We start from the raw sequence: 144,179 nt of genomic DNA, 5'->3' as shown, positions 1-144,179 counted from the left end.
TGGCAAAACGTTTTCTCAAAAGGACCCTGAATCTAAACTTCCTTTAGTCGAACTAAGAGGATATTTGTTTACCAAAAACCACCGTAAACAAATTGGCACGCCCAGTGGGACCGTTTTTGTGAAAACTAAGTTTTACAGAAGCGTTTTGTGTGTTTGGTTTGTTGCATGCTATTTGGTATTTGTTACTTGCCTTGATTGTGATTTACGTTTTATATGCACCTGAGAAGTGGTAAGACTGTAATTATGGCAAGCAATCGAGGAAGAACCTCCCCCCAAGGGTCTAACGTGGGCAATCAGAGCAGCCCCGAGGGAAGTAGCGGTAACAATAATGAAGAAGTATCTACCGGGATGGGGCCTGGCACCACTATGCGAACCCAGAACGTGGCAATTTCTGCAGTTGCAGAAATGCCTGTGTCTACATCAGTGCAGGCACAAATTGTTCCAACGGTTACAAGGGGAGACATGCCTTATGGTATGCCTACATCCATAATTCAGGGCGTACAGGGTACGTATTCGACGTTCTCCGAGAATGTTCCCCCATTTAGCATACCCCCCTTTGGGGCAAATGGGACAATGCTGAACTTAGGAAGTCGAGTTAGTCCTCCTGGCCCTATTCCTGGGTCCAGTTCACAAATTTATTTGTCTACAGGTATGAACACTAGTTCACTTCAAGCCATTAGACAGCAAGTGGATGATAGTAACCATGAAATGGTTAACATGCTATCTCGCCAGATAGGTGAAATAATTAACCCTGTGCTCCAAAATAATAATGCCAATAATCAGCATTTGGCACGTCAGATGGATCGTTTGGCTACAGCCCTGGGGGCACCAGTTGAAATCCAACCGGCCCCAAGGGTTAATCAAATCCCATTGCCTAACCATGTCCCCGCTCCTGTGCGCTATCAAGCGCCACAACACCAAGACATGGGGGCAAACCCTTTGTTTAGGGGAAACGAGGCAGTGCAACCACCATTGCAAAATGTGTATATGGTGAACAGGGATGAACACGCTGATGGTGTGCTAGAAAGAATTCGACACCAGAACGCTGGGGGGAAACAAAATGTTGCTGCTGTAGTGGAACAATTGTTGAACCAACATGGCTTCAACGTAGGTTTCGCGAATAGACCCCATTTTGTGTCGGCCTTTACAGAAGAAGTTCTCGAATCTGAACTTCCTCGAGGCTGGAAGGTCCCCAAGTTCACTAAGTTCTCTTGGGATTCAGGAGAGTCTACTGTATAACACATAGCCAGGTACCAGATCGAAGCGGGGGACTTAGCCATCAATGAAAATTTAAAAATGAAGTACTTCCCGAGTTCTTTAACTAAGAATGCGTTTACCTGGTTCACCACCCTCGCCCCAAGGTCAGTCCATACATGGGCCCAATTGGAAAGAATTTTCCACGAACAATTCTTTAGGGGAGAGTGCAAGGTGAGCTTAAAGGATTTGGCTAGTGTCAAAAGAAAGACAGCAGAGTCCATTGATGATTACTTAAACAGGTTTAGGATGCTTAAATCTCGATGTTTCACTCATGTCCCTGAACATGAATTAGTTGTCTTAGCCGCTGGAGGTCTAGAGTATTCTATTAGAAAGAAAATCGATTCTCAGTATATTCGAGATATGTCCCTAATCGCAGACAGAGTGAGGCACATCGAATTACTAAAGGCCGAAAAATCTGAAGAAAAGGCCAAGACCACTAAGTGGCCAAAGAAGGAAAAAGTAGCGTACATAGACGCTGACCCAATGTGTCAAAATCCGTGTGTTTATCGAGAAGTCCCTGCAAACATTGACATAAATGATGTCAATATGGCTGAGCTCCAGCCAGGCGATCCTTACGTTTGTAAAGCATTGAAACCAAATGAAAACAAACTTGGGGGAGAAAGCCCCAAGGATACCACTCCAGCTGTGAAAACTTATACTTTTGATGTGACCAAATGTGATTCAATTTATGATATACTTGTGTCCGATGGTTTGCTTGTGGTCCCTAAAGACCAAAAGCTTCCTTCTCCTGAACAAAGGAAAGGGAAGAAATATTGTAAGTATCATAACTTTTTTGGTCATTGGACCTCACAGTGTGTTCGTTTCAGGGATCTTGTGCAGGGGGCATTGGATTCAGGGAGCCTCAAGTATGACGAGAAAGCTAAAGGCCAAATGAAGATTGACTCTGATCCGTTGCAAGTAGCTGAGGCCAACTATGTGGAACCTTTCTATATTGGTATGATCGATATTTCTGAAAAGTTAGATCTGGGCCTGACACTCGGGGAAGCAAAGGAGGAAAACACGGTTGTCGAGGAACCAGAGGTCGAGAAAGAGGTGAGCTTAGATGAAGTTTACCCCAAGGCCGGAGAAACTCTTGTTGAATTTCTATCCCGGAGCAAAGATGGCGAGAAAGAAGTCATGTTGTGCCCTCGATGCAGCGCCGTCTTCGACAAGTCTGCAGCCAAAGCCTACCAAGATTCTGAAATGAAAAAACATTATCAGAAGAAAGTGCCTGTGTCTAGAAGGCTGAAATATCCCCACGAGGAGTGGGTTGAGAGAGGCCAGGAACTCGATGGCCATAAAGGCCAGAAGTTAAGAGGTAAGGACAAGACTTACGTCCCTGATGCTGGGTTACCAAAATTCCAATTGTTCAGGCCAGCACCTCCAAGGCCAAAACAACACCAAAAGTGGCAGAAAATCGACTTGGGCCAGGGATCTTCTTACATCCACAATTCCCGCGTGTCGCGAAGCTACTCCTATGGCTCCGGGAACTACTATGCTCCTGAACAAATGATCAGAACTCAGTTCAGACGTTTCCTGAGGAAAAGGAAAGCTGAAAGGGAAAGAGGTGGCAAGTTTCGTTCACTATGGGGCATAAAGCCAGAAGACAACCCTAGCAATAAACCAAGCATGGCGTCGATTATCAATCAGCTGGACCACGCCATCAAACAGGGAACAACTGTGCCACCAAACCCGGCCAAGGAAAAGGGGAAAGATGTTGTTGAAGATGAGGATGAAGACATGCTCGAAGATTTCGATGACAGTGATGGAGAAGACCTCAACATCATCTGCATAGTGTCTATATTGCCTGCTGAATTCGATAGAATCTCAGAGGTTACAGAAAGCGAGGAAGACTACTATGTCGAAGAAGAGCCAGATGACAACCCTTTGTGTTACTACGTGATGCAAAAAAAGTCTGTCGAAGATGAGAGAGCTATTTTCCAAAGGCCAACAGAATAGATGAAGAGCTACTTGAAGCCACTATTCGTTTGAGCTAAAGTCGAAGAGAAAGGAGTTAACAAAGTCCTTGTCGACGGAGGAGCTGCAATCAATCTGATGCCTAAGTTTATGCTCAAAAAGTTAGGCAAAACTGAAGCAGACCTAATCCCCCATGATATGGTACTTTCCGATTATGAAGGAAAGACGGGCTCTTCCTTGGGGGCAATCATGCTGAACATAACCATAGGAACGGTGGCCCGCTCCACATTGTTCATTGTGGTACCTTCAAAGGCCAATTACAATTTGCTGCTGGGAAGAGAATGGATCCATGGCGTGGGGGCAGTGCCCTCAACTTTGCGTCAACGCATATCCATTTGGAAGTCAGATGGGGTTGTCGAAAACGTACAAGCGGATCAAAGCTACTATTTAGCAGAGACAGGTTACGTTGGCAAGAAGAATTTCGAGAAGAGCTTAGCCACAATTGCTCCTTTAGACACAGTGGCCAATCAATATTTCAATTCATACTCAGAGTATTCAGTGACATTGGATCCCATCCGGGGACTAAACCTTAATGAAGCCTGCAAACCTGATGCCATGAGTGGATGGCACAGCGATGAAGAAAAAGATGCCACTACTGAGTGGCAAAACAATGGTAAAGATGATTAATTCGAGCATAGCTCGAATTTCGGCTTACGCAGCCGAAAACAAAATAAGAACGGCCTTAGAGACCGCAAGAATGGCCAAAGAAATGGCTATTGATGAAGCTACCGATGTCTTAATTCTGCCTGTGGAGATGACACTTCAGGATGAGGCAACAACAAATAAAGATAGCACATGCTTGGAAGAAGATGAGCAGAGCATCGAAGAATTTGAAGATCTCCGCAACTTGAGGTTGGATTGCATCTATGATGATAGCCCATTGGGTTTCGAGAAACCAGCGATCGATGTTTCCAAGAAAATGGAAGCACAGGATCCTTTGGAAGAAGTAGACTTGGGTGATGTCTCAGAGAAGAGGCCAACATACATCAGCGCCCTTATTGACCCAGAGTTAAAGGATAGGATGGTTAAATTACTCAAAGAATTCAAAGACTGCTTCGCTTGGGATTATGATGAAATGCCAGGACTTAGTCGAGAACTGGTGGAATTGCAGTTACCCATCAAGAAAGACAAGAAACCAATCAAGCAATTACCCAAGAGGTTCCATCCAGATGTGTTGGTAAAAATCAAGGAAGAAATCAAAAGGCTCCTTAAGTGCAAATTCATCAGAACAGCTCGATATGTGGATTGGCTAGCCAACGTGGTCGCGGTGATCAAGAAGAATGGAAAGATGAGAGTTTGCATTGACTTTCGAGATCTTAATGCTGCCACCCTAAAGGATGAATATCACATGCCCATCGCTGAGATGATGGTGGATTCAGCGGCTGGTCACGAATACTTAAGCTTGTTGGATGGTTATTCAGGCTACAACCAGATCTTCATAGCAGAAGAGGATGTGTCGAAGACAGCTTTTCGATGTCCTGGTTCCTTGGGGACATATGAATGGGTGGTCATGTCATTTGGGTTGAAAAACGCTGGCGCGACCTACCAAAGGGTAATGAATACCATTTTTCATGATTTTATTGAAACTTTCATGCAGGTTTACATTGATGATATTGTGGTAAAGTCCCCATCGAGGGATGACCATTTATTGCATCTAAGAAAATCCTTCGAGAGGATGAGAAAATATGGCTTAAAAATGAACCCCCTTAAATGTGCCTTTGGTGTTATTGCAGGTGATTTTTTGGGTTTTGTGGTGCATAAGAAGGGCATCGAGATTAACAAAAACAAAGCCAAAGCCATTCTCGACACAAGTCCACCAACCAGCAAGAAGCAACTGCAATCGCTACTGGGGAAGATTAACTTCCTGAGGAGATTCATTACCAACCTCAGCGAGAAGACCAAGTCATTTTCCTCACTTCTTCGACTTAAGAAGGAAGAGATGTTCTGCTGGGAAGCAGAACACCAAAAGGCATTTGATGAACTCAAAGAGTACCTGTCCAACCCACCAGTAATGGCACCACCCATAGGAGGGAGGCCAATGAAGCTGTATATCTCTGCCACAGATGAAACCATTGGAAGCATGCTGGCTCAAGAAGATGAAGGTGGCAATGAAAGGGCCATATTTTACTTAAGTAGGGTGTTGAATGGCGCAGAAACTCGATACACCATGATCGAGAAATTATGCTTATGCTTGTACTTCTCTTGTGTAAAGCTGAAATATTACATAAAGCCAATTGATGTAATGGTTTTTTCTCATTATGATATAATAAAGCACATGTTATCCAAACCTATCTTGCACAGTCGAATTGGTAAATGGGCTTTGGCCCTAACCGAATATTCACTAACTTATGCCCCATTAAAAGCAATTAAGGGGCAAGCAGTTGCTGATTTCTTAGCGGATCATACTTTGCCTTAAGAAATCGTGACTTACGTGGGCATACAGCCTTGGAAGTTATATTTCGATGGTTCCAGCCATAAAAATGGAACCGGAATCGGGATGTTCATAATGTCCCCGCAAGGCATCCCCACGAAATTCAAATTTAGGATCAAGGATAATTGCTCAAACAATGAAGTTGAGTATGAGGCGTTGATATCAGGCCTCGAGATCTTGCTAGCTCTGGGGGCAAAGAACGTTGTCGTAAAAGGAGATTCTGAGTTGGTGATAAAGCAACTCACCAAGGAATACAAGTGTGTTAGCGAAAATCTAGCCAGATATTATGTAAAAGCGAATAATTTGTTGGCTAAATTCGACGATGTTGGAATAGGTCACATTCCTAGAATAGACAACCAAGAAGCCAATGAATTGGCGCAGATTGCATCAGGGTACATGGTTGATAGATCTAGACTGAAAGAACTAATTGAAGTCAAAGAAAAACTAAATCTCTCTGATCTCGACAAATATAGGGCTATGAATTATGTCATCATGGGAAACGAGCTATTCAAGAAAAATGTCGACGGAACACTACTAAAGTGTTTAAGCGAAGAAGAAGCATTTGTAGCAACCTCGGTTGTCCATGATGGATTATGTGGTTTCCATCAGGCAGGAATCAAGATGAAGTGGATCCTATTTCGACAAGGGATGTATTGGCCTACTATCATGAAGGATTGCACGGAGTATGCAAAAGGATGCCAAGATTGCCAGAGACATGCAGGGATACAACATGTGCCAGCAAGTGAACTGCATTCAATCATCAAACCATGGCCATTCAGAGGGTGGGCTTTAGACCTAATCGGTGAGATTAACCCATCTTCTTCTAAGCAGCATAGGTATATAATAGTGGCCATAGACTACTTTACCAAGTGGGTAGAAGCAATTCCCCTACAAAACGTTACCCAAGACACGGTGATCGATTTCATTCAGAATCACATAGTATACTGTTTCGGGTTACCTGAGTCACTCACTACAGACCAAGGCACAGTATTTGTGGGTCAAAAAGTGGCATCATTCGCGGAATCTTGGGGCATAAAGCTTCTAACCTCGACTCCTTATTATGCTCAGGCGAATGGCCAGGTAGAAGCGGCCAACAAAACACTAATCTCCTTAATTAAGAAACATGTTGGCCGAAAACCTAAAAGCTGGCATCAAACTTTGGGCCAAGTGCTTTGGGCTTACAGGAATTCACCTAAGGAAGCTACCGGGGCAACACCATTTCGACTAGCGTATGGCCAAGAAGCGGTGCTGCCAGCAGAAGTGTATTTGCAGTCATGTAGAATCCAAAAGCAAGAGGAAATTCCAAGCGAAGACTATTGGAATATGATGCTTGATGAGTTAGTCAATCTCGACGAAGAAAGATTATTGGCGTTGGACACCCTAACCAGGCAAAAGGACCGCATTGCTAGAGCTTACAATAAAAAGGTTAGAGTTAAATCTCTTATGCCTGGCGATTACGTGTGGAAGGTTATTTTGCCGGTTGATCAAAAAGACAAACGTTATGGAAAATGGGCTCCAAACTAGGAAGGCCCTTTCAAAATTGAGACAGTGCTTTCCGGTAACGCTTATTCGATTAAAGAGTTAGGGGGTAGAACTCGACAAATGACAATAAATGGCAAGTACTTAAAAACGTATAAGCCAATGTTGCATGAAGTAAACATCGAATAAGGAAAATGAGGAAAAGATTGCCAAAATCGAATGTTTTATTAATTAAAAATGAAACATTACAAATATGGCAAAAAACTCTAAAAAGGAGGGTTGGCCCTATAACTATTATATCTAGCCCTTAGAGGCTCCATGCGCCTCAGTACATCTTCTTGCTGGGCTTCCAGTCGCGATTTCTCCTGTCGAAGATCCAGCTCCTCGCGGGCGGTAGTGGAAAGCTTGTCAACCAAGACTTTCAGAGCTCCCACACTCTCCTCAGGGTCCACTTGATTCAGAGCAGCCCTCAACTCGTTGAACTCCTCCATCTTCTCATTAATTTGGTGTTCAGCAAAGAACACTCGAGCAGTGAATTCCCGATGTTCTTCATACAGGGGCACTGCTTCATTCAGGAGTTCCAGGAACTCCAGGAGAGGAGTTTTCACGGAAGCAATGATATTCCGCTGCAGAAGTTGGTTGATGAGCCCAGTAAGCTCTTCAGCCAAGGAGAGAGAGGAATGTAGCTCCCAAAACAAATCCTGGTCAAAGGCCAAGCTCCGGATTTGATTAAGAAGACGACGACTGGCCATAGTTAAAGGAGTTTGTGGAAACGGGAAGGAAATCCTGGAGAAGTTACTGAAAAGAAGAAATGAGGAGTTTGAAGAAGTTACTGAAGAAAAGTAACAAGAAACGCTCTATTTATAGTATAACAACAAAGGATTACATTAATTAATGGCGATCAGTTGCCAACTCTTCATCTTATGGTTACAGGCCACGTAGATTACCACTACCATCGTAAATAACTTTGGCCTTTAATGGACAAAGACTTTCACTGAATCAAGAAAACGTGGTAAAAGACTGCAATAAATTGGCCTATTTCCCAGAAATCAAGCGATGACTACATAAATAGTGCGATGGAATTTGAACGGTGCAACAATAGTAAGTAGCCGTCAGAAAATGAAACATAAATGCGTGGTGGAAACTGAAAAGACTTGGCAGATTAAAGGTCAAATTATATGGCCCAACAGTCAAGTGCCAAAAATATTGTCGAATAAGTACATGAAATTTGGCATCACAAGCCATGATCAAAATAATGTCATCATTACAAACTGACAAAGGGAAATCTTAAAGTAGAGATTTAAAAGAATTCAAGCGGTCAGCAAAGGTATCAATTTTGGCATCGAGATCCTTCTTCACAGCCTGGTCGATCTCCAAATCCTTGATAACTTCCTTCGTCGAGAAAATCAGAGCTTTGGATTCCTTGGTCAGCGTATCCAGTTGAGTCTTCACAGCAGGTCCTTCCTCGACCAAATCAGCTCGTTTCTTCTCCAACCTAGCAACCTCTCGACGGAGCTCCTCGAGTTTGGCGTCGACATCAGATATGTCATCTACAATTAAAACCTTCCTTGCAGTGAATTTTTTGAAGTCCTCCTTCATCGCCGCAATCTGAGCTTTACCAGAAGAGACTTTAGCTTCCTTGAGGCTAACAGCTTGGCCCACGTCCTTGGCTTGATGAAAAGTGGCTAAGGCATCCATTAAGAAGGATTGAAGGTTGGCCAAAGCAGTAGTCTGGGGAGAATCAAGCTTTTGACCAAGCAGGAAGACGAGCAATTCCTTAGCAGTATGACCCATTTGAGAATCAGCTCGAATCTGGTCGAGGAATCCACTGTCGAAGACAATAGCCTTCAGCCGACCCAGGCTTTCCTCAATTTGCTGGAGATTGGCAATTCCACTGGATTGAGCAGTCTCAGCAGTAGCATCAGCTTGACGAGGCGGAGAATCCCATTCCAAAGTGCCATCGAGAAAGCCATCCAAAGCCGCTAGTGGGTCTTCTTCAAATAAGATGTCAAGCTTCTCGCTAGACACACGAGATGAAGAACCGCCTTTGGCTTGAGGCGAAAGTTGCACAATAGCAGTCGTCGACTTTGGAGGAGGCATGGGGCTAGCATCCCTGTCAGGAAGAGTTTCTGTTTCATGAATGGGAGAAGTTGCACCTTGAGTTTCCTACGGAAAAAACCAGAAGAAGTCAGCCTAGGCCTCTTTACTGGCCCCTTTGGTAAAATAGGATGCACATCCGAGGAGCCACCAGAACGTGGAAAAGCTATGGGGGTGAATGATTACCTGGCGAGTAGACCCTTTGGAAGGACTTGAGTTGGTGGAGCTCTTGGAATGGTGAGGAGACTTGTGACCAGATTTGCTCCTAATCTTCCTCCTCCCCTCAGATGTCGAAGTCTTTTTAACTGAAGACGCAGCCTTAGGAGGCTTCTCGACACCCCCAATTTTGGATTTTGCAAGGTTGGGAGCTGGAGAATTTTCACGGGATGGAGGATTGGAAGTGGAATGCTCATGGACATCAGCCTGAGAAACAGAGCAAAACTCGATCTGATTAAGGAATCACAAACTAAAATGCCGTAAAGTATTCCTGAAAATAAGAAACATACCTGAATAGCGGCATCGCCACCACCTCCTTTGCCATCGATTTCAGGCTGAGCATCAGACACCAATGTAGAAGCCTTGCTTGATGTGGAAGCACCAGCCCCCTTGGCCTTCTTCTGGCTAACTGAAGCAGTAGGCTTATCTTTCCTTTATCAACCCTGCGGAAGAAAATATTAGTCAATATTCCAAAGAAGTTAAAAGAAAAATGAAAAGCCGAAAGGAAAATACCTTGAGTTTGTCAGCAAGGCTGACATTATCGTCCTCATCATCATCCTCAATCTCGACCGGCTTGTCCTTAGAAGAGTGGGCCACCGGGGAAATAACTTGAGGAGCCGGTTGGGTAATGACTTCAGCTGCAAATGGAAAGAGAAATTAAGAGGTAAAATAGCAAAGTCAAGGCCAAGTCGAAATATTACCTTGACCAATACGCATGTTCAGCGATATGTGGTTGAAGATTTCGACGGGCACATGATACGGAAAGTTCCATAAGTGGTACTTAGTCCAAGTCACTCGCTTTCGAGGAGGAAGAGCTTGATTGGCTAACACATTTATATTTACATGGTCAACCCATTTGGGCAAGACCGGTGGAAAAGCCAATGCAAACCTACTCGTGGGAAAAGATGGGAACCTAAAGCCAATTTTTCGAATAACAAAAGATAGACCTTCCTCACCAGGAGGAATAACTAACTTGGATTTTTTAGCTTTAGATTCCCATTTTTGCCTTAATACTTGAGCTGCTTTCGCAACTGTATCTCGAAGGCGAAGAGTTGGATAATATACCACACCAAAGAACTCTTGAAAGGATCGGATTTCTGTCAGGTGCATACCTTTGGTCTTCTTGAGGTCCTGCTTCTGCAAAAGAAAAGCATCTGTCATGCATTGAAGACAATCTACGAGGGGCTTTGAAATCTGGGCCCAATACTCAGACCACCAGGTTTTGAAAGCATTAGTGGCATAGTACGAAGGAGCATAGTTGAAGGGGCTCAGGTTGAGGAGTTTCTTGTTATAGAAGTGAACAGTCGTGTCAAAAGCAGAAGCCTTCTTGATAGTCCCAGGGTATAGGACAAGGCTCTTGTCAAACAAGGTGTTGGGCAAAGCTTGGCTAAGCCCAAACTGTCGAGAAACCAACTAAGGATTGTAGCCACACAAAGTGTAGTCACTGCTAGCAAAGCCTACAGTTAAAACCCTAGGCGAAAGGATGGTCCTCCAGAGTGTAACATGATGTTCCTTGGGCAACGCAGAGTCACACGTGTTAGGGTAAGAATTCCTCAGCCAGAAGGGGCCACGAATAGCCTTGCTATAAGGAGAAAAACTAGAGCGATAATGCTTCAGCTCAAGAAACATGGTAAAATATTTTCTGAAATCAGCCTCAAAGCTTGACGAATCATAAGCCGGGGTCAGGGTCTCGAGCCTGTGAGCATCAATCCTGGTGTTAGAAACAGCTGGGGGATCGTCTTGTACCGGCAGGAGAGATTCGAAAACCGCGTTCAACCAAAGTTGAAATAACCAGAGAGGTCCAGCCACATTCAAAGAAACGGTCTTGGTATTCCGAATATCCTCGACAGCTTCATTCAGCATTTGATAAAGGTTGCCAAGAACAAGCCTAGCCATGGCAAGTTGTCGACCCTCGTGGAGCAAGTTGGCTAAAGGTAAAAGTTTGGCAGGTATACGCAAAGACTTGGTACAAAAAACGTAAGCTGAAAGCCAATACAACAAGAACGCGACATGTTCAGCATCAGACACCTCACCACTCTCGACATAATGGTCCTTAATAAACCGACCAAATGAGATGTTGTCAGTGGGAATCGAAATGGGGTTAGCAGCTGCGGGCGCGGAGTGATAATCATCACCAATAGGCCATAATCCAGTGATGGCAGCAACATCCAGGAGGGTTGGGGTAATCATGCCAAAGGGGACATGAAGGCAATTAGTAGACCTCTCCCAAAAGTAAAGCGCACTCAACAGCATGGCAGGGTTATACGAGATTTGGGATCTCGACAGCTGAATCAAGTAGAGAATTCCAACATCTTTCCAGTGTTGCCTCTTGTGTTCCTCAACCCTATCTAACCATTTGAGGTAGGCTTTGTTGTTAGCAGAGGGGTTAGGAGGAGCTGAACGAAAGGCCCGTTTCGGGTCATTGAGAAATGGCATGCGATAAGAAGGTTGGAAAGCCAAAATGAGCTCTTCTCCTCTAACACTAGGGTGAAACGATTCGTGTTCCTCAGGAAGACTATTAGGCCTATCATGCTTCACTACTATCAAAGGACCCAAAATGGCGCGTAAAGTACCATTAACAGAGAAAGGAATGAGTACCTGGGATTTCCAGATAGCTCTCTTCTCCGCTTCGTTGGGGGGTTCGGGGATTGCCACGCGTTTGGATTCATCCAGCTTAAGCTCGGTGGCCAACGGAATGGTCTGCTCAGGGTTAGAAGCCATTGAAGAAAATGATAGATGTTCTGAGGAAAACGGAGGAAGACGAAGTAAGAACTCTGGAGAAGGAAGTTGAAAGCTTTGTGAAGAAAGTAAAGCTTGAAGAGGAATGTTAATGGGGTATTTATAAGCAGAAATGAAAACGGACCTAAGGCCGCATTATGCCTTAGTTTATAAAATTTGGAGTCCAAGTGATTATTTTATTAATTAAATCATGTCATTGCCCAGCTTTTTGGCATAGACGAAATCATGGCCCTAAAAAGGCTATAACTGTCAGCTAGTGGAAAGTCATCAGACGTTATGACTACTGATTGGACCTAAGGATCGAACGGTCAAGGGCACAAAGCATTTGAATCGTTGAGATTGAACGGGCGCGATAAAAAATGCTTGGTGTCTTCAAGCTAAAGCAGTCGACAACCAACATTTTTGGGGGGCAACTGTTGAGCCAAGATCATTAACGCCACGATCCTCGACACCGGTGTCAGGAAGATGGTTTCTCGACAGAAAGGACCATGGTGAGGCTTGAGACTCGTTAGGTAACATCCCCCAAAGTCAAGGAAGTAAGGGAAAATTCGACAAACTCAACGAAGGAAGTAGCTACCGAGTGATGGGCAATTATCAGCACGTGTGCATATCCACGATGCCACGAATGGCGGCGGTTACCCACGACTCAAGGCCACCCACGTCGCAAACAAACAATTAAAGTCACGTGCTCAAAACTACCGGCTGAACGTGGGGCAAGGCGCCAAAATTCAAACCCACGAAGCCATCGTGCACTGAAGAACAACCTCCAAGAACGTGGGGGAAGAAAAAAGCACTATAAATACGAGAAGAATCATCAGGAAAAGGGTTCCCAACTCAACTCTGAAAAACTCACCAAAAAGCTCTAATATCTGCATCAATGAGACTCAAGGAGCAAGACGTGATGATGAAGGAGTACATTGCAGAACCAGTTGTTTAGTTTTCTTGCATTTAAGCTTGTCAATTACCAGTCCTATTGTGTAGTTTTCTGTCGAAATCTACGTTTCCTGTCATTTTCATTTCGCTTTGTTACTATTCGATCTTCATGTAATTGATCCGTGTTTAATGAAATCCAGTTTCTTTTGAATTGCTCATTGTTGTCGAAAACCATCCACTCACACACAATACTTTGGCAAAACGTTTTCTCAAAAGGACCCTAAATCTAAACTTCCTTTAGTCGAACTAAGAGGATATTTGTTTACCAAAAACCACCGTAAACAGGTACTTATACACCAATAATTAAAATATCCCTAAGAAAATTTCATATTTTTTAGTCCACGAAATTTTTTTATTTGATTGACAATAGTCCACGTAATGTCATAAAGCATTTTCAGTTTAAATATTTTTTATCTAATTATCTTCATAATCAAATATAAGTGTTCACATGACAATAGCCAATTTAACAAAAGGGGCTTCTTTGGTGCTATTTCTATAACATTAAGGGTCCATTTGGTGGTAAGGACAGGATAATAATCATATGTTGTTTTTATCTGTTGTTTGTTGCGCCAGCAGGATAAGATAACACTATCATGTCTCCTATCATATCCTGTCAATCATGTGTAAAAGTTATCCTGAGGGTGAGCTAGGATAGAACATGATAGGATGTCAGTTATATATTTTCTTTCAGTATCCTAACTCCAAATTAATTTATTTTAATATTATATAATTTATATTTTATAATCATATTAATTAATAAATATAAAAATATTAATTTAAATCAAATAAAAAATAAATATAATCAATATCAATATATCAATCAATATATATATATATTAGAAAAGAAGAACTTCCATCAGGCCAATTCGATGAGGTGTCGCTCCCAGATTAATTCTCAGGCCAAATTGATGAGGTGTCACTCACAGATTAATTCTCATTTGATATTAAAAATATTAAAAAAAAGCATATATGTACATTTTTATAATGAATAAAAGAAAAACAAATCCGTGAAAAAAAATCAATATATAAAAAAATATTTTTTAAGGATTTTGTTTTGTTTTTATTGTTATTTGTTAGATTAGTTTATTATTAGTCTTATCTCATTGAGATATACCTTATATGTCTTTGGCTTCTCTGCATTTTTAGGACTTTCTTCTTCCCCATCTTCTCTATTCGTACAACTTGCTTTATTCCCTTTTCATAGACAATATTTTATTATATTTCTGCTGCTTTATGCTACCTTTAATCCATGGAGACTGCCTTCTTGATTGAATGATTGACTTTTACTTAACTTTTTCCTGACTAACAAAGAGTAAACGTGTTTTGATTCAGGTTCGATGTGAAAATTTTTGAAATTGCTATGTTTGCACAGATCCTTCTCAAGGATGACCTTCAAGCTGTCTGTTTCAGAGACCGCGAATGAGGAATAAATTGATTAAAGAGGTAAGCTAACATATAAATAGAAACTATTTTGTGTTTTATATTTTTGATATGTTATTCGAATTGTGATCATTGTTATTACTTGTAACGCCCCGATTTCTCGGACGTCACGAAAAACCAAAAATCATGATTTTCACAAAGAATTTTCGCCGTCCATTTATTAATCTTCATTAAATGACAAAGATCCAATTATTACGAAAGTTCTCAGCGTTAAATATAAGTCAAATAAACAAACGTGCGAGTAAGGAAAACGAACGATTGATATAAATCCAATAACTGAAATAATGTACGGTGGCCACACCCATGTGTGTAAACAAAACCACCCTAGTAATCTGACAAAATTGTTTACATTTGAAAAATCAACTACAAGTACTTCAAAGTAAAATAAAAGCTCCAAAAATAAAACAGCGCTCTCAACCCAATCAAGGCCACTCGTTGCAGTCTGCATCTTCTCTGGCCCACATGTTGGAAGGCTCCGGCGTCTCCTCTCCTGGCTTCGGAAGCTCAACTTTCATGTCCAGGTTCCACTGCCTCAATGCCTCCAAGCTCCACCCAAACCCTAATGGTACGGGATCCATGAGTCCCTGATTCAGCTCTTGCCCGGGTGGTGCAATGGGGCTCACCGGCTCCTCCTTCGGCACCAAAAGTCCCTCTGTCGGATTCCGGTACTCGGAAGTCACTGAAGGCTCGCTCCCCTCGCCTGACTCGTAGCCTGGCCCCTCACTAGGGTCCGACTCCGAACCGCTGAGAAAATCCATCCCTAAGGGGAGTCCAAAACGGAAGGGTGCGTGAGGAAACCGAATCTTCCCTCTGATAGGCTGAGTCTCAACAATCTGCCCAGCTTGGTCTCTTTTGAAGATGGTCGCGCCGCCGACGTACACGTTCTTCTCCTGGCGGTAGTCGACACCCCAGGCCGTGTCCTCATCAAAACTATGGAGATAAATCTCTCAGTCCTGATCCACTAGCTCCTTCCGGATCACCATCTGTTGGCGTTAAGCGCCCAAACAACAAATAGCAAATAGAGAGGGTCAACTTCTGACTCTCAAATATCTCTAGTCTCTAGCATGTTATAGACAATATAATATCATCATTAATCAACAGAACAAAACTAAAAGGTTAATCACATAGCCTAAGTTTCAGTTAGTCTATGCGTCCTCACTTTTCACACAACCACCTTTCACCTTGGATCCAACACCATTCGTCCAGCAGACGAACAACACCATGAGCAAAGCTCACAACATCATGGCGTTCCTTGGAACGACCACAGCAGACCATGGGTCAGACACCCACAAGTCATAGCATCACGGTTCAAACCGCATTCACCCTCGCGTGCAAGTTATCCGTTTTGTCTCTAACGGAACCACTGTTCTCATGGTTCATAGTCCTAACCAGACCTATGTTCCACTAATCATAATTTACTTGCATGCGAGCAAACATCATAAAATCCTAGTCTCATGTTACTACTTCAAGTAAATAGACAGGCATTTTATCTCATGTTATTGAAATTAAATAACATCATGCATAATTTCACTTAGCAAATAAGGCATACTTGAACTAGCATACATCAACTAACTAGTTCTATAGCATACTAAGAATTTATCATATTAACTTAGTAATAAATCATATCATCACTTAGCATAATATTGAATATTAATACTAAGCATGTTATCAACCACACTCGCATACAACTTCACATGCAAGAAAGCAGTAAGACTTCTCTAGACGGAAGTGCCCTCACCTTGGCTACGCTTTCCACGCGAGATCGAGTACGTTCGATCTAACCTTTCCGTGCGCGAACCTGCACGGACCAACAAACTAGGGTTAGAATTTGATGGAAAAAGGAGCATCATTTCCCCCCTTCAAATATTCGAACCCCATCCCCTAAAACCAAACAATATTTCATCTTCTTCTTGTAAACAAGAAGAAAAAATACTTGAGTTCACTACTTCCCGAAGGAAGCAGAGCTTAGTTACTATAGGAATTATTTCCTATAGAGGTCAAGAAGAACTCTGGAGAGGGAGAGATAGAGACTCACAAAAATTTGGAGAGCTCTGAGTTGTGATTTTCCCTTCACTAGAGACTCCTATTTATAGTGGAGGATGTGGAGGTAAAAATACGATAAAACCCTTAATTTTAGCCCAAGCCCAAGGGCAAAAATATAATTTTAATTAATTTTTATTCAAATTAATTACTTTTCCACTAAGCAAGTAACAAACTCCCCTAAATTCCCTCTAACAACCTTGGCCGTCCCCCCCCCCCCCTTCTAGTTTGTTAGGATATTTTTTTTTTTTTTTATTATTAAAACACTAAACACATGGAAATAATTTTCAAATTTGAAAAACCAAACCATTATCCTAACAAAGTTTCGGCCACTCCCTAGAAGAAAATATATCTTCAATTCTTTTTTTTTTCTTTTCTTATTTCCAAAATAACATTAAATCCAATTAAAAAAATTATTTAAATAAAAACTCCAAAACACTTTATATTTACTTAACAAATAAATAAGTAAATCTCCTCCTCCAATATAATAGATATAAGTCTCGAAAATTCCCTTTTATGCATATTCTATGCACTACTCGAATTTCATGCATGTGCATGCATGCATATCGACTACTCGCGCTTTACGTAATAATTAATTACGTAATAAATTACTATACAAGCGTTATAGTAACAAATAATCAGTATTTTCTCCTTACTGAAAATAAAACATCGTACTTTATATTATTCTTCAATAATACAAAACATAAATAAATCACCGGGTCTTACAATACTCCCCCCCTTAAAATAGTTTCGACCTCGAAACTTAAGGGTCTACAAACAACTCGGGATGTGATTCCCGCATTTTATCCTCTAATTCCCAAGTCGCATCGCCCGTAGCTTGATTCCATACAACCTTCACTAAGGATACTTCCTTGTTCCTCAAGCGTTTGGTGCTTTTGTCGACGATCTTGATGGGCGGCATCTCCATCGTTAGATCATCCTTCAGCTGAATATCATCAGGTTCAATCACATGAGAATCGTCAGCCATATACTTCCGAAGTTGCGACACATGCAGCACATCATGTATGTTGGATAGGAACAGCGGTAAGGCAATCCTATACGCCACGGGTCCAACACGCTCCGTAATTTGGTACGGTCCGATAAACTTTGGAGTAAGCTTCTTTGACTTGATCGCCCTTCCGACACCTGTCATCGGGGTAACCCGCAAGAAGACATGATCTCCAGCTTGAAACTCCAACTCCTTCCTGCGATTGTCAGCATAACTTTTCTGACGACTCTGCGAAACCCTCATCTTCTCTTGGATTTGCTTCACCTCTTCTGTGGTTTGCTGAACTAATTCAGGCCCAACAATCAAGTTCTCCCCATCTTGATGCCAGCACAAGGGTGTACGACACCTCCGACCATACAACGCTTCATAAGGCGCCATCCCTATACTTGCATGAAAACTGTTGTTGTAAGTGAACTCGATCAATGGCAACATCTCATCCCAGCTGCCTTTGTGATCCAGTACACAAGCTCTTAGCAAATCCTCCAAGGATTGGATAGTCCTCTCGGTCTGCCCATCCGTCTGTGGATGATAAGCGGAACTCAAATTCAGCCTGGTTCCCAAAGCCCGCTGCAAAGCTTCCCAGAAACGCGAGGTAAACCTCGGGTCTCTGTCCGACACAATGCTAGATGGCACACCGTGCAAGCGTACAATCTCAGCAATGTAGATCTCCGCCAACCTCTCTACCTTGTAGTTCAGATTGATTGGCACGAAGTGAGCAGTCTTCGTCAATCGATCAACTACAACCCAAATTGCATCGAACTTCCTTCGTGTAAGCGGCAACGCCGTCACGAAGTCCATGGAAATGCTATCCCATTTCCACTCCGGGACATCCAATGACTGCAGCTTTCCTGCTGGTTTCTGATGTTCCACCTTCGCCTTCTGACACGTCAAACATGTCGACACATACTCAGCTACTTGTTTCTTCATCCCAGGCCACCAGAAATGAAGTTTCAAGTCCTGATACATCTTATTCATCCCCGGATGAATACTCAATCTGCTTTTGTGACCTTCATCCAAGATCAGCTTCCTCATTACTGCATCATTGGGTACACAAACTCGTCCCTTACAACGCAGAATATTGTCGTTCCCAATAGCGAACTTTGACGCTTTTCCTTGTGCCCCAAGCTTGCGCCATTCAATCAACCCTTCATCGGTCTCTTGTTTCGACTTTATCTCATCCAAGAGTCCACTAGACACCGTCACCATTCCAAAGCTCAGCTTCCCCGGTGCGAGTTCAACATTCAAACTCAGATCACGGAAAGCCTCCAACAATTCTAACTCCTTGACCATCAACGAGGACACATGTATAGCCTTTCGACTCAGAGCATCAGCTACAACATTGGTCTTCCCCGGATGATACTGCAATGAGAACTCATAGTCTTGCAGAAACTCCATCCACCGTCTCTGCCTCATGTTCAGATCCTTCTGATCAAACAAGTACTTCAAACTCTTGTGATCACTATAGATCGTGAACGTACTGCCATACAAGTAATGTCTCCAGATCTTGAGAGCATACACTATAGCAGCCAACTCCAAATCATGCGTAGGGTAATTCTTCTCATGGACTTTCAACTGTCGCGAAGCATAAGCAATCACCCTCTTCTCTTGCATCATCACACAACCCAAACCATTATGCGACGCATCACAGTACACGTCGTATGGTTCTCCCTCCTTTGGCAAAGCTAGTACAGGTGCGGTGGTCAACCGCTTCTTCATTTCTTGGAAGCTAGCCTCACACTTCTCCGTCCACGCAAACGGTTGATCCTTCTTTGTCAAATGAGTCAACGGTGCAGTCAACTTGGCGTAATCCTTCACGAAACGCCGATAGTAGCCAGCAAGCCCAACAAAAATTCTGATATCACTTGCTGTCTTCGGTTGTTCCCATGCCAAAACTGATTCAATTTTGCTGGGGTCCACTGCCACACCTTTGCTAGATATGACATGACCAAGGAACTTCACTTCCTCCATCCAGAACTCACACTTTCCTCCATTAGCATAGAGTTCCTTCTTCCGCAACACCTCTAGCACTTGACGTAAATGCTCCTCATGTTCCTCCTTACTCTTCGAGTAAATTAGAATATCGTCTATGAACACCACCACGAACTTGTCCAAGAATGGCCTGAACACACGGTTCATGTAGTCCATAAAAACTGCGGGTGCATTAGTAACTCCAAATGGCATCACGAGATATTCATAATGTCCATATCGAGTTCTGAATGCCGTCTTCTGAATGTCAGCCTCCTTCACCCGAATCTGGTGATACCCTGATTTCAGATCAATCTTCGAGAAAACAACTGCTCCCCGAAGTTGGTCCATCAAGTCGTCTATCTGAGGCATCAGATAACGATTCTTCACTGTCACCTTGTTTAGTTGTCGGTAATCTACACACAACCTGGACCTCCCGTCCTTCTTCTTTACCAACAACACTGGCGCTCCCCAAGGAGACACACTCGGTCGAATAAATCCCTTTGAAGAGAGATCATCCAACTGTTTTGCCAATTCCATCAATTCCGCTGGTGCCATCCGATACGGCGCCATCGATATCGGTCTCGTGTCGGGCATGATGTCAATGGAGAACTCCGTCTCCCTTACTGGTGGCAATCCGGGCACATCCTCCGGAAAAACATCCACATAGTCTTGCACTATCGAGATGTTCCGTACATCACTATCGTTTCTTGCTTCCGCCACGATGGAGTTCACGAACGCCGGTGAACCCTTCTTGGTACGAATTCAAATAATCCGTAACTCCTGAATCCGGAAATACCACGGCCTTGTTAGCACAATCCAAAAGAACATGATATTGCGCCAACCAGTCCATCCCCAGAATCACATCGAGCTCTTTAAGCCCTAAACATATAAGGTTTGCAAGGAACTTCCGATCCTCGTAAACCAACGGACATTGATACTCCACTCCAAATAAGATCACACTTCAAACATCTTAGCAAACAAGTCTACCCAATCTCACCGCGAAGTTTTGAAAACACATTTATCAAACAAAACACCACGAGTTCGAAAACTCGTAAGCCCAAAACCCTTAGTGCTCTGGTTTCTCAACCGGAGCTCTGATACCACAATGTAACGCCCCGATTTCTCGGACGTCACGAAAAACCAAAAATCATGATTTTCACAAAGAATTTTCGCCGTCCATTTATTAATCTTCATTAAATGACAAAGATCCAATTATTACGAAAGTTCTCAGCGTTAAATATAAGTCAAATAAACAAACGTGCGAGTAAGGAAAACGAACGATTGATATAAATCCAATAACTGAAATAATGTACGGTGGCCACACCCATGTGTGTAAACAAAACCACCCTAGTAATCTGACAAAATTGTTTACATTTGAAAAATCAACTACAAGTACTTCAAAGTAAAATAAAAGCTCCAAAAATAAAACAGCGCTCTCAACCCAATCAAGGCCACTCGTTGCAGTCTGCATCTTCTCTGGCCCACATGTTGGAAGGCTCCGGCGTCTCCTCTCCTGGCTTCGGAAGCTCAACTTTCATGTCCAGGTTCCACTGCCTCAATGCCTCCAAGCTCCACCCAAACCCTAATGGTACGGGATCCATGAGTCCCTGATTCAGCTCTTGCTCGGGTGGTGCAATGGGGCTCACCGGCTCCTCCTTCGGCACCAAAAGTCCCTCTGTCGGATTCCGGTACTCGGAAGTCACTGAAGGCTCGCTCCCCTCGCCTGACTCGTAGCCTGGCCCCTCACTAGGGTCCGACTTTGAACCGCTGAGAAAATCCATCCCTAAGGGGAGTCCAAAACGGAAGGGTGCGTGAGGAAACCGAATATTCCCTCTGATAGGCTGAGTCTCAACAATCTGCCCAGCTTGGTCTCTTTTGAAGATGGTCGCGCCGCCGACGTACACGTTCTTCTCCTGGCGGTAGTCGACACCCCAGGCCGTGTCCTCATCAAAACTATGGAGATAAATCTCCCAGTCCTGATCCACTAGCTCCTTCCGGATCACCATCTGTTGGCGTTAAGCGCCCAAACAACAAATAGCAAATAGAGAGGGTCAACTTCTGACTCTCAAATATCTCTAGTCTCTAGCATGTTATAGACAATATAATATCATCATTAATCAACAGAACAAAACTAAAAGGTTAATCACATAGCCTAAGTTTCAGTTAGTCTATGCGTCCTCACTTTTCACACAACCACCTTTCACCTTGGATCCAACAGCATTCGTCCAGCAGACGAACAACACCATGAGCAAAGCTCACAACATCATGGCGTTCCTTGGAACGACCACAGCACACCATGGGTCAGACACCCACAAGTCATAACATCACGGTTCAAACCGCATTCACCCTCGCGTGCAAGTTATCCGTTTTGTCTCTAACGGAACCACTGTTCTCATGGTTCATAGTCCTAACCAGACCTATGTTCCACTAATCATAATTTACTTGCATGCGAGCAAACATCATAAAATCCTAGTCTCATGTTACTACTTCAAGTAAATAGACAGGCATTTTATCTCATGTTATTGAAATTAAATAACATCATGCATAATTTCACTTAGCAAATAAGGCATACTTGAACTAGCATACATCAACTAACTAGTTCTATAGCATACTAAGAATTTATCATATTAACTTAGTAATAAATCATATCATCACTTAGCATAATATTGAATACTAATACTAAGCATGTTATCAACCACACTCGCATACAACTTCACATGCAGGAAAGCAGTAAGACTTCTCTAGACGGAAGTGCCCTCACCTTGGCTACGCTTTCCACGCGAGATCGAGTACGTTCGATCTAACCTTTCCGTGCGCGAACCTGCACGGACCAACAAACTAGGGTTAGAATTTGAAGGAAAAAGGAGCATCATTTCCCCCCTTCAAATATTCGAACCTCATCCCCTAAAACCAAACAATATTTCATCTTCTTCTTGTAAACAAGAAGAAAAAATACTTGAGTTCACTACTTCCCGAAGGAAGCAGAGCTTAGTTACTATAGGAATTATTTCCTATAGAGGTCAAGAAGAACTCTGGAGAGGGAGAGATAGAGACTCACAAAAATTTGGAGAGCTCTGAGTTGTGATTTTCCCTTCACTAGAGACTCCTATTTATAGTGGAGGATGTGGAGGTAAAAATACGATAAAACCCTTAATTTTAGCCCAAGCCCAAGGGCAAAAATATAATTTTAATTAATTTTTATTCAAATTAATTACTTTTCCACTAAGCAAGTAACAAACTCCCCTAAATTCCCTCTAACAACCTTGGCCGTCCCCCCCTTCTAGTTTGTTAGGATATTTGTTTTTTTTTTTTTATTATTAAAACACTAAACACATGGAAATAATTTTCAAATTTGAAAAACCAAACCATTATCCTAACAAAGTTTCGGCCACTCCCTAGAAGAAAATATATATTCAATTCTTTTTTTTTTCTTTTCTTATTTCCAAAATAACATTAAATCCAATTAAAAAAATTATTTAAATAAAAACTCCAAAACACTTTATATTTACTTAACAAATAAATAAGTAAATCTCCTCCTCCAATATAATAGATATAAGTCTCGAAAATTCCCTTTTATGCATATTCTATGCACTACTCGAATTTCATGCATGTGCATGCATGCATATCGACTACTCGCGCTTTACGTAATAATTAATTACGTAATAAATTACTATACAAGCGTTATAGTAACAAATAATCAGTATTTTCTCCTTACTGAAAATAAAACATCGTACTTTATATTATTCTTCAATAATACAAAACATAAATAAATCACCGGGTCTTACATTACTCACCATTCTTTTCTTAGATTTGCCTTCTCTATATTGTGGATTGCACTCTAGAATTTAACAACTTCAGTGTTTGATACTATATACATATGCATGTAGTTTTGTTGTTTAATCAACAGTGATATAGTTCTCTGACATAGCGTCATCTAAAGTTTCATACTTCACTTGTTATTCCTGACTCTATTTTATTAGTTATAGCATTGATGTGCAAAACTGCAAGTGTACAGTTTCATCCGGGGTTTTAATTTATCGAACCTCAAGGATTGTGATAGTTTACTTCTTAATGTTACCAAATTCTCGTTGTAAGGACGAAAAGCGAAATTAAAAGAGGGTTTAGTTGGTTGATAGAACGAAGTAACAAGAAAACGTGGAAAAGATAATTACTGATTTGAAATCACTTAGAGAAAAGCGCACTAGGGAATTGATTTCGTTTACCCTTGCTATGTTTCTATCCGCTACAATTATATATCAAATTAGTTAAATCTGTTCCTGGTGCTAAGCCTATATGTTTACTTGCTAATTCCTTAGTCAAGCACCCCTTCTAGTTAATTAGTGATAGCTAATTCCTTAGTACCTAATCCTAATTAACTAGAGATTCAATTTCATGTTCAGGCAAACACAAATAAATTGCTACCCTTATCCCTAAGGCGTAGAGACCCTTATTCAATTTCTTCCTAGATCCCTATCATCTATCAATTTCTCAATTGTGCAAACGATAGCATGAAACCCTTTCGCGATTGGATTCCATAAAATTAAAGAAGAAATTCATGAACTAAAATAACCATTCATATATAACTGAAACGTATCAAAAAATAGTTTAGAGAAAACTACACCATATCCCTAATGCAAAAGAGGATTAGTTCCTCATAGTCAGGGAGAAAAATTCAAGAAGAAGATGACAAAACATCAAAATTACAGTAGAAACCTGAAAGGGATCCTAAAGAACTCAGAGCTCTGCCTCCAAAAGTCTCAGAAAGATTTTCCACGTGAAAAAGGATGCTTAGGGTTGAAACTAAACACGTTTAAATAATAATAGATTCGTGACTGTGCCATAGCACGAATTACAGGCAAAATTCGTGCTACTCTCATGCTAGAAATTCCATCAACGGCTTCTGTCATGCAATAGCATCAATTTCCAAGCAGAGCTCGTGCTACTTCATGCTAAAATTTTCAGCATTGGTTTATGTCGCGCTACAGCATGGTTTTTAGGCTAAAACGGCACGAGCTTCATGCTGAAGTTTCCAGATTTGGTGCACTTCTGAATCTTGCTTATCTTGCCTTGATTTTCTCCTCTTTTCCTTTATCTCTTCATAAAATAAAACATATAATAATTAATAAAGGATGAAATAAGGATAATTACCCTAGTGAACTTTTCAAGACTCAAATTAAAATAACAACCTAAGTCCTATAAAACTCATAGAAATAACATAAAACTATAAGAAGATAATAAAACTAATTAGAATATCAAAATATTAAGATAATGTGAATACTCAACTAAAAATACTAAAACACTTAAATAAACCTTCAAAACATATGTCAAATACTACGAAAAAGGACAATAGAAACCCGTGTTATCAAGCATCGTATTGAATGTTGTTTTTAATAAAATATATACAAATTGAATAATTTTAAATAGTTAGTGTATATTTTTTTAAAAAAAATTGTATATTGGAAAACACAAAAAGCCGTTTGAATTAATTTTTTTGAATATGTAACTGGATTTAAATTTAAGACATTTATAAAAAAAATCACATGTTGACCAAAAATATGAAGAAAAATACAAAACATTATCCAAGCACATGTTGACCTTTTTAAATTTTAGATTTGATTATGATTTAAGTTGTTCATTTCTTTATTTTTTCTTGGGTATTTTATTTTATTTTGAGAGTATTAATTAGTTTTTATCATATTTATATTGAATTTTCGGATTTTTATTTAATTCAGGATTTTATGAGTTTTTATTGTGATTTGCTAGATTTTGGTAGTTTATATCTATCTTTAGTTAGTACCTTTTTAAATTTAAGATTTGATTAGGATTTAGTTTGTTTATTTATTGATTATATCTTGGATCTTTTATTTTATTTTTGATTTATTTTGAGGTTACTAATTTGTATGGTGTCTTTATTGAATTTTCAGATTTTTATTTAATTTATGATTTTATAAGTTTTTATTGTGATTTGCTAGATTTTGATAGTTTTATCTATCTTTAATTAGTACCTTTTTTAAATTTTAGATTTGATTAGGATTTAAGTTGTTTATTTCTTGATTTTTTTTCTTAATTTGTCTTATTTTTATTAAATATTAATTCCAGAAAAAGGGAGCTGATCTGGTGCTGAGGGTCCACAGAGCTACCACGGACACGCAAAGATTTGGTGGTTGCTAGGTGAATTTGGCAGAGTTTCTCATTAGTTGCGGACTACAGTTGTTTCTATATTGTTTCCATTTATCACCTAAGAGAAGTGTGTTTACTTAAATTTTCAAACTCATGTAAGGATGTAATAGAAGGGGAAATTAATCAGGGACTACTAAGTTAGTTAGATGTTATTATAGTAGTTACTTAGTACTAGGACGAGATGAGTTATAAATAGAGGGAAATCAAATTAGAGAAACACATTATATAATATTATATATCTCTCATTAAATATGTCCTTTAGTATCTGAAAATATTGCTAAAGTATGGTATTGAACATGTCTTAAGCACAAGAGAAAGTTCTTCGTACAACACATAGATAAAAAGTGATTGTTTGAACTTATAGGTCGAAATCTAATTCCTATGAGTGGTAAATAAAAAATGAATATGATGTCATTACTTTTTTCATAAAAAAAACTAATTACTATAGGGTTAAGAGTTCCCACGGGGATGAACATTTTAACAGAAAAACAAATTTTAATAAGATGTCACTATTTTACAATGTAATTTCATATTAAACATGTTCTACATAATCTTTCAAAAAAAAATGTTCTACATAATAATATAGTCTATTTTTATTTTATTTTATTCAAATTACAGGGCAAAATGCTCATATGGGAAAGAACATTTTAGCATGGAAATGCTTTAATGTCAAACATAATAAGAAAATTACATTCCATATATGATTTAAGTAAATTGTTCATAGTATTTCTAATGACTTTAAGAGTAAATATACATAAAAATTATGTGAGATTTCATGAGGTCTGTGGTATTTCATTTGTGTTGTGGAGTTGTTTTATTAAATAGTTATCTTTGTTAGTTTCTTAATTCCATCAGGTAAGAATCTCAACAAATAGTGTTTTTAGCATGTCAAATTTGTATAAACCAAGGTATTGATCCATACCTCAAACACAAGAGCAAATTTCACCGTAAAAACACTAGAAATATTTATTCTGGAGATGCCCACAATTTTCTACTACTTATCCTTCTGAAACCTAAAAGTGCCTGTTGTTTGTATTTGCGTATAATTTTCAATTGATATGTTTTAATTTTAAATTACTATAATGCTACCTACGTGAGATTTTATTTTATATGAAAAGTACCATTATACTTTTTTATACAATCATTATATTCTAAACTAATTGATTGATATTATTTTAATAGAAAAAATTTAATATAATTATTTTAGTATGGTTTTCAAAATTTTAAGAGTGTACATTTATATATGTATATAACTATAATAATTGGATAGTAAGAAAAGTACGAGGAATAAAAAATATTAATACATATGTACTATAAAATTATGACCTAAATTTATTAGTGCTAACAAATTAGAGTTACGAGATCTCACGGGGAGTAACATTTTATATGTAAAATGAAAATTTGTAGGAGTTAAAAAGAATAATAATTCATTTTTTCTATAACTTAAGTGTATTTTTAATAATTTAAACAATAAGTATATATTTATGTATTGTTACATATCTAAAACACAAAAGTATTACCCTTTATGCAACACGAGTATACATCTTCACAAACAAAATTCAGTTATACCTCACATATGCAAAACTTAAAGCTTTTGACTTATTAACTTCTGTGTTTTTCAAAATCTTTATATTAGTTAATGAAGTGTATGCTTACAAAACACTAAAATTGAGTGTCTGAAATTGTGCTTTTTAAATATCTACATCTTTATTATGATTTTTCTTACATTCTTAGCATCTTAAATATTTTACAATTTAAAATATTAATCGATGTATCAAATACAATAAACAAATTCCTCGTGCAACGCGCGGGTAAAAAACACTAGTTATTATTCATAAATAGTAAAATAGACTACTCACTTACAAATATTGATTTATTAATAGTAATAGACTAATTTAATATTTTCATCTCCTATTATTTAAAAATTATTTATCTACTTGTATAGTAATTTAAATATAAATTACTTTTGAATAATAATATTTTTAATTTAGTTAATTTTTATTATTTATCACGTGTCACAATTAAGTGAAAACCAATTGGTTACAATATTTAATAGTAATAGACTAATTTTCAATTTTCATCTCCTATTATTTAAAATTATTTATCTGCTTTTATAATAATTTATAATTTAAATATAAAGTACTTTTGAAATAATAATATTCTTAATTTAGTTAATTTTTTTTGTTAATTATCACGTGTCACAACTAAGTGAAAACCAATTGGTTAATTACATAATTTTATTTAAAATATAGGCTATCTTCAAAACAATAAAATAGGCTAATTAATAAAATTTAAATTAATTTTAGTTATTTTAAAATATAGACTCATTCATGAAAATATATAAAAAATTAAATTTAATAGAATAATCAATTTTTAAATGTACTTTTTATTCAAATATAAATTTGATACATTTTTCTTATCATATCTTGTCCTTATCATGTGCACCTCAAACACAGAATATGATAAGAGTCTATCCTGCTCTTATCCTATCCTGTTGTTATCATGTTCACATATATCTTATCATATCCTATCCTGACCACCAAACGGGCCCTAAAAGACAAAAATTTATAGAAATGGAGTTAAAGTGTATAGGTACAACAAAAGATATAAGAAATAATTAACTATAAAATAATTATTTTTTTGTTACACTGGAAAGATACATTGCACCCTCTAGGAATCGATCCCAGGACCTCCCATATCCAACTCATATGTCTCTTAGCTCCTACCACTTGAGCTATGCTACAGAGACTATAAAATAATTATTAATATGACTAACAACTTAAAAATCATATAAAGATAATATCAGTCTCATCTAAAATTTCTTAACTACCAAAAAAAATCTAAAATTTCTTAGCATGGAAGAACCCTCTTCAATAAATACAAATAGTCCAATTGACTTTGTGTAATAATTTCTATTATATGTATATTTTTTTTTTGGGCATTTTTACAATGAATCAAAAGCTGAATTTGAAAATTGTAAGGACTATTAATATTTTACTTGTAATTAGAGTTTTGCAAATTGGTCCTTAACTCTCATCAATCAGTAGTTATATTATTTGTCCTCTGATCCCTTTCCTTCTATAGTAACATTAGCCACATCCTTTTTTAACCTCCACAAAACTGAGAGCATCATCCCCAACCTCATGGTCAATCTTGATTACCACATCAAAGGTCGAGCCACCATAAATTTGACCAGCCGCCATAATCTACACTATCCAATCCGCCTTCTCTTCAGCCAAGATCCTGGCAACCCTCACAAGCACCGCTTATTCTCTCCATCAAACCAAAACAAACAGTACAAGAAATGGTCGCCTTAGAATTAAACTTTAGCGTTACCCCGACGACGATAATTTGACGTGTTCTGCTATCTATTTCGGGATGGATCAAGACAATTATGATCCATATTGGACCGATAGCTACCATGGCTTAATAGCTTCGGTACACAACACACAATACTCTATCTCTACTCAAAGTCTTGTCATGTGTCTCTCATAAGCATGGTCTCCACCTTTAGTGTCCATACTGATAAAAGATGAGATAAACAACAAGAAAAATATTAGAGGGGTGAGACGAAATTCAACACAATCACGCTAGAGAATAGTATAATGTAAATGAGCTTCACACCACAAACATCATCATATACAATGCATATGCTTAATGCTCCTTCATAGCCACCTGCTACTTTTCAAGAATGATATGCATGTGGGCCCATGCGAGGAACATCTCATCCCATCACGTTAGAAAACTATCGGGAGTAGTGTTCGGAACCCCTTATCAAACTCCTCTTGACCAACTATGATGATCATCAGAGGTCCTGCGGAATGTCTAGGCTCGCAATAGGAAAAACCACAAACAATTGTTGGAGTGTACAACCTAGCCAAACCCAAAAGGAACACTTACCGCTCCTTGGTACCCTTAGATCTCAGCTTCACCCTAAGGAACAGGCCTGGCCGAGGTGGTTCAAATTATGAAAGCATGCTCACTGTTGTTTAACATTTTACTGCCTATTTTGTGTTAATGAAAACTTGGGGAGTACAAACCCAAGTTAAAGTATTTATATTGGAGATGTTGGTTTTAGCCTGTTTATGTTGGATTATATGAATTATGTCATCATGGAATGTTGTTCTTTTGGATATGTTGGATTATATGGAGATTTCATTTTTTGTTTATAATTTTTCACATTTTTAGAATACATTTCGTGGAAATTTCAAAATAATAATTCTTTTTATTCTGAATCCGACCATCCGAACCGAACCAATCCGATTGAGATCGGGTTGGTTTGGTTCAGATCCAAAATAAAAAATTAAGAAATCCGAACCAACCCAAACTGAATATGTTTGATTGGTTCGAATATTTAAACACCATAAATCCGAATCAATCCGGTCAAATTACACCCTAGATCTAAAACAAGTTGGCATTATATATCTTTATCTGAAACAAGTTCAGAAATCATTTTTCAAAAGCATGTTTTCAGAGACTCTTATCAAAGCATAATTTAGGGTCATTTTCAAAACATATTCAGAAATCATCTTCACGACATATTTCTTTCAAAGCATACTTAGAAATACTTTATTATAAGCATAAATGAGAATCATCTTTAATTTAAAACGCATTTAGGATTCATTTTCAAATTATATTTCAGAAATCAGTTTCATAACATGTCTAAAATCCAACACCGCATCTTTTCTTAAAACGGTGTTCCTTAGACATTCCAAATGGGGTTCCTCTTTAGTATCACATCAGATAATGCATCATGACGCACATAATCATCTCAACACAATAATCAGGTCAATATAATATCATAATCACATGGCTCATTCACCATACATTCATATAGCATCACCATCATACATCATCAATCGTCACAAATCACCAACTCCATATATGACATATATCATCAACATCATATATCTTCAGCCTCAAATATCATCAAGATCACATATCATCAATCATCAACATGGTGTATGTAGCATCCTAGTTTCTCAACTGAGGAATCACATTAGAAACCTATCAAAATCTAAGGACTATTGCGTAATTCTAAGAAAACAGGATATATATTTTTTTGAAAACAATCTAGACATAGTTGAAAACATAACATAGCATGTACTCCCTCTGTTCCTAATTATAAAACCTAGTTTTAAATTTTTCATATTCCTAAATATAAGACCTTTAACAATAATCTAGCAAAAATTATTCTACTCTTCCATATATACCCCTCACATTAATTATGTGTTTTCAATTCTAAAATTTTAATTACCACCTACCATTAATTAGTGAGAGTAAATGACAAAGGGTAAATATGGAGGAATATATGCATTTTTAAAAAACCAATACACTAATTAGACACATTTAATGTTTTCTTAATAACCGCAATTTTTTGTATTAGGTTTTATAATTAGGAACGGAGGGAGTATTAAACAACCCGTTCCCGACATATAATAATAGTGACTTACAATAACATGAGAAGGGTTCCAAAATAAGCACGCACACTTAAGCAGTGGCGAAAACAGGGTCTTAGTAATAGAGTTTCAGAAGATAAAGAAGACTCAAAACATAACTACTAAAAGAAAACTAAACAACTTATTCCATCTCTGCTCCGCCGCTTACTATCCCTCCTCCATCTCAGCATGGCTAAGCATCGTCAGAAGGCTCTTCACCGCCTAATAGCGTTAAGCGCCCAAACAACAAGTAGCAAACAGAAATGGTTAACTCCATGCAATTACCACATATAAAAGAGAAAAACATGTTATTCAAATTTAATTACATAACATGGTAAATAAACTAGCAACTTATATCGAGTTAAATGACAAATCATTGAACAACCTAACATCAAACCAAATATCACTATAATTGAACGTTAGTGTCCTATGATGCGACTATATGCTACTACCAATATGGATTGATCAATAACGTCTCGCAAGACGGGACAGGGTGGAACGATAACCACTGAACTGCCACTTATATCGCCCCTGATAGACGGGACAAACAGAGAACGATAACTCCTAAATGCCACTTTTAAGCCCTATATGCCATAATCAATCAACCGTTCCAATCCAATAGTCATGTCAGAGTAACCACATGTTATTCATAATCTCAACAAACATAAATCAATTTAGTTATGCATACTAGATCATCAAGTAAATCATTAAGCGATAAATAATGGCCTAAGCCCAAGAAAACAAACAACATAAGCAAGTATACAACATAGCAAAACATGCCAACATTTCAATCAATTATCAATCAAATTAAACACCTTTATCTCAAACTCAAGCAATGCGATTAAAACATGCAAGACTTAAAGACGCTTCTAAACCGAGTTACCCTTACCTTCGTGAGTAGAAGTAGTGCATGGAAGTTGCGAACCTAAAACACAGAAATACAGTCTCATTAAGACAAGTTCCACGGTACGGAAACAGTCGTAAAACTAAACATAGTTCACGTCGAAAAAGAAAAGGGTTCCCCCCCCCCCACAATAGGTGCTCGCGGCCACCTCCTAGAAATAGGGCTTCCCAAATTTTTTCTTCGATCTAATTTAATTCCTAGGTAATTTCAAGTGATATCTAAGGATGGAAACTCTCAGAAAAATTTAAGGACTTGAAATGCGAATTAGGGGTATTTTGGTCAAGATTTATTAACTAAAAACTCAAAGTCAAAATTTTTAGATACAGATTTTGAATAACGATAAATAAGGCCTTTAGTAACAACTAATCTCAAAGGCACTAAGCAAGCTCAAGGCTTTTTGAATCAAAAAGCAAAGTCGGAGTAAAATGGGTTTCAGGCTTAAAACTCACATTTACGGCAGCTCGGTGAAAATCCGAGCACACCGACATCGATTATAACATGTTAGGTTAGTAAGGAAGGTAGTTGAAAAGAAAAATCAAAGCTATAAGACATTTTGACATTTTGCTCCAAACTTTGAGCATAGAAAGACATGAGAAAACCCAACAGAAAGTAGAAACAGAGGTAAGGATGATGAAGGTTACCTCGGTGCCGATCCAAAGAAACTGAAATCAGGACGATCGAGCAAACGATGAAAAAGCTCTACTCCCCTCTCTCTCTCTATCTCTCTAAGTTTCGGCCACTTCTTGGGAGGAAATGAAGAAAATTTCATTTTCTCCCTTTTTGTAGGTGAGGAGAAATTGCGAAAAATCGAGATTTTCGCGGTTCCGGTCGTTTTGGTACTTTTATCTGCTGATTCTAAGTGAGTATTTGACGACAGAATGCCATACCTCAGAACGAGGTTCTTTTAACTGAGAAAAACGTCTCAAACACTGTATGGGTCGATTTACGCCGAAAAAATACTTTTTGCAGTCGACGCCGGATGAAGGAACTTCCTTCAAGAAAAAGATCAAAAATGCCGAAAAGAATGAGGCAACGTGGATGAAAACTTTGTTAGAATCTCCGAATAGAAAAACTCTTCTGTCAAGGTCTTAATTAAAGTCCCCGAGAAGTTAAAGTCTAGCTTCGACGAAGTTCCGGGAAGTAAAACCTAACAAGCGTACAGTCCAAGGTTTCGTATCGGAATACTGGTCATGGGAAAATTACTCAGAGGTTCTTATTCTCCCTTAAATTCTAAAATTCTCTTAAACAGTGCTCTATGAGCGGATATAGTCTTTTTCGGACACTCTCGACCTTAGTCGGGTGCGAATATAGTTCCTGCTATCAATCAAAATGACTATAGTGTCATCCTTAAACATACTGTGAACTTTCGTCTTCACATTACTTGTCAAAACATCAAACACATAGTCAAGTTTCTCTCACACTTACACAGAATCCTATGCGTGAATTGGAAATTAATTAATTATTTAATTTCTAAAATCCTGGGTGTTACAGTGTATAAATAATCAACCACTCATATAATTCATATGGTAGGCCATTTAAAAAAGGCACATCCATTCAGTCAACAACATAAGTCATATATATAAGCTCAAACAAGGCTTAATAGCTCTTTTGGTCTCTCACTTATCATAATTTTTCACTTTCGGTCCCTTTAGAAAAAAATTAGCAAAATTAATCTCTCACATTTACACATTTTTTCTGTTTTAGTCCCAAATAGGGATATTTTTGCCAAAAATTAAGCAATGCAGAGGACCAAGAGTGCTAATTTTTTTATTTGGGACCAAAAGTGTAAAATCATGATAAGTGAGGAACCAAAAGAGCTATTAAGCCGCTCAACAATAATCATTATTATAACATATAATCAGAATCATATTCCCTTATCTTGAGTTGACGACCAAAAATGCTAATTTTTTTATTAGGGACCAAAAGTGTAAAATCATGATAAGTGAGGAACCAAAAGAGCTATTAAGCCGCTCAAACAATAATCATTATTATAACATATAATCAGAATCATATTCCCTTATCTTGAGTTGACGACCGATCCACAAACTTGGAGTCATCGCTATAAGCTTTCCTCAATCAATTCTCGTGGCTTCCACTACACATATATATAATAACAACAACTATATCAACTATAGATATATAGATATTATAAATCTTTTTTAATTAATTTTATTAACTCTTCTTAACAAATTTTAAGTTCTCATTGAAGGGTTAGACCATAAAGACACAACAAGGGGTTGGATTGTGTCCATGTAATTTGATCGCGATTGATTAGATTTTACTGGACTTTATCGATAGATTGCTTCGGTTAAGCTCTTAGTCTAGAGACGAGTTGTGCAGACGATAAAATAAAGAGTTAAGCAGCGGACAATGCACACAAGTCTTTTATTCTGTTTCACCCTATATTCGTGGGCTACATATAGTCCTTGGCAACAACTAAGATTTCCACTATTAAATATCAAGTACTTCTCCTAACAAGTATTATGGTATATGCCTCTTCAGGCACATTGAGTATTTTTATCCTGCCTCTTCGGGTATTGTTGGGTATTCTTCAAACCATTGCATCTACAGGCAACAAGTATTATTTATCCTGCCTCTTCAAGCATTATAGAGTATTCTTTGAAACATTTCCTCTGCAAGCAACGAGTATTATTTTATTCTTTGGAACAAGTATTCTTTTGGCAATATGTCTTCAAGCATAACAAGTATTATTTTCCACTGCCTCTCAGGAAAAACAAGTATTCTTTTACTATTATCACTCCATGCATAACAAGTATTCTTTTACCACTATCTCTCCAGAGATTGTTAAGTATTCTTTAGCAAGCCTCTGCAGGCTCAATGAATATTCTTGTATCCCTGTCTCTCTAGGAATAACAAGTGTTATTTTACATGCCACATCATGCATATTAATATGAATTGATTACTGTCTCGAGTGTTGTTCATACAAACTTACGAGATGTATATATATACAATAAAATCAATTCATCTCTAGTTGTATAGGATAGAGCTAATAGACAATGAGTTGCTCTCAATCCTTTCTTGGAATTGACTTGATCACCTTGTTGAGTAGACGTTGGGTGCTCTTGATCAAGATCAATATTCCATATAGCATAGGCTTGAATGTCTTATTTGAATCAGCTCTGCCTTTCTATTCTCCATCTCGTTGTTGCTCCTGCAATAGAGGTCATTTGGAAGGTATGAGTGTAGATCTGGACCATCAACATCAATGAACTTCGTCTTCTTATTACTACATGGCTCTTTGATTGATTGGGTCAAATCAGTTCTATCTTAGATTTTGATTGGATAGGATTTTGAATTAAAAGATAGAACATGATTTAATTGTGGAAATAAATTCTGCAAATTATTAATTCATAATAATTATCAGTAATGCTATTTTAGGAGATGATCTAGTATTATACGATTAATTATGGGAGATGTCAGTTTTTGCTCAGATTAAAAGCTTGATTTACTTTTTTTTAAATAAATTAAGATAGATTTTATTAGAATATAAAAATAAATTGGAGGAAAATATCACCCTCAATGATATATGCGGCGTGACACAACCATATGTAAGGAAAATTATTTTCGTAATTTTAAATTATATTTACATGATAAAAACATGTGTATTGAAAATCTAAAAAACTCGTGGGTTCCGATTTTGAAGGAATTCTTGTCAAGATGACGGATCCTGCCGTAGGTGCCTCTACATAAGCTTCGGAAAATTAAAGAGATATTGTTTTTAAATTAAATATGAAATTATAAGAGATATTTACTGATATGTATATAAATATCACACTTAACTTTTCTACTTAAACTATATAATTTGTTATAAATAAAAAAATAGCAAATAGTTTTATTTAGGCTAAAAAGCGGTTTTAACCCCTAATGTTTCAACTTTTTGTCAATATCGTACCTACTCTTTTTTTGTCTATGTTTGTACTATTCATGTTTCTCAAAAGTGCAACGAATGTCTCTCCGTCACTCTGACTTTAAGAAATGGGCGACATGGCCGTTAAATGTCATATCAGCATCCTACATGGTATGACATGTCATTAAACAAAATTCAGAACTTGAAAAAAGGGTGGAGGGATTCAAACCCAAAATCTTATTTTTTTTGTCAATGAACCTAGAACCTTAAATTGGAAAAACACTCACTTTACCAATTGAGCTACACAATATTCAAGTTATATTTATGGTATTCTTATTCATCACCCTTCTTCAAAAACATCATCTTCCTGAAGGTGCGAAAAACACTGGAAAGGGGGGGTTTGAATAGAGTTTTTGTATCTCGGGTATACTTTTCGCTTTTTCAAAACTCAAAGATAAAAACTAAGTGCTGAATAATAGGAAGTAAAGCACACGAGTATTTTATCCTGGTTCACTTGAGATAAAAGCTCAAGCTAATCCAGTCCACCTGTGAAGGTGATTTCTTCCTTCTTCTGATGAAGGCAATCCACTAAAATCAATGAGTGTTACAACTGCACTTTGCAACCTGCTAAGTGACTAACAGTACACTGATTTTCTCACTAGTATCCTCTTAAGAAGCTGATCTACCGATCCTCTTAAGACTAGCTAAATACTGAATCAGCCTTGATTCAGTCCTCTCAAGATCCGACCAACCTTGGTCTCTTGATGAACTTTACAATATGATGTAAAAGGTTTCGGGTTTACAATGAGTGCTTCTAACAAGCGAATAGTAAACTCAGATGTTTAAGAACAATGAAGAAATAATGCTAAGAGAATGGTTCGTTTGTGTTGAGTATTTTCAACAAAGTTTCTTAGCCTCTTTCTTCTTCCTTCAGCCTTTATATACTCCAAGACTTGTGATGTAGCCGTTGCTAGGGTTTTATCCGTTGGAGTGGCAATTCTGTAATATCAGACTGCTAGGCTGTACAAGGTAGGTGGCGGACAGACTGAGACTTGTACGACGTTGTACTGATAGCGACCTGTCCTTTCACCAGTTGACTTGACATGAAGGAGCTTCAGATGAACGTTGAAGAAGCTTCTGATCATCGTCAGATTGAAGCTTGGATTCTTCTGATCATGCAACTTCTGCTACTGAACGAGTTCCTCAGAACTTCTGATCGTCAGAGCAAGAATAACTTGGGTCTTCAGAACCAACTTCTTGTAAGTCCTCAGAACTTGAGTCTTCTGCTTCTGGACCGTTCCTCTGGAACATCTGGTCTTCAGAACTTCTGACTTGAGTTCTTCAGAACTTCTTGAGAGCTTCCATCTTCAGAGCTTCTGAAGTATTTGCCACTGTTCATAACGAACATGATAGATTAAATGGCTCTCTTTTTAGTAACCCTTGGTTCTTCTTCTTTTGAACGAATAGGCTTGGGTCAGATTCAGAACCTGTTTGTCACAACTTAAAGAGACAAACGTTAGGGTACCATAATTGTTCATCATCACAAACCTTAATTGTAATCATCAAAACATAGAGATGCAACCACTGATCAAACCTTGATCTTACACTTCCACTTATTATTCATACCCACAATAACCTTTCCATCCTCAACCACAAAACCCTCATGAATCACTTCCAATCCAACCTCCCACGACGTGCCACTCTCCCACCCAGGTCCGACGTAAGCTCTTCCTCTCTTATCTGCATCTTCTCCGATGATGTTGAGATTTTGCTCATTATATTTTGGGCTAAAATCTTTAGTTTATTAGGATTTGATTTAATGTGGATTGTAAAAGGTTTTAAGGGATTGTTATAGGATTTATTAGGATTTTATTGTAAAATAGAGATCAATAGAATCCACTATAAATAGGATAACAATGTAACCTTAAAAGTTTTACTTGGTACCACATGCTTCATGACACAAGTAATACAAAAGAGCTATAGCTACTCTATAGCCGCAGAGGTAGGCAATTTGGCCGAACTGCGTGACCAAAGATGTTGTGTGTTTTATCTGTGATTTCTTGCTCTACTACTTCGTGCAATCGAGGTGCTTGAATCCCCTACAAGTTAGTGGTATCAGAGCCGATGGTTCGTGGGACCATGACGGCTCCTTGTGTCGAAAGTCTTCATAGCAGTGTGGTTAGGCGGCGGGTTCCGTTGGCAGCGAACGGCGGTGCAAGGTGGATAGCTTCCGCAGACGGGAGGACCATGAGTGATGTGGTTGAAGGACTCACACTTGAGGGGGAGATTGTTGGAATCAAGTGTTGGAGTCAAGTCCCACATCGGAGAAGTCAAGGTGAGAGGGAGAGTTTATAAGAGATGTGACCCATAAACCTAATGCCTTAAGGTTTTGGGTTAAGATGTGGCGTCGAGATCTCTTGGTGTCTTGTTCCTCGGCCCATGGGCTCCCTGTCTCCCCCAACAGATGACAACTACCAGACTTCCATCGTCATTCAACCCAACCACCGTGCTTGCGCCGTGGACTTCGTCAGACTCAGAACTTCAACCCCCTGAACCTATTTCAGCGGCAAAGGCCCAGTACGAAGGTGAGTGATTGCAGTGCTGCTGCTCGAGAGAAATAAAAGAATCCATTGAAAAAGAGGGAGATGGGGAGATCGAGAGAGATAGTGACGCTGGACGAAGGTGAGTGATTGCATTAAATGAGAAATTGGGATTTGGGTTTTGGCTATTGCAATTGGAGATTGCAAAATTTCCTATCTTTTATAACATTGGCACTGGAACCGTGAGAATTGAAAGCATGTGAACTTTGTTGTTATCGAATAGACAATAAGTTCCATGTAAATGAAGAGAATTGAAGATGGTGGATTTTAGAGAATGCATGCTTTATTTTATTTGATAGATATGGAAAAATTTGGGTTTCAATATGGTTGGGGATGATGATAAAGAAGAAAATGATTAGATAAAGATAATGATGAAGAAGAATCGGAAATTTCTTATACATAAGGTCTCAGTGGGTATGAAGAACTAGCGGATTGATGATGAATAAGCATATTATAAATAAAACTTGAATCCTTTATTAATCAATTGATTGTGTAGCTAAACTAGTAAAGTAAGTGTTTTGTCAATTCAAGGTCCTATGTTTGAATCTCTCCGCCCCTTATTTCAAGTTATGAATTTTGTTTAATGATGTGTCACGCCATGTAGGATGTTGACGTGATATTTAATGATCACGTCGTCCATTTTTTAACGTCATATTAACATAGTGGTATTCGTTGCACTTTTGAGAAACATGAATGATACAAAAATAGACGAAAAAAGAGTATGGACGATGTTTACAAAAAGTTGAAACATTATGGGCAAAAATGGTTTTTTAACCTTTTATTTATTATTTTTAAGAAAAATCCTCAACATGATTTGATTTGATAATGTAGCAAATTATATTTATAAATATTATTATATATTGGAAGTAGTTGGAATATCTTTAGACAATAAATTTGTTATCAATTTTTTAGTATTACTATTTATTGTATTTAATACAAAAAAATATTTTTATATCTTTATGTATTTTAATATGAAGGTAGGAAATTTTGAATTGCTTAATTTATTTAATAAAAATTTCAAGTGAGTCAAAAATATATTTATTGATATACTGATTTGACACTTTTTTGTAGAATGAAAAATTAATTTATCTACCAATTAAATTATTTTACATTAATTTAATTATTGTCAATTTATGTAAAATTATACTTTATAAAAACATCAATATAATAACTAGATTGATAAGATTTACCCATTAGTAGTAAATTATTCAACACACTTTATAACAATACTTGAGAAACTTTATTTTTATAATAGTCCTACATTATATTATTGATATTTTATTTATTATTTTATGGTATCCAATTTAATATTTCATTTTAATTTATAAGAAACTATTTGATTGATTAGTATTAAAATTTTAAATTTTCATTAAATTTAAAGGGTAATAATGATGGATATATGTGGTATTAAAATGTGGTGAATCTGATTCTCCAAAAAATTAATTAAAAAAATACTAGACACTATAAAAACGTGGAGAAAGATTGTATAATGTAAAGGGGTTAAGGTGATTGTAAACTTGTGAGTAGATTTCCTCTCTCTCTCTCATGTCATCTCTTGGTTTTTGATACATAATTAAGTGTATATCCATCCCTTAACCCATGTCCTTTGTCTTTTGTATGAGCATAGATAAAGCCCGTGAAATGGAAGGCAACACTAAGGGAAACACTGATGTCCCTTCTTCTCATATGGCTCCATCTAAACCCCTCTTGGTGCCCGGTTCACCATATCTATTTGGTGATCAAAATGAAAAATACATGGTAAAGAATGGTACAATTTCTAGTGCTACCATTGACGACAACTCCACTTCAATAATTTACCAATCCCAAGGAGCAAAACCATTTTGAGTCTTAATAATGACCAATACATGGATCCGAAGCTCAAGCGGTAAATTTATTTAATATTTTTTTCTAGTTGAAGGTTCACCTTTCACAATCATACGATTTTTTTCTCATTTTCTTGTTTCAACTGTGAATTTTAACATGTCACTTAAAAAAAATATCGGTATTATTTCCTACAGGATTGCAAATCGACTGGCAGGACAGAGATCAAGAGATAAGAAAGCACAATATTTGGCCAATTTGGAGTTCCAAGTTAAGGCCTATAAGGTGATTCATGTTGTTTTCAGTTTATATTTTTTGTTTAATGAATTATGTTTGTGTTTTTGGGCCAAGGTATGTTATGTTATATATGTGAGTGTGGGTGTGTGTAGACTCAAATAGCCAATCTTCGGCAGCAAGTTGAATCCTATGAAAATCAAAAGCTCTTGATAATTTCGGAGAATGAGAATTGGGTCGTGAATGTGAAACTCTTAGGATCAAAACGTTACTCACAGAAGGTGAGTTACATTATTACTGTAGTTATTATCCCAATCTCTTTTTTTTTTTGATAATTCGTTATTATCCCAATCTCTGATATAGGCACACGAAATTTTGAACATTAACATGTATTTAACATTAATGTCAATATTAATATTTGATTATTTTTTCTTTTCAGTTGAAATTCAGAAGAACATGGCTGAAGTGAATATGCTGAGGAAACTCCATACCATGCAGCTTGAGTTGATGCAAGAACTGAAGTTTTGTAATACTAGTCTCACGCCAATGCTCAATGGTCAAGTCTCAAATTATGATCCTAACACTTCTCAAGGTGAGAGCATGTTAAAATTTATCTACAAAGAAAATAAATTTTTGAACTATTTTTTATTCAACATACAAGGTTCAGTTAGTGTTAGAAACATTATTGAATATGAACACAGTAAGAGGTTAATGATTAAAATAACAAAGAAAAATATTCAAATGTTTAATATATTTTACTTGAAAAATAGAAGGCACCGCTGGCATTTGTCTTTCATTTTAAGTAAAGACAATTAAAATTGGAAGTGATATTGAGGAAAATGCTTACTTATCATTTATCTTGGAAACTGATGTTATCACACCTCCCATCATGGAAAGTGTGAGGAATGGGGTGGGATATATTGGAGAAAGATAGAAAATGAATGAAAGAAAATAACAAATGAAAATTATGATAACTCATGGATGATGTAAATGAAGGGAGGTATAGACTAATAGGAGATAAAAGGAATGTGATAGAAATGTAACACATGTGAGAATGTAAGAAAACTTTTGTCATCTTCTTTCAATATTAATGTAAGTATACCCTTTAGGGTTCATTTGATAGTCAGAATAAGATAAGAGCATGATAAGATAGATAATTGGATAAAGACAGGATATGATAAGAGCATGATAAACTCTTATCCTATCATGTGTTTCAGGTGTAAAGGATAGTGATAGGATATAATATAAACAGTGAAAATACAAATTTTCCTTTATATAAACAATACAAATATTTTAAAAGATTAATTTTCTAAATTAACTTTTTTTTTAAATTGATTATTCTATTAAATTATTTTATTATATTTTTACAAATGGGCCTACTTTTTAAAATTATAATTTTTTTATTAATTAGCGTATTTTAATTTTTTTCCCTGAAGAGAGCCTATTTTAATTAAAAGTTTTGACCAATTGGTTTTAACTTAGAAGTAACAAGTGATAAAAAATAATTAAAATTAAAATCATAAATTATTATGTAAGTAGAGAAATAGTTTTAAATAATAGCAACTAATGATATAAAATTTAATCTATATTTACTACTAATAAATAAATATTTATAAGTGAGTAGCCTATTTCATTGTTATTGAATGGCAATTTTTTATTTTTATTATAATAAAAATTAATCTAAACTAAGTAGAAGCAAGTGAAAAATGATAATTTAATTATTTTATATGAGAAAATTCAATATTTTCACCACTAATAAATTAGTTAATTTTTAATTAAATTTATGAGTAATTGAAAATTTTAACTTAGCAATAACAATTAGTATTTGATAAATTAGTATATAACTAAAATTTATATTTTGATATTTATTAATTAATATTATTATGAATTATATTAGCTATAAATATTGAAATAATTAAATTTAGGGTTACAGTATAAAATTTACACATGATGGACAGAATATGATAAGGACAGGATTGTGTTATCATATCCTACCAGCGCAACAAACAACAGATAAGAGCAGGATATGATTGCACTATCATATCCTATATGCTTATTATGTTCACCAAACGGATCCTTAGATTCTTATCTCTAAGGGTAGCTCTCTCATGCTTTTTTGTATTTGGAATTCTCTCTCCAATTACTCGGATGTGGTGCAGGCGAAAGACCTACATAAAAGTAAAACTTCTAAGAATTGAAATTTTAATTTAGGGGTTCAAATAACCACTTTAAAATGATAATCTTTAAATTCTCTCATGCTTTTTATTCACTTAGAGGATTGGGATGCCCTTTACTTATGAACCACTAAAACCTTAATTTTAAAACTCATTATTAAATGTTATAACATGACACTAGTTTATACTAAACAATAACATATTTATTACTTGGATTAATTGCACTTTTGGTCCCCCAACTTTGCTCTTCCTGCGAAAATCGTCCCCCAACTAAAAAATTTAGAATTTTGTTTTTTCTAGAATTTTGGGTTTGAAGGTATGAAGATAATTGAGAGGAAGAAGATGAAGAAAGAGATGAAGATGATGAAGTTCATGTGTTTTTTATTATTTTTTTATTTTTTACCCAGAAAACGTTAGTTTTTAGACAGAAGTGTAACGACGGACCGGTTTTGCAACAGAGTGTAAACGTTGAGGATGGTTTTTGTTAATTTTTTAGTTGGGGGACGATTTTCACAGAAAGGACAAAGTTGGGGGACCAAAAGTGCAATTAAGCCTTATTATTTATGGTTAAGAGCAACAATCAGGAGGGTGTGGAAACAAATTTCTATTTGTAATGCCCCCGCTAAGAAAAAGTAATTTTTTTAAATAAAATCATAGGTAAAATTTATAATACTTAGACCATCTCCCCTTCTCTCTTTTTTCCTGTATATATTTACACACATACAATATATAATTTATATTGAAAACATGTATTTGTTCTTCCCCTAATTTAAATAATTTTGAATCCATCTTTGACTGTATTTTAAATTAAAGATTACTTATTTAGTAAATTCAATTGAAATATATGAAATCGGCTTAAATAATTTTTATCAGTTCACCACCTTTGGGAGGTAAATGTTTCAAGTTTGATTATGATTATGAAAATTACTATCTCAAACAATAAAAATTTCACATCGAGCCACTCATATATTGTTATATATATTCCCTATTTCAGGCTCTCTTTCATTGCAATTTTTTTATTATATAGTATTAAATAGTGGTCTATATTGCACAATTCTCTCTCTGATATATCTATCAGTCATATATTTTTGTTATTCTAATTTAAAGTTTCAGGAAATGGGGAGGAAACTTTTGGCATACCAGCAACTCAAAACCATATGTGAAAAGGTGTTATTCAGGTTGAGCATGAAGGGAACCTTAATTTAGCCAACCACTTCAAACTGGTGGATATTTAGATCCAAAATGATATGAACCCTAATCTTAAACGTCACTTTACAAGGAAGTAATGTTTAAGTAGAGTTCATGTCATGGATGGTTCTGTGGTATGCATGTGTTATGACTTATGCATGCTTGATTTATATTTCATTTTTGGACAATGCTTACATTTTGCTTTGGTAACATAGGAAAAATGACAATGCCTACATTTAATTAAAGCTTTTAAGCCATGTTTTAAATAATATAAATAATATTTCTCTATTTTATGCATGATTTTCAATATGTGACTTGAAATTGATTTGACGAATGTGGAGCTATGTAGTTGTCGGCATAGTTGTGGCTCACGACTAACAATTGTGGAAGATCATTAAATATAGTGTATTTATAGAAAGAGTTCATAAGTTAAGTTCTTCATTGATTATATTTTTATGTGTTTTTATGTTTTACGAGTTGATGATTAACATGCAGTTTTCATTTAAAATACAAGATTAATATGCAATTTTAATGTTTATAGAATGCATGTTTCATTCTTTCATAAAAAGTTAATACTTCTGGCATAATCGTTGATGTTGCAAACGATTCAGCTCAGCCTTACTTCATTTCATCTTTCTCCATGGATCTAGAATTGATGAACAACTTCAGCTTTGTGAGAACTCATGTAGAAGATGCACTTAAAGACCAATTGAGAATGCTCTGCCTCAATTAGTGCACTCTACTTCTTTTTTTCTCTTCATCTCATCAATGTGAATTTGACACTGTACTCTTCTTCCTATTTGAATTTGACTCTTAACCTCATGATCTTCTCTTCTTTCTATTCATCTCTCCGAATTTGACTCTTTGGCTCATTTTCTCTTCTTTTCAGTGTCACCAACTTAGATTGGTTGCTCATTTGACAATTTCCTCAATCGTTGCTCTTTTCTCCATGATCATCAACCTTTTGATCATTTCTCGCTGATCATCACTCTTTTTCAACAACTTTCTCTTTCTACAACATATGTGATACATACTAAGTCTTGAATATATGACCATTACAAGGTGTGAGACTTACTGTATGTAGTGGACGTTAGAGAGTTGAAACTAGTTATTCTGACCACACATACTTGAGAGCAAGTCTTCCGATTTGTTTAGGGGGATGGAGACTTTTGGTGCCGTTGAGAAATGTTTTTGAGCATATCATCGCCCATGATAGTTGTAGGATGTACTTGGTTGCTTGAATTCAACTTATCATGTTTAGGCTTGATTTGAATTTGGTTTAGCCTCTTAATCATTGAAGCTAGTGCTTGATAGGACACTTCTTCTTTCGGTTCATAAATATGCTTCATAGCTTCGGTTGATGTGATAACTCTGTCCTTTGATTTGTTCTTCTTTGTCAGACTCAACTAGTCACATGTTAGCAAGCATAATGTGTTACTTCTAGTTGCTTGCTTTAGTTTCTTTTTCAACCAAACTATTTCTCTTATGGCTGCTTGACTATTTATGGTTTTGATTCCCCTTGAGGTAGAATCATTTCATATAGGAGTGAGCTCAGATAGAGACTTCTTGGATCATTGTGATAGTGGGACATTGAAACTTTGGACGATTCAAACTGTAAGTTTTGGCTTCTTGGTCTAGAAAGATTAGACGTTCATTTTAGAGACGATACAAGGTCTTAGCACATGTCAAAATTTCCTCGTTTGCTTCAGGTGATCAGACCATGAATATATAAACGATGTCAGATCGTGATTCTTATGGAATTGGCACTGACTTATAAACATTCCCTTGCAACGTTTTTCTTTCTTCAACATCCTTATCTTCTAGGCATATAGTAGATATTTGACGCTTATGTGATGATGCCTGAAAGAGTTGAGTTGTTGCTTTCATGTTGATGCATGAGACATACCATTTCAGGATGCATAAGATTATTCTTCATTGTCTTTGAGTTATCTTCAGACATTGATTGTTGCTTGTAGATTTCCGGAGTCTTCAGCGATGTTTGTGGACTGTAGACTGTTCAGCATGTGGACGATTCTATATCATAGCCTTTGTTGAGTTGAACTTGAAAGCTTTTGTTGACTTTGATTCTTGACCTTTCTCTTCAAACTTTGATGCTTATTGTTTACTTTTATTCTTCTTCATTCTTCATGTTGATCTCTCATACGAGCTTTGTCTTGATCTTCATTGTCTTATCTGGATCTTCATGTTCTTCATGTCGATCTTTGCTTTCTCGTGAACCTTTGTACTAGTCTTTGTCGTTTTGATATTGTCTTCACTGCTTTATCTTGATCTTTAGTCTTCATGTTGATCTTCTATACGTGCTTTGTTGCTTTGTCTTAATATAGATATATAGAAATAGTTTCCCTTAGCTCTTATTCTCCAAAACATTAAAAAGTAATTTAAATCATCACATTTTTTATTGAGTAGACCTTCGGCTGGATTCAAGTTTTTTTTAAAGGGCCCGTCAAGAAAAAAGTTTTTTTAAGGGCGGTTTGACTAAATTTACAGAATTATAAATGTTCGACAAAAAAAAGAATTATAAATGGAAATAATAGTTAAATATAACTAATATATTTTTTTAAAAGAATATAACTAATATTTTAGTAAATCTTATGGGAAGAAATTTAATTTAAATACTAAACTAATCTCTAGTTTGTTTTAATTTATCAATATTTTTGGTTTCCCAAAAATACATCATAAGCGTTAATTTCCCGGGCTCCAATATCACGTTGGCAAGTCTCTTCCAACAAATCTTTTTTCATACACACCGTCAATAAATATATTGATATCAATTTAAACAACTTATTTATCGATTTTTTAAGAGGTTTTTATCTTCAGATAAATATATCGATATCAATATTTTAAATTGAAGCTCCGAAATTATAACTCAAGTGGTAAAAGTTAAATGACATATCAATTAGGTTGGGAGGTTCATGATCAATTCCTGCCTGGTGCAATTTATCTTTCTAATATACTTAAAAATATAGTACTCCCTCCATTCCTATATATAAGTCACAAATAACTAATTCTCTTAGATTAAGAAAAGTAGTTACTAGTAATAAATTTGTAAAAAAAATGATTTATTTTCCTAGATTACCCTTATTTACTTTCTTATGATTTTCTCTCTCCAAATTAATACTTCTAAAGTTTATCATCTCTTTCATATTAAATATGAGGGTGAACTTGGAAAAAATTATTTAATACTTCCTAGATATTAGAAAGTGACTTATATTTTGTAACAAAAAAATTTCAAAAAAATGTGACTTATAATAGGGAAGGGAGGGAGTAGTACTCAATAATTTAATTCTTTAGGATCTGGAACGAAATTGTTGGGCACAGAAATATAGTTCCTTTGTCCCATTTTGCAATTTCGTTATCACTCATGATGGGCGGTTATACTAGTAGCTAGATTTGTTTTTATATTTTTTCCTCGTTTGACTAAATACGGAAATAAATAATAATAATTAAAAAATTGATTTCATCACTGAAGGACGGTGGGTACAGTGAGAGAGAGAGAGAGAGAGAGAGAGAACCGTCTATTTCTGCAAAAGAGAGTTGAACAACAACTTGAAGTGCAAGTTGACACACTTTGGTGTAAAACCAACGTTAATTCGAACAACAAAAACGTGGGTCCATCTGGGTTTTCTCTGAAACTGCTGTTTTTGGATGCAAAATGTGTTTTTTTTTTGTTTTTCATTCCTTCATGAAGCTTCTCTGAATCTTTTCAAGTGAGAGCAAATGGGTAAGAGAAAGTTTTGTTTTTTCATTGTTTTGCTAGATTCATTTTCATTTTCTGTTTTTTTTACTTTTTTGATGTGATTTTGATTAGATGTCTTCATTGGTTGTTTCTTGTTTGGTGGTTTTGTTTGTTTTATTGTGAAGTTCAAGTATAATAATAGGTAGAAACCCTAGATTTGTTATCTTGGGTTTATGTATTGAGATGTTGTTGAATGGCTTCTGTAAGTTCTGTTTTGCTTTTTTGGTGAAGTCTGCCTTGACCAAAGTTGCTAAATAAAATTTAATTTTTTTTTTAATAACTAGCTGATTTACCCTGCAGCTTACTTGTTGAGTTTCTTTCTTCTGATATGGTCAAAATCTTACAACACTTTAGGATCAATGCTTGATCTACTGATCGAGCGAAGATCATATAAGTTTCTAGAATTATAGTTCCAGGACTAGATGTGTTATTTGTGATTTTTTTGTTGAGAGATTACTGATCTCTGTTATGTTCTGTCATTCAAGTCATGCTCCAGAGACATAATAGCCCTCTAGTCATGAACAGGAAGTTATAGTTGTTCACTAAGTAGGATCACTCCACAGCCCCAGATCCATCAAAGTTATTTATTACGTTAAAATTTGTTAATCTAGCAAAAGGTGGTGCATTGAGTAGGTTTCTATAATTGGTCCTACATTTATTTTTGTCCACGACCGTGACATCCAATGATGCATGGACACTTCGTGTGTGTTTGTATTTACGTTCAAGTTGGCCAAAAGAACATTCACTCCAATGAAACAAGAGACATGGATTGGCCAAAAGCACATTCATGAAGACCTCTAATTGGACTTTACAATTTTTTCTTCAATTTTTTGAACTGTTATATTATTACCGACAAGAATTAAGAATACTGCAAGAGTTTGATAAATGATGGTATTTTATCATGTTTACAATGACTCTGGCTAATTTATAAAATATTGATTCTCACTTTTGATTCAAGATTTGTGTTCCGATAGAAATTTTATCCTGCTAATTTGTGTATTTAGTATGGTCACGTCATGTCTTATAATTTTTTCAATTTTGAGTATCCTCTTGTTCTTTTAGCACCATATCCGTGTCCCTATTGTATCCATGCTTTCTGGGTGACATCTTGTTGCATGTTTATTTATTGCTTAAAACTGACTTAATTCCTTTGTGTTTACAGGGCAATCGCTTTTTATTTAATTTGTAATTTGGGAGGAAAAGGTCCTATAGTTCTTGAGATTTTCCAAGATTGCAGATGCTGCTTCAAATTTCTATATAGTGACTAAAACTGCTCAATTACATAAAGTCTGGAATTTGTTTTTGACAAAAACTTTTAATGAATTCGTCTTTTATGAAGAAAAATATGAAGTGAGTGGAACAATCGAGATCCCAAAAAAGCTTCAATACAATAGCATGGATCCTAGAAATGAATACCAGCCTGGATCACAGTCAATTGTGCACGACTATCTGGATGGCCTTCATACTAGTAGAAGACCAACTGAACCCAATACATCAGAAGTTAAACCTGTACTTCATTACTCCATGCAGACGGGTGAGGAATTTTCTCTTGAATTTATGAGAGATAAGGTGAATCTCGGGAAGCCTGTTTATTCCAATGTCGGTGATTCCAATTATACAACAGGCTATATGGAACTGAAAGGCATTTTAGGCATCAGTCATGCAGGATCTGAGAGTGGATCAGACATTTCTATGCTATCAAAATATCCAAAAGAGTTTGACAGAAGCAATTATGGTTCAATTCGTTCAATACCAAGAACTTCACTGGATCCGGACAATAGACAGTTTGTGCATAGTTATGGCTCTTCTGGAGGCTATGGTTACTCAACAATGATGATGAAATTTCTTTGCAGCTTTGGTGGTAGAATACTGCCACGGCCAAGTGATGGAATGCTGAGGTATGTTGGAGGCCAAACACGTATTCTTCGTTTAAGAAAAGACATATCTTGGCAGGAGCTCATGCAGAAAGCTTTCCTCATCTATAATCAAGTTCACGCAATCAAATATCAGCTCCCAGGGGAAGAACTTGATGCTTTGGTATCTGTTTCATGTGATGAGGATTTGCAGAATATGATGGAGGAATGTAATCATCTACTAGATAGAGAAGGATCGCAAAAGCTTAGGATGTTTTTGTTTTCAATAAGTGATTTGGAGGATGCTCAATTTGGTCTCAGCAGCATGGGTAATGATTCTGAGATCCAGTATGTTGTTGCTGTTAATGGCATGGACTTGGAATCAACAAATAACTCAAATGTGATTGGTGTTGGCTTTTCAGCAAGTGATGTAAATGAATTGGACTGGCAAAATACTGACAGGGAGGCTAACAGAGTTGCTGTAGAATCCACAAGTGCCGTCAATGCTCCCGTGCCAAGCAATTTCAACTCATCAATGGCCACTCAGTTTCCGCAACCACAGCTACCACCTTCCTCAAATTCATTTGAAACTTATCCACTGTTTTACGGTGATCCAATGATGCACCATGGGGAACCTGGTGGTCAATATCTTATTCATCATGGTCTTAATCCTTATCATAGACCTGTTATTGGAGACACTCCTATTATAATGCCTCCTCATATGCTGATTAATCAACGAGGGGTTTTGAATGAGGGCCATCCACCTAGTGGATTACAAGGACAAAATTCAGAAATACCAGCAACATTGGTGAGAAAGATGGATGATAGTTCAACTCAACAAGGAAGTGACCCTGGGAAGGTTTTACCCTCAGAAACTCAATCAGCTCCTGCACAACTGTTTGATGGTTACTTAAAAAATAATTGTCCTGAAGCATCAGTTGTTCCGGAAGGGTATTCAATACCTCCAACAAAAATGGACCCGCTCCGAGATTATGAAGAGGTTTCTTCTACATCTAGCAGCACATTTGGTCCTGGTTATGTTGATCCCCCCTCTAATAAAGTTGACTGGAGTTGTCTTCACCCTCCTCCTGTTCCTAGAAGAGTTTACTATTCAGAAAGAATTCCTAGGGAGCAAGTAGAATTGCTGAATCGGTCCTCAAAGTCGGATGATGCACACAATTCTCAGTTTCATGTTTCAGATTTACTTTCTGATACCAACCCACCGGAGTCTGTAACAGAATCCAGTGGAAACTTGCATGATGGAAATCTGTCTAATTTAACTGAGGAAACAGAGACTTATTTTAAAGATAATAAATCCGTCCTTGATGAGACAAAAGAAAGTAAAACAGACTTTCCTACCTTGCACCAGGTTTCTTCTGTTAGGCACCATGATGATCCCGCATCCTATCTTCCAGATGTTGATTGGGGGGATACCTCTGTGAAAGAATCTAATGACGCTTCTAACATGCAAGCACCACCTGTTCCTTTGAATGGGTATACAACTACAAAAGATGATTCTCAACATTTTCCGTCAAATGTCGTTTACAAACAAGCACAAGGTGACATTCTTATTGATATTAATGATAGATTCCCACGTGATTTGCTAACTGATATCTTCTCTAAAGCAATACTAGAAGAAGATCCCTCTGGTGTACATCCATTGGCCTCAGATGGAGGGGGCCTGAGCATAAACATGGAAAATCATGATCCTAAACGGTGGTCTTATTTTCACAAATTGGCTCAAGATGGGATTGGTAATGTGTCTCTTCTCGACCAGGATCATCTTGGTTTTTCACCTGCAACAGGAAAAGTTGTCGGGGATAATGGAGCTCAACATGTTAGACCTTTAACAACTGATGAAGTCTCTCTAAACCAGGCAGAGTCCCACTTCAATTTAGGTGAAGAAAATCAGGAAGATGTACATGGAAGGATTGGAACAGAAATCCCTGTACCGGGGTCAAATTATGAACATCCCCAAGTAAATGACACTGACAGTGTGCAATTTGATGCTATGATGGAAAACTTAAGAGCACGAGATTCAGAATATGAGGTATGATTTTAGTATTTTTTTTGTTTCAGTATCTTTATGAATATCTTCTGACTGAAGTTCTTATTACTTTAACATAGGTTGGTAAGTTTGAAACAAGGAGTACTAGTCTACCCCCTCTTGATCCTTCTTTAGGAGATCTTGATACAAGTTCCTTGCAGGTAAGATGTTCATTCTTTCATGGGCAATATCTCTTCTGTGCTGTGATTTTGGTTCTGTTTGGTTTTTGGTTAGTAGGGGGTGTTAAAGAGGAATTTTTGTAAGTTCGTTGTTGGTTATCTGACTTCTGTAAATGAAGCTGTCTTGCATGTGTATGAGTGCTAATAAGCTTATGTTTGAGAATAACATGTTTTGCTGTTCTAATTCTTAATAATTTATGTAGTAACTGAGGTTTGATTAAGTTGACTTCAAAAGTTCAAGTTAGCAGTGGATTTCGATGCTTGCAATTTAGTCATGAACATGACTCAATCATGTTTATATATTCCCTCTTACCAATTTTATTTAGCTAGTGGATTTTTTTCTAAGTGTGGGTTGAGAAATAGAAGTTATGTAAGATACTGATGGGCTATTTGAAACTAATAACATTATTTGAGCAAGTGTTTCTTTGACATGTTTTGTATCTGTAGCGTATATAGATGAACAATACATTTTATGGACAATTCAATCAAGGTTTTCATCATGATAAATGTGTGTGGGACATTTTTCCTGTTCTCATTGACTCTGGGAAGCACTTCTGTGATGCTCTAGCTGTTTTCATATATCTTCACAAATGTTCACAGGCTTCAGATGTCCATTCATTGTCTTCGCTGACACTGGCCTAAAAATCTTTTCATCTTTTCATTGTTCTGATGAATATTGTAGCTCATAAAGAATGAAGATCTTGAAGAGCTGAAGGAACTGGGTTCTGGTACCTTTGGGACTGTGTATCATGGAAAATGGCGAGGAACAGATGTTGCAATTAAAAGGATAAAGAAAACCTGCTTCACTGGTCGATCATCTGAGCAAGAGAGACTGGTAGTTTATAATTTAATTTCTATTGGACAGTATGCACTATCTCTATTATTTTTCCTTTTACCTTTTCCTTCTTATTGCACTTGCTTGAAAGTGCTTCAATGATAGTGAAATATTCTGGGACTCATGAGATGATATTTACTTATTTCCTTAGACTGTTGAATTTTGGCGGGAAGCTGACATTCTTTCCAAGCTTCATCATCCAAATGTGGTGGCGTTTTATGGTGTGGTGCAGGATGGACCAGGAGGAACAATGGCCACTGTTACTGAGTATATGGTGAATGGTTCCCTCAGACATGTATTGCTTCGCAATGATAGGTAACGCACACCAAGGAAGGGATTTTGCATTCTTTTTTTAGTTATATTGTTCAACCAATAGCCTAAGAATTAAATTGTTCTTTTCAATAATGTTTTTAAACCTCTATATAGTGCTTACCTTCAAGATTTATCAGGCTATAAAGAATGTTTGGTGATGAACCTTCAACGTTGCACTGATGGATTTGACTATTGAGAATCCTAGCATGATTTTCCATTGCAGGTATCTTGATCGTCGCAAGAGACTGATAATTGCAATGGATGCAGCTTTTGGAATGGAATATTTGCACTCAAAAAACATTGTGCATTTTGACTTAAAATGTGACAATTTGCTTGTGAACTTGAAAGATCCTTCACGGCCAATATGCAAGGTATTTAAGCTGGGATTTTACCTCCTATTTTGTGAACTTAAAATGTTCTGTTTTTAATAAGAACTTCAGACTTGAGAAGACTAAGAAATTTTCTTTTCCAGGTTGGTGATTTTGGCTTGTCAAAAATTAAACGAAATACCTTGGTCTCTGGTGGCGTGCGGGGAACTCTACCATGGATGGCTCCAGAACTGCTTAATGGTAGTAGTAACAAGGTCTCAGAAAAGGTAGAATTTTAAATTGTTTAAATAAAGTGCTTTACTTTTATTCCATGATGAAAAGTTGAAATTTAAGTTAGTAGCTGATTTGTATCGATCTCTCTTCAAGATGTTGAAATAGCATTTATATCCCGTTTGGAACCCGTTTCATTTTTCATAAAGTGTGTTTTGGTTACTTTTTGTGAAGAAAAAGTGTCTTGGGATGCGTTATTTTCCCGTCTTCATATTGGTAACCAAACAGGGCGCCTCAGTTGGCAAAAGACTCTTTTACTAGTTTTTAGTACTCAGTCAGGACTTCCGTTCTACATCTCACCTTGGAGATGAAATTTATACAAAATAATTTTTGCTTGAGCCTTTTAAACACACAAAATTTCCTATTTATTTCTGTTTCTACTCCTAGATATCTTCTGTTTGTAAGTGTTAGATCTTTGCCCCCCCCCCCTCTCCCCTCTATTGCTTGCATGTGTTTGTTATGTGTAATTCTACTAAGTGTAAAACTGTTAGTTAGTTATATCTGTTAGGTATGCATAGCTGTCAGCTAGTTTGAGTCAGTTTCAGATTGTTGTGCTTGTGTTATAACTTATAAGTTACTGGTAGCTTTGCAACTCTATAAATATAGTGGTGCACACTGTAAAATGAAGTTTTCGATGAATCACTTTCGTTTAGTTTCAGAATCCTCGCTTCCCTATGCACAATTCTATGTCAATAAGGGATGCTTGAAAGTTTCACCTCTCACTAATTTTTTGGACAGAAATGTCTGAAACATGAAAATATTTCAGTTTGTAATCCTTATTTATCTCTTATAATTCACCTTCTTGTTGCTTGGAGTTATTGGTTACTGATCATAGAATTCTGATTTGTAGGTTGATGTGTTCTCCTTTGGCATAGTACTATGGGAGATTCTTACCGGGGAGGAGCCATATGCCAATATGCACTATGGTGCAATCATAGGTGATTTTTTTTCTTATTCTCTGCAGCAAAGCCTAAACTGCATTCTTGTTGTGTCCTATTTAGATATGTTTCTACTTTTCTTCTTTTTAAGAGTATTAGGAAAGCTTTTCTGTGGTCCTTGGTGGTGAGTGAAGAATCACTTTCATCCCAGAAAGATATAGGGTCTGTCACTTCATCCCCTACTAAGGAAATAAGCAAAATAGTCCTTGAAAGATGAAACCAAATTTAAATTTAATCTTTCAGGGACTAAAATGGGTTGTCATTTTTCAACTTTCAAAGATTTATATTGATCTCAATTTTCATCTTTCAAGTACTACATAGATCGTTTTATATCTTTCTGGGACTATTTTGCCTATTTCCATCTTTCAGGGATTAAGTTGACCGACCCCATATCATTTAAGGGAAAAAAGGACCATTCACTCCTTTTTTAGCTATAACCTTACCAGCTCTTATGAAATTGGCAATCTAAGTTGAGATTTTGAAATGTTTGGAAAGTTTGACATTTCAAAAGAACTAGCATATATCAGATGAAAATTTGGTATGAAAATCTAGGCTTTACACCCAAGCATCACCTTAAAGATGTGTAAGGCAAAGGAAAATATGGTTTTTATGTAATAGGCTAAAGAAAGACACATTTATCAGTCTTAGAGTATTGTGTCAAATTGCTAGCTTTTGGGGTAGAGTTAGGCCTAAACCAAAATCTAAGATTTCTAGTAGCTGCATTTTCCTTTTCAAATTCATGAAGGCTCCTGTGGCAGTTACATGATACAGGCTATTATTATTAACTCCTCTCTTCCCTTGTAGGTGGGATTGTGAATAACACATTAAGGCCAACAATCCCAAATTATTGTGACCTTGAATGGAGAACACTAATGGAGCAATGTTGGGCACCAAATCCTGCAGCTAGGCCATCCTTCACAGAAATAGCTAGCCGATTACGTGTGATGTCTGCAGCAGCTAGAGAAAGCAAAGCACATGGCCACAAAGCATCACCTAAATGATTGAAACAGATACTGGTTCTCCTTTTCCATCCTCTTGTACCACTATTATTCATACTGATAAAACTTATTCATTGAATGGTCCTCCAAGGAAGTATTTTATTACCAAGGGGGGCAATACTACAACAACAGAAACAAACCAAACCATTTTCCAGTCTAGGTGGGGCTATCTGGTCCTATACTTTATATTTTATTGTATTTTTTTTTTTAATATTCCAATACTTGTTTACATTTTTGTTGTCCACTAAACTGTTGTAATGCAATTTAAAAATCATCATTTTTGTTTTTGGTTGAATGCCTGTTTTTAGGACTTGATTTTTTTTCCTCCTTTTTTGGCCTTTTGCTATCACTCCATTGTCTTGTAGCCATGGCTTGAATTTCATGTGTAAATGGCCAATTTCACATTTGGGTGCTCAATAATAAGCAGTTAACTAAAATGGAATTGCAGAATTAGCTCCCTATAAAGTTGTATACTCATTGCTATAGTAATCATTTACGTGCTTTAGCTTGGTTTGATATTTTTATTATCTATTTTTATCTAACCTTTTGGTTTTGATCTATCTTTTGCCACGTGGGATGCTTAATTAGAAAGTAGCTGAATCAAATGATGTATTGTGAACATTTAGAAACGAAAAATAGTAAATTTCAAATAAGAAGGCCTGTTTGAAAATTTTTGCTTCACTTAATTGGATCAGTAACCATACTTAGTGCGTAGGCGAGGGACCAGTCACCAGTGTTACGGTCTATAAGTGTTATGGGCTATCAGCTATTTGACAAAAATATTGTACCACACTTAAAAGAGCCTGAACCAATTATGAGGTTTCCAAAACTTGAACTAATTTTTAAGAACCAAACGGGCTATAATTTCATATTTCATGATCCTAACCTAAAAGAATTTCATATTCATGGCTAAGTTACAATTTTTGCCCATGAAATAACGCGATTGTTTAATTTTGGTCTCATTTGTTCAAAACAAGTGATTTTGGATTCAAATCTAATGCGATTGTTTAATTTTGATCTTGTCGTTAATTTGATCTACATCAACGGACAGACTTAACTTATGTGTCATTTATGACGTGCACATTATGTCACTTAGATGCCACCTAACTTTAAAAAAATTACATTGTTAAATTTTAAGTGAATCATGTGACCTAGATTAAAGGATCTTTTCTTCATCTTCACACCATCCATAGTCGCAAACCAAAAGTGGGAGAGAAGGGAGAAGAGCTTCCGTTGCAAGCCAGAGCCGAAGAAACCATAGGTGAAATCAAGTGAATGTGATTCGTAGAAAGTTTTAGGGCACGCGAAGATCATTCAACGAGAGGTAGCATTCAAGCTTTGTCTGGGAGCACTATGAGCGATGTCATTGTTTGGAGAAGATTAATTTGTGATTATGGGGTTGAAGCTCTGCTTAGGACGTCATGGACGAAGGACAATTCAGGACGAAGATTCTATGGTTGTGGAAGGTATCAGGTAAAGTGAAATCTCTAACATTTATCCACATAAATGGCAGGTGGTAAGTGTTTACCACTATTCTATGGTGTGCCAACTAATTTTGGAAATAAAATTTCTTTCGAAAAGATATTTATTATATAAAAAAATTATACCCACATCCACCAATAATTATACATAAAAAACACAATTTTTCCTACGTATATTCCTTCATATTTTTCTTCGAATTTTACTTCGAATTTAGGCAAAATTGCCGAAAAGTTATTTCCTGTAAAAATATCTTAGAAAATAATTATAACAAAAAATATTCTACGGAGTTTCTTACGACGGTTTCCTTCAAATATTTTCGAAGCAAAATCATGAGCTCACGTAGCATTATTGCACATCCACCCTTTTTCAACAAATTGTCATTAAAATATTTTTAATTATGTTTTATAGAATATAGTAACAGTTAGCAGTAAGAATAAAAATTAAAATAATAAAACAGACAGAGGCAAATTTGGGATCTGCAGACTGCAGTGTTGGCCTTGGTTGGTTGATTCTCCACTCCTTTGACTATTTGCTGACACAGCAACTTTTTTTTTATTCCACAACAAACACACAGTAGAGCAACTCCAACGCTGGTTTCTTAGTCCAGCTGGAGTTGCTAAGAAATCAAGGGACAGTTTCTTTTGCATTGGAGCAGTTTCTTAATGGTTTCTTAATTCTCTGAACAGTGCCCAGAGTTCCTTCCACAAGGAACTTTGCTTTTGGTTTCTTAGCATTAAAAAAATATGATTTTCTCTCACCAAAACCCAACTGATTTCAGTGGGAAAACAACATTATGAAAATGAAGGCTAGAAGATGATCAAATTGAATAAAAAACATAACCCAGATATGCAGAACAGAAGAAGACATGAAATTGAAAAAAAATTATTATTAATTTTTTCAATATTACAGAACAGACCTAGAGAAAAAAAAAATACAAACAATGAAGTTCCAATCTTGCAGTGCATGTGTCAAAAGGGACCTCATTTCCTCCGATCTGGTGAAGTGGCCGGTTTGGGGCGGATCGAGGCTCTATAGTGACGGTGGTGGTTGTTTGGTGGCCGGGGGTGACTGCATGTAGTTGTTTGGTGGCGGTGGTTGTTGTTTGGAGGCCGTTGGAGAGTGTGCGTGGTTTTATGGGGGCGGTGGTGGTTGTTTGAGTGAGAGCGAGAGGAGAGAGCTAATATGAGAGGAGAGAGCGAGTGGGTGAGAGAGAGAGAGGAGGGAGAGGGGTGGAGATGGCCGGAGAAGGGTATAGCCGGAGATTGCAGAGGAAGAAGAGAAGAGGGGAGGAAGAAGAAGAAAAGGGGAGAAGAAAGGAGGAAGAAAGGGAGAGAAGAGGAGGCGTGAAGGGAGAAGAGGAGAGGAAGAAGAAGAGGGTGCGGCTAGGGTTATGGAGAGTGAGGAGGAAAAGAAGGTTTATATAGTGGGTGACCTGCTTAGCAGGTCAGCCCACCGTTATTGACCGGTTATAGCCGGTTTCTGCCCGTTTAGGGGTGGTTTAACCGGTTAGACCGGTTTTTTTTAAAATTTAATTATTTTAAATATTTAGTAAAATTAAATTTAAATTAAATTCGTATAAATATTAATTAAATTATTTTTAAGTTGAAATATTAATTTAGTATTAAATTTTAAATTTAAATTTGGTGAAAATAAATATTATTAATTTATGTTGTATGGTGGGACCCTTCAAATAGTAATTTAAGAAACTATGGGTTGGAGCAAAATCTGCTTCAGTTCCTTAAGAGTTTCTTAAGTCTGATGTGGCAGTACGGGCCCACCGGAATAGTGCAAAATAGTGCCGAATAGTGTGTTAAGAAACCAAATAAGAAATTGTGGGTTGGAGTTGCTCTAAAAGCCACAGATATAGAGAGAGAAAGTGAGATAGAGTGACAGACATAGAGAGAGAGAGAGAGAGAGTGTGTGTGCTGACATTTTGTTCCAAAAAGGATCATATTGGAGTTGAAGTAGATTCAGATTGTTTGGAACACAAAACAAAAATCAAAATCAAAACATGGGGTAGACACAGTTGGATCCTTTTTTACTACCTTTACAGATACCAGCCATGGCTCTTACTATATATATAGTTGGTTCTGAAGCTCAAAACAATCATCAGTCAGGTATATAGTTGGTTCTATTTCATGTTTTTCCTGATTCAGCTGTGTTTTAACTTTTCTGATTGATCTTTTTAAAGTCAATTGAATCAAACTTGGTTAGTGGAATTATGATCATCTATGGTGTGTTTTGATGGGGGAAAGGTTGAAGTTTGGACCCCAGAATTGTTTTGGGTTTCATAATCCTAGGAGAGTTAACTAGAAGTGAAGTGATATTATATGTATATATAGGTCTTAATTCAGTCATGTTATCATCCATATGATCTTTGCATGTGGTTTGGTTTGCTTTAAGAATGATGGGTTGACTTATCAATTGTTTGGCTGATACCATTTTGCATAAAAGTTTTGATTTTTCATAACAGTACGGACAATTTTATAAATCATTTTCTTCAACTAAATAATGAAAAGAAGTTATGAAATGAACTAGGGATGGAAAGAAATATGTACAAGATAAAGAACTTATTTAATTGGGAATTAATCCGCTGATGTTGAATTTGACTGTTATGTTAAAATTTTATTTCCATAGATATTCATATTATGATGGGATCCTGCAATTTAATATTTATGAAGAGAGAGATGGATACAAAATTCTAACATGATAAGATCATGTAAAATTCTAACATGAGTGGATTCACTTTCTATTTATCCAAAGACTAGGTGGTATGATCTAATTACTAACTGAGTAAAGACCATGAAGGAACAATCTGAGATCTATAGATCCTCAAGCTTAAAATTTTGAGAGAGTATCTGAGATTTTGTATGCGTCAAACAATTGCAAGAGGTCTGGATTATATTTTCCCTCTCACTTATAGAAGTTAAATGAATTTGCTGATGGTATTTGCTCTATTTAATAATATCACGACAATTCTAATAGTAGCATCATTGGTGATAATTTTTTCCACTTTATTTTATTGGCTATAATTCTTGCAATTCTTGTATTCTGTATCTGTTCCCACAACGAAGTTGTTTATATCTTTTGTTTATTCTTAATCTTATAAGCTAAAGAGTTTCTAAATTTCATCATGGACACAGGCTGATATATTTCCAAGATAGTTTGTTGACTAAATAAAGTGCCTAGTCATGAGAGTTCTGAAGGTTGTGTGAGCTTCTTCAGTTTGTCATTTGTTGATTTTGGTGACATGAACTGGAGCACTACTAAAGCTTCTTTCTGACTCATTGCTATGGATGAAGAATTCAAACTTCTGGAATTGTTTCTACTCCTGTCTGTGGGATTTGAAGTTGATATTATAGTATTAGCTACATTATATTTACATGATGTTAAGTGTTCTTCCCAGAACTATGGCATCGCAGTAAATCCCAGCTCTTAACTTTACAAATGATGTTTTGATAAGAAAACCAAGAATGCAGAAGCATCAATACAATTCCATTGATCCTAGAAATGAGGAATTCCCTCCTGCGCCACAGTCAGTCGTGCAAGACCATCTTGACGGCATGCATATCAATGCACGGCCTTCTCCCTATAACGTGTCAGACAATAAACCTGTTCATAATTTCTCCATACAGACTGGTGAGGAATTTGCTCTTGAGTTTATGAGAGATAGGGTAAATCTCAGGAAGCCCGCATTTCCAAACGTTGTTGGCGATCCGAATTATGCAGCAGGGTTTATGGAATTGAAAGGTATTTTAGGCCATGCCGGATCTGAAAGTGGGCCAGATATTTCTGTTCTCACAACAAAGATTGAGAAAGTTCCAAAAGAGTTTGACAGAAGGAACTCTTTACACCCAAACACAAGTAACTATGGTTCAGCTCGTTCGATTCCTAGAACTTCATCTAATCAAGACAATAACCGAGTTCTTCAAGGTATTACCTCTTCTGGATCTTCTGGCAGCTCATCAATGAAGATGAAGGTTCTATGCAGCTTTGGTGGTAAAATATTGCCACGGCCCGGTGATGGAAAGCTTAGATACGTCGGGGGTGAAACGCGTATTATTAGTATAATGAAGGACATAAGTTGGCAGGAGCTTATGCAGAAAATGTCATCAATTTATAATGAAGCTCATGTAATAAAGTATCAGCTCCCTGGAGAAGACCTTGATGCACTAGTTTCAGTGTCTTCTGATGAGGATCTGCGGAATATGATGGAGGAATGTCATGATCTGCAAAGTCGAAGAGGATCACTAAAGCTTAGGGTGTTTCTGTTCTCTATGAATGATCTGGATGATACTCGGTTTGGTCTAGGCAGCATTGATGGTGATTCTGAAATCCAGTATGTAGTTGCTGTTAATGGCATGGACTTGGGATCAAGAAGCAACTCAATCCTTCATGGTGCAAACAGTTCTAATAACATACGCGAATTGGATGGACAAAATTTTGAGAGGGATGCAAACAGAGTATTTGGTGTCAGCAGTTCAAACTTGAATGGCAATGATAACTCGTCATTGAAAATTCCGGCTTCGAAACCAATGTTACCAACCTCCTCAGGTGCTTATGATGCCTATCCGTTCTTTTATGATGACCAGATCATTCAGCATGGGGGAACTGGTCAATATCCTCTACACCATGACCCTTCTAACCACTCTGCTCCGAATCTTGGAGGGACTCCAGTTTCTGCGCCTACTCGCGGCTTTATTAACCAAGGAGTAGTGTTTGATGGGCAAGCATCCAGTGAGTTGCAATCGCAAATTTCAGATATCCAATCAATGCAGGTAAAAAGAAAGGGTGATAACTTCATTCACACAGGCAATAACTCGGGGAAAGTTTTGTCCTTGGAAGCACCGTATCCTATTCCTTCGCAGCCATTTGAGGGAAGTTTGCAACGCAATTTATCAGAGGTATCAGTCACAGCTGCGGTATCAGAAAATAGGGTTAAGCACCAGCCACCTGAAGATGCCTCTTCATTGGTTAGTACTACACAGATTTCTAAATCCGGTGAAGATGACTTCTACACTACATCGGCCGACGCATTCAGTCATGCTCGTGTTGATGCTGAGTCCAATGTGATTGATTTCAGTTGCCTTGAACCACCTCCACTTCCTAACAGAGTCTATTATTCAGAGATGATTCCCAGGGGGCAGGCAGATTTGCTGAATCGATCTGCAAAGTCAGATGATGCGTATGGTTCTCACTTACTCATGTCAGATTTACTTTCCGAGTTGAACCAGAAGAACTCGGTTACAGAATCCAGTGACATGCTGCACAATGAAAATCTATCAAATCTGAACACAGTGTCTACCTCATCAGCAAAGGCCTTGCACGCAGATAGCCATGCCATTGGTGAAACCAAGGGCTCGGAACATCTGGCACCTTATCAGGTTCTTCCTGTTCAACATAATGAGATTCATTCTTCAAAATTTCCCGGCCCCGATTCGGGTGAGGTTTCTACTAGGCAATCCAATAATGAAACTAATGTCCAACCGTTGCCTTTTGGTTTAAGTGGAAGCACAGGCCAAGATGTTTCTCAAGATTTTCCCTCAGGTGCTAAATCCAAAACTGCTCAAGGTGACATTCTGATTGATATCGAAGACAGGTTTCCCCGTGATTTGCTTTATGATATGTTCTCGAAAGCAATATATCCTGAAGATTCCTCAAACATTGGTCCATTACCAACAGATAGAGCAGGTTTGAGCTTAAACATGGAGAATCATGAGCCAAAACGTTGGTCATATTTTCAAAAGTTGGCCCATGAGGGGATTGATAATGTTTCTCTAATTGATCAGGATAATCCTGGTTTTCCATCTTCTGTAAGAAAAGTACCAGAAGGGGATAGTAAATCTCAGCAATCTGCTCCTCTACCAGCAGATTATGTTTTGACAGGACACAAGGAATCCAACCAAAATTTTGGTGAGGAAAATCAGAAAAACTTACCTGTAACAACTATAACAGAAGCCAATGTTATTCACCCAAACTATGACCATTCCCAACTTGAGGGAAATGAAACTAAGAATGTGGATGCCATAGTGGAAAACATTAGACCACAGGAGTCTAAATATCAGGTATGTTTTTATCGGTTCTTTATTTAAAGAGCCTGCACCAATATGTTTCTTTTTACTGACAAAATCTTTTAATGGATTGAATTTAGGATGAAAACAATGAAACAAGGAATGTGGGTGTAGCCACACAAGATTCAAGTTTGGGGGAGTTTGACATCACTACTTTGCAGGTATCCTGCTCTCTGTGTCAAAATTCTTCTGTGCTGATGTACTATATTTGCGTACCACTAAATTTAGTCTGTTTTTCATTTTCCATGGTAGAAATTATGAATTCAGCTAGCTAAGAAAAGGTCTTTTTCATTACCATTCCAATATTCCATCCTTCTCGTCATGGAAAGTTAATTACATTTTATTTTCTCATAAACAGATTACTGTCTAAAATTTGATCCTAAACTTACAATATGAGCTTGTGTTTAGAATTCGAACTGGGCTAACTCTACCCCAAAAGCTAGCTAAGGGGTGAGGATTGCACTACCCTTTATATGGACAGATTTGGTTATATTTCTAGTCAATGTAAGACTTCTCAACAGACCCCTCACACCCAGGATTGGACATCTGGAGCGTGAAATTTGCAATACTGGAGACCTGCTGGTGGCCCATTTATGGGTACCCTAACAAATGGATCTAGGATATGATTTTTAGACCTAAAAAATGCTCTGTTAGGATTTTTTTCCTTGCATAATGACTTTTCGGCTGCATCTGAGTTTATTCTTTAAAAGGATAATGTCACTCTTAGACGACTGGACAAATAACGTTCAGATAAAATAAATTATTGATAATGATCCACAAGCATCAAGTAATCTGTTTTTCCCAGTGACAAGGAACTTTTTTCTAGGTAGCATGACTGTAGCATGTCAAGGCAGCTATTTATTTATTTCTGCGATGATGGCTAGAAGAATAACTGTACAAGATGATGACTTGGCTGCATATTGGCCATTTTATCGTAATGACTTTATACAATTTAAATTAATAATATTTGTTACATATATATTTATGATGCAAATGACAGGTTATAAAGAACGAAGATCTTGAAGAACTGAAAGAACTTGGATCTGGTACCTTTGGGACTGTGTATCATGGAAAATGGCGTGGATCAGATGTTGCAATTAAAAGAATAAAGAAAAGCTGCTTCGCTGGTCGATCTTCAGAACAAGAGAGACTGGTAACTTTCCCATTTTATGATACACATGCCATGATGTTTGTTCCTTTTTTCTTTTGTCATGTTTTAGTAACATATTTTTGTCATGCCACTCAATACTTAGAATAGCCTATATTGACTATATTCATTCCATTCTCAGACCGTAGAGTTCTGGAGGGAAGCCGACATACTTTCCAAGCTTCACCACCCAAATGTGGTAGCATTTTATGGTGTAGTTCAGGATGGGCCAGGAGAAACGTTAGCCACTGTTGCAGAGTACATGGTGGATGGTTCTCTTAGGCATGTTTTGCTTCGTAAAGATAGGTAATGCATCCATCCTTTTGAGTTATTAAAATTTTCAAAAGTGACTTATTATTCAATGAGAACCCTGGTATTTTGCTACTTGTAATCATTAAATACCAGTAAGTATTTTCTCATCAAGAAAAATGTTGAATGGATTATTGCATTGTCTCGGTTCTAGGTATCTTGATCGCCGCAAGAGGCTTACAATTGCAATGGATGCAGCTTTTGGAATGGAATATTTACACGCAAAAAATATTGTTCATTTTGACTTGAAATGTGACAATTTGCTTGTGAACTTGAAGGACCCTTTACGGCCAATATGCAAGGTATGTATTCATATTGAGGACTTTTCATTCTTTTAAACTTTGTTTCAGTGTTGACAAAGCTAAGAACCTGCTTTTCACCAGGTTGGTGATTTTGGCCTGTCAAAAATTAAGCGAAACACCCTGGTGACTGGTGGTGTGCGTGGAACTCTACCTTGGATGGCACCGGAGCTGCTGAATGGTAGCAGCAATAAGGTTTCGGAAAAGGTAAAATTTTCACGTCATCAGTGTAAATTTAGGGTCACTATTAGTTACACAAATATGCAACTAGTCAACAAGTTCTTTCGTGTTTATCTTCAATTAAATATTGACATTGTCACCTATAAGTTTGTAGCTCAATTGGTACCGACCTAAGCTTTAGTTCAGCTCCAATTTGTCTCACAGATTCATGTTTGGATCAACTTCTTTTTTTAGTCAATTCTGAAACCCATAAGCTACTTACATAAGCTTTTCTCATAACTGATTTTGACTATAGAATCAATTGTATAAGGATTTCCAAACATGAAAAAACAAAGTATGCTTTGTGTTATTTGGTGGTTTATTTCCTTTGGTGCCGCTCCTTCTCTATATTGTTTGAGAAGCATTGATCACTAATCATGTTTTGTCAAATCTTTAGGTGGATGTGTTCTCTTTTGGCATTGTATTATGGGAGATACTTACTGGTGAGGAGCCATATGCTAATATGCACTATGGTGCAATCATAGGTGAGGCCCTGTTCTTGTCTCTTTGAAACCTTGTTTACCGTTGGCAATTTTGGTACAATTTGCTCGTGAACTATGGTACTCCTTAAACGCATGCATGATGCATGCATGCATTTATAATTATCTTTGTTTAACCTCTCTGGAGCTAACATGGTCTACTTTCTCACCCTAAATCCATATTTGCTCACAGCCATATCTTGTTCGTGCTTACAAGTCGCTTTAGAAGCCATTCTGTCCTCTCCCCACCCCCATTTATTTGTTTTTCTCACTCTCATTTTCACGGCATACAGGAGGTATTGTGAATAACACATTAAGACCCGCAATCCCCAGTTACTGTGATCTGGAGTGGAGAACGCTAATGGAGCAGTGTTGGTCACCTAATCCCTTGGTCAGGCCATCTTTCACAGAAATCGCTCGCCGCTTGCGCGTGATGTCTGCAGCAGCTACTCAGACCAAAGGACAGGGACACAAGGCATCTAAATGATAATCAACAGATTTGATTTGATGCCCATATATGTATATGTATGTATGTATGTATTCATTCAATTAAAGCTACAAAATAAAAAGCTATATATTACAATTGTATGAGGACCAGCCATAGATGTTTGTATTGTAATTTTCTGGTCACTTCACGTGCTCTTTCTGTTTCTGATTGTAAAGTGTGAAACCATATAAGTTGGATTGTGCAAGAACATTTGGACTTACACATAATGTTATTAATTACCACAGGGTTTTTTGTCCATCCTGTTTTCTCATTTTACTTTCTTTGGTAGGTAGTTTTTTAGATATCAGCTAGAGGGTAAAATATTAAAAAACAAAAATAGAATTTGTAAAAAAAAAGTGTTAAATCTATAGCCCTTAAGCAATGCTTTTAAGTCTTGTAAATGAGAAAAAAAAAACAATTGTTAAGGAGAGCTAGCCTGACCATCTTCCCGGCTTGTACAAGATTATCTCCCGTTAAGGATGGAAAAAGAAAAAGTGATTGTTGTCTTTTCATTTTTACAGTCTAGTGGTATCCTCTCCTCATGACCTTAAGCACAAAAAGGATATAATAGGTGGAATTTGTGAAGGGAAGATTCAACTGGCCTTTGAACTGAGCTGATGATCAACTAGTGCTACCCACATAGACTTCTAAATCTTGTATTTTGGACACTTTGATCAAGTGAGTTTGCTATAATATAAGGCTATATCCAATTAAATTAGTGAGATGTTAAGCGCAAGTCTTCTAGGAAACCAGATAAATCGATGACTGCTAAAATATATTTATGAAATAGATATAATAGTGACCTTATTTAGTACTAAGTTCATTTATATGAATGGTGTATTAGAACTCATCCATGCCGTTTGTTATGTTTTTAAATATATAGCTTTTGTATTCAAAAAAATATTCATGATATAACATTGAACTTTCACATGGCAAGGAGAACAAATCAACAATTTATAACTTCTATACATGAAGTTCCAGTTCATGGAGATTCGTCACTGCTCTTAATACCTTCATGTTTTGGTGTTTGCCCTTTTGTAGGATTAACATTTATGGAGATTAGACATCTATGGACGTCCAGTAGTTTGAAGTTAGGGGTCACTTTTGTTGTACATTCAATTGGTCATGGCAATATAACCATCTCAAGCGGATGAACTAAAACCATCTCAAGTGGATTAACAACATTGACATAAGTTGGAAATCCAGTGTTTTCTCTGCGTCTGAACAAGTGTGTTCAACACTTACTCTCACCAAGTCCCTCAACAATCGGTGTCCCAAAAGAGTGAATGCTGATTGTAATTCAATTACAGGCAATCAGCATGCATCACACCCTTCATGTAATTCACCATTAAGACTGCTATGTCCATTACTGTCATCTGCACACTGTACACGATTGAGCCTACATGTGAGAGAAGGTCAAACACACAAAAAAAGGGTAATGGGAACTAAGTTGAACTGAACATACAAGTGGATACCCAGAAAGAGACTATTTACAAGCTATGCTTGCTCGGGGGATTAACGTATTTTTAAGGGTTTTCATTCCTCAATGCCCTTAAAACGGGATCATTCTCCTCGTCAATCAAATCGTCGTCATCATCCACTTCATCTAAAAATGACTGGTTGATCCTCTTCCGAGATTGTCTCCTATGCTTCTTAGGTTCCAACCTAGGTTCTGCTTGCTGAACACCCATATCTCCCATTTTCAACCTGCATAAAAATAAACGCATTAATAGCCAGATAATACAATGACGAGGTAGTGTAGGGTTTTAACTGCACATCTTGCAGTTGATTTGTGGACTACTTATGAATATGATCAGCTTCCATTCCGGAAGATACTTTTACAAAGTTATCTTTTCCCACACAATCATTAACAACGAGGCGCATTAATTTAGTGTTTTTTTATAGTAGATAAGCTCCAATAACTCTGTATGCAAACGGGTATATCTACGAAACCCATGCTTAAATCTATAAATTAACATCTACAAATGTAAGAATCAGCTTTTAACAACATCCCTCATCCCATGGTTGCAAAAACTGCCTCAGAATGTTACATTTTATGAAAGAAAATAATAAATCAAAATCCAAGAATTGAATCATACTTGTCTATTTACTGAGTGAAGTGTTGGTTTTCAATCACAAAGATAAATCACACATCATACCTTACATCACTTTCTCTTTTAGTTCCAAATGTCCTCAACTGAAACTCCTCCCTGATTCTAATTTCATCCAGAAGTTGAAAATAGAATGAATATCTTTCCCAATCCCCCTTCACAATGCAGCCAGGTTCACCCAGATGCAAGCAATTGTTAAAGGAGCATTTTGCAGACTCATTGGCACTAAGCATTTTCCTGATCTGAATAAGGGAAAATGTTCAACATCAATCTAAACAGGAAAAACTGTGTTAACACTAGATTTAGTCAGATAAGCTACACTAACTTCAGGAAAAGTTTCTGCAAGAGATTGCTTTGTCACTTTCATCAAGCTAGGCTGGTTAAATCCAGGAGTATCAGCAAGATATCCCCCTCCAGATAATGGAAGCAGACTGACATGGCGAGTAGTATGCTTCCCTCTGCCGCTTCTTGTTGAAACTTCCGCAACTCGCTGATCCTCAAACCACTTGCTACCTAGAATCTGAGAAACAATACACGTACACAAATGATATAAATATCAAACTCACATACACATAGTAGAGGATATCAATAGAAAAAAGAAACCAAAACCTACAGGTTCAAACCAATTTTCCCCTTCTGCAGTTTCACAAACTCGGGGATTTGTTCTAAGGGCATTGATCAAGCTAGACTTCCCAACTCCACTAGGACCCACAATCACTGTTGTTTGATCTCTCAATTTGAACGCAAGAAGATCAAGGTTATGTCCAGATTCAACACTGCACAAAATTGGATCGTAGCCCCAATCCCGTACCCTAGCCTTCCAGGAAGCCACGGTCTATACAGAGGTCAAAGTAACTTCTTCACATCAGAATATCATCACAGTTGGATTCCAAGTTTGCATCATAACAAATAAAAACTAAAATAATTTCATCAGCCAAAATCAACAACCAAACATTCAGTGAAGCTTTCTGGCAAAAGGTCAAACACTGTCTTCAAAATCCACATTCATCTTTCCATAACAAAAGCTTCCAATATAGATCAGCTCTACCATTCTTTTTACCAAACACAATAGGCTATAATAACTAAGAACACAGACACACAGCTAGTCTGGATAAATTTCCCAACAAACACTTGTACAAAAACAAAAGTTGAAATGATCTCGCAATGACTATAAGAACCAGTTTGGATGAATTTATGAGCAAGCCCTTATAGGTAAAGAGAAGTTGGCCCCAGTCTTGCAATGACTGTGAGTCTTTTAAATAATAGCTTCTCCCAAAACTACAAGCTCTGTCATCTTACTTCCCCATTAATAACTATAAACTTATAATGACTTCGTCTCTAGTCTAGTTAAGAACCTGAAAGGTGCCAGCAATGAAAGCGAAGGAACACTGAATTCTACTGAAAGTATGGTAAGAAAACTCACTGGTTCCTTGGTATTCGAGAGACTAGGAGCCTCCCAAATTTCCCAATTACAAATTTGATACCCTCACTATTCTCCTCACCCTCTTAAGTCTTAATTATAGTCTCTCTTCACTCTCTCTAATCACATGATATCCCATATTGACTAACTAACTAAAGTAGCTAAGGGAAGCTTATGTAGACTTGGCACCAGTCTTGTAAATTTGCACAAATTGAAATTGATTTCAGCATGGCATAAACTAGCTTATCTAACTTCCCTATAAACTAGCTTATTTTAGACAATTTTTTCTAAAATAGGAATCAAAAACTGGTATAAGCTAAAAATGAATTCAATTCAAGCTAGCCAAACTAAACAAAATCACAATAACCAGAATAGCAAACAAGAACCTCATTATCCACAAGCTCAATCTTGTTGAGTGCAAGAGTAAGAGGAATCCCAGTAGACTCAGCTTCAACCAAAAACCTTGTGAGCGTAAATGGCTCAGGCTTAGGGTTCTGAAGCGAGAAAAGCACAAGCAAATGGTCAACATTAGCAACAGGAGGGTCAAGAATCTCCGAATTCCGCTGAAAAACGTTCTCAATCATGCCCCTACGATCCACCCAATCGATGGAACCAACAAGCACCTTGTCACCAACCATGACTCTACGCTTGATCTTCTTCAGAAGCGCCCTCACCACGCAGAGAAGCTCAACTCCGCCGGAAGGGAGCACGACGCGCATGAAGTTGGCCTGAGAGGCGGCGACGACGCCGACGGCCTGGGATTCGGAGAGGGGAGGGGTGTTGTCGTGTGAGAGGACGGGGCCGAGAGTGGAGAATTCTTTCAGGGAGTGTTTTTTTGCTTTGAGGAGGTTTTTGCTTGGGGCGTCTTGTTTGGGTTGTCGGGCTGCGGCGGAGATGGGGAGGGAGCGGAAGCGGCGGATGAGGAGAGTGGCGGTGGTGGACGCCACCGTGCGGTGGCGGATGGCGGAGAGTGATGTTAGAGACATGTTAAATTGAAATGGATTTTGAGGGAGGGGACACTCACTCACTCCATTCTTAAAGATGAAGTGTGAAGTAACACCGTGAAGTAGGGACTGGTAGAAAGTTCCCTCAGCTGTGTTTAAAACTCGGTTGATTTTATTGGAGCTTATCTACTGTATAGAGTGGTTGAATTAATTTGTCACCCGTTTGACTCATGCATTTTAAAAAATTAAAAATACTAATTAACATTAAATAAGAATTACATACTCTAAATGTAAAAAAACATTATCAGTACCTAATTAAACAGCAAACAAAAAAGATTGACGAAAGTTGGAGCTGATGGGATCAAGTTCCTTCAAGAGTGTAAATTGAACAAGCACATCAATTCGACGAAAGAAGGAGTCCTTACAATACTCTGAGCAACATATCAAGCACTCCCTCTTTATCGCCTATTAATGAAAGGAAAGAACTACAAATGAAATAAGGTGCGAGCAGGCTTTCCAAAGTGTAAAAGCAAACACTTACTTCCCCACCAATTTTTTCTAGGCCAGATTTATTAGACGTCTTAATGGTTTATCTAGCATTCAACGAAGACGCGAACAATGTCTTGCTAGTTAGAGAAATTCATGAAGGATAGGGGCCAGTTTACTTTGTGAGTTAAGTGCTACAAGGCTTGGAGCTCAGCTATCAAAAGCATGAGAAAGCATCTTTTGCTTTGATTGTGACTTCAAGAAAACTAAGGCAGCATTTTTAAGCTCACAAGATCAGGTTCACACAGATTTTCGTATTAGGCAAATGGTAAAAATTCTAACCACTATATATACATGTTTAGTCATACTATAAATTAAGCATCACTTGTAATTGCTTCTATATTGTTTGTTTAGCCTTAGAAAGAGTATTTTCTGCCTAATACTTTGTTCACTTTAGCATCAGAATGCATTTTGCAAATACTTCTCCCATTGTAGATTCCCATTGCACCACCGTGCTCTAAGTCATCCATACCAGTACCACCATGCACTACCACAATTGAACAAAGAATCTCTGCTCAAATTCTAAAGGAATAGTTTACAAAAAATCTTATACTGTAGTAAGGACCAAATATCATATTTTATAAAAAAACGGAGGTAGTACAGTATAAAAATACGATCAAAATAAGATAATTATTCTAAGCATAAAACAATGCCAAGAATTTCCAATGACAATATCCGAGCCACTTGTTTCCATTTGATTAATGCCCAAAAATTCCCACAACAAATGTAAGCATCTCCAGATTGTGTGCAAGCCGATTAGGATACTCTAAAGTGAATTGTTAATATCAAAAACATTGAGTCTATTTTTTTCTTCATAAATATTCAAAGAATTCACCTATTTAATACATATGAAAAGAGAGATCAACACAAAATTTCAACTTAAGAAAACTTAAGAGAATCTACAATTGAGAGGATCTTAATCCGTGTGCAATAGTTATAACTTCCCAAAAACACTATGCTACAGCTCCTACGCTTTATAATGGTATCTCTCCTCATACAGCATCGACTTTTGCCTCTTAAAGCTGTATTCTTCGATTATCCTTTCCGTTCTCTAAGAAGTGATTCCTCAGATATGCTAATTTACTTTCTTCTTACTCTTTTTTTTCAGTGACGCTGTATCAGCTAATGCTTCCACTTCATCTTTTTTCTGTTTTTTCCCTTTCTCTGCAAATTCTTTATTCCTTTTCTCTTTTTACTTCTGCTCTTTAACAACCCTTTCTCTGCTAGCATTTTCCGTTTCTGTTTTTTCCGTTCTACAGCTTTCTCCTCAAAGCCATCATCCACCATCCTCATTCCTGCCGCATTCTTAGCACTGAAAACCTGCATCAAAGTGTAAAAATAGATTGGAAATTTATTAAATAAGCTTTACATAACTCATAATTAAAGAAAAAGCAAAAAAACCACAATCATGATTCCTGAAGAGTGAAGACACACAAATCAAATTAAATCACTTGACCGAAAAGTAGGAAAACCCACAAAAACATACCTTTTTGATGAGAGGAAGCACCTCATTTTCTTTGTATTCAAGCATTTCAAGTTGCCTTCCAAGAAGAGTCTCTATCTCACGAACGAGATCAACATCACTCTGCAAAAGCCAAATTTGAATGGTGATTTAATAAGGAAATGAATGCAATACAAATATCTGAATCTTCAAAATGATCACATTTAATATATGAAATACCCTCATCATAAAAGAAATAACCCAAGACACTACCTCTGCGAATAGCAAGACAACATGAATATACAAGGGTGCCTTTAGGTTAGGACTTGCAACAGTGTTAATAATTCCTAATTGATAAATACTAACTAAACTATATGTAATTCTATAGCAGAAAGACGTGTTATGAACAGCACTTTTATGAGTAACTTGGACCTTAAGATCCAATATTAACTCTTGATATTCTATTTTATTTCAGTGCTATTTATGATAAATAAAACACTGCTCAAGTTTAATTGAAAATTGTACCCCACAAAAATAAATGTGATAAAAAAGAAATAAACTCAATTTTGCAGAGATGAGAATATTAAATAGATAATTGGTCACACAAGATATGAGAAGATTAGTAATTAATCCATTAAATAAAAATTCGAGTAGAACCTATTTTAGAAAGGATGGTAACAATATTGCATTTGACAAGACCGGTAGAAGATGGACTGCATTAGAAGGTCATAATCTCAAGGTTTTGTAACTAAAAACATGTGGAGACCAAAACAGAAGTCTCAGACCTAGCAGTACATTAGAAAGGTTGGACAAAAGAAAGAATAAAAAAGCAAGTCAAAATCGAAGTTCCAAATTAAAAGCCATGGGCTAACGGGACTTAATACCTCAGAGAAGTTCCTTCTTTCTCTCCTCACAGTTCCTTCCTACATCCAGAACTCCCCCTACACTCTCAATCATATTTTGGTTGGTGATGTGAATGTATGTGGGAAAAATGAAACATTTTCTTATACCTTCAGCCCGTTTTGGAAGAGTAAGATGGGATTGGTGTTGTTCCTCTTTTTCAATCAAGCCAAATGCTCTCTGGTTTCTCATGGGATGGTGGAAAATTTCATCTTTATTATCCATACAGTTGAAAATTTACTTGTTATGTTTGTTTAAACCACTACCAGAAATTTATAGATCCACCACTGCCCTCTCCAAAACACATGTGCATATGCACCAAGAAAAAGGAAGAAAGTAAATAAAAGAAAAAAGCTAATTAAACAAAAGGAGATTGTTTGGGATCCATCATCTAAGGTGGACAGTGAAGTAATATTCCAGATTCGCAGTGGTACAGATGTATACTGTAGTGGTCAGTCGAATAACAAGAAAAAAAATCAATATATTACCAAAAAAATCTTTCATATATGATGCATGAAAACTCATACAAAAACAGAGAGAGATCTGTAATTGTTCACCTCGGTAACAAGACTCCATGCAAGTCCTCCTCTGCCAGCTCTTGCGGTACGACCAACACGATGAATATAATCTCGTGGAAACCTGCAGATGAATTAAAATCCAACATCAAATTCTTTAACAGTAAACTAAAAATTACAGAAATTGGTTAAGAAAAATAACCTTGGAACATCATAATTGATGACTAGGTCAACTGTAGGAATATCCAAACCGCGACTGGCAACATCAGTTGCTAATAGTATAGAAACTTGTCCTGATTTAAACTGATGAAGCGCTTCAATCCTCTGAGCCTGTGATCTAAATGAATATAGAGCTGCAGCTTCTTGATCAAGCACGTCCAGCATTAAACTTAAACGATGACAATCTCTGCAATTTTAGAAATGTTAGAACATCTACAAAATATGTTGAGCAAGAGAACACGTAATCAGTTAGGACAATTTATGTTATTTTAGGTAATTGAGTCACCAAATTTTTGGGATCTTATCCTTTTAGGATCTTTGTCTCAGTCTCATTGATTTTATCACATCCTAGTAATCTGTTCTCATATGTGTGACAGCATGATCTTATTCTTATAGCACCCCCAAGAAAAGGAGTTATGGACCTTAGAGAAGAAAGATGAATAACAAACCAGAATATATAATTATAGATAACCAAAATTGGTTATGAAAGATACAAATATAGTAATGTAAAAAGATACCTGCATGTGGAGATAAATACAATGGCAGATCGAATACCCATTTCTTCCATTTTAGACAACATATGCACCAAATATACGTCTTTCACCTTTTTAGGGATGAATATAACCTGTTGCTTAAGTGTTTCAACTGTTTTAAAACCTTCATAAGCCTCATAGACAAACATCTTATCTTGAAAACGGTCACGCAACTTTTGCAGATTACTTGTCGTTGTTGCAGAAAAGAACAGGTTTTGTCGATTTTCTGGTAAGCACTGAAAGAGAATTTTCAATTCCTCTTGAAAACCAACTTCCAAGACTCGATCTGCTTCATCTAAGACAAGGAACTGCAGAAGCATGGGTCAAATATAAAATCATTGAATTATGAAGACATAAAGTTAAAGCATACAATAAGTAATACTCCCTCTCTTTTCTTTCAATATAAAAATAATCAAAAGGTTTAGCATTTACAACAAGAAATCTATGTTAACCTTGACCAGGAAAAAGGGGTCAACAGTACACACCCATAAAGCTGAATATAGCTGGTGGAGCAAGAACAATAACCGGCAAGCTTTTACCCACTAGGAGGAGTCAGCCACATAAATCAAATAACAACATAGTGCCTTGTCATGTATTAAGTTTAAAGATAAACAATTTATCTCAAAGTCTCTTAATTCTTAACAATTGAAGTCACACCCTCCAATTGGTCAAAATCCCCCTTCCAGGTGCTTTTATGCGTCTTCTCTACATATGTCCAAATCACCTAAGACAATACTCTAGTATCTCTTTTGAAGTTCACCTCAATAGATGCTCAAATTTGAAAATGTATAGCAAACCCTTAAAGACTTCATTTAAACTTCCTACTCACCCTTTAAGCCACCTACTTGAAAAATTTTAAAGAGAGATGGGAGCGATAACATCTGAGAACCTATAAACAGCACTAACCAAATCATCTTATAGAAACTTCAGCCAAAGTTGCACATGTCATTTCAGTCCTAACGATGATACAGGATGTTGTAAACCTGTAATATAATTTTCTGAATTTGTTATAGTCCTAACTCTATTTTTAAACACCAATAGAACTCGTTCTTCCAATTAAATCCCTAACAGATAAAAACTCGTCGAACCGACCTACACAACGTTTCCATACGATCACCATCTATCCAAATCACATTTTCTTAATTCCCTTCACATGCTTCTAGCAATAAGGTTTCTCCATTGCATTCAAAACTATCACCAAATAACCAAAATGTCAATTACTATTCATACCAAAATCAAATTCCACCGCATTCGCAGATAAATAAAGAGGCCAAGACACTATTAAAAGTTGAAACCACAAAATCCATCAAAATCATTACCTTAGTCCTAGAGAAAACAGGAGGAATATCAGGATTATCCTGGAGCAAGAACTTCATCCTCCCAGGGGTGGCGATAACAATGTGAGGCCTCGCGACAAGCTCCTTCGTCTGTTTGAGCATGTCCATGCCACCAACCACCACGGCAATGCGGAGGCGGAGGGAGGACCCGAACGCGCGAAACTGTTCCGCGAGCTGGAAAGCAAGCTCGCGCGTGGGCGTCACCACCAGAGCGCACACGCCAAACGGGTGCTCGGAGAGCCGGTGCAGGATCGGTAGAGCGAACGCCGCCGTTTTGCCACTCCCGGTCTCGTCGATGCCGAGCACGTGCCGGCCTTCCAGGACCCTCGGGATGCACTGCTGCTGCACGCGCCGCGGCGCCCGCATCCCTAGCTCCTTGCACGTTTTCACCGCCCAGTCTGCAAGTCCGAGATCGGCGAACGTGGCGGCGTCGTCGGTGGCCGGTTCGTCAGGGGCGGAGTCGAGGTTTTGCTTGTTGCTGTTGTTTGTGGTGGCGGAGTTAGGGTTTTCATTGGCGGCGGCGGAAGCGGTTGCGGCGGGGATTTTGGAGGGTTTGAAGAGCGGAAAGTTTTCACCCACTAGGAGTTGTGGCTGCTCCATTCTGTGAGTTCTGGTTTTGCTTGCCGCACGAATAAGGGAAAAAACATGCACACAAGAAATCGAACAAGGTCAAGGACATATTCGCAATTATAATGGAAATTCCTATTTAGTTTTATTAAAATTTTATTTTGTACTATGTAAACTATTTAAATTGAGACAATTTCTTTAATACCATTTCAAAATAGAAGGGTTTCATACTCTTCTTTACTTTCATTGGTCATGGTTATATTTGTTATAAATTTTTAAAATTTGCAACTTAAGTCTTTTATCGTGTCAATAGTGAACTGTAAGGTGTTGAATCCTCTCATTTTAGGAGGGTACCAGAGCAATGCCCTATGTTTAAATTAATTTATAACTTCATACTTTTCATAGATTGATTTAACAGGTTTAAAAAAAAAAAGATTTAATTATGTGAACACACTAAGATAGCAAACTAATAGAGGGAATTAGGTTTGTAAGAATATAATCAATTTAAAATTTACAAACTCAAAAATATTAAGTATCTGAAGCATAAATTAATAACTAGAATTATTCAAGAAAATCAACACAATGAAATCAAGATGTAGTAATGCGTAAAGTAATTAAAGAGTAAGAGTTAGAGGAAATTTACACAATGATGTATCTTAGCTCACCTTCACCCATTGAAGGTTACATTCAATCCTCATTTCTAATTTGAGGATTTTCTTCACTATTATCAATTGTACTTTACAGTCTCACATCAAACACTCAAAAGAACACCTATCATCAAACACTCAAAACAACACCTATCACACAGAAAAAACATACTACTTCCTTTTGAAAAGTATTCACTAAACCTTATGGTAAACTCTAAATCACCCTGATTCAAAGCACTTTTTTCCACAATTATCAAACTCTGTGGATAAAAGCTTAGGACCCAGAATCATGCATTTTGTACTCACTAGGAACTAATCTTCGACTGTACCTGATATGTTTTTAAAAAGTCTGTTTTTTTATTTCCAGTTCAATGCATCTCTCTTTCTTCATGTCACCATTATAACATTGCTAATGACGTGCCACCTAAACTAGTGTAACTTAGTGCACGACATCATGTGAACTAGTGTAACTCCATATCTTATCGTCATCAGGATGTTTGGTAGTATTTCCCTGCTTAACTAATGTGACTCAATACATGAATATTATATGAACTCGCACAATTTGATGCATAACTTCCACATGGACAGGCATTATCATGTGGCAAACTAGGTGTCACTCCATGTGGACTATCGTGACTCAATACATGACTTGACGTGGGTAGCCATGCAATCATCATGCCATGTGGAATAATATGTACAAATGTGTGCCTGCCATGTGGATTTATGTGGCTCTACGTGTCGTGACAGTCATCTGGTGGCCATGTAGGTGTCATGCCAAATGGACTAGATAACTTAATGCATGACCTCCATGTGGACTAGCATTGACTCCTTGTATACGTGGTAGCCATGCCGGTGTTATGCCATATAGATTAGGATGACTTGGGGCATGAAGATTACGTGGACTACCATGACAACCGCGTGAGCGGTCAATTTATAAATTGGAAAATAACGTATATACAATTATAACTTGTTTTGCGCTTATCACATGATTTTACTTATTACTTTTAAAATTACAAACAAGTTTACACAGCATGTTTAGTTACACGATTAAGTGAAATATTTTAAAGATATAATGATGATGTATTATGTTTCAAAATATATTTCGGTCAAGTAAAAGTCATTGTATTTAATAATTTTTAATAAAGTATTAAAAAAAATTAAATTATTAATTGCTTTAAACAAAATTCAAAAATTATTACTTTTTATGGAATAAATTAATTAATAATTTTAAAGATTACATTAAGGATAAAAAAATATTTTATGATTTTAAAAAATCATATAGTAAAGTTCCTTTTTAATATGTGTCTTACTCGATAATAATATTTAAGAGTAATGATACATACACACCTCACTTTCTCTTCCATCTCATTTCCACCTATTTTTCTTTCTATTTCTCTCTGCATTTCATGTCACATCATAAATCATATTTTTCATTTCTCTTTCATTTCTATCTAATCTCCCAAGGTAGAGGTGGAATTAGTATGTTAAGTAAACATTATTCAATATTTAATTCAAGAGAAAGCAATATAAAAAGGGGAGAGGAAAGGAGGACCATATTTGGTGTGGAGTGAGTCTTATAAGTCAAAACTCTACCTTTATCGATCGTCTTTGTGCTCTTTTCTCTGATAGATGTTGATCTCTCTTTCTCTCTAAGGTGCGAATTTTCTCGATTATATTTTGTACATTCGTTTTCATGTATCATTGCAGTCCATTTTCAGTTTATTTTCTATTTTTGAACTCAATGATCTGCATGACATGTGATGTGATCTTGTAATAGGCGTGCCACCTGGCAATGCACATGATATGGCAGATTTAACAACAAAGAGAGAGATACCAGAGTTGGTTACAACAAATCAAAAGCACGTGGGATTGAGGAGAGGAAATAGGAAAAAGATAGCTAACAGAAGGTTTAGGGACTATGTGTGAGGGGAATATTAAAAGGGAAGAGAATTGAAGGGTAAGGGTAAGAAATAGGTGGCTTATGTGATTCTTCTCTCTGAATATTCTCTCTGTCTCATCTATCTCGTTTCTTCTTCTTTTCTCAATTTTATATACCTGATTGTACCAATTTCTCATACTTGAGAAGTGACCAATTATTAAAAATATATCAGATAGTTTCAATTCTGTCTCCGTTCACTGGGTAACCATTTCATTGGTGCTTTCATCACAACATGGCAGAGAACACACGCCTCAAGGAGCTTCAAGCTGAGGTCAAAAGGAATGCTGATTTGGTTGAGAAAAATTACACCGATCTGCAATCAAAAATCGACACGATGCAGGAGGCCACTGATGCGAAGTTCAAGCAGATCACTGAAGCATTGGCCACTTTGTTGCAGCGCCAAACGCATTCCCCAGGTTCTCAACATGTTGGTTCGAGCTCTCAGAAACCTCCGTTTCAGGTGCGATCGGTTAAGCTAGATTTTCCTCGTTTTGATGGGAAGAATGTGCGGGACTGGATTTTTAGGGCAGAACAATTTTTCAATTATTATGACACCCCTGATCATGATCGATTGACAATTGCATCGGTGCATCTTGACCAAGAGGTGATTCCATGGTTCCAGATGCTTCACCGTGCAAATCCCTTTCAGACATGGGATGCTTTTACTGCTGCTCTTGAGCTCGATTTTGGTCCTTCTGTGTATGAATGTCCCCGATCTATTTTGTTTAAGCTTATGCAAACAGGTACTGTGGGTGAGTATTATTTGGAATTCACTGCATTAGCTAACCGTGTCGATGGGTTGAGCTCTGATGCATTGTTGGACTGTTTTCTTAGTGGTCTTAATGAAGATATTTGCAGGGATGTACGAGCTATGTCTCCCACTCATTTGGCCAAAGCTGTGGCATTAGCCAAGCTGTTTGAAGAACGGTATCAACCAAGTAGCAAACCAAAATTCTCCATTCCCCACTCCAAAATCTCCCACACAAACTTTCCATACCAGAAACCTACTTCCACTGTAACCAAAATTGAGGTCCCTAACACTAATTCCAAAGCTAACCTCCCACCATTATTACCAACACCTGCTACTAAACCTTTACACCACAACCACCCTAATCGGAAAGTTAAATATATTTCCCCAGCGGAAATGGAACTTAGGAGGGAGAAAGGATTGTGTTATTGGTGTGATGACAAATTCTCATTCAATCACAAGTGCCCTAACAAGTACCTCATGTTGTTACAACTTTCTGATGATAATGATTTGGACGAAGAGACCAACCAGCCTGATATATCTAATGTTTCGGATGAATTACCACCCGGGGATCATCACCTCTCACTAAATGCAATGCGAGGCTCCACTGGGGTGGGCACCATTCGATTTACTGGCCAAATTGGTAATATCTCAGTACAAATTTTAGTGGATGGCGGAAGCTCTGACAGTTTTCTGCAACCCAGAATTGCAAAGTTTCTTAAGTTGCCTATTGAGCCCAAGCCTAGTTTCAAGGTTTTGGTGGGCAATGGCCAACACATGGAAACATAAGGCTGGATTAGCAACTTGAAGGTTTCCATTCAGGGACAAGACTTGCTTGTTCCGATATATGTACTGCCAGTTTCCGGAGCTGACTTGATTTTGGGGGCCTCGTGGCTCGCAACGTTAGGACCTCATGTGGCTGATTATGCCGCTTTGTTTCTCCGTTTTTTTCACCAGGGAAAATTTGTTACCTTGCAGGGAGAGGCTTCCAATCCTCCTACTCATGCCCACTTTCACCAACTCAAACGCTTACAGGAAACTAGTGCAATTTCCGAGAGTTTTGCTGTCCACATACTGCCTACAGATGTTGATATTCTCCCTTCATTATCTGTGGATATTGATCCAGCGATAGCACAGTTGTTGCATACATATCGTGTGGTCTTCCAAACCCCGACGGGTCTACCTCCTGATCGTGACCAGAATCATGCTATTCCTTTGCTTCCTGATGCCAAGCCTGTCAAAGTGCGGCCATATAGGTATCCTCATAGTCAGAAAGAGCAAATCGACAAGATGGTCCAAGACATGTTGGATCAAGGTATTATTCAACCTAGCACTAGCCCTTTTTCTTCTCCTGTTGTATTGGTTAAAAAGAAAGATGGTCAATGGAGGTTTTGTACTGACTATCGTGCTTTAAATGCCATCACTATTAAGGACAGCTTTCCTATGCCAACAGTGGATGAGTTATTGGATGAATTATATGGTGCTAAATATTTCTCTAAACTTGATCTTCGATCCGGTTACCATCAAATTTTAGTCCAGCAGGAAGATCGCTATAAGACCGCTTTTCGGACGCATCATGGTCATTACGAGTGGCTTGTTATGCCATTCGGCCTCACTAATGCACCAGCCACTTTTCAATGTTTGATGAACACAATTTTTGGGAAGGAGTTACGAAAATTTGTGCTTGTCTTCTTCGACGACATTCTTGTTTATAGCCCTTCTTGGACTGCTCACTTGTGCCATTTGGAGTCAGTTTTGCAAACACTACAACAACATGTCTTATTTGCTAAACTTTCAAAGTGTTCTTTTGGATTACTTGAGGTGGAATACCTGGGGCATACAGTTTCGGGTAATGGCGTGGCCATGGAAACTGGCAAAATTCAAGCTGTGTTAGAGTGGCCACAACCTATGTCAGTCAAACAATTACGGGGCTTTCTTGGTTTAACTGGTTATTACCGTCGATTTATTAAATCATATGCCATGATTGCAGGTCCCTTAACTGATCTGTTGAAGAAAGACTCATTTTGTTGGACGACAGCTGCTGACCAAGCTTTCATGAAACTGAAACAGGTAATTACTTCCGCCCCTGTATTGGCCTTACCGAATTTTACTCAACCTTTTGTTCTTGAAACCGATGCTTCTGGGATTGGCATTGGGGCAGTGTTAAGTCAAAATGGCCACCCCATTGCGTATTTCTCCAAGAAATTGGCTCCCCGGATGCAAAAGCAATCTGCATACACCAGAGAGTTTCTTGCTATCACATCAGCATTGGCAAAATTCCGACATTATTTGTTAGGACACAAATTTATCATCCGAACTGATCAAAAGAGTTTGAGGAATCTTTTGGATCAATCACTCCAAACTCCGGAGCAGCAAGCTTGGTTGCATAAGTTCGTTGGGTATGATTTTCAGATTGAGTACAAGCCTGGTAAAGATAATATTGCTGCTGATGCATTATCCCGAGTGTTCCTTATGGCTTGGTCTGAACCACAATTTCACTTGATAGATGACTTGAAACACGAACTTTTGCAAGATGAACATCTCCAATCCATCATCTCAGAGTGCCTCAATGCGCCTCGAATGGGGTCTCCATACACTATCAAAGGGGGTCTCTTATATTGGAAAGGACGATTGGTGTTACCTTCCAAGAGTCCGCTTATTCAACAAGTGCTAGGGGAATATCATAGTTCCCCACTTGGTGGTCACTCCGGCATTGCGCGTACAGTGGCTCGCATTTCTGCCCAATTTTTTTGGCCTAATCTCCGTGATGATGTCAGGAAATTCGTCACCACTTGCACCATCTGTCAACAGGCAAAAACTGAACATACTTTACCTGCTGGGTTCTTACAACCACTGCCAATTCCTGCTCAGGTATGGGATGATGTTGCTATGGACTTTATAACTGGGTTACCTAACTCTCATGGTTTCACTGTTATCATGGTAGTGATTGATCGATTGACTAAATATAGTCATTTTATTGCCATGAAATCTGATTATTCGAGTAAAAGTGTGGCTGAAGCTTTTATGTTGCATATAGTTAAGTTGCATGGGGTTCCAAAGTCAATTGTTTCAAATAGAGATAAGGTTTTCACAAGTGATTTCTGGAAACACCTTTTCAAGTTACAAGGTACGACATTGGCAATGAGTTCTGCGTATCATCCTCAAACGGATGGACAATCTGAGGCTCTTAACAAATGCTTGGAAATGTACTTGCGTTGTTTTACATTTGATAATCCAAAGACCTGGGCGAAGTTGCTGGTTTGGGCAGAATTCTGGTATAATACCTCCTTTCACACTAGTTTGGGCATGACTCCTTTTCAGGCATTGTATGGTCGGGAACCCCCAGCTTTATTGCGCTACTCTGTCAACTCTCAGGATCCTCCAAACATACAGGAATTACTAGGAAACAGAGAACTGCTACTAACGACATTGAAAAGCAATTTACTTAAGGCCCAAACTGTTATGAAAATTCAGGCCGACAAAAAGAGACAGGACCGACAATTTGAGGTTGGGGATGCGGTGTTGGTTAAACTACAGCCATATAGACAACACTCAGCAGCTCTCAGGAAGAACAATAAATTATCCTTGCGCTATTTTGGTCCTTTCACTGTGCTGCGCAGAATTGGGGCTGTGGCATATAAGTTGCAGCTACCTGATCACGCTAAAATACACCCGGTGTTTCATGTATCCCAACTCAAACCATTTCGTGGAGCTGCTGCAGAGGCATACATTCCACTTCCTCTCCACACATCTGAGTTAGGACAAATTTTGTGGCCAACTGCTGTGCTTGACAGTAGAACAATTGTCCAAGGTTCTACTTTAGTTCCTCAAGTCTTGATTCAATGGGAAGGGTGCAGTCCTGCGGAGGCAACATGGGAAGTTGCTGCTGAATTACAAGCTAGTTACCCACATTTTAACCTTGCGGACAAGGTTCATTTTAAAGGGGACGGCAATGTAATAGGCGTGCCACCTGGCAATGCACATGATATGGCTGATTTAACAACAAAGAGAGAGATACCAGAGTTGGTTACAACAAATCAAAAGCACGTGGGATTGAGGAGAGGAAATAGGAAAAAGATAGCTAACAGAAGGTTTAGGGACTATGTGTGAGGGGAATATTAAAAGGGAAGAGAATTGAAGGGTAAGGGTAAGAAATAGGTGGCTTATGTGATTCTTCTCTCTAAATATTCTCTCTGTCTCATCTATCTCGTTTCTTCTTCTTTTCTCAATTTTATATACCTGATTGTACCAATTTCTCATACTTGAGAAGTGACCAATTATTAAAAATATATCAGATAGTTTCAATTCTGTCTCCGTTCACTGGGTAACCATTTCAGATCTTCATGTTAAAAGCCAAAGTTTTGGATGAATTTTTTTTACCTTTTTGATTCTCATATGTTCTGGACAATGATTATACACACTATCTTAACATTGTAAGACATTTCAATTCTTAATTATATTTATCTTATTTTTAAACAGTACTCAATTGGTTAAAGTGATTGGTTCATAATGGATGATGTTCAATCCTTCCCTTCATCAACTCGCTCTACCTCTGCCCTTAATCCCAATGCAACAACAAACTTGAATTTGAAATTAAAATCACCATTGTTGTGCTTGTCATCTTCTCCATACACACCACGATCGGATCAAGCTACCAGCTCAAACTGTACAACTAATGAAGGGTTCATATTTAACCACCAACACAGCCCGTCTCTGGATAAATCCATCAAATCAGAGATGTCGACCTCTGCTTTGAATGACATGCCTATGACTGATACTAAAAAATCAATGTCAGCTACTGAGCTTGCAGTGCACTCTGTGGTTGATCCCAAGCATGTTAAAAGGTATCATTCATATTCTTTTGCAACATTAGCATTTTATTTTTTGTAAATGTCTTCTTGTGGTAGAGATTGTGGCTTGAGGGAAACTGGAAAGTACTATATCATAAAAGTAAGATTGAAGTTAGAACTTCTTAAACAAGATTTATTTTTAATTCATTATGAAAACTAAATGTGTGATAGACTATTCATAGTGACAAAATTCTTCACTAACAAGTTTATGGAAGTTTGAAAAGAATACAATACCACTTGATTAGTAGAAAGAATTATTTTTGAATGATTCTTGTATTAACATATTCTAGTCGAAAATATACATAAGTTACTTGAACTATGTATATTTTCTCTTAAACCACTTTAGCTAACATATGTTAGTTTTGGGGAAAATTAAGAATAATGTTGAACTAAAAATTATCATTCACTCATCATATCAATTTTCACAAATCATTCATCATTGGAGGGTGTATTTCTTGTATCACATTCTTATTTTTAAAATAGCTTTTTATGATTGTTTTAATGAAAAGAAAAAAAAAATCTCACCATGGCTAGTACTGCAATTGTGTATGATAGAATGCAAAAAAATAGAAAGGCTGATGCAAGGGCAAAGGAAAGAAGGGCTCGTCACATTTTCGAACTCGAACAGAGGGTCCAAACATTACAAAAAGAAGCTGCATTCTTGTCCACACAATTAACTATTGAACAAGTATGTCTTAACTCATTTTCTTCATCTTCTGTCTTAGACCTTTCTATGCAGTGGCGGAACCAGAAAAAATAGCATGAGGGGCCTAGAAAGTTAAAAATAAATTAAATTTTTTAATTAGTAATAAACACAAATATACACACAAAAAATAATTAAACTAATATATATATACTCATTGAAAATGTATTATAAGTTGTATTAATATTGTTAGAAATTTATTTATTTCAATTTTTTTTTTCAGTGTTTTTAATCTCGGGTTATTTTTTACATTAGCTTTTTTTTATTTTTATTTTTTTGATAAATAGTTTTTTTTTTATCACACTCAAAAGTGATTCTATTGGAAAAAATAAATGAATCTTTTACTCTTGATTATTAGTTTTTTTTAGAGAAATTTATATATTAATTTTATGCTCTAAGACTATTAGAACAAAAAAAATATCCTAGGACTATTATATTTCCAACACTCATGTTTCTATGCAATGAAAAAAGATATGATTGCTTTAATTCTTGCACTAATTATAGTATAAAAGTTACTAAGTAATAAGTAAAATAATATACATTAAGCCTTGAACAAATTTTAAAAAATAATAGATAAAATAATACATGAAAATATATCTAAAAAACCTTGTTAAATATTACTAAAAAAACTGCTGGGATGGGATCAAACCCTTGAAAGGCCGGTAAAAACAAGTGATCAATCCACTGGGCTAATGCAAGTAACAATCTTTCTTTGCAGCGTTAAATATATATAGAAAACTTTATTGAACCTTGGGAGCCGCCCCAACGTGGTTCCGCCAATGTTTCTATGTCTTAGACCATCCACAATGGTTAAACAAAAAATATTTTGTTTAACCTTTTTCTACCCCACTTTTTCTCTTCCCAACACTCCACATCATCTTCTCTCTCCAATTCAACAAACTTTCAACAATTACCCACTCCAATGGTTTTGTTTAACTCTCAACACCCTACCCCACCACTCACCACTCACCCTACCCCACCACTTTTTTATTTCACATTTTTATTTAATTTTATATTTTTGTTTTTATAATTACATAAAATTACAATTATCGATTTAAATTAAATTAAAACAATAAACACTTAACGATTTTATTATTTTAAATATAGACTTTTTTTTTAAAATATAGACTATAATTTTTTTTTTCTTAACTTAAAACGCAAGACAACAAACTAAGCATACAAGAATTTATTTTATTTTCTTAAAATAAAATGCAAGACAACAAACTAAGCACACAATATCTTAAAATGCAAGACAAGGAAAAACTAAGCACACAACACACAAATAACGTAAATAGTACGATACAAATCATCTTCAATCCTGAGACATTCCAAACTTTGCCCAGATGTGCTTCACTAGATCTGCTTGCAGTTCATGATGAACATTTGAATCACGCAACTCGGATCTAGCACGCACATGATTTGCAAAAGCGGGTAAAACCTCGGTCGAGTATGGTTGCTGTGTACTAGATCCACCTTCCCCAGATTGCTCAAAATCGGTCCAACGTTGAGCATATGTATCTCGTTCATCCTCGACAATCATATTATGTAATATGATGCATGACCTCATAATGATACTCAAGTCATCTATGTCCCACAAGCGAGCTGGTTCACGGATGATTTTAAAACGAGCTTGAAGAACTCCAAATGCACGTTCGATGTCCTTCCGACATCCCTCATGAACTTTTGCAAATAACTTATCGGGTTCACTTTGAGGAAGTCTAATCGTTTTGACGAAAGTTGGATAAGAAGGATAGATACCATCGGCTAGATAGTATGCCATATTATAGGGACGTTGATTCACAACGAAATTCACAGCTGGAGTCTTTCCCTGTTCCACGTCATCAAACACTGGTGACCGATCTAGAACGTTTATGTCGTTCAACGTTCCAGGACATCCAAAAAAGGCATGCCAGATCCATAGGTCATAAGTTGCAACTGCTTCAAGAATAACTGTTGTGGTTCCCTTATCCCCTCTAGTAAATTGACCTTCCCATGCTCTAGGACAATTTTTCCACTCCCAGTGCATGCAGTTAATACTCCCGATCATGCCTGGGAACCCCCGCATGTCATTAGCATGTAATATCCTTTGCAGGTCTTCTTGGGTTGGTGCTCTCAGGTACTGTTGCTCATACAATCGTATGATTCCTTTACAGAATCTACGTAAACACTCCAATGCTGTAGTACCTCCAATTTTGATGTACTCATCGACCGCATCTGCTGCCACACCATATGCTAACATTCGCATTGTTGTGGTACATTTTGCTAAGGGTGATATACCTTGTTTATTGGCTGCATCAACGCGTTGGGTGAAGTAGTTATCACTACTTGAAAGGCCATCAACGATTCGAAGGAAAAGATGCTTTTGCATCCGGTACCGACGACGAAACATTGCATCGTCATATGTAGGCTCATTGGCAAAGTAGTCGCCAATTAGCATCTGGTTTGCCGCTGTATGATCTCTACCGAGATATTTTCTACTACGAGGTGCAGCATCTTCTCGAATTTTTCTTCGACGCTCTCTAAATCGGTTGAGTACATAAGCTTCTTCAATTTGACTATTTTGAATGTATGCTGCAAGATCAAAAGGACACTCAGATGGATCCATTTTTTGTGAAATTTGAAGTAGATTGGAAGAGATTTGGGATATTGGTACATCAATGGAGCTATGAGTCCATATAAGTAGGTACATTGAATGGTGGTTGAGTGCCGGATTTGAAATAAGTTATCAACCAGAGTTAATTATCGGAAAAGGACAAGATTCGAATTGAGTGGCACATATTCAAACACAGTTACCCGAGAATCATAAAAGGCAAACACTACTGACCTAACACCACGGGCAAATTATTAAAGCAAACACTACAGACTTGACACCACTGGTGGATTTGAAATAAGTTATCAACCAGAGTTAATTATCGGAAAAGGACAAGATTCGAATTGAGTGGCACATATTCAAACACAGTTACCCGAGAATCATAAAAGCCAAACACTACTGACCTAACACCACGGGCAAATTATTAAAGCAAACACTACAGACTTGACACCACTGGTGGATTTGAAATAAGTTATCAACCAGAGTTAATTATCGGAAAAGGACAAGATTCGAATTGAGTGGCACATATTCAAACACAGTTACCCGAGAATCATAAAAGCCAAACACTACTGACCTAACACCACGGGCAAATTATTAAAGCAGACACTACAGACTTGACACCACTGGTGGATTTGAAATAAGTTATCGGAAAATGACAAGATTTGAATTGAATGGTACATATTCAAACACAGTTACCCATACATTAAAGCAAACATTACATAGCTGTCACCACTTGAAAATTATTAAAGCAAACATTAAAGCAAACACTACAGACTTCACACCACTGACAAGTTTGACCGATTACAGACAAAGACTCGCTTGAAATTAATTTCCAAATAGCTCTTTGGACAACTGCTCTAACAACTCTTTCTTACGGTCACTGAGATGCTCTTCCGAAGTTAGCTTTAGATACATACTAACTTTCTTAGCATTAGTCTTCTCTTTCATCGCATTAGTCTTCTCTTTCATCAATTCGTTAGTCTCTGCTTGCACCGATGCTATCTTTTCCAATTTTTCAAGCTCTTTCTCCTTGAAATGGATATAAGAATCCCACTCTTTGTCCACCACCTCGTCAGCATCTTCTCTAATTTTCTTTTTACTCTTTTTTTTAGCTGCCTCCCTACCCATTGGACGAGGAATTGATCCTATAGAGTTTGAGCCACTTGCATCACTGTCGTGTGATCTCTTAGATCCACTACTTCTCGAGCCACTATTTCCTCCTACCTGACTACAAAAACGTGGTTGATCACGGAGAACGCGCCATTCTTCCATCAAAGTAAATTGACCAATCTTCCCACTTGCGTATAATTCCTGCGCTCTTGCGATAACATCATCCTCCGACCAACCGCTTCGATGCTCACGCTTAGCGCTATCATAAGCGCCAATCCATTTACCCAGTCTTGTGTTCATATAATTCCAACGGTTTCGGCAGGCAACCCAATCGCGCGGAGGATCGAATGAGCAATGCTCATTACAATACTCAGCAATATCTCTCCAAAATGTTTCTCCTTTCTGGTTTCTTCCGACAACACTGTTTGTTCCGCAATTAATCCACCCACTAATTAGCACTAGATTTTGTGCAGTGTTCCATGCGGGTAAATGAGCTTTTTTGCTCTTAGGAGTGATTTCATTGACTTCATTATCAGCTGACCCGCCACCAAGATTGACTTGTGTTGAAAATTTCGGAAATTCCGCTACATCAACACTCGGAACATTTTCAGGAACCACTGGCATATAACCACTAGACTGAGGTGTTTGAGATGAATATCTCACAGATCCATAAGATGGATGAGAGTTTGGAACAATTGATGACTGGTTAAAATTTTGTATGTTTTGAGGAGGTTGGTACGAATATTGATTCGGATCTGGATAATAGTTTGGATTTCGAGGACGTTGGTTGGAGAATTGATGGGGGACTTGATAATAGTTTGGATTTTGAGGACGTTGGTTGAACAATTGATGTGGGACTTGATAATTGGTGGGATTTTGAGGATGTTGGTAAGAAATTTGATTTGGATCTTCATAGTTGTTGTGGTTTTGGTTGTAAAATGGGTTGTTTGAAGAATTCTGGGTGTTGAAATGGGGATTGTTGGGATCCATTTCAATACAAATGCTAATAGATAGATAAATAAGATGGTGAGAGAGATAATAAGAGAGTGAAAAAACTTGGTTTTTTTTTTCTGTGTCCAAATCAAACGAACCAAGTCTCTATTTATAGAGAAAAAAAATCATGAATTTTGGTATAATTTTTTTTTCAGAAAATTTTTTTTTATGAAATAATTGAGTTCAAAAGATAAGGAAAAACGAAATCCGGACGGACCAACCAGAAGCAGCCACGTGGCAGGGCCTGAAAATTTTTCTCTCTCTCCCCTGCACGCGCCTTGTCTGGGCGTGCAGGCCACGCGCCTGCGGTGGCCACTGGCCTTGCGCCACGTGGCACACCGCAGGCTGTTTCAACATGTTTAATTTTTTCAACAAAATCACCCTCTCTCTCCCCTTTCAACCAATTTCAACAAACCACTAAACCTATTAAACACAATCAAACACATTTCAACAAAGGATTCAACCATCCATTGTGGATGGTCTTATGTTGCATTCACTTTTGACTAGTGTTTACATGTTTTTAACATGGGGTTGTCTAAATAACTCATAGTAAAAATTGGGTTAAGTAACCCAATCTTAGATGTCCCAATAACATTATAACATGTGTCTTTATTAATTCAAATTAATTTCATTATTTTTATTTTATGAGCATTCATTTTATTAAATAGTCTATTTGCAAAATGAAACAATTAATTAGAATTATTACAATAGAAACCCTTTTTCCAAAAAAAAATTAAGAACCCTAAATTCTAATTTGGTGTTTCACTGTTTCTTAGTGTTCCACGGTTTCTGGGCATGTTTCGAGAGCCTCTCTAGAAGTACCTCCAGCCTCGCCGGGCTCTGACGACAACCAATTAGGAGCTTGTGTGCTCCTTGAAGGGTCTGAATTTCGGTGACTCTGTTTCTTCTTCTTCCCTTGTTTCTGCTTCAAAATGAGTAAAATGGCTTGATGTTTCACCAAGAATTGGTTCTGGAAGGTTTAATTTCTTTCAATGATGGAAAAGAAAAAGATAAATTTTAAGGTTTACATCAGTTTGGTTTTGGATCTTCTTCTTTCCCTTGCCCAGAAGCCGTAGAAGACTGGGTTCTAATTTTATTTTATTTTTTGGGAAAAGGGGCTCTATTTTAACTATGTTAATTAATTGGTTTATTATGCAAATAGATTATTTGATAAAATCACTATTATGAAAATATAAAATAAAAAGAATAATAAGATGAGTTGTAATTCATAAAGACACATGTTACAATGTTATTGGAACACCTAAATTTTGGGTTATTTCACCCAATTTTTATCATGGGTTATTTAAACAACCCCTTTTAACATTGTTTTTCCTTAGTGGCATATTTCTAATTGTCAGGATTATAATGAATGTATTCTTGTCTCTTGTGGACAGACAAATATGCAAAGACATATTGCTAGGAACAATGAATTAAGGTTGGAGGTGAAAACCATAATGCAACAAATTCACTTTCAAGAAGGTAAGCTCACCAAGATGTTGTAAAATTTGATTATAGTTCTCTTCCTTTCACTTTCGATCTCTTATTAATTTTAGAATTTAAAAGGGTAAATCAACACATTCCATATCAGTTGTAGCCTTTGCTGATATATAATTTTACGTGGTTAATATTGAGGCAAACTTAAAAATGTTGTTTGTGTTTTAAACAGCAGTCATGCCCCCCATATAATGACCAATAGTAAGATGATATGATGTCATGTCATCTCTTTGACCAGTAAATTTTATATTCCAAATTTTTTTTTGAGAGCAAAATGAATTTTTTCAATGGAAAGTAAAAGTCATGAGAACATTCCTCTCATGTAGAATTGAAAGAGGATATCAAAAAGCCTTGTCCAGCATCATCCTATTGTGGTGTTTAAGTTTCTCATGAAAGAGCCTCATTAAAACCTCCCAAGGAAAAATCCTGTGGGAAAAACCCTAAAGGAGGAAAAAGAGTGCTCAAACAAGAGACAACACCCAAGCTCTACTTCTCAAAAACACTGGAAAAACATCCCTCTACAAAGCATTGACAGCTCACAAAGATAAAGATAAAAAATCTGACTTCCAAAGGCCCAAATTTATGCCATTTGTGCAACCAAAAACCACCAAATAATCAAATATTCCTCTTCTTTCTATAGCACCCAGTAAATTATGGCATTCCCAAGAGAAAACGTGGGCATTGCTACCAATGAAATAAATTTGGAAACCTTCACCTCTTCTCGCAACACAACTTTCTTCAAGCACCTCACACCTGTACAAAACGTGGCTTTGCTACCAATGGAAAAAATGGAATCCTTCACCACATAGCACAATTGCACAAACTAAGCAAGATAGTGACAGATGCAATTAACAAATACGCATGATTCCAAAGCCAAAATCGCTTACAAGCTAGCCCACCTCTACAGACTAGGCAAAAGCAAGGAAAATTCACTGAACAAACCACACCTCTTTAAGCCTTCCATGATAAACCAAAAGATACCACAACAAAGAACAACTGCAACGCCCCACTTTCATGAATGAAGATATCAAGGAAATATACTCAATCAGACCACAACAGCAAACCAAATTGCAGCAAAGATAAGCATATCACTTACTATCTGGGACCATCTACCAGTTCTTCATAGTGCCTTCCATTGCTACTGAATCATTGAAAAAAACAAGATCCTTTGTAATCCTTCGAAAAAAAAACTACCGCTTCAATAGCAAACCCAGCCCCAATATTTTTAGAGAAGAAACCAAGGACTTCATTTCTACAATTTCTCAGAATTCCGCCTATGCCACTTATCCTAGCGCAACCTCTTGCAGCCCCAACAACAATTACTTTAATTATCCCAAATTTTAGTCCTTAAACTTTTTAAATTTTTCATTTTAGCCTCTAGTTTTTATATATTTTAATTATTTTTGTAATTAAAAAAACAAAAAAAAACCTAAAATAAGATTCTATTTTTCTCTGTAACAAAAAAAAACTTAAAATTAGATTTTAGAAGAATTCATGAACCCTAATTTATCCTCTGGTAAATTATCGGAAAACAAAAATTCATCCTCTTGCTCTGTTTGGCGGCAGCCTGCCGTGGTGGTGTCTCCACCGCCGCGATTCCTTCCATTGCACCACCATGTTCCAGCTTCATTTTGAGCACGGGCCTCCTCCCTCGTTCCAGATTCCTTCCTTTGAACTGCAAGTCCACCTCCGTCCAAAACACATCATTCGCTGCAAGCCCCCTCGCTTGTCGCCGCAAGTCTTGTTTATTGCACCTTCGCCACAAGCTCCTTTTGATATGACGAAAATCACTTCGTTTCCAGCAGTCATTTCTAAATTATATTGTTAATAACTGTTAGTATTGTTTCTTCTTGTGTTTTGGAAGTTTGCATCCGGGAACCGAGTTGATCCTATCAAATATTAGAAAAGTATTGCAATTGTAGAGTATAAAAAATGGTAATGGATGTGGCTATCAACAGTCAACTTTCGGGATGAACAATAAATTAGTTGAAGCAAGGATTGAAGGGTTTGTCATGGTTTTGGTGTTAACTTCCAATTTAAATTCAAATTGAATTTAGCAAAACAGAGGTTTGAACGCAGTGCTTGCTTCAGGGTTGAATTCCACCTCGCAGCCCTAATGAAGAACATAGTTGAACAGATTGGGGATTGAAACTAGGTCAAGGGTTTTTAGATTTTACCCCAAATTAGATTTTACCCAAAACAAGATTAAAATTAAAAACATAAAACACTTTATGATAATTTCATTGATTTAATATAATATGGTACATTTCTTTATACAAATAGCAGAGGGACTGGAATTTGAATTTCATAAGTTACATTGACATGGCACCCACAAGACACTCACTTACCACATGACATTTGTTGATTGGGTAATATAGAAATAACATTGTAATCCCCCTTCAACAACCATCATGTAAAAGTTTGCCTAATATTGGTCCTAATCTTCTATTAACTTTCTTTGTTTGGACGTAGCGGTGCTTCATATTATGTGTAAAATTTGGTAGGTAATTAGTAGTATAATCAAGTTGGTGAGTTAAAAAGTCAAAACAATTCAAAATGAGTAAAGAAATATCTAGCTGACAATGGTTTGTGTTTGTAGATTGTTACATGGAAATTGGAATATGATCTTTAAGTAGATGGACTACTACGAAGTATTTTGCTTTAACCTTACATTTAATTTTATGCTTTTATTTTATGAATTAGTAGTAAGTAATATCCTTGGAACAATACATTTGACTTAGATAAAGATATATGTCTACTGTAAATTGAGAAATGAAATTTTATGGTTTGATTAGTTGGTTTTTATGGGTGTACTTGGAATACACTATACTACCTAGTAAATGAGATTTCATGATTTCATTTTGAATATAATTTTTTCACATGTGCTTAGAGAGTTCATTTTGATCTTAGTAGATTTGTTATAAAATACTTCATTTTTTTCAGCATTAAACAATACAAAAAGAGAGGAAATTCAACAATTGAGGGTATGGATTGGGCAAGCTAATGGAGGAAATATGAATTGTGCTTCATTTGGAAATGGACAACTATACTGCTCCAATAATCAGACCTTGAACAATACTTTAGCTGCACAACAACTTCAACAAGCTCAAATTCATTTTCAAGAGCAATATAATCAAATTCAGCAGCTAGAACGTTTCAACAACATCAACTATAATAGCAGCTATGAGAATTGCAATCACAATGACAAAACGATCAACTTCAGGAGCAATAATTGTTTGAGCAACATAGACTACACCAAAAACAACAATATTCGTAGCCGCAACACAAATAATAACAACACCCAAAGCACCAATAAAAGCAACAATGTCAATTAATAAGAATTTGGAAAAGAAATCAGATACAAAGATTGGGCTTAAGGAATTGAAAAACTATAATTTTCGTTTCTCTTCTCCATTACCTTTAATTACCCCTTATCATGTGTTTAGAGTTTGTTTAGCAAAGTCATGTAATACTTATTGTTCATAAATAGTTCAAACAATCCTATTTAGAGATTATGAATTATGAATTTTATTTTTTTTATGTGAATTTTTTTAGTACCTCTGGTTATAAATATAGGTGGTAGATTTATATTCACTATGTTTGTCCCCATAGGATAGCTCAAGTGGTAGGAGTTTGGGGACATATGAGTTGAGTAAGGGGAGGTCCAGAGGTCGACTCCTGACGTGTGCAATTTATCTTTCCAATGTAAAAAAAAAATGTTCACTATGTTTACCTTATATTGCTTTTACTTATGGCTATCTCTCCATAAGAAGTATGTTGTTTGTATTAGGAATCATTTTGCCTCATGCTTTGTACGCAAAAAATGCAGCCAACATGATTTGAACTGAAAACCTTCTGGTACTTATCAAAGGTTATGTCTGTCAATGAACCATTGTGATTATTTTAGCATAATGATAAACTTGAAAGAATATATCTTTTATATTTAGTCACACCAATATATAATGTCTGGATCCGTCCCTGCTCACATGGATGATTATTTAACCACACTCACTTAGTGTAACCGCCCAATTTCTCGAGAGTCACTTTATTAGTAACATTTTCCAAAAACGTGTGTAAATTTTTATTGAAACTTAAACCTTTTCAAAGAATGAATAATAAAACATTTTGATTGATTGAAAATTGTGTAAGGAACTCACATGTTCTTAGTCTAAAATAGATTTAATCATCTGTTAAGCCTTATGTCTTTGAATTTTTTTTTATAAATTTGCCAGCATAAATTAAGAACTATACAGCAAAGAAGCCAATACATCAAAGTCTTATGTCTATGAATGAAAATATGATTTGTTAGTCATAAAACTCACTTTCTTAATTATATGAAGAACCCATATTCAGAAGTAGAGAATTATTGCTATCCACTGTTTTTACCCTAAATTTCTATCAATTATTATTACACCAAAAAACTTTGATTTCTTGTTTTGATATTTTTAGTTTATCTTTTGTTCGTCGTTCGGATAACGCTGTTGCTGACTATTTGGCGAAGCATGCCTCCACCTTTCAGATTGCTGTTTGGGTGGAGGAGGCTCCGGCTGCTGTTTTACCGCTTCTTGATGCGGCGGGCCTTGCTATTTCTTCTTAATTAATGGAGGTTGATTTCAAAAAAAAAGGTTACCTATCACATAATGATTTTGATTTCAGAAAAATTATACAAGAGAACATGGGGAGAGCTGGATTTGACACCCCAACCCTTAGATTTCACACCCCCAATTTTCGGATTTTCGGGTTCCGAATTATTTCGGAATCTTATATTCCGAAATTAATTCATGATTTGTAGTGCAAAATACATGTAACATCCCACTTTTGAGTGAAAAAATACTTCGGAAACCTTATTTCTGAAATATTAGTTTCCGAAATTGGGGTGACATTTCTAATGAGTGGGGTGCTAAATCTAGCTGCCGAACATGCACATGAGAGGGAAAAGCAAGGAAGATCATGAACCTCTCCTCAACGATAAGAGAAATCCAAAATCCCCTCACCATACCCAATCGTTCTTCTCATTGTACTCCACGTCCACATCTTTCTTTCACCTTTTTTCCTCTTCCCCTTTTCTATCTCTCCCATTTCCACCTCATAAAAACCCTCCAAACTTTCAACTCTTTCTGCTTTCTCAACTGAAAAAAATCACACACTCACATTCCTCTCTCTCTCTCTAGAATGGCATCAACGGCAGCAGCACCAACCGCTTTCTCTCTCCTCCGCTCCACCACCACCTCCTCCACCACCACCGCCACATCCTCCTCCCGCGTCCACCTCTCGTCCACCTTCGGCGTCCGCCCACTCAGGCGGCTGGGATTCTCGGCGGCGGACCCGTTACTGGCGGTGAATGTTGCATCCAGAGTTGCGGCGGTGAGAGGGAAGGGAGTGAGAGCGGTGGCCGCGATGGCGAAGAAGAGTGTCGGAGACTTGTCCGCGGCGGAGCTCAAGGGGAAGAAGGTGTTTGTCAGGGCGGACCTCAATGTCCCTCTTGATGACAACCAGAACATCACCGATGATACCAGGATCCGTGCTGCCATACCCACCATCAAGCACCTTATTCAGAATGGTGCTAAAGTTATCCTTACCACCCACTTGGTAAGACTGTGATTTAGTGGATTCTCATGTTAATTTTTCACTTGAATTTGTTATGTCATGATTTTTATTCTCACTTAACACAATTGAGAATGTGAAACTTTTATGATTCAGCTTGTGATTCTAAGCTTTGGAATTTTTTAGCTCCTTTGAGATGCTTTATGATTCATTGCATTCAAATTACTTTTTTGAGTTTTTCTACCAAGTTTAATGTAAATCAATATGTTAGTGAAAATAAAAACTTTACTGGAGTAAAAATTGAATAGTTGTTTTGAGACCATAGATGGAATCTGTTGAATTCAAGTCAGAGACTAGAAATTAAGCAAAAGCAGAATGTGGGTTTGAATGATCACTTTGGAGGACGAAATGCCGGAGCTATAACTATTGATTGAAAAATTGGAGTAAATTTTAATAGCTTCATATTTAGCTGTAAATGTAAATGTATTTTATTTCAAACAGTCATTGATTTTTTCAGTTAAAAGTTGTAACTTTGTATTGTATTATCCTCTAAAGTGCACACCGGTTACTTTAGAGATAAAGGGTTTTTGGTGGATTATTTGATCATTGTTCTTGATGGTAGATTCAGCTTTTGCTATTTTATAACTGAGTTCTGTGTTTCAAGGAAAACATTTTGTTGATAGTCCGTAGTCCGTGCCTATGAAAGTGGTTACTTCTGAACTAGATTACGGAGGATCAACCAGAATCAATGGTGCTGATATTTGTGGACTGTGGAAATTTTGAATTTCTTGTTGTAGTTGTGAGATTAATATCTAAAGGAAATGGTTTTGATGGTTGAAAATTCCAGTTTTGTTTGTGTTACGTAGTTAGTAGGCTCTCTTGGTAATATAAATGTAATTTTCCTTTGCAAAAACAGAGTAGATTATATAAACAGAGGTCTGAACTTGTTTAACCATTGTGACTTTTGATTGAATTTCCAGGGACGGCCAAAGGGTGTCACTCCCAAATACAGCTTGGCACCTCTTGTACCCCGGCTCTCCGAACTCATTGGCATCCAGGTGTGCTATTAATATATGAAAAGAGATAATTTACTACTGTTGTGATTTTTGGTGGATAATTCCAATATTCCTTACTTCTTTTCACAGGTTGTCAAGGCTGATGACAGTATTGGTCCAGATGTAGAAAAGCTGGTGGCTTCTCTTCCAGATGGAGGTGTTCTACTTTTAGAAAATGTGAGGTTTTACCCTGAGGAAGAAAAGAATGACCCTGAGCATGCAAAAAAACTTGCCTCTCTAGCAGATCTGTATGTTAATGATGCCTTTGGTACTGCTCACAGAGCACATGCATCAACAGAGGGGGTCACTAAATACTTGAAGCCATCTGTTGCTGGTTTTCTTTTGCAAAAGGTGGGTTTATCTCTCCACTGCTTCTAAATCATTATCAACAACTAACCCAAAATATTTCTGTGGACTATCAAAATAATGTTCTTGAACTTCATAGCAATTTCTTTAACATGATTCATGTTATAATAAGTTGCATTACTTGATGTGAAGTAATTTTCATGTCAAATGCAAATAATTCTTCAGGGAAAACTTGTTCGATTATTTTCAAAAAAGTTTAATCTACATTTTATCAAGAGAAATGCCTAATACACACTCTTTTCAACGTTAACATGAGGGTGTGTTGGGTCCTACTCCTAAATTAATTGATTTCGACCAATAAGAGGGTGTGTTGGAAACAGTATATTGTTAGCACTCTTCATTTTATCAATATTATTGTAATTATAATTATTTTTCACATGTATCTTTTCATGTTTTAGGAACTTGACTACCTTGTTGGGGCAGTATCAACCCCAAAAAGACCGTTTGCTGCCATTGTGGGTGGTTCCAAAGTTTCATCTAAAATTGGAGTGATTGAGTCACTTCTAGAAAAAGTTGACATCCTTCTTCTTGGTGGAGGAATGATCTTCACATTTTACAAGGCTCAAGGCCTCTCAGTGGGTTCATCCCTTGTAGAAGAAGATAAGTTGGAACTTGCTACAACACTAATTGCAAAAGCCAAGGCAAAGGGAGTGTCGCTCTTGTTACCTAGCGATGTGGTGATTGCAGACAAATTTGCTCCTGATGCAAACAGCAAGGTTTGATTTCTAAGCTACTTTAGATCAGATATTGGTCGGAGGATCTGGTCAGCTAAACCACTTAAACTATGAATGAGTTTTTTTCCCATTAGCGATGTACTTTAATGTGTGTTACTCATTCAGAAACATTTGCGGAAAGAATTTAAACTCAGCATTTAACCCTTTCAGATCGTGCCATCATCTGCCATCCCTGATGGGTGGATGGGATTGGATATTGGTCCAGATTCCATTAAATCATTCAGTGATGCATTGGATACTACCCAAACCATCATATGGAATGGACCCATGGGAGTGTTTGAGTTTGACAAGTTTGCTGTTGGGACAGAGGTATGCAAGAACATCCTCATATATTCATATTATGGTAAACATGTTCGCAATCAATATATATGTCACTCTAAAGTGATGCATACTCTCAGAAATATGCAGTAGGAGTCAGTGTGTATTTGGATACTAGTTGAGTTCACATGAAAGCACATTCATTGGATAGCAGTTGAGTTAACGTGAATGCACTTTCATCTCAATCTATAAAAAGAGTTTCGTTCACTTTTTGCCTCGAAGTGAGTGCTAACGGGTATCCAAACATAGCCTTAAGAAGAGTTATGTTCACTTTTTGCCTAAAAGTAAGTGCTAATGCCCGTTAGAGCTGGCGTCAATGGGTATCCAAACATACTCTCATCTTCCTAATGGAACTTGTACTTATTGCAAACTATATGCTTGTTCATTTATATCATAGGAAAGATTGTGTTGGATCAGGGATTCAAATGTCATCTGGAGTTACTACAACCTATTCCATTTTGTGCGGCTAATAATTATGTATATAATTTATACTTTGTACCCTTCTTTCAGGCTATTGCAAAGAAGTTGGCTGACCTTAGTGGAAAGGGGGTGACAACTATTATTGGAGGAGGAGATTCAGTTGCAGCTGTGGAGAAAGTAGGAGTTGCTAGTGTCATGAGCCACATATCTACTGGTGGTGGTGCAAGTTTGGAGTTATTGGAAGGCAAAGAGCTTCCTGGTGTCCTCGCTCTCGATGAAGCCGTACCAGTCGCCGTGTAAGACAATTTTCTTCAGCTTGGAAGTTTAACCCACCTTGGGGTTCAATGTTCTCACAACCTTGTAAAAGAGCTTATGTTGTAGGACCCTTCCGAGTTTGTTAGTGTAAATTTTATCATGCTTGAGTTATTTGCTTCATTCATAAATCACATGTAACTGTAAACCCAGCTGAGAGCCATAAATTCAAATAAATCCAGTAGTTGCTACCTACCACAAATTTTTTGCAATCAGCTTTCATCTTTTGTCACACTCTTGGTCCTTGAATATAAGTCAAATCTGTTGGCATTGCATGCCTTGAGCTTGTGGGATGATTGCGTGCACTTTGTTTATAAAGATGGGGAAATTCATGTGAATCTAAACTTTAGCTTGTAATCTCTTCCACCAGTAGTTGGTTTGTGAAGTGAGGAGGGTAAGGCATTGAATGATTGAAAAAGAAGTGGATCCCATTGGCTCTTGAAAATCTGAATTGCATAATCTTTGGCTGGCATACTAAGCTTTACAGGAATTACAGCCCTATATTACTATGTACAAGTATTATGGAACCTGAGCCACAAAATTGAAAAGCAATCCTTTTTTTTTTCCTTATTATGAACCTACCACACATATTAGGATATTTATTTGGTTTCCTAAGGTATTTCTAAAGCCGTCAGCCATGAAACTAGTTCTTTCCTTTTTCCTTTTTGGAACATAATATTTTCAATTTCGTATGTATAAAAATAAAAAATTTATAATTATGTAAATTTTAATTATTAATCAAAACTTGAGATAAAAATTTAAAGTAATAATATAATAATAAGTAAAAGGCAATTTGACTCACAAAAATAAAATATATTAGCTAGTTATTAATAGTCTTTTATAATTTTCATTATATCAATTATTAATTGTTAAAAATTTCTATTTCTCATATTTAAAATGATATATTAACATTATTTCAATTTTAATTATAAATCATTACTTTAGGATAAAAATTAAATAATAATAATCAATCAATATCAATCATCAAGCAATTAATCAATATCAATATCAATTAATCAATCAATATCCATCAATCAATCATCAATATCAATTAATTATGTAAAGCAAAAACACTTGCACTATTGATTATTAAATTTTGAGTTTCTTATAAAAATAATTTATTAGGTATTAATTACAAAAGTTAGAATTTTAGTTATTAATAATAAATTAAAAAAATGTTAAAACAAAATAAAGATATGTATATATATATATGTTATTAGTGTTAAGAAATTAAATTAATTAACCGTAAAAATAATAATTAAATTTATCTGTCAAAGTAGTTTAATTTTGAAAATTCTGGTTGATAATAATTATAAATTTGAGGTTTACATAAATATTAGGAATTTTTTTGCTAACATCCTCTAAGATTTACCATTGTTGCATTGACCTACAATAAACTAAAAATGTAACATACAATGAATTAATTAATGAAATTCCTATATGAAATTATATTTGATATAGGTCTTTCCGCAATAGTTGGCGATCCAGGGGCAGACAGATCATATCAGAAATCATCATAGGTGTTTGTTGTGGGATTCTTTTGGGGAGGTTTCCCCTTTGTTGTGTTTAGGTGTGGGTTTTCATCTTGAGAGAAATGTTCTTAGGATATGACACTGCTTTAAATTAAATAAATAAATTTTCAACTTAAAAAAAAGAAATTACATTCGATATAACTAAAACTTCTATTAATGGAAAAAAAAATACATACAAATATTCTTAACTAACTTTCATGTTTACACATTTTTACCACCGTAATCATAATAGAGAAGCATATGAATTTTTTTAACTAAACCTTTATGATTTGTGTTGGCTTTTTCAAACCATAGGTAATATTCTTTATTGAGGCAACCATGTTCTATCCATGTGTAATGAATGTCAAAGGTCTCTCAAATAGTGCAGTGCATAAAGATTAAACAATTATTTTTAATCACTTTGATTGACATCCATTATGTAGAACGTTGGAAGAATTGCCCATAATTCCGACCTGAGGACGTTGGTAGTGCCTTAGATCTGACTAAAACTTAAGAGCCAATCTCCATTCGAGTCGCGACAAACATCACCACACACCGCTTAGAGACCAGGACCCCGCATAGAATCCTTAGTGTTACACTTGGTCTATGAAGGAGGAGGGGGATGCCACCCAGCTTGCACCTGCCAGTCTCTACGATTCACTAGCAAGTTTTGACAGTGGGAGTAATCAAATTGAAACCTCAAAGTCGAGGCAAGAACATGCTGCAACACAAAATTCATTCCTGGGAAAATGCAATTTGAGCGCGAATTCCATGTGATCTTAGGAAAAGGCCAAAGTTTGGAGCACCGCTCCACCCAAGTTTGGAAGATATTTTTATTAAAGAATTAACAATATAGTAAAATACTACAAGATATCAATATTAAAAAAACATCCGAGCAAAAAATTTATGGATCTTCTCTATTGGAATTTTTTTTTGGAAATGAGAATAATCCATCAACAATGTGGAATTTTTTTTAAGAGTGTCAATTTATTTAATTTAGCTATTTATTTTTGTGTATTTAAAAATTAAAGAAAAATATTAATGGTTAGATGAAGCAACTTGATACTCTTTTTTTTTTTTGGTCGAAGGTTCATGATTCATTTAATAAAAGAGCAGCATGAAGGCACTTTCAACAAATGTTCATTCAATGAATGAAAGAAATTTGAACCCTTAGCCCAAACCAACTTACAAGGTAGTTTAAAAACATTTAAGCTCATGACTACTTAGGACATCTAAACAAAGTTAGAACTAAGTGAGATTACAGCCAAACTACTTACAAGATACACCAAAGGAAATAGGCCCATAACATTAAGCCCATGAGGACATGGGTCACCCAAACCTAAGCCTTTGGATTCTCCAAACCCTAGACAACCTCAGGAACTGGGCGACAGAACAGTGGTGAGTAGGGATGTCAATGGGTACGGGTGGGCATGGATCGTATATACCCACGTACCCGCTCCATACCCGCATGGATATCAATTAAGTGAGTTTTAACCTGATTTTAAAATATTTGTGGATATCCATGGACACCCGACACCCATGAACATAAATGAATTCACATATATTTGTTCAAAATAAAATTATATTAAAAATAAAATTTAAGATTAGACTTTACAATCAACCAATGTGTAAAGGAAAATACTTCTTTTATACTCTTTTTGGGTCTAAGGGCTTCTTTTCACCATTACCATTGTATAAGTGTGTGTAAATCCGCAAGTGTACGAATCCACCCGGTTTTAAATATCGAACCAGAGGGATTGTGAGTGGCTAAATTCGGTTTAAGCCTTGAGTTCAAAGGTTTGTTTTATTGAAACAAAGATAGGTCGATGTAGCAAAGATAAAATATAAGAAAAACAGAGATGGAAATGCTTTGGGTTCCTTGTTCAACTAGTCAATTCAAGTACATCATTCTAAGCACATGAACTCATGAATCTCTCCTTGATGATATAGCCTAGTTACTCACTTATTGATTACTCACATAAGCAATTCTCTCATACTAAAAGCTAAGCCCAATTCCTTGTGTACTTAGTCATTTATATGAGGTTTTAGATCATGCAAATTCAGGCCATCAAACCCCAACCCTTCCTCTATCCTAGTAGCAAGCATAGAAGGGGTAATCCCAAATCGGTTCCCTAATCTATAACAAACTTCTGTTCTGATTATAGAAAAGCATAAAGCAAGCATGCATACAAGCTTAGATTGAAATTCAGAAAAATTTTACAAAGTATGAAAAGATACAAGAGAAAATGACAAGAATCCTATTTATAGGCAAAAATCACGAGTCTGGGCTGTTTCGGGCGCTCAGGCGCCAATTCAGCACGCCTGAGCGCCAATTCAAGCTGAAAATGTGCCTCTGGCAGGCAATTGAGCATGCCTAGGCGCCAATTCCAGAAACCCTGGAAAAAGTAATTGGCGCCAATGGAGCACGCCTAGGCGCTCCAAGCTCGTTGGAAAGCCTTTTTATCTTCCTCTTAACTCCTCTTCAAGCCTCTTTAAGCCTTCCTTCAATTCCAAGCTTCTTGACCTTCCTTCTCCTTCAGTTTCAGACCTGAAAACCTAACCACAAAGCCAAGGAAATATCCAGAAGCTCCAAGAGTCTATTAGCAAAGAGAACCCTCAAATAAAATAAGAAAAGTTATGCAAGTCCTAAACTTACTTAAAATGCAAGAAAAGTCCCTATAAAACTTCAAAATTACCAAAGCAAAGTAAAAACACAAAGAAATAAAAAAATGCATGAAAATGCATGAAACACTATATGAGACTCAACAAAAAGACTCAAAACTAACAAAGAAATGACCCTAAAAACAATATTAAATCCGGGTCATCACACCACTATACTCAACGACAGCTCGCCCTCGAGCGTCACTAAGATTAACTTGCCCTCAAGCACAAAGAATAACTCCCAACACACATGCCAAAAGAGGGATACATTTTCAGAAAACCGGGGGATCAAGTGAATGTAGTTAGTTCCAAGAGAAAGATACAACAATCAACCTTATGCAACTCTTAGAAAAAGAAGATTTAGAGTCCACTATGAGAAGCATTTAGAGCTAACATCCTCGCATGAGACAATTGTTTAGTGCACTGAGGACACAAGCAAGTTCATAAGTCTTGGGAATCATTCACTCAAGAGCAACTAAAGTCGACAATGCATTATTCAACGAGACTTCAAAAGGGTTATGATGTTGGCTAGGTAAAGCACATGGTAGGTGGTCCCTAAGGAAGACTAAGGCTGCACAAAATTTGAGTGTGGTCCTTCATGAAATCTTAAAGCAATTGATACTTAGCACACAAGTCTCTCAACCCCCTTTTGTTTCAGAATTTTTTCTTTTTTTTGGAACTCCACCCAATCCATGGAGTTCATTTTTTTCTTTTGACTTTTTTGGAACTCCATCCACCCATGGAGTTCATTTTCTCTTTTTAATTTTTTTGATTTTTTTCTTTGGGGCAAGGGACAATTTCACTTTTCAAAAACTAGCTCCATTAAGATTTAAGGACCACAACTCCCCATTGAATCCAACCAATCATCCAGCCCAATAAACAAGGTAACAATAAAATCCCCATAAGACTCAAAAGGGTCGACTAGGGACAAAGATGTTATAAAACAAAATCTGAAGTCCAAGAAAACCTACCGGTCTCAAAAAATGCAAGTCTCATAGAGCTACTCTCAAGGGTGCACAAAATGAAACACAGAACCAAGAAGTGCAAGTGAGTCAGGATCCTCCAGGGAAATTATATAGTGAAGGGTCAAAGTTGGACCCTTGTGGACTCACATCAACTCTAACCTCAGGTCAACACTTAGAAGACCGAAATCTCCCCCTCTCTTTCCCAAACATACAATCACTCCCCAAAAGAAAGCACAAAGTATCCACTTAAAAACATTTTCAAAACCAGCATCATGTAAGTGAGCAAGACTTGGGAACATGTCATTTGAGTGAAAGGTATAAAGACCAAGGTGTAAAAGACTCTATATAACAATGCATGATCGAAAATGATAAACAAAAACAAAAGGATACAAAAGAAAAATATGCAAAAATGCATGAACTAAACTCAGAGTAAGAATAGAACCTCCTTCCAAGTGATTGAGTGCCTCCAAGTGTTCTCCACTTTTATTTCCTAAAAAACTAACAAAAGAAACAAAAACGTAAACCTGAAAAAAAAAATGGGTTGTCTCCCATTCAGCCCTAAGTTATAGTCTTAGGTAGACTATACTTCAAACTCGTAACAAAAACCAAAAATCACAAACAATCCCCGACAACGGCGCCAAAAACTTGTTGGTAAATCCGCAAGTGTACGAATCCACCCGATTTTAAATATCGAACCATAGGGATTGTGAGTGACTAAATTCGGTTTAAGCCTTGAGTTCAAAGGTTTGTTTTATTGAAACACAAATAGGTCGATGTAGCAAAGATAAAATATAAGAAAAACAGAGATGGAAATGCTTTGGGTTCTTGTTCAACTAGTCAATTCAAGTACATCATTCTAAGCACATGAACTCATGAATCTCTCCTTGATGATATAGCCTAGTTACTCACTTATTGATTCCTCACATAAGCGATTCTCTCATACTAAAAGCTAAGCCCAATTCCTTGTGTACTTAGTCATTTATATGAGGTTTTAGATCATGCAAATTCAGGCCATCAAACCCCAACCCTTCCTCTATTCCTAGTAGCAAACATAGAAGGGGTAATCCCAAATCGGTTCCCTAATCTATAAAAAACTTCCGTTCTGATTATAGAAAAGCATAAAGCAAGCATGCATACAAGCTTAGATTGAAATTCAGAAAATGAGATTCATGGAAAGAAGAAGAAGAACATGTGGAAAAGAACTTAAGATTATAACTTTAACATGAAAATTCTTACATGAGCGTCAATTCAAGCTGAAAATGTGCCTCTGGAAGGCAATTGGCGCCTAGGTGCCAATTGAGCATGCCTAGGCGCCAATTCCAGAAACCCTGGAAAAAGTAATTGGCGCCTAGGCGCCAATGGAGCACGCCTAGGCGCTCCACGCTGGAAATCCTTTTTGATCTTCCTCTTAACTCCTGTTCAAGCCTCTTTAAGCCTTCCTTCAATTCCAAGCTTCTTGACCTTCCTTCTCCTTCAGTTTCAGACCTGAAAACCCAACCACAAAGCCAAGGAAATATCCAGAAGCTCCAAGAGTCTATTAGCAAAGAGAACCCTCAAATAAAATAAGAAAAGTTATGCAAGTCTTAAACTTACTTAAAATGCAAGAAAAGTCCCTACAAAACTACAAAATTACCAAAGCAAAGTAAAAATACAAAGAAAGATAAAAATGCATGAGAATGCATGAAACACTATATGAGACTCAACAAAAAGACTCAAAACTAACAAAGAAATGACCCTAAAAACAACACTAAATCCGGGTCATCAATAAGTTTACTTGAAGCAGAACTATAACTCAAACACAAATTCATTAGATATTAGACTTAATATACATTTATGTATATACATAAAATATATTTTAGTATTTTATATATTGGGTGAGTATCAATGTGTATGAATACATCAATATTCGTACTCGTCCCATTAATAAATGAATAGTAGAAATATCCATTAAATAAATCCGTGGATGCCTGTGAGCGCAAGTAATTTTACCCATAACGGGTTTTTATCCACGGATGTAGATAATTTTGACATCCCTAGTGGTGAGCGAACAACAGCGGCTCCAAAGCAAAGCTTCAAGGACCCGGTCAGCTGCCTACAGAAACAAAAATTTGATCTTTAACTCTTAAATCTAAATATCAAATATCTTTCGAGTATAGCGGGGCCTCCTAGTCTGCGTATAATTAAAGCAGCTAATCACTGTGCATATATTACCAATTTTTAACTCCAAGGAGAATAAAATAATCTTTTTTAGAGAAATACGGAGAATAAAATAAATTGAAAGAGTTACATGCTGAATGGAATATCCTTCGGAATTTCTTCCTCTCTCCTCTTATATTCCCTTTTCATTTTTGACTTTCCCTCTAGGCCTGTTTTTGACGCCTGTTTTCTTCATATAATTCAACAAATGTTCTAGAATCATGTAAGATTCGATTTTATTTTTAATTTCAGTTTTGCAAAATATGAGAATTATGTGGTATCTTTACATTAAGTTCCAAATCATTACGTCACCAAATGATAACTCAATTGGTAAGCTAGGGACATAAGAGTTGGGTGGGGTGAAGAGTGAAGAGTCCCGAGTTCGAACCCGGAGGAGAGATTAATTTACTAATATTTTTAACAACTAACATTTGCCTATTAAAAATAAAAGTTCCAAATCATTACTAAATTTAAATTTTGATACATATAGACTAGATATAAAATCCTTATTGATTATTCCATGTATCAGATTTAATTTTAGAAGTTTATACTAAGTCACAATGCATTGTTTCTTTCAAAAAAAAATGCATTAATTGTTATTTTTGTATGAATTCACATCCAATCTAATATAATCTAATAATTCTACATTTACTTCATTATCCTCTAAAACTCAACAAAATAAATAAAAATAAATCATCCATGTTTTTCATTTAGTAAAAAAAAATCGGCTAGTCAGGAAAATGTCAAATTATTCATTTCCGATGTATCAAAAGAAAATGTCAAATTATTACAAGGGACGGAGAAAATGAATGTAACATTTTTGTGGAGAAAATGAATGTAATGTCATTTTAAAAGTGTGAAACTGAAACATTCTAGACAACATGATAATAATATATAATTTAAATGAACAATTTAATTTACAACTTTTACATGAATATGAAGGAATTTATTCCTCTTGTACACTTTCATTTATATTATTTTCGCTTATCATTCATCTAGAAAAAATAGTGTAATTTTAGGGAAAAATAAAGAATTACATTTTTAATCATTTAAAAAATTGATATAATAAAAAAGGCTGTCTAAGTTTTTTTTTTTTGGTATTTACATCCGGTAACGGTCACCTTTTGAATGTCGTCAGATTCAAGATTTAATCACAGGTAAGGCTTCTCATCTCTCCTCCAGGGTGTATTATTTGGGGATCGAATCCGATAGCTCTTCCCACACATTCAGTCTGCGTTGCCAACTGAGCTACCTCTCTTGGGTTGTCTAAGTTACTTTATATAAATGAGGTGAATTAAAATCACATTATATCTAAAAAAAATTAAAATTAAAATTTCAAGACTTTTAGTAATTTGTTGGTTTATATTTTATTCATAGGACATTAAAACTTTGAACCCAAAAACCTTGGGCTAACAATTTCCATAGATTCTTTCTAGTTCTGCTGTGCCCACCGTGCCACACAAGAAAAGCATTCACACGTGCCGTACACACGTGTGGCACCAAACCCAAGCCCAGAGAGCTTTCTCTATAAATCTTCCAGAACGTTCGTTCCATCGTTCACTGTCTGAACCGATCTCGTTAACCTTAACCTGCGATTTCAACTATAAACCCATTGTGAGTTTCGCCATCAACGTTGTTTCTCTTGTTTGGTTCGTTCCAATCATTGTTTGTTTGTTTATCTTTTCCCCTTGTTTTTCGATTTTGAAGGTGATTTTTCAGAAGATGGCGACTAAGAGGAGTGTTGGAACATTGAAGGAGGCTGATTTGAAGGGGAAGAGGGTGTTTGTCAGGGTTGATCTGAATGTTCCTTTGGATGATAACCTTAACATCACTGATGATACTAGAGTTCGTGCTGCTGTGCCTACCATCAAGTACTTGACTGGTTTTGGTGCTAAGGTCATCCTTTCCAGCCATCTGGTATGATTTCTATCCATTTGATGGGATTTTCAGATCTGGGTCTGTGTTTTTTTTTTTTGGGTTTTGCATGATTTGGATTCTGAGTTTGTGAGATTTGCTTTGAGTTTTAGTACTTAACATGGGTTTTCATTGATGGGCTATTGGATTTTTGTTGAACTATTGTTTTTGTTTCTAAGTTTGATTGATGTTGATTCAAGTTGTGGTTTAATGTTTTTTTTGTTGAAATTAATTTGACTGAGGTTTTATTTTGTTTTGTTAATGAGATCTTTGGAAGACATAAATCTGGAGGGTTTACTGATATGGTCATGTTGTTGTCTGTTTCTTTTTTAAACTTTTTGATTTTTGAAGGTTTTTTAATGTGTTAGTTGAAGTTTAAGCAACCATCAATCTAAGAAGTGTGATGTGAGTGATTGGTAGTAACTTGAAAATTAGTTTGACCTTGAACTTGCCGTTGGCCGCAGATTAAAGATTAAGCAACCATCAAATTATTAAATGTGATTTATGTGATTGGTAGTAGTTTGTAAACTAATATTAACCTTGAACATGCTATGCTGCTTTCAGGGACGGCCAAAGGGTGTAACACCTAAATACAGTTTGAAGCCACTTGTGCCTAGGCTTTCTGAGCTTCTTGGAACTGAGGTGTGGATTCTAAATTGCTCTGTTCTGTTTAGGCACTATCTCGAACCCCTCTAATTTGCTTGATTTGCTTTTCATTAATCATCTTATTCTCTCTTGATTATATAGGTTAAGATTGCTAGCGACTCTATTGGTGAGGAAGTTGAGAAGTTGGTTGCACAAATTCCAGAAGGCGGTGTCATTCTTCTAGAGAATGTGAGGTTCTACAAGGAGGAAGAGAAGAATGATCCTGAATTCGCAAAGAAATTGGCATCTCTTGCTGATCTCTATGTGAATGATGCATTTGGCACTGCCCACAGAGCTCATGCTTCTACAGAAGGTGTTGCTAAATATTTGAAGCCCGCCGTTGCTGGATTCCTTATGCAGAAGGTATGTGGGATGTAATTGCATTTGCATTGTATGTTGGGCAATTCATTTAGGATATGTTTAGATACCATGTTTGGATACCTGGACGATAGCAATCACTTCGAGACAAATAGTGAACAAAACTCTTTATGGACTGGGATGCACTCAACCGGTATCCAAACACATACTTACTGTTGATTGATCTTGATCTAATGTTTGTATAATTGTTTCAGGAACTTGACTATCTAGTTGGAGCCGTGTCAAACCCTAAGAAACCATTTGCTGCTATTGTGGGCGGGTCAAAGGTGTCGTCCAAGATTGGAGTTATTGAATCCTTGTTGGAGAAAGTTGATTATCTCTTGCTTGGTGGAGGAATGATCTATACCTTCTACAAAGCCCAGGGTCTTGCAGTTGGGTCATCACTTGTGGAGGAAGACAAGCTTAATCTTGCAACTTCACTTCTTGAAAAGGCCAAGGCTAAAGGAGTTGCCCTTTTGCTCCCAACTGATGTTGTCATAGCGGACAAGTTTTCCGCTGATGCTAACAGCAAGGTACTAGGCTCTAGCTTTCTCTGAGAGTTAGATTTATAATTTTGTTCTCCAGTATTTGCACTGGTTCACTACCACGCACCACTTGTGAGGACTCTTCTTTTTGAAACAAATGGTCAACTGGGGATTGAGGATACAGTACAATTATAAATGACAATTTAGGAATTCTATGGTGCAATGACAACTTCTCTACATTTTTAAACTAAGGAAATGTTACTTGAACTGGTTATTTCCATAGCTTTATGATCCCATACGCATATATTAGTGTTTAGAATGTTGATATGTACTTTAAGATTTTTTTATATTTCTGCAGACTGTGCCAGCTTCAAGCATCCCTGACGGATGGATGGGGTTGGATATTGGACCTGATTCCATCAAAACATTTGGTGAAGCATTGGACAAGACTCAGACCGTCATTTGGAATGGACCAATGGGTGTGTTTGAGTTTGATAAGTTTGCAGTAGGAACAGAGGTATGAATGATTTGGAATTTATGAAAAGTTCACCTTATAAATCATCCACCATTTCTGAACGTTCTTGCAAAATTGCTTCACTGTGAAGAACTGCTAATCATTTATCTGTTTTCTGAACCTGGACCCTTCATAAGCATGACCACAATTAACAAGTACTCTAGTTTTCAGAATTGCACAGTGGTCCTTTGGCCAGTCCAATAAACCTGCAAAAACTGGATTTTCAAAAGTAGGTTAAAGAAAAAATTATAAAACTGGTTATGAATCAAATGTCGGTGGATCTTTGTATGAACTGGTCTTTGAGTTTTTTATTTTTTTATTTTTAACATTCTCTTTAGACTTACTATTAGGTATTCAATTTATTTATAACCAAAACTCACCCCTTTTGTTTTAATTTATCCAATTATCCAATGTGGGATATATGATCTTGTATTGCTAAATTTGCTATAAGAGTTTGTCTTTGGTAAATCATGAGAAGTTTCACCTCTTTCCTAAACATGTGTGCAATTGTCTTTCGGTTAAGCCTTAAAATCTTGAACCTTTTGCATTGCCAGTGCAATGATTTATCTAAAGGCTCTTTGAAGCTTAAAACTCTGCTGCTCCAACTTTTATAATTCTATCTTCTGTGCAGACCATAGCCAAGAAACTGGCAGAGCTAAGTGGCAAGGGAGTAACAACCATCATTGGAGGAGGTGACTCTGTTGCTGCTGTGGAGAAGGTTGGGCTTGCAGACAAGATGAGCCACATCTCCACCGGTGGCGGTGCCAGCTTAGAGCTTCTTGAGGGGAAGCCACTCCCTGGAGTCCTCGCTCTTGATGATGCTTAAGCAAAACATGAGATGGTGCCTTACCTTTACATTTTGTGCTTTATTATGGTTGGGTTTCAACCAACGTTGGATTGAGGTACAATAGAGATGCTCTTGTAGAGGCTTAATTTAGGATAGATTTTGCAAAATAAAAAAGGTTTTTGTGGCACATCCATGCATGATGTTGCTTTGCGCTTGATCATATATTGTTCCCAAACAATGTTCATTTTGCAAAGAAGTTTGCTTAATTAGCTATATTTTTTGTGTTGTGCTTTATGATTTGATGTGAAGTGTGGAGGAGATTAAAGGATTAACTGACAGCAAATACTTTGTGGCAAACTTGAAGTAAACAATAAGTCTCTTTAGTGTTGGTAATGTTGGGTGATTCTTCTTGAAAAGAAAAGAAAATGGGGTGGGGTAGGGTTAAGACTTGAAGTTAGCTAGTTATGAAGGTTGAAGATAAAAGTGATGATGATGGATGGAATCTGGAAGGCATGGAAGAGGGAGTGGCCAATGGTAGGGGATGGGTAAAATTAGCATGCAATCCATGCAAATTGTCCGAGCACACTATCCACTCCATTTGATTATATGCTATTTTACTATTCACACTTTGCTTTGTTTCATTTACAGCACCCCATTTACTTCAAAATATAACATCACAGCATTACCTATATAAATCATTTTTTGGTTGAGATCAGTAGTAATCTTTGGGGAAAACTTATATGCAGTCTCATAAATTTCTGTTTCCCTCTTAAAATGCAACATCTGGATTAATGAGTCCACCTAATCTGCAAACTTAGGATTGCTAATTCACTCCGTTAGATCCTTCATTTTCCTGACTATCAATATTAACCTACTCTGCACACGATTTTCTTCAACTGCATCCTCTTCCTATCACGCTGTGGGAACTAAAGAACTTTTATGCTCTTCTTCAATCGCATACTCACTCTTTCATCTGCAAAGAGTTTTCGTAACCTATAAGCACCGAAACGTGAACCACATTGACATGGGTGATCTAAAATTTATTTGAACCAACACGAGTAGATCACCCAAATCAGCTGACCAATTTAAAAGGTCAAGAAGCAGTCATTTAACAACCGTTGACAAGCTAAGAGTTGACCAACAACACGAAAGCAACCGCCTAATTCAGAATGTGTAAATTAGGTAATTAACATCTAATTGATTAACTAACTGCTAACTAGCCGCCGATCCATTAACTAACAGCTGATTATTAGTCAATCCAACTCCTAACGGCTGATCCAATTATCAAAGTCAGCTGCCTGATCCAAAAGAATTGAAATCAGTTGATTAGCAGACCCTCAATTAGAACCTTGTGACTCATCTAACAACAATTTAGTGTGTGTTCGGTTGCGCGTCCTCCTCTTCCAAAATCGAGTTTGGAACAACAAACGTGGATCTCCAGCAAGCATTAATTTTTGAATGCTCTATTTCGGGAATCGAATTCAGCACCCAACCATGGATCTTCTTAAAGCTGCTTTGGGTTGCTTCTTCGTGAGAGAGAATCGATTCTCTCCAGACCTGGGTAGGATCCAAAAACTCGATTCCCTTTATACTTCTTTCCTCCTTGCACTTTGGCTTATGTTTCTAATCAAGATGAGAAAGGATACTTGTGGCGAAAAAGATGAGCAATTTGTTGTCTTGATGGTCTCCAAACATTGTGGTAGAATTTAGCTCTCTCTCTCTCCCCCACCCCCCCTTAGGCTAGTGCCTCTATATCTCTCCCATTTCCTTTTTTGATTCCGCGCCATGCACAGATTGAATAAGAGACTTTGTCGGCATACATCAGACTTTTTTCAGATTTTCTCTCTCGTTTTTCTTTCTTAAATACGTACATGATCGATTTAAGTTTTTTTTTTCTTTCCTAATTCTAGTTACATTCTAATTTGTTATGCTTTAAATCAATATACCAAAACCATTTTAATCTTCAAGATGTATACACGAAAACATAAAATACAATTTTTTTTGGTTAATTTTCAAATCAATCCATTAAAATTATTTGATAGCAATTTTTTATGGCATATTTGATATCATTCTGAATGTAAGATATTACATTTATTAAAAAAAAGACTTTGTCAGCATACATCTTAATGGTAGAAAAGTCATAATAGACTTTTATTAATTATTTTAATGTTATTAAAAACCATTAAATGTAAAATTAATACAACAATTATTTGAAAAAGTCACAATAGACTTTTTTTGATTATTATAATGTCATTAATAACTATTCAATGCAATATTAATATATTGATTATTTTTAAAAATATGAAATTATTTAATAATTAAATTACTAAAAAATTAGAAAATATAAATATGACATCACCTACCTACTAATTTTAGTATGAGAGAGAAAAATGATGAAAAAAGACATAAATAAACAGGTGACACTTGTCGTTACCACTTTTTGGTTTTGAAAATAGTATATAGTATAAGATATGATATGATTAGTGTACATTCATACATCATTAACTTAATAAAAACAATTTAAATGTCATTCGTTTATAAACTAATTTATATATTTGTTGGCGTAAGGATGCTAAATGGGCCCAAAGATCCTCTCTCAAGGTAGAATTAGGACTCGCACACACCGCTGAACAAACCCAAGCTCTATTATTCACGGAGAGTGACACTAACACAACCTGAGCATGAATATCCACAACCGTAACAGTAAAATTCATGTCCATAGGTGCAAGTATCCAAATACCTCCCTGATGCCCAGTCGCTTCTGAACATCCACAAAGCTCATATCCCACGCTCCTCCAAAAAGACGCAACTCTGTCAAAACGACAATGAGTTTCTACTAGTATAAACAACGATGGCCGAAATGATCGAATCAAGTCTCAGACACGTCGTTGCCCACGAGCTCCTGCTCCTCCTCTAATATTCCAGGCCATAATTGTGAGACCCAAGTTTTTGAGTTGGAATAAACCGAATAAAATTTCTTTTCACGATTAATTTGATGTAACGTGAAGGGAAAACCTGAACAAGGGGTAAATGGATGGAATGAATTTGTGAAGGAGAAAGTTCAAGAAAAGCTAAAGATTGTATCAAAGTCGATAAGAGTTATAGCACGACTAATATTCGCATTTAAAACCTAGGACAAGAACTTTAGGAAACAAAACTATGTTCCAGCTTTGGAACACTATAGGAATATAATTTCCAACAAACTTCCAGCTTTGGAACACTATAGGAAATTTTCCAAAAATCTTCTAGAGGAAAATAAGACTTTCTCTTATTCCTTTCCAAAATGAGCGTTTCGATACGAAACTCTAGGATGTACGAACGTCTGATTCCGATACTCGGAAGTTTGCCGAAACGGAATCCCTGATAGTTCAGAAACCCTAAAATCGACGGACGATGGAGACTTTTCTACTCGGGGCTTCAAATAAAGATTTCATCCGCGGACGCTCACTCTAATCGACGTTCCAAATCTTTCTTCAGAAGGAAGTTTCTGCATCCGAGGTCAATATCATAAAGTGCATAAAGTGCATTTTTAATGCCGGTAAGCATTAAAAACAAGCCTCGAAAACCAAAAATCATACTGATATTTCTTTGAAGAATTAGAAGATTCAGCGGGAAGTATATTGTGTCTAAAATACGTTGGAATCAGTAGGAAAAATCGGAATCGCGAAATTTTCATTTTTCCGCGTTTTCCATTTCCTATATATAGTATGAAAAATGAAAAAAAAACAAAAAAATTGCCATTTGGAGAGGGAGTGGCCGAGAGCTTGGAGGAGAGAAAGAGGAGAAGTGATTTTCGCCGTTTCTTGCCCGATTGCTTCACCGTTCGTTGCTAATCGAAGACATCGAGGTATAGTTACTATCTCTCACTTCTGATCGTCAGATCTGTCGACTTCTTCTATGTCTTTCTGTGCTCAAAGTTTTGAGCTTTTTGTAAAACTGTTCAAATAAGCTGATTTCAGTGTCTAAACTTATTCCCTGCATGCTTCTGAGCGTGTTCTGCGGATTAGATTTTGTCAGATGTCGACGAAATGCCGCCGGAATCAATTTTTGCATCAAATACCCATTTCTGGGCAAAGTTTCGTTCTTTACGCTTAAAACTGACGATTGAGCTTAGTGCTAGTAGGATTAGTCGTCATAAACGTCGTTGTTGACATTCCCATCCAATTTGTTTTTCGAAAATTCAGTTTTGAAATTCTGAGCTAAAAATATTGACCAAAATACCCCTGCGATAGTTTTTAACCCGATAATTTTTCTGAGAGTTTCCCTGGCCTAGATATCGCCTAAGAATACCTAGGAATTGATTTAGATCGAAGAAAAAGTTCGAAAACCCTATTTTCCATAGTGGCCGAAACCTATTTGCTTGGGTACCGTGTCCAAAAATAATTTTTGGGTCTCTATGACCTGAGCCATTGCGTAGCTCTTTCAATTGTCGAAATTTTGGCGCCGGTTTCGTGTCATTCCGAGTTCTGTAGCTCGAGTTATGCACGTTTTAGCGAATAAAGTGTTTTTGCACAAAACTTGAATCGAGTCAAAACTCATCCATTCGGGGAAAGCCCTTTCATTCGTGCCTAAGTGTTGTACTCTGAAGTTTCTTGAGCTTTGTCTAACTCTAGTTAGTATTGTTTCGATTATGTCGACTTAATTTGATTGATTTCTGCTTTGTTTGCTCTAAGGTTCGTTTGTGGAAACCTTGGGCTTGACTGAACAAGCTTGTGAGCGAGACCTGCACCGCGAGACTAGAACAACTCGAGGTTAGGGCAACTTACTTACTAGCTATTTCCTTGTAGGCGTCGATCAATTCGACTGGGTTATTGTGTTGATATTGAATATTGCTTGGATATTGTTTATCGCTTTATGGAAAAATGTTTTCTGAGAGGCTTCGGCCGTTTGCTGGTTAATCTAGGATGTGTTGGAATATGCTGTTTATGCTTATTGATTGCGCCGATTTAGTTATGCTATTCCACTTATATCTGTGATACTGATGAGTGAGGATAACGGGCAAGTCATGCCGAATTTTATGAGATTTTTGAGAGAGTTCGAAAGGACGAACGGAGTTCGGACCTTGTTATGTTTTAATGGATCGAGACCTTCTCAAGGAATTGTTTGGGATTATGGGATCCCTGAAACTTATAGGAAGTATTATAAGATTAAAAGAAACCTATTTTCTCAAGGAAAACTCATAAGACATTAATCAATCTCTAAAACCATTGAACAATGGTAACAACCTTAGATAAGAGCTTGGAGCTTGAATATTAGTTTGAAAGATGAGAAGGGTCGCCGAGTCCAAGTTTAGAAGAAACTTACAAGTTTCCGAGTATGTTGATACTCTTTTGCTCGATGAGCAGTTTATTGTTTGGCTATCTAAAGTTTAGCCGGAAATTATAAGTTTCCAAGTACTTCGGTACTCTTCGCTCGATGAGCAGTTTATTGTTTGGCTATCTAAAGTTTAGCCGGGAACTATGAGTTCCAAGTTCATTCTTTCTTCTTTTGATTAATTCATTTTGTCGCATAATCGACATTATCTTCGGCTTAACGGGCGCGAATCCTTATGTTCAACCCGACGGGTTGGACCGATTCGGCAATAATCGTTTGACACGCGTGAATCCTTATATTCAATCCGAGGGATTGGATCGATTCGGCGGTAGTCACTCGGGCACGCGTGAATCCTTATATTCAATCCGATGGATTGGATCGATTCAGCCATCGCCATATAAACTCGCGTGAGTCCGTGAGTTCAATCCGAGGGATTGGACCGATTCAGCGATAATCTTTCGACACGCGCGGATCCTTATATTCAATCCGAGGGATTGGATCGATTCGGCGATAGTCATTAGACGCGCGCAACGTCCGTATGTTCGACTCTAATGAGAGAACCGACTTGGCGTTGTCATTTACTGCGTGTGCGAGTCCTTGTGTTCGACCCAATGGGTTGGATCGACTTGACATGCCTATTTTTGGGATCAACGTTTGAATTGACATTGCATGCATACATGCACCCAATATGGAATTGTTGAGATAATGCTTATTGTATTGTTGAGATATTATTCATTGAATTGTTATTAGAGCCTTGATAACATGCTAAGTATATACCTTAGGGTAGGCAATACAGAACATATAAATATATATATACAACATATATATATACATACCCCCTTATTCTTCACATGCTGTTTGTATTATCTACTATATTCCGTGAGTTGACCCTAGCGCCGTGGCTTTGTTTGTATGTTTGTGTTTGGGCGGTCGGCCTGCTGCCAGACGTTCAACAGATGATTCAAGAAGGTTCGTCGTTCGGGGAGGACCCGGAGCGAAATGACTACTACTGAGCCTTCGACGTGGACCCGGACTTCATGGAAGATCAGATGAGGGTCGAAGATAGTGGTGTAGGATATGGGTGGTTAGAGTTACTGATTTTGGTTGTCATGGTCATAGCTCTGATTCATCAGTTGTATTTTGGGGCAGGGTAGGTTCCCGACTATTAGCTTTTTGTGTGATTCCCTTCCATGAGGATCACAGGGAGTTTGTCGGACGTAGGAAGTCTTTTGAGGCCGTTTTGGGCCGACTTACTTTCGTTGGAGGACTGTACTCAGAATACTTAACCTTTGTTTTAGTTTGTACATATTTGCCCACGGGCACTACCTTTCCGTCACTGGAGGTCACTCGTGACGATGTTTAGTTGCAGCGAGGGCTGTGCTTGTATTGTATATTAATCGCTGTTAATCGCGATTGGGTTGAGTCTTTATTTCGACAAGTCTTTTTATTTAAACAAAACAAAAAAAAAATACCTGCTTTTTCCGCTTTATTTTATTTTGAGTTACTAAAGTGACGCCACCGAAATCGGGGTGTTACATTGTGGTATCAGAGCTTGTCGAGTCTTTCGGGAGTCCTTGGGGAATAGGTCTTCTGTGCTAGGTTGTGTGAATCTGCAAAGAGTAAAAAATTGATTGTCTGCCAAGCGATTTTTCGCTTAGAATTGATTGAAGTTAGTACTTAATCATATTGTATAGTTATGCTAGATGCTATCTTATGGTTAGTACTAACTGTTTGTTTAACTAAACAGAACATGGAGAACATGAACCAACTCGCTGGGGCAATGACTGCTATGGCCCAGGCAATGACAAATCAAACTGCGGAGAACGCTCAGTTGCGTGCTGACAAAGTTGAACGTGAGCGACATAAGCGTGAGAGGGAGGTAGCCCTGGACCAGAATAGGGGATTGAATGATTTTAGAAGGCAGGATCCACCCAAGTTCACAGGTGGGACTGACCCGGACAATGCGGATCTATGGATCCAAGAGATTGAGAAGATTTTCGAAGTACTACAGACTAGTGAAGGGGCCAAGGTGGGCCTGGCAACTTATCTGCTGCTGGGCGATGCTGAGTACTGGTGGAGGGGTACCAGAGGAATGATGGAAGCAAATAATGTGGAAGTGAACTGGGCTTCATTTCGTGCTGCTTTTCTGGAGAAGTATTTTCCAGATAGTGCTCGTGACGAGCGTGAGACACAGTTTCTGACTCTTCGTCAGGGTAGCATGTCCATTCCGGAATATGCTGCTAAGCTGGAATCGTTGGCCAAACACTTTCGATTCTTCCGCAATGGGGTTGATGAACCCTACATGTGCAAACGCTTTGTGAATGGGCTGAGGCCTGACATTGAGGACTCAGTGAAACCGTTGGGAATCATGCGCTTCCAGTCCTTGGTTGAGAAAGCCACAGAAGTGGAGTTAATGAAGAACAAGAGGTTGAATCGTGCTGGAACTGGAGGACCAGTAAGGTCAGGTCCTCAGAACTATAAAGGAAGAGGTAAATTCCAACAGAAGAAGCCGTATCAACGCCCTTTGAGGGAAGGTTTTACCTCGGGGCAGTATAAGCCCATAAATGCTACCGGAGGAACAGGAAACAAGACTTCGGGCCAAGGAGTAACGTGTTACAGGTGCAAGAAGGTGGGGCACTACTCTAACAAGTGTCCAGACGGGGGACCTCTATGTTTCAATTGCAACCGTCCGGGGCATCAAGCCAAGGATTGCAATGTAACCAGGGTTGAGCCATCTGTGCCTACGGTGAGAGGAAGACATCCTGCTGCACGGGGAGGAGTCTATGTCTCGTGCGGCGAGGGAGCTGGTAGACTAGTCAGAGGAGAGCGCACGAACGATGGTAACCTTCTAACTATTCCTTCTCATTCTAGGATAACATGCTTTATTACTCTCGTAGAACGTGCAACACACCTAACTTGCCTTTACTGTCGAGCTTTGACTTTATAGTTATTACGCCTAATAATACTTTATTTGACCGTTGCTCGTGTTTAAACTATAGAAGTTACACGAGGTTTAGAATAACGCGTTAAGCCTAGAAAAGTAGTATGGCACCGATGCGTTTAACAAAGGAGCTAGAAGCTGAAGAATGAATCTCCGAGAGATTCCGTATGGATAGTATACGTATGGTGTCGAGAGTGTGTAGTTCCGTAGCGGCATCATTGAGGATTTAATATCAGGGTAATTGTGACTACTGGATGATAGGAACTCATTGACTGTTCCAGTGGGTTTTTCTAAATTTCACCTTCGATGTATTAGGCTTGATCAACTTAATATTGAGGGGGTGATATTCGGAATCAGAACTGGTAATGGACTTTGATAGAAGGATGTGTAAGATGAATTTGAATTGATCGAGGTTTAGTCGGATTTGGGAGGAAAGTTCGTGTTAAGCACTTGATTGTAAAAGATTAAGATTTAAATCTTTGGAAGTTGATGATTGTCGTATATAAATTAATTGGTTAGTTCGTGTGATTACTCCAAGTAGAGGTAGACTAAGTCAAGAGATTTAATGTTGGAAAAATATTAGGTATTTTCTCGGAAGTTATGAAGTCATAGGTTATGTGATTACTGAGTGGAATTGTTAGAGACTAAATAGGTTGGATTTAATCAGGTTATAGATGATAGCTTGATAGTAGCAAGATTGAGAAGAATTAACTTTGAACTAGATTGTTGTAGTCGAGTTCGAGGAATAAGTTTTGCTAAGTGCATGATTAATTTGTGGAGACATTATAGTCTTAAGAGATGAATTTTCACTTGAAAAGTGTTGAAGGGTCAAAGGACATTACCGATGCAAACTAGATAAAAGTTTAGATTTTAAGCCCATGAAGTTTAACTTGAATGTGTAAGACTTAGAGAATTGTCAGGAGTTTGCTGGAGTGACTAAGTGTTGAATCAATGATTAAGTTAGAAAAAGAAAGTTTTAGCATAAGTTGAATACTTGGGATTGTTGACATGGATTTCAGGAAAACATGCTAAGATTACTAAGTGAGATTTACTAAGTTGGATTGAAATCTTAGGGTTAAGATTGACCTTGAGAGTTGAGAATCACGTACGAGTAGGAGATCTTATGGTTGTAGGTGTGATAATAGGATTTGAATCTTAGAAGATTAGAGATCTGAAGATGAGTTGCGGGTTAAGACCATTGAGGTACAGTATAAGAGAGATCTTGAAGTAAAGGAATTCGGAGTTGTGTAGAGTGTTAAGGTTGGTTATAAGTTGGTGATCGATTGATGTTGATTATGGGATTGCGGACATAATGAACCATGTGATAAGATTTGAATGATGTTAGCATAGTAAGTTATGATTATGGATATCAGGATCAAGTTGTGAGTGTGAAAGCATGACGACACTTATCAGGTCGTTTGTGTAAGCGAAGGAGTTTTAGTTTTAAGAAATGGATATTCACTTAAGAAGTATTGCAGGATTAAAGGCCATTAGAGGACCAAACTTGGTGAAGGTTTAGGTTTTAAATCTATGGATTTCTGTCTAAGGTGTGTAGGACTCGAAGTTTGTCAGAACTTGATTGAGAGATTAAGAAATTGATTGACGAGATGGTGATTGAGATACAGAAAGGAAAGTGCTAGTATTAAGATGAATACTTGAAGTCGTTATATTTGGGCAAGTTTCATAGAGTCTAAGAGTGAATGGAACCTTGTTATGGATTCTGATGAGGTATACTAGAGTTAACCAATGAATTCTACTAAGTTGAATGAGGATCCTAGGGCTAAGGTTGACCTAGTGAGCTGAGATTCATGTACGCATAAGGAATTTAGTGGTGTTAGCGGTTACGATAACAGTTAAATCTCGGGAGGTTGAAGGATCGGATGATAAAATGACTAGTTAAGTCCTTTGAGGTATAGTTATGATTTAATCTTCTAGGGGATGAGTTCTGATTTGTGCGAAGTGTTAAGGATTTCAATAAGTGTAAATTAGTTTGAGTAAGGAAAGTTTTGAAGAAAGAGATGTCAATAATGGGTTGTTCGATATTAAGATGAAAATTTGCTTATAAGTTGTTGATAAGTTGATGTTAAAGGGAATGAGTCTAGTGATGCACTAGGTATTAAGGCTCAAGTCGAGGTTTAATTTGAAGGGTGACTAAGTAGAAGATTGATTTCATGGTGCTATATGGGAGTTAGATGAAGAGACCAAGGAATAATATTCGGAGTTTTTGCTGAACCCTAAGTTTCGAGGACGAAACTTTCTTTTTGGAGGGTAGTAATGTGAGACCCAAGTTTTTGAGTTGGAATAAACCGAATAAAATTTCTTTTCACGATTAATTTGATGTAACGTGAAGGGAAAACCTGAACAAGGGGTAAATGGATGGAATGAATTTGTGAAGGAGAAAGTTCAAGAAAAGCTAAAGATTGTATCAAAGTCGATAAGAGTTATAGCACGACTAATATTCGCATTTAAAACCTAGGACAAGAACTTTAGGAAACAAAACTATGTTCCAGCTTTGGAACACTATAGGAATATAATTTCCAACAAACTTCCAGCTTTGGAACACTATAGGAAATTTTCCAAAAATCTTCTAGAGGAAAATAAGACTTTCTCTTATTCCTTTCCAAAACGAGCGTTTCGATACGAAACTCTAGGATGTACGAACGTCTGATTCCGATACTCGGAAGTTTGCCGAAACGGAATCCCTGATAGTTCAGAAACCCTAAAATCGACGGACGATGGAGACTTTTCTACTCGGGGCTTCAAATAAAGATTTCATCCGCGGACGCTCATTCTAATCGACGTTCCAAATCTTTCTTCAGAAGGAAGTTTCTGCATCCGAGGTCAATATCATAAAGTGCATAAAGTGCATTTTTAATGCCGGTAAGCATTAAAAACAAGCCTCGAAAACCAAAAATCATACTGATATTTCTTTGAAGAATTAGAAGATTCAGCGGGAAGTATATTGTGTCTAAAATACGTTGGAATCAGTAGGAAAAATCGGAATCGCGAAATTTTCATTTTTCCGCGTTTTCCATTTCCTATATATAGTATGAAAAATGAAAAAAAACAAAAAAAATTGCCATTTGGAGAGGGAGTGGCCGAGAGCTTGGAGGAGAGAAAGAGGAGAAGTGATTTTCGCCGTTTCTTGCCCGATTGCTTCACCGTTCGTTGCTAATCGAAGACATCGAGGTATAGTTACTATCTCTCACTTCTGATCGTCAGATCTGTCGACTTCTTCTATGTCTTTCTGTGCTCAAAGTTTTGAGCTTTTTGTAAAACTGTTCAAATAAGCTGATTTCAGTGTCTAAACTTATTCCCTGCATGCTTCTGAGCGTGTTCTGCGGATTAGATTTTGTCAGATGTCGACGAAATGCCGCCGGAATCAATTTTTGCATCAAATACCCATTTCTGGGCAAAGTTTCGTTCTTTACGCTTAAAACTGACGATTGAGCTTAGTGCTAGTAGGATTAGTCGTCATAAACGTCGTTGTTGACATTCCCATCCAATTTGTTTTTCGAAAATTCAGTTTTGAAATTCTGAGCTAAAAATATTGACCAAAATACCCCTGCGATAGTTTTTAACCCGATAATTTTTCTGAGAGTTTCCCTGGCCTAGATATCGCCTAAGAATACCTAGGAATTGATTTAGATCGAAGAAAAAGTTCGAAAACCCTATTTTCCATAGTGGCCGAAACCTATTTGCTTGGGTACCGTGTCCAAAAATAATTTTTGGGTCTCTATGACCTGAGCCATTGCGTAGCTCTTTCAATTGTCGAAATTTTGGCGCCGGTTTCGTGTCATTCCGAGTTCTGTAGCTCGAGTTATGCACGTTTTAGCGAATAAAGTGTTTTTGCACAAAACTTGAATCGAGTCAAAACTCATCCATTCGGGGAAAGCCCTTTCATTCGTGCCTAAGTGTTGTACTCTGAAGTTTCTTGAGCTTTGTCTAACTCTAGTTAGTATTGTTTCGATTATGTCGACTTAATTTGATTGATTTCTGCTTTGTTTGCTCTAAGGTTCGTTTGTGGAAACCTTGGGCTTGACTGAACAAGCTTGTGAGCGAGACCTGCACCGCGAGACTAGAACAACTCGAGGTTAGGGCAACTTACTTACTAGCTATTTCCTTGTAGGCGTCGATCAATTCGACTGGGTTATTGTGTTGATATTGAATATTGCTTGGATATTGTTTATCGCTTTATGGAAAAATGTTTTCTGAGAGGCTTCGGCCGTTTGCTGGTTAATCTAGGATGTGTTGGAATATGCTGTTTATGCTTATTGATTGCGCCGATTTAGTTATGCTATTCCACTTATATCTGTGATACTGATGAGTGAGGATAACGGGCAAGTCATGCCGAATTTTATGAGATTTTTGAGAGAGTTCGAAAGGACGAACGGAGTTCGGACCTTGTTATGTTTTAATGGATCGAGACCTTCTCAAGGAATTGTTTGGGATTATGGGATCCCTGAAACTTATAGGAAGTATTATAAGATTAAAAGAAACCTATTTTCTCAAGGAAAACTCATAAGACATTAATCAATCTCTAAAACCATTGAACAATGGTAACAACCTTAGATAAGAGCTTGGAGCTTGAATATTAGTTTGAAAGATGAGAAGGGTCGCCGAGTCCAAGTTTAGAAGAAACTTACAAGTTTCCGAGTATGTTGATACTCTTTTGCTCGATGAGCAGTTTATTGTTTGGCTATCTAAAGTTTAGCCGGAAATTATAAGTTTCCAAGTACTTCGGTACTCTTCGCTCGATGAGCAGTTTATTGTTTGGCTATCTAAAGTTTAGCCGGGAACTATGAGTTCCAAGTTCATTCTTTCTTCTTTTGATTAATTCATTTTGTCGCATAATCGACATTATCTTCGGCTTAACGGGCGCGAATCCTTATGTTCAACCCGACGGGTTGGACCGATTCGGCAATAATCGTTTGACACGCGTGAATCCTTATATTCAATCCGAGGGATTGGATCGATTCGGCGGTAGTCACTCGGGCACGCGTGAATCCTTATATTCAATCCGATGGATTGGATCGATTCAGCCATCGCCATATAAACTCGCGTGAGTCCGTGAGTTCAATCCGAGGGATTGGACCGATTCAGCGATAATCTTTCGACACACGCGGATCCTTATATTCAATCCGAGGGATTGGATCGATTCGGCGATAGTCATTAGACGCGCGCAACGTCCGTATGTTCGACTCTAATGAGAGAACCGACTTGGCGTTGTCATTTACTGCGTGTGCGAGTCCTTGTGTTCGACCCAATGGGTTGGATCGACTTGACATGCCTATTTTTGGGATCAACGTTTGAATTGACATTGCATGCATACATGCGCCCAATATGGAATTGTTGAGATAATGCTTATTGTATTGTTGAGATATTATTCATTGAATTGTTATTAGAGCCTTGATAACATGCTAAGTATATACCTTAGGGTAGGCAATACAGAACATATAAATATATATATACAACATATATATATACATACCCCCTTATTCTTCACATGCTGTTTGTATTATCTACTATATTCCGTGAGTTGACCCTAGCGCCGTGGCTTTGTTTGTATGTTTGTGTTTGGGCGGTCGGCCTGCTGCCAGACGTTCAACAGATGATTCAAGAAGGTTCGTCGTTCGGGGAGGACCCGGAGCGAAATGACTACTACTGAGCCTTCGACGTGGACCCGGACTTCATGGAAGATCAGATGAGGGTCGAAGATAGTGGTGTAGGATATGGGTGGTTAGAGTTACTGATTTTGGTTGTCATGGTCATAGCTCTGATTCATCAGTTGTATTTTGGGGCAGGGTAGGTTCCCGACTATTAGCTTTTTGTGTGATTCCCTTCCATGAGGATCACAGGGAGTTTGTCGGACGTAGGAAGTCTTTTGAGGCCGTTTTGGGCCGACTTACTTTCGTTGGAGGACTGTACTCAGAATACTTAACCTTTGTTTTAGTTTGTACATATTTGCCCACGGGCACTACCTTTCCGTCACTGGAGGTCACTCGTGACGATGTTTAGTTGCAGCGAGGGCTGTGCTTGTATTGTATATTAATCGCTGTTAATCGCGATTGGGTTGAGTCTTTATTTCGACAAGTCTTTTTATTTAAACAAAACAAAAAAAAAATACCTGCTTTTTCCGCTTTATTTTATTTTGAGTTACTAAAGTGACGCCACCGAAATCGGGGTGTTACAATAATACTTGAGATTGTGCTATCCATGTCAACACTAAAGAAGAAGTGTAGCCAAATGAGTAGGAATTCACGCCCCACCCAAGTGGATTGCCCCCACTACCTTGTCTCTTGGATCGTAGGTGCTATCTCCAGAAATGATGAGAACCTCAGTTCCACTTCCTGCTTGAACCTGTTGCTCCTCATCATCATTAAGCAGAGCATATCGGTTTCCTTCCTTATGTTGTAAATTTAGAGTGGACATGGTCCCATCTCCAAAAACAAAAACCTTCTTATTTCCTATCATCCACGTTGCTGGGAGCGTGTGCTTGTTGTTACCTTGCTGATGTTGCTGTTTTGGTGGATTAGTTGACGTGGACTCTCCAAACGGTTCCAACCGTGAGCCCTGGGTGAGCAATTCCTTTCTCACCCGTTTCCTCCCTTGCTGCATGTCACCCATGATTGGGGATTTTGTTAAATGATCAGTTTTGAATTGCATGGTCCCACCTGAAGTAGGTTTAGAAACCACATTTAAACCTTGTTGATCCTTTCCTTGTTTTACTCCTTGACTCATGCTAGACGTGCGTGGTTGTTGCTGGACGTGCGTTGTTTGCTTCCTCTGACTAAGATTAGGATTTTTACATCCCTTTTTTGTAACCGTTAACCATTCCCCATGGGCTGAGCTAGGGCAATTAATGGTCGCTGCAATCACGCCTGGAATTACGGCCTCCATCATTGTCTGTTCCGTTACTAGGTTTTCCGCCTGAGATGCGTCCTGTGGAGTGCATGCTGCTGGCGGCGCCTGGCGCCGCCGCCTCCTGTGGCACCTTGGTTGTCGCTGCCGGCGAGGGGTTCTGCTTGGGCACGGGCGTCCTGGTGCAATTACGAGCAAGGTGGCCATAGCAACCACAGTGTGAGCATAGAAGATGCAATCCCTCATACTCAATGTTGTACCAAACCCCACGTAGTCCCACTCTTCCAAGAACTGGCTTATTCAGGTCTATTTCAACACAAATCCTAGCATACTTCCGTCTCTGCATATCCACGGTATTCATGTCGACTCGGATAGGAGTGCCTACTGCAGATGCCAATGTTAACAGGATAATCTCATCATAAAACTGAAAACCAAGGCCAGGGATACGTATCCAAACAGCGGTGGTACTAATCTCTGAGTTCGCCGCGACGACGTCCGGCGTCCATGGCTTCACCGCGAGATAGTGATGATATATCATCCACGGGGCACCAACCATAGCATGTTCACGATCCTCCTTCAGGTCGAACTGGACAAGGAAATATCCATGTAGAATATCACGAACCTCGATGCCTCCTGCAGGTTTCCATAAAGAGCGTAGTCGATCACCTAAGACTTTGTAGCCTATGTGTTTTCCAAGCAGTTTTACGACCAAGCAATCCTGCCATGGCTTGCAAATCACCTCATAAGAACATTCATCCTTGAAATCAAACATTGGGAAGAAGCTATTCCCCTCAATGAGATCTTTCTTCATCACTCCAGCCTCCACCAGATTCCGGACTTGCTTTTCCTTCTCTACCGTTGCTTTCCCGAGTACTTTCTCCTTGAACGTTGGCCGCCAGGCTACCTCCGGCGGTGTGCCGGGAGGCTGGCCGTCGCTCCCAGTTTGAACCCCAGTATCGCTCTCAACCTCCATTCTCTCTGCTAGGGTAGGTGACTTTAATGAGATAATTTCTCCTTTAGAAGTCTCCGGAGGGGAGTTCTGCCATATGCGAGCTAACCGTATGCTAGCCATGGTAGAGGCGTGTGAATTTATTGATCTAGGAGCCACAGGGAGTCAATTTACCTGGGAGAGTAGGCAAAATGGTCGTCGGATGATTGCAAAGCGCTTAGACAGGGCCTTTGGTGATGTTTCATGGCGGCACAACTTTCCGGAGGCTTATGTGGAGAACTTAGCGAGAGTCTATTCGGACCATTGTCCTGTCTTGGTTCGTTGCCATGCTCCTGTTGATCGTATAGGCCGCCTTTTTCATTTTTTAGCGGCATGGGCCACACACCCATCCTTTGAGCCGCTAGTCAGAGATACATGGAAGGAGCCGCCCCCTTCTCTGGTAGGGAAGCTCGATAATATTAGGACGGCTTCGCTCTCTTTTAATACCAATGTGTTTGGTAACATTACACGACGGAAAAAGCTAGTGGAACGCTGTCTACAAGGTCTTCAACGTGAGTTGGATATTCGGGAAACAGAATCTTTGCTCCGTTTGGAGAAAGCTTTGCAGGAGGAGTATGAACAGATCCTTAAGCAGGAAGAGTTAACATGGTATCAGAAATCTCGGAAGCGTTGGGTTAAGCTTGGAGATCGTAATACCAAATTCTTCCATCTTCAAACTGTGGTGCGCAAGAAGCGGAACAAAATCCAAGGAATGTTTGTTGATGAGACGTGGTGCACAGAACCGGAGGGTTTGAAGGCGGGGGCTCAAGCCTTTTTTACTAATCTGTTTTATGTTGATTCGCAGGTTTGTAGAAATCATGTCATGGAGATTATGCCTCCCTCTATTTCAGCAGATGACAGGATGGAACTTGTCCAACCTATTACCTTAGAGGAGGTGCGCCGAGCAGTCATGGCTATGCAATCCTTCAAGGCACCAGGAGCTGATGGTTTCAAAGCATTCTTTTATAAGCAGTCCTGGCACATCTTGGGACAAGACCTCCATGCTATGGTAGCCGATGCCTTTACGAATGGCAAAGGAGACCCATCTCTGTTGGAGACCCTCATTGTGCTTATCCCTAAAGTGGACAACCCACTCCGCTTCAAGGATCTTCGCTCTATCAGCTTGTGCAATGTGCCCTATAAGGTGATCACGAAGGTGATTGTGAATAGGTTTCGCATTTACTAAATGACTTGGTTGGCCCTCTTCAAGGAAGCTTTATTTCGGGGCGAGGAACCAAGGATAACATTATTTTGGCACAGGAGGTCATGCATACAATCCATACTTACAAGCGCAAGGGAGGGTTGGTGGCTTTAAAAATAGATTTGGAGAAAGCATATGATCGAGTCAGTTGGGATTTCCTCCGGGCTACATTGTATGATTTTGGCTTTCCTCCGGCAGTCATTGATCCGATCGTGTGGGGGGTTCAATCGGCATCGATATCTATCTTGTGGAATGGCTCCAAACTTGATTCATTCACTCTACAAAGGGGCCTCTGTCAAGGGGATCCTAGCCTCTTTTCACCTTACCTCTTTGTGTTGTGCATGGAGCGTTTGGCTCTTTTGATTCAAAAGCGGGTTAATGAGGGAGCATGGCACTTCATCCGGATTGCAAAGGAAGGTATTGGCATTTCACATCTCTTCTTTGCTGATGATGTTTTACTGCTCTGTCAAGCAAACAAGAGTCAAATGCGAGTTGTCGCTGATACGCTAAAGGACTTTTGTGAGGCTTCTGGTATGCGGGTAAACTTAGACAAATCTTGTATGTTTTGCTCTAAGACTGTTGCGGCATCTGTTCAAGAGGAGTTGTCCACCATATTGGGAATCTGGAGAGCCTCCAATCTCGGGAAATACCTGGGCATCCCTTTGTTGAAAGGACGAGTCACTCGAGACTTATTCCTTCCCATCCTTGACAAGTTTAATGCTCGGTTGGCATCTTGGAAAACTCGCATGTTGAATAAGGCCGACAAGCTTTGTCTTGCGAAATCAGTGTTAACATCCATACCTGTCCACACTATGCAATCACTGTGGCTTCCTCAGTCGATTTGTGATGCTATTGATACGAAGATTCGAAGCTGTTTATGGGCCAAGGGCTCTAGTAATCGTGGCTGGAACACGGCGGCTTGAGCCTTCGGAGTGCCAGAATTAATAATATAGCGCTGCTAGGCAGTTTGGTTGAGGATTTATTGCATAGTAAGGAGAAAACATGGGTTACTGCCTTGTCTCTGAAGTACTTGAAGTCTGATTTGATTATGCAAGGGAAATACAAGCAGGGAAATTCCTATGTTTGGCACAACATCATTCGGGCAAAGGATTATGTTGGAGCAGGCTTTCATCCTCAGCTAGGTGATGGGCTTTCATCGCTCTGGTATGTGGATTGGCTGGGGACTGGAAAATTATGCGAGCGGGTACCATTCGTTCATATTTCAGATACACAGTTACGGGTTGCTGATTTGTGGCGTGAGGGGCACTGGAATTTTGATGGGTTGTTTACAGTACTACCACCCTGCGTTCTTGGTGAGATAGCTGCGGTGTCCATTCCCCAGAGTAGCGCTCGTACGGATTCTGTGAGATGGCGTCACAGCCCGGAGGGGTACTACACACCAAGCTCAGCTTATCAGTTTTTGACAGAACCTTTGGTGGATGATTTTGGTTTATGGAGAATAATTTGGAAGATGAAGGTTCCGGAGAAAATTCGTTTTTTCCTTTGGCTCGTTGCTCATGTTGCTCTTCCAACTAATGCTAAGCGCTTTCAATCTCATCTCGTGACCAATGCAGCGTGCAACCGCTGCGATGCTGATCAAGAAGACTTGGATCATCTCTTCTGCGGGTGCCCGGACTCGAGAATTTTATGGAGCTATTTCCGAACAGTGCTACCTCCTCTTGCACATCATGTTGATTTTATGTCATGGTTCACGACATTGCTGTCTCATCGTCACAATATCCTCGGTTTCGCGGTCTTATGATGGATGTGGCGTTGGCGAAATAACCGAATCTTTGAGCCGCAAGCCTTACCTCTGAACCAGGTACTGAAGTGTGTGCTTAGGGATGATTCACTTTGGCGTCATTCCTTACATCAACGACTGCACCAGCCTGTTGCTAGCGGTTCCGTCGGGGATAATGGCACACAGATGGTGGTTCGTCTTACTGTGGATGGCAGCTGGGATCCCCGGAGGGTTGCATGGGATGTGCAGCTGTGATTAGAGAACACACTGGTCGTTGGGTAACAGCGATTTCACGGAGCTTTGACCATGGCCGCGCTTTCTTGGCTGAGCTCTTGTCGATGGAACTTGGCCTTCTGCACGCAATGGATAATGGATACAATTCATTCGAATGCTTGACAGATTGTGCTCAAGTTGTGACTTCCTTGCAATCAGGGAGGGATGTTGCGAATTACTGGGATTGGGAAGCTATTAAGCGTGTGTGTGAGCTCATGACTAAGTTTCAAGATGCCAAACTGGCTCGAATTGATAGATCTAGGAACAACACGACAGATTGTCTAGCAAGGGAGGCCTGCAGGAATGGATCGCTAGTTCAAGTGTGGAAGAACCCGCCCTCATTTGTTTTTGCATCACTGTTCTTAGATGCTATTAGTTAGTTTTTCTTTGTCGTTAATTTTCCTCCTGTAATAAAAAAAAAACTAATTTATATATTCACATCCAAAACTAATTTAAATATCATTAATATATTTGCGTTAGTTTAAATAAAGTTTATAAATCATTTCATATTTTCATTACACATCAAAAAATGTTCTTATCAAAGATATCCAAATAAATTTCTCTTACCAGAATCACGTTTTTCGAAAATATTTCCAAACATAAATCACATCACTTTAACTCACGTGTCTAATACTCAATTCTGGCTAAACTCAATTTTGCTAACGCTGATCCAAATACACACATAATTAGATATCGTGCGTTGCACATATTTATTTACAAATTTTTTAACATTATATAAAAAATATTATAATTTATTTTTAATTATAAAAGATTATTAATAACTAATTGGACGAATGCTACTGGTTTTGAGTTGATCACTCGCTCACATAGAGCTGAGATGTTGGTGGTTGCCTCCTTTTTCCAGGAGGCAGGAGCAACCCATGATCCTTTGGTGGTAGAGGATCTGGATCTTTAGTGGGGACTGCAGATAGGTCACGACTTGGAGATCAAGATTTCCAATTGTAGTAGCTCGAGCCATGACCTCTTCTTCTTGTCCAGCTGAAATATTAGGTGTTATCCAAGATTGTATGTATCGGGCCTCTAGTTTTAGAGCTATTGCTTTCTCATCACATGTTAAGAGGCAAGCCAATAATGTAACATGGGATGACCTCCCTCACAATGTGGGCCGCACAATTTTTGCAGATGCAACCTTTTCAAGTTAATATATGAGCTAGGTACTTTACATCAAAACAAAGTTGTATAATTAGTAATTAATATAATTAATAATATAAAAAGTTATTAATTAATACCTAATATCATCACTAATTAATGTGAAGGTGAAGTCAATTTTACTGCTATTTATTATTATGATTATTATTTTTAATTTTCTTTTCACAAATTGTGATTAACAATGAGAAACTCATCAAAAGTCTTACAATAGTATTTAATATATTCAATAATAGAATTTTTTTATTAATATCTAACCAATGTTGTTATTAATATAATAAAAGTCAAGTAAATTTTACTTTTACTTATTACTATCATTATTTTTTAAATTTTTTTCTTAAGTTGTAATTAATAATTGAAATTAAAATAGTAATAATTATCTTTAAATACGAGAAACTGTTTTTTTTTATAATTAGTAATTAACATGCATAATGATTAAGGGATAATCCTCTAATTGGTCCCTGTGGTTGTGTGGCCGTCTGAAATTAGTCCCTCCCGTAAAATCTAAGTCCTCGCGTTTGAAAAGTGTGTGGAAATTAGTCCCTCCGGCGAGGACCTGCTACACACACTTTTTCAAACGCGAGGACTTAGATTTTACGGGAGGGACTAATTTCAGACGGCCACACAACCACAGGGACCAATTAGAGGATTAACCCAATGATTAATATTAAATTTTACTTAGAGTTCAATTTTTTTTTTACTTATATATATTGACAATATTCATCAACAACTATTAATAGTGAATCACGAGCAGACCACTATAACTTCCCTATTATATAAGTTTATATCTAGAATATATTTTAGCGAAATGTTGACAACACTCTCTTTCTAACCGTCTTTATATGATTGGTTAAAATTCAAGTAGGTTCCACAAATTGGGAGCGAACCCATATAATTTATTGGACGCTACATGGATTTTAATCAACAAAGTGTTAGAAATAAAGTGTTGCTAGTATTCCTCTTTGTTTTAATGTAAAAATTGACTTTCACTTGCAAAATACATTTGGTCAACTCACTCATGACAAAACAACATTGGATTCCAGTTGAAATCGCAATTTGTTTGAAGAAACAAACAAGCACTTTATAGGCTTTTAACCTGTGTAGAAACAATGAAGAGAAACAACATAGTAAGAAAGATTATTATTTTTTATAGCAATCTTGTCAAAATGTAGTGAATGATAACAAGTAAGAAAGATTTTTGCTTTTTTTTTTGTGGTTTGGGGTTGCGAGTGAATTGAAAAGGTGTTACATGCAAAACTCAATGTTAATATTGGTCAAATCTTATTACATCAACACTATTTACTTTATTCAATAGCTTACTTTCTCATTCTTATTTCAATCCTCCTTCATTCTAATTCCTTCTCCTATCCCTCCCTTTGCAGCATACTGTATAGGATTTCTTGACTCAGGTATGTTCATTGTGCTCCTTTCTCCTTCTATTTTTTTATTTCCTTAATTTTAGGTTTGATTTGTGTCTTTTATAGCTTTTGATAGTGCTGAATTTCAAGTGTTTGTGTTGAAATATAATTATTTTTTATAGCAATGTTGTCAAAATGTAGTGAATGGTAACAAGAAAGAAAGTTTTTTGCTTTCTTTCTTTTTTGTGGTTTGGGGTTGCGAGTGAATTGAAAAGGCGTTACATGCAAAACTCAATGTTAATGTCGGTCAAATCTTATTACATCACCACTATTTACTTTATTCCATAGCTTACTTTCTCATTCTTATTTCAATCCTCCTTCATTCTAATTCCTTCTCCTATCCCTCCCTTTGCAGCATACCGTATAGGATTTCTGGACTCAGGTATGTTCATTGTGCTCCTTTCTCCTTCTATTTTTTTATTTCCTTGATTTTAGGTTTGATTTGTGTCTTTTATAGCTTTTGATAGTGCTGAATTTCAAGTGTTTGTGTTGAAAGATAATTATTTTTTATAGCAATCTTGTCAAAATGTAGTGAATGGTAACAATAAGAAAGTTTTTTGCTTTCTTTCTTTTTTGTGGTTTGGGGTTGCAAGTGAATTGAAAAGGCGTTACATGCAAAACTCAATGTTAATGTTGGTCAAATCTTATTACATCACCATTATTTACTTTATTCAATAGCTTACTTTCTCATTCTTATTTCAATCCTCCTTCATTCTAATTCCTTCTCCTATCCCTCCCTTTGCAGCATACTGTATAGGATTTCTGGACTCAGGTATGTTCATTGTGCTCCTTTCTCCTTCTATTTTTTTATTTCCTTGATTTTAGGTTTGATTTGTGTCTTTTATAGCTTTTGATAGTGCTGAATTTCAAGTGTTTGTGTTGAAAGATAATTATTTTTTATAGCAATCTTGTCAAAATGTAGTGAATGAACAAGAAAGAAAGTTATTTGCTTTTTTTTTGTGATTTGGGGTTGCGAGTGAATTGAAAAGGTGTTACATGCATACAAAACTCAATGTTAATGTTGGTCAAATCTTATTACATCACCACTATTTACTTTATTCAATAGCTTACTTTCTCATTCTTATTTCAATCCTCCTTCATTCTAATTCCTTCTCCTATCCCTCCCTTTGCAGCATGCTGTATAGGATTTCTTGACTCAGGTATGTTCATTGTGCTCCTTTCTCCTTCTATTTTTTTTATTTCCTTGATTTTAGGTTTGATTTGTGTCTTTTATAGCTTTTGATAATGCTGAATTTTAAGTGTTTGTGTTGAAAGATAATTATTTTTTATAGCAATCTTGTCAAAATGTAGTGAATGGTAACAATAAGAAAGTTTTTTGCTTTCTTTCTTTTTTGTGGTTTGGGGTTGCGAGTGAATTGAAAAGGCGTTACATTAAAAACTCAATGTTAATGTTTGTCAAATCTTATTACATCAACACTATTTACTTTATTCAATAGCTTACTTTCTCATTCTTATTTCAATCCTCCTTCATTCTAATTCCTTCTCCTATCCCTCCCTTTGCAGCATACTGTATAGGATTTCTTGACTCAGGTATGTTCATTGTGCTCATTTCTCCTTCTATTTTTTTATTTCCTTGATTTTAGGTTTGATTTGTGTCTTTTATAGCTTTTGATAGTGTTGAATTTCAAGTGTTTGTGTTGAAATATAATTATTTTTTATAGCAATGTTGTCAAAATGTAGTGAATGGTAACAAGGAAGAAAGTTTTTTGCTTTCTTTCTTTTTTGTGGTTTGGGGTTGCGAGTGAATTGAAAAGGCGTTACATGCAAAACTCAATGTTAATGTCGGTCAAATCTTATTACATCACCACTATTTACTTTATCCAATAGCTTACTTTCTCATTCTTATTTCAATCCCCCTTCATTCTAATTCCTTCTCCTATCCCTCCCTTTGCAGCATACCGTATAGGATTTTTGGACTCAGGTATGTTCATTGTGCTCCTTTCTCCTTCTATTTTTTATTTCCTTGATTTTAGGTTTGATTTGTGTATTTTATAGCTTTTGATAGTGCTGAATTTTAAGTGTTTGTGTTGAAAGATAATTATTTTTTATAGCAATCTTATCAAAATGTAGTGAATGGTAACAATAAGAAAGTTTTTTGCTTTCTTTCTTTTTTGTGGTTTGGGGTTGCGATTGAATTGAAAAGGCGTTACATGCAAAACTCAATGTTAATGTTGGTCAAATCTTATTACATCACCATTATTTACTTTATTCAATAGCTTACTTTCTCATTCTTATTTCAATCCTCCTTCATTCTAATTCCTTCTCCTATCCCTCCCTTTGCAGCATACTGTATAGGATTTCTGGGCTCAGGTATGTTCATTGTGCTCCTTTCTCCTTCTATTTTTTTATTTCCTTGATTTTAGGTTTGATTTGTGTCTTTTATAGCTTTTGATAGTGCTGAATTTCAAGTGTTTGTGTTGAAAGATAATTATTTTTTATAGCAATCTTGTCAAAATGTAGTGAATGAACAAGAAAGAAAGTTTTTTGCCTTTTTTTTTGTGATTTGGGGTTGCGAGTGAATTGAAAAGGCGTTACATGCATACAAAACTCAATGTTAATGTTGGTCAAATCTTATTACATCACCACTATTTACTTTATTCAATAGCTTACTTTCTCATTCTTATTTCAATCCTCCTTCATTCTAATTCCTTCTCCTATCCCTCCCTTTGCAGCATACTATATAGGATTTCTGGACTCAGGTATGTTCATTGCGCTCCTTTCTCCTTCTATTGTTTATTTCCTTGATTTTAGGTTAGATATGTGTCTTTTATAGCTTTTGATAATGCTGAATTTTAAGTGTTTGTGTTGAAAGATAATTATTTTTTATAGCAATGTTGTCAAAATGTATTGAATGGTAACAAGTAAGAAAGATTTTTGTTTTTTTTTTTGGTTTGGGGTTGCGAGTGAAGTGGGATTTTTGTCTGGAGGGTTGGGGATACTTTTGTGGGTGTATTTTCCCCATGAATTATGATAGAAGCAAAATAATTTTGTGGCCACCCAAGAGGAATGGGGCCACTGTGTGTGTGTGTGTTTCTAAGAATTTGGAAAATCACGGTTTCTTGTTAATGGGGTTTTAAACATAATCTAGTATTCCTTTTGAAGAGATTTTGTTTTGGAGCCGATTTTGATGAGTTATTATACATTACATAAACACAAATATACTAGTATTTAGTCTCTTATTGGGAAGTATGGAGAACAAACTTTGGCAAAGGGAATGTTTAGGTTTTAATTTTTGGTTCAAAACCGCATTTGGTTGTTATGTAGTAACAAGTTTTGGAGTCCTCGCAACAACATCACCTCATTAGTCCCCAATTATATGAGAACATCTAAGCTAGAATTGGGAATCTTCCTTACAATTAATTGCACCCCTTTTCAAATTTAAGTTTGTAGGCATCATAGATCGATAGTTTGATGGACATGAATGAGAAAGATAAGTTTAAGGTGTAAAATAGATGAAGTGAAAAAAGAGTGAGGTTGACGAAAAAGATATGAAGGGGGTGGAATAATGGCTGCGTGGTCTTTTTTTTAGTCTTAGAGGATGTGCTATTTATTGGAGGTTATTGGAGCAAAGTCTGAGAATACACCGATCGAAGGTTAAACTATTCAGACCTAAGATGTGCTAATTGAGTGTCCTATGTGTGTTGACTGCCAAATGAGAAATTGATATTTTAATAGGAATAATGGCAGCTATATTGGTATTTAAAGGGTCTTTTTCAACATTCTAAGTCTTAGGAAGTCAATGGATTCTTTGTTTTTCTATCTGAATTTGATGGGAGGCTACTTATCATGGTGATGACACCACGATAAAGTTTTTGGTTTCCTAAAATACTACTATGACACTAAAAGCATAGCTCCCTAGGATGGATAATTTGAGGCTTTCTTAAAGAGGAAAGCTTCCGAAGGAGATGAGCTTCTGCAAGAAGTTGAGATTCGTCATGGAGAAAAGCTCCCTTTGCAGAGCACAAGTGCATCTCAGGTTCCTAAGAGGTTTCGTGTTCTAGAAACGTGTGGCTGTTTGGTAATCTTCCTAACCTGTTTGTTTGCAGGTTTTAAAACAGTTTTCAGTTTTTAAAAACCTGTTTGATACAAAGTTGTTTATAAAAACTGTTTTTGAAAACAGTTCTCATTTTTTATTTTTAAAACAATTTTTAAAAACAGTTCTTGTATTGAGTTTTGTGTCTATGTATGTTTACTTCATAATTTATTTGTTTAACTTATCCAAGAGGGTGGCGAAGCAGACTCCTAATCATTAGTGATTCTTGATAGATTTTTCTCTATTTCCAAATAAGCATAACATTAGAATTTAATCTATGTACTAAATTGTGTGTTTTGATTGATTAGAAGTCTTGATATTAGTTCCATAGTTGGCTGTTCAGTTTTATGATTAAATTTATTTCCTTGTGTCAATGCATTAGCTAGGTAGTCCCTTTATGCCTCAAAGCTTTGGAATCATTTGAAAATCATTGTAGGATGGATTCATCTGGGGGCTTAGAAAGGAAGACTCGGAAATTTGGTTTTGTGTATGAAAGAAGAAAAAAAGGCACTAATTCTAAAAAAAGAGCTGATCTTAATCAAGTCACTTCCTTACCTTCAGAATCTTCTAGGACCAACAAAGATGGCTCGCGTGAAATTGGAGATGATGGCGTAAGTTTTATTTTATATGCAATGAATGATTTCTATTTTCTTTGCATGCATTACTTGTCTTCAACCACTACAATTTTTTTTTGAACGTCACTACAAGTTAACATCACCATTCTGCAGGTATTATGTTTCTTCTACTTTTTCCACTTTTGGATATGTTGTGTACCTTTGATATGATGAAGTTTTCGTGAATGTGTTTTAGTCTTATCAAGTCTCAACTCTGAATTCAGTTTATTTGAAATATACATATATCTTTTACATAGCTGAGGTTATTATTAATGTAACAATCACATTCTTTCACCCCACAAAGGTGTTCATTGAATGAACATATATTTAGATCAAAATTATAATCTATTACCGATCTTATCCCTAAAAACGCAATATATTTGCAGAGTTACTTTGTATGTGAGATGTGCAATGATGGAGGAAACTTGCTCTGCTGTGATGCTTGCCCTCGTACTTATCACCTGGAGTGCCTAGATCTTAAAGTATGCTTAATTTTCATTTTGTAATTCGAATATTCTCCTTTTTTCCTTTACTTGATCTTATGGAATGCTTATATTTTTGTTTTCTCTTGCTTGAAGTATGTTCCTGAAAATGAATGGGTATGCCCAAACTGCTCAAGTTATGATGAACTTTCAATGCCCATAAAATATTTGAAGAGCTCTTCCAAAAAAGAAAACAAGTCTAAGAAAGTCAAAGCTGGTTCTTCCTCCTCAGGATCAAAGAACAAGAAGCGATCAAACTAAGCAATCGCTGGTAATCAGGTACATACACATATGCACAGACACACTTACACTCATATGTACATACATACATTTAGACACATACATTTATATATACATGTATGTATGTCTAATGCAAATCATGCAAGGAGTTCCTGATTAGTGTGTTTATTATGCCATTAACAGGTCGAAATGGAGAATTAGCAGTCATTCTTGTGCATGCATGGACTGGAATGTTTAATTTGTGTATTAAGGATTATTTCAGTGTTTAAGATCTTAATCTTAAATTTTCAATTAATGTAAGTTTAAGATTCTAAAATTCTGTTGGTAGAGTTATATAAAACTTGGAGATATACAGAAACTATTGCGTACAGGCTTTGAGGGTGTAATACAAATGATGATTTTAAATAAGTTATGCTAAACTTGATTTGATGAGTTTTCATTCGGTTTAATCCGTTTTAGCAGAAGTATTAGTCTTGCATATATGTTTCAATTTTGGCTTAAATATAACTTAAATAAGTTTTTGGTCCCTAACCTTTACCATATGTTTGATTTTTGTCCCTCGTCGAAGTAAAGGTGGGCTTTAGTCCTTAACCTTTGTCAAAATATTTGGTTTCATCCCTCCGGAGCTCTAGGTCAACGCTGGAGCTCCGGTGGCCCATGTGGCATAGCCACGTCAGTTTAATGAGCTGACGTGGAATTTGTTTTTCTTTTAAATTAAAAAAATAATTAATTAAAAAAAGAAATTGTTTAAAATTATAAAAAATAAAATCCTAGTTTATTTTACTGACCCATTTACTGTACACAAGGATTTGCACAAGTCCTAATTTTACATGTTATAATAGGTTGCTTAACAAGTGTAGGTACTGGATTTAGTATTTATTTATTTATTTATTTTGTTTTAAAAAATAAATATTTTTATTGATTAAAAAAGTGCTACATCAGCATTTTCGTTAGTCAACTAACGGAGATGGATGGAAGGGCTTCAATCGATCGTTTTAGAAACATGAGGGAGCTTGACCGCACATTTTCGACATGAGGGATGCAGACCGCATATTTGTGAAACATCAGGGATCCAAAGTGGAATAAAGCCTATTTATTATAAGTACAAAGTGATTGAAGAAGCAAATCATTCCAGACATATATTTAACTTAATTAACCATTTTTTATATTCGTATTACTTAACATATATTTGTTTATATTTATCTAACATTTATATTTTTTGTATATTCTTTTCATTATTATATAAAAGAAAAATAAATTTACAAGTATACAATCTTTAATCTATCATAATTGTATGCGAACATTTTATATAAAGTATTTTTTAACATATTTAATTATTACCGGTTTGACCCTGGTTAGATTACGGTTGGATCATCAAACCTAGAACCAGTACCTACACCTGTTTAATAACCGGTCCGGTTTTCTAAATATTGCTTGTAGCACATAGTTGATGATAAATTAATAAATAAATATTGAAAAAAATGATGGCGAGTCAAATTTAAATATTAGAAGTTCATTTAATGACATTCTATATGATTGAAAGTTTTAATTATCAAAATCAAATATTAAAAACTAAAATAATTTATAATAATATTAATCATTAATGTTAATGATTAATATCATTATCATTTAATAACTTTTTGTTGCTCTAATCATCATGTCCCCTTTGTTTTCTGTGAGCACTTGTCTCTTTCCAACTATCTATCTATCTATCTATCTATCTATCTATCTATCTATCTATCTATCTATCTATCTATCTATCTATCTATCTATCTATCTATCTATCTATCTATCTATATTTTTTTTAGAAAGCAAAATATATATATTCATAGATAGATGAGGAAATTGACAAGATTAACAATCCTCCTCAAAGGGAACAAGAGCTCGCAAAGCCAGAAAGGAGCAAAGAAAGGAAAAACAAAGGAACCCCAAGAACCGGAGAAGAAAAAGCCCCCAATGCCTAGGAGAAAAACCGCAAAAGCACCCAAAAGCCCACCCGACAAAAAACCAAAAACCCAAACAACCAACACTAACCACTAGCAAAACACCCAAAAAACCCGCCAGGACTGAGAAAAAACCAGCCAAAATTCCAATCCTGCAAGGGAGAAAAACCAAAAGGGGGCGCAGCACACCCTCACCAGAAAGCCAAAAACAAGACCCCATAAGCACCCATACCAACCCAGCAAACCAGCGCCAACACTAGGGATCTCTGTAGAGACGAGGATGAGTAGCAATGAGGTGGTCAGCGAAGCTCTGAATGGCTTCCTCCTCAGAACCGATAGGGACGACTCCAACTTGTTTAGCAATTAGAAAGTCCCTACGAGCTCTTGTCAGAGCACGAGCATAGCCACAAGCTTCTGGAAGAATCAGAGAAGACTCCTCTACCACCGGTTGCACGACGACCTCATCAACCAAAACCCCTTTGACCTTCTGATTTCCTGCTGCCACGCCTTTCCTTGGTCGACCCCTCCTCCGCCGCTCCGACACAGAACCCACCTCACAACCCGCTGGAACCACACCTGCACCAACACAAACTGGAGAAGGGAGAGAGCAAAAATCGTCCAAGATTACTTCGCCAGCAGAGACAAGATCACCTATTCCCAATTCAGGAAAAAGGGCCTCGCAAGAAATACGCTCCTCCTCACCAGAGGCTGAACCTCCCAAGAACCCTGAGACAATTGTCTCCGGGAAAAGAAGCATCGCCGACCAGCCAGAGCAAGGAGAGTCCCTAGAGAGTTCTGAGATCATCCTGAGTTCGTCAACTGAAGGAGCAACAGCACGGCCAACCTTCACCGGCAAAGGCGTAGGAAAGACCTCGGCAGCAAACGACCTGGCACTCCCCGATTTTGGAAATTTTGCCAACGCCACCGAAAGGATTGAACCCCCCACAAGAACTCCGTTGAGCAAATTTATCGCTGAAGAAGCTAGTTCTACCGATGAATACCTCACGAAGCCGAAACGGCAGGCCCTCCCAAGCCTCCTCTGCTTCTGAACAAAGACGTTTACCAAGCTTCCGATGTGACCAAAGAGAGACCGAATCTAGAAGTAGTCCACGAAATCAGAGATCCCATCGACGAACAGGGTAGTCGTCGAACAAGAGAACCCCTCTTTTCCTCTTTCTCGATCTGCGACGTCGAACTTGTGAGACGTGTCTCCATCTTCGTCCGCATCTCCCACAGGAACAAGGGCATCACTGGCAGAGGCTGAAATCGTGCGCCGCCGCAAGCCAGGGTTGGGAAGAGGAACCCTAGCCGCAGGAGAAACAGAGGAACGAAGCATAGCTTTTTTTTACTGATATATCTATCTATATATATATATATTCTTTTTCTTTAATAAATTAATCATTAATGATAAATATAATGGTAAATTAATAAAAATATTTAATATTGTTATTAATTCTTAGAGTAAATTATATTTACGGTTGTTAAAATTAAAGCTTTGTTCCTATAAAAAAATTCAATTAAAAAGTTAGTCGATATTGGAACGTAGTTTGTGTAGGGAAACATTAAAAAGAGGAGAGGACATAAAACATGTTAGAATTTTGTGTGTGTGAGCTTCTATTGATCGGTGGATCTTGATTCATAAAATGAGTTGAATAAATAACTTCAAACTTTCCCCAAAATTCCATGTAATATTTATTGGATCATCATGTCCCTTTGTTTTCTCTGAGCACTTGTCTCTTTCCAACTATCTATATATATATATATATATATATTCTTTTTCTTTAAAAAGTTAATCATTAATGATAAATATATTGGTAAATTAATAAAAATATTTAATATTGTTATTAATTCTTAGAGTAAATTATATTTACGGTTGTTAAAAGCTTTGTTCCTATAAAAAAGTTCAATTAAAAAGTAAGTCGATATTGGAACGTAGTTTGTGTAGGGAAACATTAAAAAGAGGAGAGGACATAAAACATGTTAGAATTTTGTGTGTGTGAGCTTCTATTGATCGGTGGATCTTGGTTCATAAAATGAGTTGAATAAATAACTTCAAACTTTCCCCAAAAATCCATGTAATATTTATTGGATCAACCATAGGTTTGAGAATGACAATGATTAGTATTTATTTTTTGGGGCAGAAGCCCAATTGGTAAATTTAATGGACTATGTGTAGGGTCAAGTTATATAGGGCCCATCAAAACTAGGGTTACTCTATTATAAATATATATGGCTAGAATCTCCCTATCCACTCTTGTATTTTGCTGCACACTCCTCTATGACAATGATTAGTATTTATTTTTTGGGGCAGAAGCCCAATTGGTAAATTTAATGGACTATGTGTATGGTCAAGTTATATAGGGCCCATCAAAACTAGGGTTACTCTATTATAAATATATATATGGCTAGAATCTCCCTATCCTCTCTTGTATTTTGCTGCACACTCCTCTCCTCTTTTGTACTCTGGCTGCACAGTTTTCCTATCAAGAAGTTAGAGGAAAGGAAAATTCTGATCTGGGAGTGCACCTTGTGCATAACTTCTAATTAC

General features: G+C 37.1%; 7 protein-coding genes and 1 long non-coding RNA gene across 10 annotated transcripts; 5 read left to right on the top strand and 3 right to left on the bottom strand.

Annotated features, from left to right (window-relative positions):
• Nucleotides 1–40,592: 40,592 nt before the first annotated feature.
• Nucleotides 40,593–41,214, top strand: LOC130748173 (uncharacterized). The gene is made up of 3 exons (XR_009022619.1): nucleotides 40,593–40,682; nucleotides 40,787–40,912; nucleotides 41,071–41,214. It is a non-coding gene; the product is annotated as an uncharacterized LOC130748173 (long non-coding RNA).
• Nucleotides 41,215–47,511: 6,297 nt separating this feature from the next.
• On the top strand, nucleotides 47,512–55,806 carry LOC130709558 (uncharacterized). Its single transcript, XM_057558944.1, has 9 exons — nucleotides 47,512–47,735; nucleotides 48,913–51,653; nucleotides 51,731–51,811; nucleotides 52,512–52,664; nucleotides 52,816–52,979; nucleotides 53,200–53,347; nucleotides 53,449–53,571; nucleotides 54,426–54,513; nucleotides 55,318–55,806. The coding sequence occupies exons 2-9, from the start codon at nucleotides 49,146–49,148 to the stop codon at nucleotides 55,512–55,514; spliced, it is 3,462 nt and encodes a 1,153-aa protein (XP_057414927.1). The 5' UTR covers nucleotides 47,512–47,735; nucleotides 48,913–49,145; the 3' UTR covers nucleotides 55,515–55,806.
• Nucleotides 55,807–58,866: 3,060 nt separating this feature from the next.
• LOC130749581 (uncharacterized) lies at nucleotides 58,867–66,262 on the top strand. Its single transcript, XM_057602962.1, has 9 exons — nucleotides 58,867–59,110; nucleotides 60,137–63,058; nucleotides 63,145–63,225; nucleotides 64,065–64,217; nucleotides 64,354–64,517; nucleotides 64,675–64,822; nucleotides 64,904–65,026; nucleotides 65,436–65,523; nucleotides 65,811–66,262. Exons 2-9 carry the CDS (start codon nucleotides 60,467–60,469, stop codon nucleotides 66,002–66,004), a joined length of 3,543 nt encoding a protein of 1,180 aa, XP_057458945.1. The 5' UTR covers nucleotides 58,867–59,110; nucleotides 60,137–60,466; the 3' UTR covers nucleotides 66,005–66,262.
• Nucleotides 66,263–66,948: 686 nt separating this feature from the next.
• LOC130748333 (small ribosomal subunit biogenesis GTPase RsgA 1, mitochondrial) lies at nucleotides 66,949–70,629 on the bottom strand. 3 transcript variants are annotated; one of them, XR_009022654.1, is made up of 6 exons: nucleotides 69,922–70,629; nucleotides 68,729–68,950; nucleotides 68,441–68,635; nucleotides 68,164–68,357; nucleotides 67,470–67,711; nucleotides 66,949–67,387 (listed from the first exon to the last, which is right to left on the bottom strand). XR_009022654.1 is itself a non-coding variant. In XM_057601518.1 (5 exons), the coding sequence occupies exons 1-5, from the start codon at nucleotides 70,519–70,521 to the stop codon at nucleotides 67,531–67,533; spliced, it is 1,392 nt and encodes a 463-aa protein (XP_057457501.1). In that variant the 5' UTR covers nucleotides 70,522–70,629; the 3' UTR covers nucleotides 66,949–67,530. The 3 variants fall into 3 exon arrangements, 1 of the variants encoding a protein (XP_057457501.1); XR_009022655.1 differs by having other exon boundaries at nucleotides 67,480–67,711; XM_057601518.1 differs by having other exon boundaries at nucleotides 66,949–67,711.
• Nucleotides 70,630–71,787: 1,158 nt separating this feature from the next.
• On the bottom strand, nucleotides 71,788–76,642 carry LOC130748546 (DEAD-box ATP-dependent RNA helicase 36). Its single transcript, XM_057601770.1, has 6 exons — nucleotides 75,953–76,642; nucleotides 74,619–74,941; nucleotides 74,084–74,287; nucleotides 73,924–74,005; nucleotides 72,512–72,610; nucleotides 71,788–72,345 (listed from the first exon to the last, which is right to left on the bottom strand). Exons 1-6 carry the CDS (start codon nucleotides 76,568–76,570, stop codon nucleotides 72,148–72,150), a joined length of 1,524 nt encoding a protein of 507 aa, XP_057457753.1. The 5' UTR covers nucleotides 76,571–76,642; the 3' UTR covers nucleotides 71,788–72,147.
• A 20,026-nt stretch (nucleotides 76,643–96,668) lies between these two features.
• On the top strand, nucleotides 96,669–100,562 carry LOC130743275 (phosphoglycerate kinase 3, cytosolic-like). The gene is made up of 6 exons (XM_057595448.1): nucleotides 96,669–97,200; nucleotides 98,136–98,213; nucleotides 98,301–98,561; nucleotides 98,975–99,292; nucleotides 99,461–99,619; nucleotides 100,139–100,562. The coding sequence occupies exons 1-6, from the start codon at nucleotides 96,784–96,786 to the stop codon at nucleotides 100,346–100,348; spliced, it is 1,443 nt and encodes a 480-aa protein (XP_057451431.1). The 5' UTR covers nucleotides 96,669–96,783; the 3' UTR covers nucleotides 100,349–100,562.
• Nucleotides 100,563–109,149: 8,587 nt separating this feature from the next.
• LOC130743139 (phosphoglycerate kinase, cytosolic) lies at nucleotides 109,150–112,668 on the top strand. The gene is made up of 7 exons (XM_057595261.1): nucleotides 109,150–109,307; nucleotides 109,401–109,610; nucleotides 110,172–110,249; nucleotides 110,355–110,615; nucleotides 110,825–111,142; nucleotides 111,453–111,611; nucleotides 112,240–112,668. The coding sequence occupies exons 2-7, from the start codon at nucleotides 109,416–109,418 to the stop codon at nucleotides 112,432–112,434; spliced, it is 1,206 nt and encodes a 401-aa protein (XP_057451244.1). The 5' UTR covers nucleotides 109,150–109,307; nucleotides 109,401–109,415; the 3' UTR covers nucleotides 112,435–112,668.
• Nucleotides 112,669–127,508: 14,840 nt separating this feature from the next.
• Nucleotides 127,509–128,582, bottom strand: LOC130743687 (uncharacterized). Its single transcript, XM_057595918.1, has one exon. It carries the CDS (start codon nucleotides 128,580–128,582, stop codon nucleotides 127,509–127,511), a length of 1,074 nt encoding a protein of 357 aa, XP_057451901.1.
• Between the last annotated feature and the right edge of the window lie 15,597 nt (nucleotides 128,583–144,179).

This window comes from Lotus japonicus, chromosome 3 (assembly GCF_012489685.1).
Source record: "Lotus japonicus ecotype B-129 chromosome 3, LjGifu_v1.2".
Classification (NCBI taxonomy): domain Eukaryota; kingdom Viridiplantae; phylum Streptophyta; class Magnoliopsida; order Fabales; family Fabaceae; genus Lotus; species Lotus japonicus.
Note: the sequence above shows the minus strand (reverse complement) of the source record. Positions and strands in the feature narration are given on the sequence as shown.

Excerpts from the sequence above, each read along its gene's own strand:
- LOC130748546 (XM_057601770.1), bottom strand. The coding sequence starts at position 76,570 with ATGGAGCAGCCACAACTCCTAGTGGGTGAAAACTTTCCGCTCTTCAAA. Across the intron at positions 74,942-75,952 it reads CTGTTTTCTCTAGGACTAAG|TTCCTTGTCTTAGATGAAGC; the intron begins GTAATGATTTTG and ends ATGCTTCTGCAG. Across the intron at positions 74,006-74,083 it reads ATCAATTATGATGTTCCAAG|GTTTCCACGAGATTATATTC; the intron begins GTTATTTTTCTT and ends ATTCATCTGCAG.
- LOC130743139 (XM_057595261.1), top strand. The coding sequence starts at position 109,416 with ATGGCGACTAAGAGGAGTGTTGGAACATTGAAGGAGGCTGATTTGAAG. Across the intron at positions 109,611-110,171 it reads TCATCCTTTCCAGCCATCTG|GGACGGCCAAAGGGTGTAAC; the intron begins GTATGATTTCTA and ends TGCTGCTTTCAG. Across the intron at positions 110,616-110,824 it reads CTGGATTCCTTATGCAGAAG|GAACTTGACTATCTAGTTGG; the intron begins GTATGTGGGATG and ends TAATTGTTTCAG.
- LOC130709558 (XM_057558944.1), top strand. The coding sequence starts at position 49,146 with ATGGATCCTAGAAATGAATACCAGCCTGGATCACAGTCAATTGTGCAC. Across the intron at positions 53,348-53,448 it reads CTTCACGGCCAATATGCAAG|GTTGGTGATTTTGGCTTGTC; the intron begins GTATTTAAGCTG and ends TTTCTTTTCCAG. Across the intron at positions 53,572-54,425 it reads GTAACAAGGTCTCAGAAAAG|GTTGATGTGTTCTCCTTTGG; the intron begins GTAGAATTTTAA and ends TCTGATTTGTAG.
- LOC130743275 (XM_057595448.1), top strand. The coding sequence starts at position 96,784 with ATGGCATCAACGGCAGCAGCACCAACCGCTTTCTCTCTCCTCCGCTCC. Across the intron at positions 97,201-98,135 it reads TTATCCTTACCACCCACTTG|GGACGGCCAAAGGGTGTCAC; the intron begins GTAAGACTGTGA and ends TTGAATTTCCAG. Across the intron at positions 98,562-98,974 it reads CTGGTTTTCTTTTGCAAAAG|GAACTTGACTACCTTGTTGG; the intron begins GTGGGTTTATCT and ends TTCATGTTTTAG.
- LOC130749581 (XM_057602962.1), top strand. The coding sequence starts at position 60,467 with ATGCAGAAGCATCAATACAATTCCATTGATCCTAGAAATGAGGAATTC. Across the intron at positions 64,218-64,353 it reads CTTCAGAACAAGAGAGACTG|ACCGTAGAGTTCTGGAGGGA; the intron begins GTAACTTTCCCA and ends TTCCATTCTCAG. Across the intron at positions 64,823-64,903 it reads CTTTACGGCCAATATGCAAG|GTTGGTGATTTTGGCCTGTC; the intron begins GTATGTATTCAT and ends GCTTTTCACCAG.
- LOC130743687 (XM_057595918.1), bottom strand. The coding sequence starts at position 128,582 with ATGGCTAGCATACGGTTAGCTCGCATATGGCAGAACTCCCCTCCGGAG.
- LOC130748333 (XM_057601518.1), bottom strand. The coding sequence starts at position 70,521 with ATGTCTCTAACATCACTCTCCGCCATCCGCCACCGCACGGTGGCGTCC. Across the intron at positions 68,358-68,440 it reads TTGCAGAAACTTTTCCTGAA|ATCAGGAAAATGCTTAGTGC; the intron begins GTTAGTGTAGCT and ends TCCCTTATTCAG. Across the intron at positions 67,712-68,163 it reads AAAAGAGAAAGTGATGTAAG|GTTGAAAATGGGAGATATGG; the intron begins GTATGATGTGTG and ends ATTTTTATGCAG.